Source organism: Labrus bergylta, chromosome 6, assembly GCF_963930695.1.
Source record: "Labrus bergylta chromosome 6, fLabBer1.1, whole genome shotgun sequence".
NCBI classification, from domain to species: Eukaryota; Metazoa; Chordata; class Actinopteri; order Labriformes; family Labridae; genus Labrus; species Labrus bergylta.
In genome coordinates this window covers 4342317-4486495 of record NC_089200.1, presented here as the reverse complement: position 1 = coordinate 4486495, position 144179 = coordinate 4342317, and the positions used below count along the sequence as shown (strand labels likewise).

General features: G+C 39.8%; 6 protein-coding genes and 3 long non-coding RNA genes across 20 annotated transcripts; 5 read left to right on the top strand and 4 right to left on the bottom strand.

Annotated features, from left to right (window-relative positions):
* Positions 1–2144: 2144 nt before the first annotated feature.
* Positions 2145–5395, top strand: LOC136179387 (uncharacterized). Its single transcript, XR_010666510.1, has 3 exons — positions 2145–2178; positions 4743–4844; positions 5256–5395. It is a non-coding gene; the product is annotated as an uncharacterized lncRNA (long non-coding RNA).
* A 28110-nt stretch (positions 5396–33505) lies between these two features.
* LOC136179386 (uncharacterized) lies at positions 33506–38359 on the top strand. Its single transcript, XR_010666509.1, has 5 exons — positions 33506–33781; positions 36339–36440; positions 36548–36735; positions 36850–37054; positions 37091–38359. It is a non-coding gene; the product is annotated as an uncharacterized lncRNA (long non-coding RNA).
* Positions 38360–40960: 2601 nt separating this feature from the next.
* Positions 40961–44617, top strand: LOC136179385 (uncharacterized). 2 transcript variants are annotated; one of them, XR_010666508.1, is made up of 5 exons: positions 40961–41016; positions 43470–43571; positions 43679–43866; positions 43982–44168; positions 44205–44617. It is a non-coding gene; the product is annotated as an uncharacterized lncRNA (long non-coding RNA). The 2 variants fall into 2 exon arrangements; XR_010666507.1 differs by having other exon boundaries at positions 40962–41016; positions 43982–44615.
* A 30-nt stretch (positions 44618–44647) lies between these two features.
* Positions 44648–47324, bottom strand: LOC110004801 (tetratricopeptide repeat protein 4-like). Its single transcript, XM_020660304.3, has 4 exons — positions 47023–47324; positions 46741–46825; positions 46329–46411; positions 44648–46046 (listed from the first exon to the last, which is right to left on the bottom strand). The coding sequence occupies exons 1-4, from the start codon at positions 47268–47270 to the stop codon at positions 45947–45949; spliced, it is 516 nt and encodes a 171-aa protein (XP_020515960.2). The 5' UTR covers positions 47271–47324; the 3' UTR covers positions 44648–45946.
* A 1590-nt stretch (positions 47325–48914) lies between these two features.
* Positions 48915–52415, top strand: LOC110004800 (placenta-specific gene 8 protein-like). The gene is made up of 4 exons (XM_029282897.2): positions 48915–48971; positions 51422–51523; positions 51632–51819; positions 51935–52415. The coding sequence occupies exons 2-4, from the start codon at positions 51457–51459 to the stop codon at positions 52142–52144; spliced, it is 465 nt and encodes a 154-aa protein (XP_029138730.2). The 5' UTR covers positions 48915–48971; positions 51422–51456; the 3' UTR covers positions 52145–52415.
* A 1221-nt stretch (positions 52416–53636) lies between these two features.
* On the bottom strand, positions 53637–58865 carry ttc4 (tetratricopeptide repeat domain 4). Of its 3 annotated transcripts, none has more exons than XM_065955591.1 (10): positions 58577–58864; positions 58333–58450; positions 57000–57161; positions 56756–56833; positions 56225–56349; positions 56044–56130; positions 54934–55175; positions 54653–54737; positions 54241–54323; positions 53637–53958 (listed from the first exon to the last, which is right to left on the bottom strand). In XM_065955591.1, the coding sequence occupies exons 1-10, from the start codon at positions 58685–58687 to the stop codon at positions 53859–53861; spliced, it is 1191 nt and encodes a 396-aa protein (XP_065811663.1). In that variant the 5' UTR covers positions 58688–58864; the 3' UTR covers positions 53637–53858. The 3 variants fall into 3 exon arrangements, with proteins under 3 accessions (XP_065811663.1, XP_065811665.1, XP_065811664.1); XM_065955593.1 differs by having other exon boundaries at positions 58614–58864; XM_065955592.1 differs by lacking the exon at positions 56044–56130 and having other exon boundaries at positions 58577–58865.
* An 891-nt stretch (positions 58866–59756) lies between these two features.
* On the bottom strand, positions 59757–63718 carry pars2 (prolyl-tRNA synthetase 2, mitochondrial). Of its 2 annotated transcripts, none has more exons than XM_029280956.2 (4): positions 63563–63718; positions 62234–62579; positions 60998–61243; positions 59757–60906 (listed from the first exon to the last, which is right to left on the bottom strand). In XM_029280956.2, the coding sequence occupies exons 2-4, from the start codon at positions 62561–62563 to the stop codon at positions 60025–60027; spliced, it is 1458 nt and encodes a 485-aa protein (XP_029136789.2). In that variant the 5' UTR covers positions 62564–62579; positions 63563–63718; the 3' UTR covers positions 59757–60024. The 2 variants fall into 2 exon arrangements, with proteins under 2 accessions (XP_029136789.2, XP_065811662.1); XM_065955590.1 differs by having other exon boundaries at positions 62234–62576.
* Positions 63719–70620: 6902 nt separating this feature from the next.
* Positions 70621–73625, top strand: insl5a (insulin-like 5a). The gene is made up of 2 exons (XM_020652747.3): positions 70621–70908; positions 72749–73625. The coding sequence occupies exons 1-2, from the start codon at positions 70734–70736 to the stop codon at positions 72889–72891; spliced, it is 318 nt and encodes a 105-aa protein (XP_020508403.1). The 5' UTR covers positions 70621–70733; the 3' UTR covers positions 72892–73625.
* Positions 73626–74236: 611 nt separating this feature from the next.
* Positions 74237–138573, bottom strand: sgip1a (SH3GL interacting endocytic adaptor 1a). 8 transcript variants are annotated; one of them, XM_065955581.1, is made up of 24 exons: positions 138368–138573; positions 137521–137565; positions 106696–106759; positions 105974–105998; positions 104408–104470; positions 103905–103968; positions 102822–103000; positions 98028–98039; positions 96159–96180; positions 95957–96047; positions 94896–94984; positions 93165–93245; positions 92508–92582; positions 91510–92301; positions 90149–90270; positions 89787–89940; positions 85175–85234; positions 83630–83741; positions 82311–82466; positions 80917–81052; positions 80595–80797; positions 79240–79304; positions 78011–78175; positions 74237–77889 (listed from the first exon to the last, which is right to left on the bottom strand). In XM_065955581.1, the coding sequence occupies exons 2-24, from the start codon at positions 137528–137530 to the stop codon at positions 77867–77869; spliced, it is 2763 nt and encodes a 920-aa protein (XP_065811653.1). In that variant the 5' UTR covers positions 137531–137565; positions 138368–138573; the 3' UTR covers positions 74237–77866. The 8 variants fall into 8 exon arrangements, with proteins under 8 accessions (XP_065811653.1, XP_065811654.1, XP_029136785.1 ...); XM_065955582.1 differs by lacking the exons at positions 85175–85234; positions 138368–138573 and adding an exon at positions 88616–88675 and having other exon boundaries at positions 137521–137980; XM_029280952.2 differs by lacking the exon at positions 138368–138573 and having other exon boundaries at positions 137521–137979.
* Positions 138574–144179: the final 5606 nt, after the last annotated feature.

Below are 144179 nucleotides of genomic sequence, written 5' to 3'. Positions count from 1 at the left end.
TGAAACACGGTACTGAATCAAAAGCAGCTGAAATAGCTTCCTTAAATCTAGCTACAGCTCTATCAGATAAACTTCTAGAGAGCACATTTTTATTAAGCAGAGCTAATTCTGGTAGGACAAAGTCGAAAGTAATAAGGAAATGGTCTGATAGAAGAGGATTTTCTAGGAAAACTGTAAGGTTTTGGATTTCAATGCCATAAGCTAAAACAAGATCCAGGGTGTGGTTAAAACGATGAGTAGGTTTGTTTACACCCTGGGTGAAACCAATAGAGTCTAATAATGACGCGAAAGCTGTGCTAAGGCTATCATTATCATTATTATAGACACAAGGAGATCATTGACCTGAATGCCACTTTGAATAACAAAGAAACTGTATGAGGTTATTAACAAATATAAGATCCTATAACACATTTATAAGAACTTAAAAGCAGTATTTGTTGGCTGTTATTAAAGTTTAAGATACAATGATTCACAAGATTCAGGGTCTCTGAGACCAGTCTGAAAAGCTATGAACAATCACTTCTGTCCATTATGATTCTGAATAGAAGCTCATGTCTATATACATTTATAGGAACGCCCTGTCTGTGTCTTTGCACTCAACAAATTTGTTAGTGATTTCAAAAGATTCCTTCATCTTTTACCGCACTGTGTATTTTGTGAAAAGTAGGATATAAAGAAACTTTACTTACTTAAGTTGAACTACGTAACACATTATTGCAAAACACCGGTATCACTCAGCAAAAACGAAAAACATTGAGGCCATGCTTCAACTGCGGGATGACGGGTGAACAGTTTTGTGTTAATAAAGGCCTTAACATGTCATCAGATGTCAGAAACTGGGTCACAGAGACCAAACCCTGAAGACCTGATGAGTGTAAAATACTCTGACTTTACAGTCAGATTCTTGTTCTCAAGAGTTGAATCCAGGGAAAAACTCTGCAGTCAAGTCTGACATGCTGGTTCATCTGTTTCCTCTGAGTGGAGCTGCAGTTATAAATATAAAGTCTACATGAAGCTAGGGGTTATGTCAGGCCGCTGCTTCACATGTGTTGATAATAAAACTAATTTTCTTTCAGCTCCATACAAGTTAAAACCCATCCTCTCTTTCAGTGACTTACAGACAGTCACCCATGCGCTCATTTCATCCCGGCTTGACTACTGCAATCCTTTATTTACTGGGATAAGCAAGTTGTCCCTGTCCCGTCAGCAGCTGGTCCAAAATGCTGCAGCAAGGCGGCTGACTAGATCCAGGAAGAGGGAGCATATCAGTCCTGTCCTAGCGTCCCTTCATTGGCTGTCAAGATTGCGTTGTTTGTTTTTAAAGCCCTGAATGGCATGGCCCCCTTATACATCGCTGACCTCCTCAGGCCGTACACCTCATCTAGGCGCCGGAGATCATCAGACATGGGCCTCCTGGCTGTCCCCCGCTCACGGTTCAAGCTAAAGGGAAATTGTGCTTTTTCAGTTAAAGCCCCTAAACTGGGGAACAGCCTCCCTCGTCCCATCAGGTCTGCATCCTCTGTTGACTCAAAACATATTTTTACATGTTAGCATTTGAGTCCTCTGATTCTGAATAGACCGTTTCTTTCAGGTTCCCTTTGTTGCTTTCTTTTTTTCTTTATATATCTTTTCTTTATATGTGTATACATAAATACATACTGTATATATTTCTCTCTTTCTTGTGGATGTTGTGAACTCATGTTGTTTCTTTAATGCATGGTACAGCACTTTGGTCAGCTGTTGCTGTTTTTAAATGTGCTTAATAAATAAATGTGACTTGACTTAACTAATTTATAAATTCACCAATCCAATGTAATTTAAAATGTGATATTTGTAGTACCTGAGAAAATAAAAGAACTGTAAGTTAAAGACTTCTCTTTCACAAAACATATAAAAAGACAAATTCTTAAATTAGGACCTCGAGCCATATCACATGACAATAAGATACTAAGAACATAATTTTAACATAAACAAGTAAAAAAAATAAAATAAATCTAAGCACAAATCTTAAATAATCTAGCGTCTGTCTTTGACTGTCATTTCTTCTCTTCATGCTGATTGGTTCAGGTTTAGCAGCATTTTTTCGGAGATGCCCGAGATGCCACTCCTAATCCAGTAACATCCCTGTAGGTTTCATTTACTCTTCAGAGCTGCCAACCAGGTGTGCCACTCACTCAGGTAAGACCTCAGAGTTCTTCTAAAAATACTTTTACCCCAAATGTTCAATGAAAAGTTGATCTGATATTGCTTTTAAAGTAAAACTTGAGGAATAATGAAAGGTTAAGTTTGTACAGACTGAAATAAAGATTTTATTTTTCTTCGTAACACAGCCTTAAGGCGCTTTTTTTTTAGGATAAAACCGACCTCTGGTTAAAAACAGGGGCATCCTGGGTAAACTCTCAATGATGTAAGTTAGTTTGTATTGCAGGTAAACTGTGTCTTTACAGCTAATGTTATTGAGAATGGGACAGAGTGTGGGATTAGGAAACTAAAGATGATGCTTCATGGGGATAAAATGTTTACTTTAAGTGTCTTCATTTATTTTAACATTTTTAAGTATCAAAGTGTGTGAAAATGATCGAGATCTCAGTGAGGATTTCATTTCTATGTGAATGTCAAATGAACTAGAAGTTAAAACACTTTTACACACGTTATGTATCCCTGCTCATGAGACTTGCCTCAGGCGATTCTTCTCAACAGGACTTCTTATTAATTAGATTCTCATATCAAGTATCAGTGCTGTTGTACTTGGACACTTTTTTTTTCACCAAATTAAACCTTAAACCTGCACATCAATTCAGAGAATTTCCAAGTTATGAGGAAGAGCTTTCTTTTATTCACCATATGCTGTATTTATTAAACATGGTACCTTGTTCTCTAAAGTAGAAAACAATGGAAGGTGAACCAAACCGGTTCACCAAGTCACCAAACCGGTTCAGAAACAGATAAGGGCATGCTCAGAGGGGGCCTCCTCTGCACCACAGACTAGGATATGTTGAAGCAGGCAGCCACATACAACAACCAGCTGGTGGTTAATTTTTTTTAACCACTGTAATATTTGAGGTGGTACCTTGTTCCCTAAAGTAGGAAAACCTGAACTTTTAAATAAGAAAATGATAGCAGCAAGTGGAGTTTATATAAATAACAATACCATTATGCTCCTTTCTTCAAACAGTCACCTCTTCATTTAACACATTTGTTTATATGTAAATGTATCTCTCACTGCTTCAAAAGTTCTGTTAAACAAAGAGGATGAAGTGCAAATTATTTTGAACAATGGTGCTAAAATAATTATTCAGAATGTATTTAGCATCCTGGAAATGTCACGATTTATTAGTAGAAGGAAAACCCGGTTTACTGAGCTCCGATAATTTCCTGCACTATTAGGTCTTCTGGGGATAAAAAAAAAGTTTTGTGACAGAAGAACGGGTCATCATGACACATGTAACTGAACTTGAACAAAGCACTGGGAGGTTTATATAAAAGATTTTCAAGCTGTTCTTCCTAATATGGCTGGTATTTTGTCGGTTGCTGCTTTTTTTCTTTATTGTTCATTTCTTTCTTCCTTTTTAAGTTGTGCTGCTGTTCTCTCACAAAACAGTTCCCTTGAATTTCATCTGTAAGTTGAAAGTCACAACCCAGGCTCAGTGAGCTGGACAAACTGGGAGAACACACAGTCTTACTGTAGTCTTATTTAAGCAATAATTCTTTGAAAACTAATGCAGAACATCCTCATAAAAGAATATGCCGTCTGTTAATCAGTGGTGTTTGCAATGGTGAATGTGTGTGGTGTTGTGGAGGCAAAAGAAAGACCACAAACCAAAGTTAGTGTTGACAGGAGAGAGAGATATGGGCCCTATCCAAAAAGCCACAGTTCAGTATGCAGTGCGTACTTTTCAGTCGACTGAACCCTCGAGGTAATTCAGTATGCATTTTTGGGTACGCCTCAGTATACTGAACATTTCAGCATGGATACTAACTTCCAGGTTTTGTGCAGTATGGTTTGGATGCATCCAGAGACAGAGAAGCCAGCTTAAATAAATACTAAGGCCCAGTCTGCCCAGGAATACAATTAAGTGGCTCTGCCTTTTACTACCTGAAGGCAACCTGAGTGGGAAGGGATACAATGCAACAGGAGGAGCAATGACACAGTCAGGGGTCGTCACTAATGAAAATAGCAATATTATACATCAAATATGTTCTATCAAATTGCATTAACAATTTAGTCAGACAACTCACGTTTGTATCGATCAAGTCATTTTTGCAGTAGAACATAGTTTGTGTTTTGGCGTCTAGGCTCCGACCAAATCACTCCTCAGTTTTAATTTACATGCAGAAACGATGGGATGGGATGGGATGATATCTTTACACCCCCAGACACAGCCTACAGGTGGATGCTGGGGTGGTGGTGGGGCTGAGGAAGCTTGCTATACTAGTGCAGGTCAGAGTAATAATATTGGGCCCAACACTAACCCCTGAGGGACACCACATGTAATACCCAAACAATCAGAGTCAAACCGAATCGTGCAACTTAAATAGACAGCTAATTGGAAGGGTGTGTTGTCAGGTGATTGTGGATAATGATGCATGTCAAGTGTGAAACCAGTTCAGCTCGAGTTGACTGCCTGAACTAGCCTGCAGGCGTCCCTCTCATTTTATATTTAACGTATTACCTTATAGTTAACTGGTACTCCAATTCCTGCCAGGTTTAACTTGAACATCTAATATGTTTGTGTTCACAGGTTTATTATCTGTGGTTTAATTTGTCCAACAAGAGATGGCAACACAACCCCTGGTGGAGTGGGAAACTGGTCTCTGTGACTGCTTTGAGGAAGTCAGCACCTGTAAGGATCAATTTTTATAACTTAAGTCAAATTTGGAGTTTCTTCAATTAAAGGACATTTCCTGATGGTATCAAACAGCATAATTGAGTTTGTATTGCTCTGCTTCAGGTTGCTATGGTTTCTGGTGCTTTCCTTGCCTTGCCTGCACTGTCTCAGGGAGATTTGGAGAGAACTATTGTCTCCCATTATGTGACATCTGCAGTCCCGCCATATTTGCAGCGTGTGCGATTCCTTTGTTTGCGCCTCCTGCAGGTCTGTCAATGAGGGTTGCAATGCGAAACAGATATGGTATCAAGGTATGATGCATGCAGAGCTGATGTCATCAGGATTTCATGCCACAAGTTGAGTAACAGTAAAGCAATATTGAATTTACACTGGTTCATATTTTGTCACCTTGTTTTTTTCCTGCAGGGTTCCATCTGTAAGGACATCGCAGTTGCTTGTTTCTGCGGATATTGCTCCTGGTGTCAAATGCATCGAGAGCTAAAACATCGTAAAAAAACTCCCACTGTCGTCAATGTGCAGAATACAACCGTTTTTGCCACACAGCCTGCTCCAGTGATGATGATGCAGCCCCAAGGTTTTGTGACCCAGCCAGGTTTTGTGACCCAGCAAGGTGCTTTCGTTACTTCTCGATGATCTTTAGGGCGTGCCATGTGTCAGTTTGTGTACTGAGTAAAAATGCTTTTGATCACGAGACAATGATTTGAATAATAATAATAATAAAGTACTATTTGAGTCTATCAACTCTCAAGTTTCTCAATAAATTTCTAAATGCTTTGAATTTCCCTCGGGATCTATAAAGTATCTATCTATTTATCTATAAGACAATAAGCCTTTCAGAGCAACACAAAGATTGGCATCAATTAAATCTCATGAGATGAAATAAGTTTAATATCCAGTTTTATAAATGGATAAAAAAAAAAACTCTGCTTAACTTGGGTTGTAAAAAAAAGGCAAAAAAAAAAATAGTAATGACATTTTAAAAAACAACCAAAATTTTGAAGGTGTTCGCCCATACAGTTATCTCAAGAAAAATAAGAAAATAACAACCTAATAAAAGGACCACATTATCTTTTTAATGTTTTATAGGTAACCTGGCTTGGCATTTTTTAAGTTTAGTTCTTATTTTGATTAAGTTTAATTCCCCCGTCCACTAACAGGAAACAGTTGTTTAACATGACTTTACAAGAGAAGCTCGTTCATCAAGTGCTCACATTAAATTCATGAAACACATAGCTTAAGGGAACTGATATCAGGCTGGGAAGCTGTTGTCCTGGCAAACGTTAAGTCATTCAATGTAGAAGTTGAGTTCAAGTCGATGTCACTTGCTTTCCCTCCGGACTAACCAGTTTGTCAAGAATGTTGTGGAGACTAAAGACTTTGTAAGACGGAGGATTAGGGCCACGCTAAAAAACATTTTTAAGAGAATAATCTTTTAAATTAACGAGTTCGAGACCAGCCAGCGCAAAATGATGAAAGTAGAACTCTTAAAGTATTTTCCTCTGCAGACAACGTCCTCCAAGTCAGTGTGGCTCTTTCTTCAGTTTCTTGCAGTATCTTTTCAGGGTGCTGATATTTTAAGACAATGTGAAGATGACGATGTGTCAAAAGCATGTGTAGTTTCATATCTGCATAAGCGACACAACTATTTGTGTCTGTTATCGGTCTGCCTTGTTGAAATGTCTCATGTGCAGAGCCAGTTTGTGTCCTGTTCATCATTTTACAGATAAACAAAGTCTTGCAAGTTGAAGTGAAAACTTCTCTTGAACTAACTGTTTTTACCGACTACACAAGGAAGTATCCTATTTCCTTATTAGTGAAACCTTTAGGACAAGATGCTCCATGTTTGTCCAGGTTTAGTTTAATCTCGTAAATGTACGACTTTAATCTCTAAATTTAAATTTTGAGGTCTTTGATGTGAAGTAAGAGCGCTCTGGGTGTTTCTTGTCGTTTTTCATGTTATATATTTGTGTTCTTTTTAAAAGCACTGACAGAAATTACAATTTCTCTGATTAAGCACTTCAATAAAAAAATCCTTCTGTTTTAAATCTGGAATTTATTTTTTTGTCAATAAAAAACAACAAATCCACGATGGTCCATGTTGTAACCATTTACACTTATATTTAATGTAGAACAGCATGCACTGCTCTCTGCAAAGACAGACATACATGCTTGCCTTGCCGGTGTCTCTTTTTCAAGAACAAAGTGAGTCCTCTGGTGTTTCCAAAGTTCAGGATTTCTACCATTCTACCGTTACCTTCAAGTCAGGCACTTTATACAGGAGTCAATCCCACAGTTTATAAATAAACCAAAGAGCCAAATGTTTTATGATATCCTTATTTCAAATCCAAACATCTGGTCTCCCGCTTTGTATCTGTTTTTACCAGTGAGTGCAAGTCATCTCAAGGAGGCCTGGGCTGAAGAACTAGGGTTCCCAGTGTCAGATGAACTGTGGGAGGAGGGCTTGTCTATAAAGAGCTGTTCTTTAAACTCTAGATATAGGTTAATTCAGTTCAAAGTTATCCATAGACTGCATTATTCTAAAACTAGACTAAGTCAAATTTTTGATTCAGTCTCCCCCTTGTGTGATAGGTGTGGTACTGCAGAAGGTTCTGTTGGGGTTGTATCAAGTCAACTTTGGTTATATTCTTTAATAATTATACTTAATTATTAATAATATAAATAAAATATCATTAAACTATGTTTAATCTCGTTTTGGGGCACCAACCTGTGCTAACCTGTGATAACCTGTAAAATATCACTCAAATCAGTCTCAAATTAGTTATTTAATTACTAATATTATTAATAATGAATAACTATATTTAATAAATTGAAGGCGTGAAATCCATACACAAAGCCTTCGCACCCAGCTTATATCACAATGTAAATACACCAGTAACCACAAACAACTGCTCTCTTAAATTATAACAGAATTTATTTAAACAAAGCAACATCAATCCAAAATCAATGAACTTAATTAAACAAATAACTATTATAAACTAATCTAAGCAACAAACATTATCAAGCAAAGGCTTGTGGATGAGGTGTGAATGTAGGTGTGTGTGTGTGTGTGTGTGTGTGTGTGTGTGTGTGTGTGTGTGTGTGTGAGAGAGAGAGAGAGAGAGAAAGAGGGAAGAAGAAAGGGGGGGAGATGGCTTCGTACCCTCGTGGTCGTTCACGATGGCGCAAACCTAACAAAGACCTGGGTGCGTACACGTGTGGAAGAAAGGGAGAGAGAAGGGGGGGGAGATTACTTCGTCCCACGTGGTCGCCCTTCCGATGGCACACACCTAACAAAGGCCTAAATGTGGCCTTAAGGTCTAAAAGAGACTGAGTTCAGCCCTACACAATCTGTGTCTCTGAGGCGTCTGGATAGCCGCGAGTGTATAGATCTCTGTGCGTAATGGCGCGGTGGTGGAGTTGGTCTCCAGATGTACGTTTACACAGGAATATGTGTGTATGTGTGTGCGTAGAAGGGGAAATAAAAGAGAATAAAAGAGAAATGCGTGCCTGAAGAGGCCGGATCACAGTCCGACTCCCGCGCCACAACTCGGAGTAATTCCCTTCATTCACAGAAACAAACCAATAGCCGAATTCAGGTTAATACAGCTTACACTGGCCTTTCTGATCAGAAGAGTAATACCCGGTTATAACGCTGTTACGCTAAACACATATAGGACGCAGCGGTCCGAAACAACAAGAGTTTTAAACAGTTAAAACTCAGGACGCAGGTCCAACAAAGATAAAAATTACAGTTTCTGCTTTGATCAACAATTGTTAAAAACACTCTCTAAAGCTAATTCTGCCCAGACCTAATTAAGCCTCACTTGTGAATCGCTTTGTCCGCGATTGGTGAAAGGAAAAGAGTCCGGCGATGGAGCAGATTTTCTGTCCGTCCTGGTGCAGAGGCGTCTGATGGCGGCGAGGGTCCCTTACGGCGAGAGCGGCTTCGTTGGTTCTCCGTCGAGTGGAAAGATGTCCTTTGATGTCCTTTCGTTGCAGGACGGAATAAGACCGTTATCTTTCTGATAATCTGTTATAGTCTGACGCTCTCCGAGAAACTGAGATGCGTTCACTGGACAATCCGAGCTCGGAATTTAGAACACTGCCGGCCGCGGATTACCTGCGCGCCAAAACTTAAAACAAAGGAAGATTGTTGCAGGAAACAGGAGATCTTCTTGGGTCTCCGAGCACCGAAGGTCAGCGCGTGAAAGAGGAAGAACAATGGAAGTCTTGGAGTTTTGTAGCCTGGCCTGCTCCATGGGGGGTCTACCTCAGGTCCCCTCCAATGAGGAGAGAGAGGTTCCGGTCCCCCCCCTTACTTCACGCGTAGGTGTGAAGTACCGCAGGGGATTCTGGGATTAAGAGTCCTTTTAGGCCTCTTTGTGATCTCAGTGAATAACTCAAATGAGGCTTTTACAGAGGTGCAGGCCCAAGTCCATTGTTTGACTGTCCTAAGCCTGCGTGGCCCAACATCCCCCCTTTGTCCTGAAGAATGGGATTGCGGGTCGCGGTCTTTAGGGCAAATAGGGCCAACAGTCCATGTGTTAGGAGACAAATGTTCAAATAGTTAGTGAGCAAAAATCCATACATTTTGAGAGGCATTCGGTCTGGGCAGACACTGAGGCAAAGTCTGGGCAGACTGTCTAACCACGTTTAAAGCTAGGCATAAAACATAACCAGGCATTAGCAAACTTCGCTACTCAAGGTGCATTCCTTAACAAAACAAATGAAACAAACAGACAAGAGGAGGGGAGAAAGAGAAGAGTATAAGGTGTAGATTTGTGGGCTAACTCCTAGCCTGGGCAGGAGTAAGCCTGTGGGAAGGTGTTTGTGGCATGTAGGTGTGTAAATGTACATGTACATTATGTGTCTCCCTACCAATGTCAAAACACAAAACAGGGACTAGGAAACATTCATGTCGGTAGAGTGACATTGTTGTGTTTCTACAATGGAGGCTACACCCCCACTCCTATGTGGAGTCAGAATCGGGTTCTCTGTAAGCGAGGGAGTCCTTAGGGAGCTCGTAGGAACTCCGATTATACCTACCCTTCTGTCTCAGACTACGGCCATCCCGAGAGTTCCGTTCGGATCTGGTAGCGATCAGTTCTCCAGGCTGGAACCTACTCTGTGGTTGAGTCCCACCCCCCTGGCTCTGTTCTCTATTCTGCCGGTGATATGGTCGCTTATTCTTAGCACAAGGCAGCTTGTTGCCCTCACGTGACACGTGGTGTAAGCGTGTCTGCCAAACCGCCTGTGTGAATCTCTTGATCTCTTTCATACTAAGCTGATGTGTACGACTATGCAGGGTGACATCTGAACGCACGCAGCCATGCAGATTGTGCATGAAGATGGACTTGAAAGTTGGGTTCTCTTCCAAACCTGGAGCCTCACGTCCCTGGAAATATGCAGATCTAAGTCGCCAGTAATAATCTTTGGGGGCCTCATGCTTCTGATGCAAGACACTGAAAGCACTAAGAAGGGCAGATGCAGGGTCAATGTAGGTGGAGTATTCCTGGCGCAAAGCATTGCAGAGCGCAGAGTACTGGTATCTGATCTCAGGCTGAAGGGTAGTCGTGAAGTTACGGACACTCTTGGAAGTTGTCTTCCAGATCAGCCTGAGTTTTTCTCTTGTGGATGCATCAGGTACCTCACTGAGACACAGGTTAATCTCTCTGAGGTAATCATCGATGCAGAGGTCTGAGTTATCTGGATCAAACCGCTCTACATCCTGTGCCATAGATTCAATGAGCCTTATGCGCATTCTTTGATCTCTGGGTAGAAGGGAGCCATCCCAGTCATCTGAGGTTTGGATATTCCTTAGCCGTGAATCCTGCAATGGGAACCTACAGGTAGCAGGAGGGGGCCTGGTGTTATCTCTGCCTCTGGGGGCTGAGAAGTCACCCCCCTTCCTATGTGGTGATTCAAACCTGTGAAGGTGTGAAAGGGTGTCACAGTTGTCAGAGAACTGGGGCGTTTCCCCAAGGAGCGGGGCTCCACAGTCAAAATCAGGGAAAACTAGACTTATTTCCTCAGTCCTTGGGTTATCCTGGCTGCTCGGTTCTTTACTGAGCTTTTTCAGCAGGGTTGTTTGATCTCTTAAGGGGCTTGGTCCAGGATCAGAGTCATATCCTGACGATGTGTCCTGCTCCATGCTTACCTGTGCTCCCTGAATTAATTCAAGCATGTCCAACACTTTCTGCTTGGCAGTTTGTAAGTGCTGATTAACAGATTTGTTTCCTTTCTGCAAGGATCGGACCTTTGGTGGGAGTGTCCCCATGAAATCACGGACACTCCTAGCCGTAGTCTTCCAGATCCGTTTCAGTTTTTCATGTGAGGACGCATGAGGCAGGTCAAGGAGACAATGGTCAACTTCTCTAAGGTAATCGTTAATACTTGAATCTGGGCTATCTGGGTCAAAACGCTTCAGATCTTTGGCCTGAGGTTCTATCTGCCTGGTTCGCAGGCCCTGACCCGAAGGCTGGCGAGGGTCGTCCGATTCGTCTGATGAATCGTAAGCCCTGTGGTTGTCACGGTAGTAGGGTTGTAACCTTGGCGGGGTTTGTGTTCGGCTCAGACGTGGCCGTCTATCGTGGGACAGGTAGCGTTCGGTGCCCAATTGGGCCCGTGTCTCCTCCCTGTCTCTAGGGGGAGTAAAGCCTCTCATCCTGCGGGGTGAGGGTTCTCTTCGCTCAAAGCGTATGGCGGAACGCGGGGGCCCTTCCTCTTTACTCATCCTACTCTTTACCGGGTGGTCTGAGGACGTGGGCGCTTTTGTGCCTGGGTCGACCCGGCGGTGCCTTCCCCTCTCCTCCAGATCCTGCAACATGTCTGTCTCCCTCCTCCAGGGGCTTGGTTCGGTCTCCCATCCTTCATCTGAGGTTTCCTCATCTGATCTGGGGGCTGAAGTCCTTCTCTGCCTGTCCTGAACTCTGGGTACCATATCACTTCGTTTCCTCTGTTCGGCCAGTTTGCTGCTTTCGTGCAGTGTTTTATTCTCCTCCTGCAGGGCCTTGCAATTTTCCTGCAAGGTCTTTAGTTTATCCTGCATTCTTTCGAAGTCGTCCCGCAGGATCTGTCCTTCTTCTAGTACCCGGGCTAGCTGTTCCCGGTGTATCTCATTCTGCACATTTGATTTGCGCTGATAAAGGAGGAGAATTTCGCCTAGAACATCTGAAGCTGTACGTGTTGGCTTCCCAGTTGGTTGATTTGCATATTCAACCAAGCCCTTTAGTCTCTTTTCACATGTGCTGAGGGTGTAGGAGTTCAGGCTGTCGAGCTGCTCTATAGGGAGGTGGATAAGATTAGCAACTACGTCTTGAAGGGGTGGATCGTCTGATCCATAGTGAGCTTTGGCCCATAGTTGATGTATGTCTTCTGCATACATTCTGTCTTTATTAGGGGTGAGCCTGGCTCTGTGGTTGACAAGATCAACTAGCTCTTCTAACTTCTTATCACTAATGCTAATTGACTAGCTATATAGGTTGGCACTCTCCTCTGAGGAGAGGTTCGTCAGACCGGCAGCAGTTTCTTGCAGTGCTGCGTCGTCTGATCCAAAAGGAGTCTCAGCCCCCGACTCACCTAGGGTCTTGGTACACAAGAGCAAATCTTATCTAAGTTTCCCAACTGATCACTGCAGTCTATCCTGGAAGATAGGAGAGGGGATTCACACCTCAAGTCCTCAAAGGAAGGGAGGAACTCACACCTCTCAGACAGCTGGCTATGCCACAATGATGAGGTTACACTCTCATCTGGCCAAATGGCTCTCAAACAACAAGGAGCACCACAATCCTTTAGTCGAATACTTCAGGATCAAAATCTAGATTAATGCAACAAATCAAGTTCCTTGATAAAGTCACACTAGCTGCATCATTATGTCCAATTGTTGTATAGACCCAAAGGGGACAACAGTTACGGCTTTAACCATTAACTAACAACATAAAACACAACTAAGCCACAGCTTGATGTCTGCTTTGCTTAAACCACAAAAAAATTAAAGAAAATATAATTTTCTTCCGAAGGATCCTTTTTAGGATTTTAAGTTTGGATTACTGTGCATTAACAGTGCAATAAAGCTGGTTTATTGAAGACCTCACACGGGGCACCATTTGTTGGGGTTGTATCAAGTCAACTTTGGTTATATTCTTTAATAATATAAATAAAATATCATTAAACTATGTTTAATCTCGTTTTGGGGCACCAACCTGTAATCAGGTAAATATAACCAAAATATCACTCAAATCAGTCTCAAATTAGTTATTTAATTACTAATATTATTAATAATGAATAACTATATTTAATAAATTGAAGGCGTGAAATCCGTACACAAAGCCTTCGCACCCAGCTTATATCACAATGTAAATACACCAGTAACCACAAACAACTGCTCTCTTAAATTATAACAGAATTTATTTAAACAAAGCAACATCAATCCAAAATCAATGAACTTAATTAAACAAATAACTATTATAAACTAATCTAAGCAACAAACATTATTAAGCAAAGGCTTGTGGATGAGGTGTGAATGTAGGTGTGTGTGTGTGTGTGTGTGTGTGTGTGTGTGTGTGTGTGTGTGTGTGTGTGTGTGTGTGTGTGTGTGTGTGTGTGTGTGTGAGAGAGAGAGAGAGAGAGAAAGAGGGAAGAAGAAAGGGGGGGAGATGGCTTCGTACCCTCGTGGTCGTTCATGATGGCGCAAACCTAACAAAGACCTGGGTGCGTGCACGTGTGGATGAAAGGGAGAGAGAAGGGGGGGGAGATTATTTCGTCCCACGTGGTCGCCCTTCCGATGGCACACACCTAACAAAGGCCTAAATGTGGCCTTAAGGTCTAAAAGAGACTGAGTTCGGCCCTACACAATCTGTGTCTCTGAGGCGTCTGGATAGCCGCGATTGTATAGATCTCTGTGCGTAATGGCGCGGTGGTGGAGTTGGTCTCCAGATGTACGTTTACACAGGAATATGTGTGTATGTGTGTGCGTAGAAGGGGAAATAAAAGAGAATAAAAGAGAAATGCGTGCCTGAAGAGGCCGGATCACAGTCCGACTCCCGCGCCACAACTCGGAGTAATTCCCTTCATTCACAGAAACAAACCAATAGCCGAATTCAGGTTAATACAGCTTACACTGGCCTTTCTGATCAGAAGAGTAATACCCGGTTATAACGCTGTTACGCTAAACACATATAGGACGCAGCGGTCCGAAACAACAAGAGTTTTAAACAGTTAAAACTCAGGACGCAGGTCCAACAAAGATAAAAATTACAGTTTCTGCTTTGATCAACAATTGTTAAAAACACTCTCTAAAGCTAATTCTGCCCAGACCTAATTAAGCCTCACTTGTGAATCGCGATTGGTGAAAGGAAAAGAGTCCGGCGATGGAGCAGATTTTCTGTCCGTCCTGGTGCAGAGGCGTCTGATGGCGGCGAGGGTCCCTTACGGCGAGAGCGGCTTCGTTGGTTCTCCGTCGAGTGGAAAGATGTCCTTTGATGTCCTTTCGTTGCAGGACGGAATAAGACCGTTATCTTTCTGATAATCTGTTATAGTCTGACGCTCTCCGAGAAACTGAGATGCGTTCACTGGACAATCCGAGCTCGGAATTTAGAACACTGCCGGCCGCGGATTACCTGCGCGCCAAAACTTAAAACAAAGGAAGATTGTTGCAGGAAACAGGAGATCTTCTTGGGTCTCCGAGCACCGAAGGTCAGCGCGTGAAAGAGGAAGAACAATGGAAGTCTTGGAGTTTTGTAGCCTGGCCTGCTCCATGGGGGGTCTACCTCAGGTCCCCTCCAATGAGGAGAGAGAGGTTCCGGTCCCCCCCCTTACTTCACGCGTAGGTGTGAAGTACCGCAGGGGATTCTGGGATTAAGAGTCCTTTTAGGCCTCTTTGTGATCTCAGTGAATAACTCAAATGAGGCTTTTACAGAGGTGCAGGCCCAAGTCCATTGTTTGACTGTCCTAAGCCTGCGTGGCCCAACAGTTCACTATCACACTTGTTGTGGCATTGTCCAGTACTAAATAAGTTCTGGAGTGAAATATTTAATTGGTTTTCCAAACAATATGAAACAAATATTCAGCCAGACTTCAACTTGGCAATTTTCGGCAGCTCTGACGTGACAAGGCCCTTTCCCTCTCACCAAAAACATGCTCTCAATGCAGGCATGGTTGCAGCTAAAAAATGTATATTGCTAAGCTGTAAGTCTACAACACCCCCATGTTTCAAAAGGTGGCTCAATGAAATGCTTCTTATTGCTAAGATGGAGCAGATTCACTTTAGCAAGCAGAACTCTGATGGTTATTTCATTAAGGTGTGGAAACCCTTTCTGATGTTGTTGGATAAAACTTAAATGTATTCATTATGGTCTGTGCTGCTCTGTTATGTCTATATTATGTGGAAACTCTTCCTTATTTGGCATAATGACTGATGATTCTGATTGACTCCCACCTACATGTGTGTTTTTGTTTAGTGTTTTGTTTGTTTTCTACCCAGGAGTGTTTTTAAAAGAGGGGCAGTCTCTTTTTGAATTAGTTCTTGCTGTCAGCTTTGGACATCTAGATGTGTGCCCCTTGCTTCTCTTTTTGCTTTTCTTTCCATCATCTTCTGTGTTACTGCTGGGTGTTCTTGTCTATCTTGTATGTCTGTATTGTAAAAAAAAAAAAGCTCTAAATACAGTATTTAAAAAAAACAACAACAAATTTTCTTGCAGCGCCGTACAATTTCCAAGTTAAAACCCATCCTCTCTTTCAGTGACGTCACCCATGTGCTCATTTCAACCCGGCTTGACTACTGCAATCCTTTATTTACTGGGATAAGCAAGTTGTCCCTGTCCCGTCTGCAGTTGGTCCGAAATGCTGCAGCAAGGCGGCTGACTAGATCCAGGAAGAGGGAGCATATCAGTCCTGTCCTAGCGTCCCTTCATTAGCTGCCAAGATTGCGTTGTTTGTTTTTAAAGCCCTGAATGGCATGGCCCCCTTATACATCGCTGACCTCCTCAGGCCGTACACCTCATCTAGGCGCCGGAGATCATCAGACATGGGCCTCCTGGCTGTCCCCCGCTCACGGTTCAAGCTAAAGGGAAATTGTGCTTTTTCAGTTAAAGCCCCTAAACTGTGGAACAGCCTCCCTCGTCCCATCAGGTCTGCATCCTCTGTTGACTCAAAACATATTTTTACATGTTAGCATTTGAGTCCTCTGATTCTGAATAGACCATTTCTTTCAGGTTCCCTTTGTTGCTTTCTTTTTTTCTTTATATATCTTTTCTTTATATGTGTATACATAAATACATACTGTATATATTTCTCTCTTTCTTGTGGATGTTGTGAACTCATGTTGTTTCTTTAATGCATGGTACAGCACTTTGGTCAGCTGTTGCTGTTTTTAAATGTGCTTAATAAATAAATGTGACTTGACTTAACTAATTTATAAATTCACCAATCCAATGTAATTTAAAATGTGATATTTGTAGTACCTGAGAAAATAAAAGAACTGTAAGTTAAAGACTTCTCTTTCACAAAACATATAAATAGCTAAAAATGTCAAAGACAAATTCTAAAATTAGGACCTCGAGCCATATCACATGACAATAAGATACTAAGAACATAATTTTAACATAAACAAGTAAAAAAAATAAAATAAATCTAAGTACAAATCTTAAATAATCTAGCGTCTGTCTTCGACTGTCATTTCTTCTCTTCATGCTGATTGGTTCAGGTTTAGCAGCATTTTTTCGGAGATGCCCGAGATGCCACTCCTAATCCAGTAACATCCCTGTAGGTTTCATTTACTCTTCAGAGCTGCCAACCAGGTGTGCCACTCACTCAGGTAAGACCTCAGGGTTCTTCTAAAAATACTTTTACCCCAAATGTTCAATGAAAAGTTGATCTGATATTGCTTTTAAAGTAAAACTTGAGGAATAATGAAAGGTTAAGTTTGTACAGACTGAAATAAAGATTTTATTTTTCTTCGTAACACAGCCTTAAGGTGCTTTTTTTTTAGGATAAAACCGACCTCTGGTTAAAAACAGGGGCATCCTGGGTAAACTCTCAATGATGTAAGTTAGTTTGTATTGCAGGTAAACTGTGTCTTTACAGCTAATGTTATTGAGAATGGGACAGAGTGTGGGATTAGGAAACTAAAGATGATGCTTCATGGGGATAAAATGTTTACTTTAAGTGTCTTCATTTATTTTAACATTTTTAAGTATCAAAGTGTGTGAAAATGATCGAGATCTCAGTGAGGATTTCATTTCTATGTGAATGTCAAATGAACTAGAAGTTAAAACACTTTTACACACGTTATGTATCCCTGCTCATGAGACTTGCCTCAGGCGATTCTTCTCAACAGGACTTCTTATTAATTAAATTCTCATATCAAGTATCAGTGCTGTTGTACTTGGACACTTTTTTTTTCACCAAATTAAACCTTAAACCTGCACATCAATTCAGAGAATTTCCAAGTTATGAGGAAGAGCTTTCTTTTATTCACCATATGCTGTATTTATTAAACATGGTACCTTGTTCTCTAAAGTAGAAAAAAATGGAAGGTGAACCAAACCGGTTCACCAAGTCACCAAACCGGTTCAGAAACAGATAAGGGCATGCTCAGAGGGGGCCTCCTCTGCACCACAGACTAGGATATGTTGAAGCAGGCAGCCACATACAACAACCAGCTGGTGGTTAATTTTTTTTAACCACTGTAATATTTGAGGTGGTACCTTGTTCCCTAAAGTAGGAAAACCTGAACTTTTAAATAAGAAAATGATAGCAGCAAGTGGAGTTTATATAAATAACAATACCATTATGCTCCTTTCTTCAAACAGTCACCTCTTCATTTAACACATTTGTTTATATGTAAATGTATCTCTCACTGCTTCAAAAGTTCTGTTAAACAAAGAGGATGAAGTGCAAATTATTTTGAACAATGGTGCTAAAATAATTATTCAGAATGTATTTAGCATCCTGGAAATGTCACGATTTATTAGTAGAAGGAAAACCCGGTTTACTGAGCTCCGATAATTTCCTGCACTATTAGGTCTTCTGGGGATAAAAAAAGAAGTTTTGTGACAGAAGAACGGGTCATCATGATTCATGTAACTGAACTTGAACAAAGCACTGGGAGGTTTATATAAAAGATTTTCAAGCTGTTCTTCCTAATATGGCCGGTATTTTGTCGGTTGCTGCTTTTTTTCTTTATTGTTAATTTCTTTCTTCCTTTTTAAGTTGTGCTGCTGTTCTCTCACAAAACAGTTCCCTTGAATTTCATCTGTAAATTGAAAGTCACAACCCAGGCTCAGTGAGCTGGACAAACTGGGAGAACACACAGTCTTACTGTAGTCTTATTTAAGCAATAATTCTTTGAAAACTAAAGCAGAACATCCTCATAAAAGAATATGCCGTCTGTTAATCGGTGGTGTTTGCAATGGTGAATGTGTGTGGTGTTGTGGAGGCAAAAGAAAGACCACAAACCAAAGTTAGTGTTGACAGGAGAGAGAGATATGGGCCCTATCCAAAAAGCCACAGTTCAGTATGCAGTGCGTACTTTTCAGTCGACTGAACCCTTAAGGTAATTCAGTATGCATTTTTGGGTACGCCTCAGTATACTGAACATGTCAGCATGGATACTAACTTCCAGGTTTTGTGCAATATGGTTTAGATGCATCCAGAGACAGAGAAGCCAGCTTAAATAAATACTAAGGCCCAGTCTGCCCAGGAATACAATTAAGTGGCTCTGCCTTTTACTACCTGAAGGCAACCTGAGTGGGAAGGGATACAATGCAACAGGAGGAGCAATGACACAGTCAGGGGTCGTCACTAATGAAAATAGCAATATTATACATCAAATATGTTCTATCAAATTGCATTAACAATTTAGTCAGACAACTCACGTTTGTATCGATCAAGTCATTTTTGCAGTAGAACATAGTTTGTGTTTTGGCGTCTAGGCTCCGACCAAATCACTCCTCAGTTTTAATTTACATGCAGAAACGATGGGATGGGATGGGATGATATCTTTACACCCCCAGACACAGCCTACAGGTGGATGCTGGGGTGGTGGTGGGGCTGAGGAAGCTTGCTATACTAGTGCAGGTCAGAGTAATAATATTGGGCCCAACACTAACCCCTGAGGGACACCACATGTAATACCCAAACAATCAGAGTCAAACCGAATCGTGCAACTTAAATAGACAGCTAATTGGAAGGGTGTGTTGTCAGGTGATTGTGGATAATGATGCATGTCAAGTGTGAAACCAGTTCAGCTCGAGTTGACTGCCTGAACTAGCCTGCAGGCGTCCCTCTCATTTTATATTTAACGTATTACCTTATAGTTAACTGGTACTCCAATTCCTGCCAGGTTTAACTTGAACATCTAATATGTTTGTGTTCACAGGTTTATTATCTGTGGTTTAATTTGTCCAACAAGAGATGGCAACACAACCCCTGGTGGAGTGGGAAACTGGTCTCTGTGACTGCTTTGAGGAAGTCAGCACCTGTAAGGATCAATTTTTATAACTTAAGTCAAATTTGGAGTTTCTTCAATTAAAGGACATTTCCTGATGGTATCAAACAGCATAATTGAGTTTGTATTGCTCTGCTTCAGGTTGCTATGGTTTCTGGTGCTTTCCTTGCCTTGCCTGCACTGTCTCAGGGAGATTTGGAGAGAACTATTGTCTCCCATTATGTGACATCTGCGGTCCCGCCATATTTGCAGCGTGTGCGATTCCTTTGTTTGCGCCTCCTGCAGGTCTGTCAATGAGGGTTGCAATGCGAAACAGATATGGTATCAAGGTATGATGCATGCAGAGCTGATGTCATCAGGATTTCATGCCACAAGTTGAGTAACAGTAAAGCAATATTGAATTTACACTGGTTCATATTTTGTCACCTTGTTTTTTTCCTGCAGGGTTCCATCTGTAAGGACATCGCAGTTGCTTGTTTCTGCGGATGTTGCTCCTGGTGTCAAATGCATCGAGAGCTAAAACATCGTAAAAAAACTCCCACTGTCGTCAATGTGCAGAATACAACCGTTTTTGCCACACAGCCTGCTCCAGTGATGATGATGCAGCCCCAAGGTTTTGTGACCCAGCCAAGTGCTTTCGTTACTTCTAGATGATCTTTAGGGCGTGCCATGTGTCAGTTTGTGTACTGAGTAAAAATGCTTTTGATCACAAGACAATGATTTGAATAATAATAATAATAAAGTACTATTTGAGTCTATCAACTCTCAAGTTTCTCAATACATTTCTAAATGCTTTGAATTTCCCTCGGGATCTATAAAGTATCTATCTATTTATCTATAAGACAATAAGCCTTTCAGAGCAACACAAAGATTGGCATCAATTAAATCTCATGAGATGAAATAAGTTTAATATCCAGTTTTATAAATGGATAAAAAAAAAACTCTGCTTAACTTGGGTTGTAAAAAAAAGGCAAAAAAATAAATAGTAATGACATTTTAAAAAACAACCAAAATTTTGAAGGTGTTCGCCCATACAGTTATCTCATAAGAAAAATAAGAAAATAACAACCTAATAAAAGGACCACATTATCTTTTTAATGTTTTATAGGTAACCTGGCTTGGCATTTTTTAAATTTAGTTCTTATTTTGATGAAGTTTAATTCCCCCGTCCACTAACAGGAAACAGTTGTTTAACATGACTTTACAAGAGAAGCTCGTTCATCAAGTGCTCACATTAAATTCATGAAACACATAGCTTAAGGGAACTGATATCAGGCTGGGAAGCTGTTGTCCTGGCAAACGTTAAGTCATTCAATGTAGAAGTTGAGTTCAAGTCGATGTCACTTGCTTTCCCTCCGGACTAACCAGTTTGTCAAGAATGTTGTGGAGGCTAAAGACTTTGTAAGACGGAGGATTAGGGCCACGCTAAAAAACATTTTTAAGAGAATAATCTTGTAAATTAACGAGTTCGAGACCAGCCTGCGCAAAATGATGAAAGTAGAACTCTTAAAGTATTTTCCTCTGCAGACAACTTCCTCCAAGTCAGTGTGGCTCTTTCTTCAGTTTCTTGCAGTATCTTTTCAGGGTGCTGATATTTTAAGACAATGTGAAGATGATGATGTGCCAACAGCATGTGTAGTTTCATATCTGTGTAAGCAACACAACTATTTGTGTCTGTTATCGGTCTGCCTTGTTGAAGTGTCTCATGTGCAGAGCCAGTTTGTGTCCTGTTCATCATTTTACAGATAAACAAAGTCTTGCAAGTTGAAGTGAAAACTTCTCTTGAACTAACTGTTTTTACCTACTACACAAGGAAGTAGCCTATTTTCTTATTAGTGAAACCTTTAGGACAAGATGCTCCATGTTTGTCCATGTTTAGTTTAATCTCGTAAATGTACGACTTTAATCTTTAAATTTAAATTTTGAGGTCTTTGATGTGAAGTAAGAGCGCTCTGGGTGTTTCTTGTCGTTTTTCATGTTATATATTTGTGTTCTTTTTAAAAGCACTGACAGAAATTACAATTTCTCTGATTAAGCACTTCAATAAAAAAATCCTTCTGTTTTAAATCTGGAATTTATTTTTTTGTCAATAAAAAACAACAAATCCACGATGGTCCATGTTGTAACCATTTACACTTATATTTAATGTAGAACAGCATGCACTGCTCTCTGCAAAGACAGACATACATGCTTGCCTTGCCGGTGTCTCTTTTTCAAGAACAAAGTGAGTCCTCTGGTGTTTCCAAAGTTCAGGATTTCTACCATTCTACCGTTACCTTCAAGTCAGGCACTTTATACAGGAGTCAATCCCACAGTTTATAAATAAACCAAAGAGCCAAATGTTTTATGATATCCTTATTTCAAATCCAAACATCTGGTCTCCCGCTTTGTATCTGTTTTTACCAGTGAGTGCAAGTCATCTCAAGGAGGCCTGGGCTGAAGAACTAGGTTTCCCAGTGTCAGATGAACTGTGGGAGGAGGGCTTGTCTATAAAGAGCTGTTCTTTAAACTCTAGATATAGGTTAATTCAGTTCAAAGTTATCCATAGACTGCATTATTCTAAAACTAGACTAAGTCAAATTTTTGATTCAGTCTCCCCCTTGTGTGATAGGTGTGGTACTGCAGAAGGTTCACTATCACACTTGTTGTGGCATTGTCCAGTACTAAGTTCTGGAGTGAAATATTTAATTGGTTTTCCAAACAATATGAAACAAATATTCAGCCAGACTTCAACTTGGCAATTTTCGGCAGCTCTGACGTGACAAGGCCCTTTCCCTCTCACCAAAAACATGCTCTCAATGCAGGCATGGTTGCAGCTAAAAAATGTATATTGCTAAGCTGTAAGTCTACAACACCCCCATGTTTCAAAAGGTGGCTCAATGAAATGCTTCTTATTGCTAAGATGGAGCAGATTCACTTTAGCAAGCAGAACTCTGATGGTTATTTCATTAAGGTGTGGAAACCCTTTCTGATGTTGTTGGATAAAACTTAAATGTATTCATTATGGTCTGTGCTGCTATGTTATGTCTATATTATGTGGAAACTCTTCCTTATTTGGCATAATGACTGATGATTCTGATTGACTCCCACCTACATGTGTGTTTTTGTTTAGTGTTTTGTTTGTTTTCTACTGATGTGGATTTCCTTGTTGTCGATATGTTTGATGATGAAGAAATTCGCCGTTGACACTGACTTGCTTTCAAAGAGTATAATTTTATTTAAGCAAGAAACAGAGTCACTGGTCACGTCTGACCAGGAGGATCAAGAAGCCAATAATGATCTCTCTCGAACACACAGAGACAATTGCTTATATGCATCCAAACATCCGCTTTTCGTCATGGGTCATAAAACATCACGTTACACAACCACATGTGGCAATACTCCTATACAATACCTCAATTTAAACATTCCACCTGAGGGGACTCCTAAATCTCCCTCAGTTACTATCACAAGACGCGCCCGTTGTAAACTTATATTATCTCTGTCCTAGTTACATCAGACACTTCATAGTCCCCCCCCCCAATTATGATGTTAATTAGCCTCATACGAATCACTTCTGTCCATGCTTAACCTTAGTAATATAGTAAAATTTTATTTGTGGAGTGTGAGAGCGAAAAACCCATCAGGCAGCTATCTTTCTTTATTATCCATCAAACAATCTAGACAGGAAAACTCTCTCACGGCCCCAGGCAACCACCTATAGTACTCCAAACCAATTAAAAAGAAAATGTTATGAAAACTTTTTAGGATGATATATAAATGCACACATTCAAAACCTCAGAAATAAAATCTAAAAATTGTCCAAAGTCAGGCTGGTCGACCCATCGCACCTTCCAATGGACCTCTCCCTACCTAACACCACTTTCCCTAAGGATCGATAAAGAAAGAAAACACCTGAGGTCCCAATATATGCATCTTATACAGTTCCAGAAAAATATGTCTTGCTAAAAATATCTACTATAAAGTAAAACATACAAAAATATTTATCAATATTACAAGTTACATTGTAATAAACCTTCAATGATTTTTTCAATCGAAACCCCTCATCATGATGTCTTCATTCAGGTTTCCGTTGTCCATTTCCATCCTCCATTTTCTTAAGTTTGGTTGTTTCAACTCCATTAATCTGGAAGGATCTCTGGACAATCAGCCACCCTCACATTGGTCTCCCAAATATCATCCTGGGAAGAAAAATCAACAGCCAGTATCTTTGTACATACAAAACATCACAGATATTCATTTTTGTATCATACTTTCACATTATTCCACTACATGATTAACATATACATGATTAATATACATGATTAACATATTCAATTCCCCCCTTTTATCAATTCACTTCCAGTTCAAAATAATAGTGAGTCAATGTTGAATTCAGATATTCAAAAATGGATATTTCTCTCCAATCTCTATGACCTCCTCACCTTCACTTAGGTCATTACCACTCAGTAGCGGCATCTGAATGTTTTCTCCTGGCATCACAACTCCTACCCATCTCAATATCATAGCCTTAGCAAAGGTCAACAACAGCGTACAAAAACAAATCATCACACACAGTGATAGAAGGGTAGCCACCAAAATCTGAACCACTATAGCTCCTACTGGTCCTAATTGGTCTTGTAACCAGGTATTCGCAGACCATCCTGCTCTTTCTGATGGACCAAATGAATCCCTAATTAGTTTCAAAGCATCTATGACACTAGTCATATTGTCAGTAGCATCAGGAATCAAAGTGTAACAGGCTTCTCCAGGTAGATTCAAAGATACACAGAGGCCACCTTGTTTGGCCAAAATGTAATCAAGAGCCATGTCATGTTTCAGCAACGTCAATCGATGACTCCTCTGAGTATTTGACAAATATTCAAAACCTTTTATGGTCTCGTTTGCAAAACCTTGCAGGGTATATGTAATATTATCAATATGATCAGCTAAGTATGTAACACCATACCATGGAAACAATCCTATTCCCCATTTCTCTCCCAAACTTATCCTCCAATGATAAGACTCCAAGTTGTGAAATTGTGCCAAATCTCTTTTCTTTCTACTGCTAGAGATTGTCGTAGAGTTATCCTCATCAGACCCTTGTCCCTTCTGAATAACAAAAACATCATACGGAAGTTTCAACTGTGCCATATAACAACATCCAATCCAACCATAAGGTAAAAATAAGTATGCCTTATCGTCACAAATCCACCAGATATCTTTAAATGTTCCTATGGTAAAATTACCCGGTAAAGTTTGATTCTTTACACTTAGAGTTTTACTCAGTCGGCGATGTGGTGCATGAAAGGTCACTATATACATGTCATCAATAGCCCTTTGATCACGTCGTCCAAATTGCATCATATAGTTATCACATTCTGATATTCCCATAAACATACCATCTCCACCATGAGTACCATTTGAACAAAAACAAGATTTAACCTTCACAGGTGTCACTTCTATAGGATCAGGGACTGCTGTCGTAATATCTTCATACTGATCAAGGAGATTTATATATGATAAGTTCTTCAACCAAGCACAATTCCGTTGAGGTGTAAATAGATGCACCGACACGGCCATCCAATAATCCTTTGGTGCTTGTTGCTTAAATACCAACCACGATAGCGCATCATTTTAACATTTAGAAGTTAAAGGTTCTGGTACCGTCTCTAGAATTGAAGGCCATGTGCCTGGTGCTGGAACTCTCACGACACATGGACCACTCAAATTACTAGCCAATCTAACAGAGTGAGTCAACTGTTGGTACCACATATTTCTACTTGCCCACGGGTCTGCAATTTGCAACACCGAGGAATCAAACCCATAAGCTTTCCATTGGGTTTCACGCTTCTCTAATGCATGAAGATGTTTAGTCATGACTTCTGATGTCCCGTCAGCATCTACAAAATCACCAATCAGATTCGACATAGTCATCTGAATTGTTTCAGCTGCCTTAACTAATGTAGATGTAGCAACAGATGTCAACATCATACCTACAGACTTTGTAGACACCGAAGAACTCATCATTGTTTCGTTGATAGTAGATCCCATCTTTACAACCTCACTTGTAAAATTACTCGCAGCTAGAGTAGTAACCAAAGTTGATACGTTAATACTACTAGTTATTCTCTGAGCTACAGTAGTAGACGTCATCTGTTCATCAGTCACCCTTAGAGTGACTAGTTGCTTTTGAACCTCTTTAGCCACCGTAACTACTTCAATAGGATCTAGGCCTTCTACCACAAGCATTATCTTACGAGTTCTATACCCTTTTACCCAATAATTGTGATATGGTACAAATTTAAACTCTGGATCCAAATAAGTGCATGTATATTCTCCCTGATCTTCCCCTGTTACATTGATTAGGACAAGTGTACAGTCGTCTACGACCCTAAACAACCTTATGTGATTATACAAAATATACTTTCTTTGATCATGAGGCACACTATTAATTTCAGGTCCTGTTAGCACTATTTCTTCACCACGAGCATTTTTCCCAATTAGGGGGATTATTACCATCATTATTCCATTTTCCACATTTACATGGAAGGCGTGCTGAATTACCTAACGTAGCTTTAATCACAATATTTACAGGAATTTGAGTTGTAGAAATCATCTGAGGCTCAGCTGTATTTAGACGCAATATCTCTATGACGTCAGTAACCTTCAGTTTTGAAAAGGTGGATGCCTGCTTTATTTTCTCAATCAGCGGGAGAGTTGATATGGTAGTTGACAGTTTTCCTACTTCAACAGCCAGGGGTTTTACAATTCTAGTTTCATTTAGTACCACTAAAGTCACAATACTGTTTCTGTAACCTAACCCCGATTGGACACTATGCTCTCCCATATTTACTAATTTTGGGTCATAATATGTACACTTATAGTCACCTTGATCTTCAATCTGAGATCTACGTAAATAAAGACTACAGTCTCCCTCAATCTTTGACCTTCTTCGATCATTAAGCAACACATACTTTTCTAGTGGTGATGTCCCCAATAAATCAATAACCTTACCATGGCTATCTTCCCACTTGACTCGGAATTTCCCTTTCCCATTATTTTCCTTTGTACACTGACATGGGAGCTGAACTGACTTTCCCAAATTCACTTCTACTCTAGTCCTCGTAACGTTTTGGTCTAACCTTTCTTCGGGTTGGCCTTGGACTCCTTGGCCCAACTGGGTCTGTGGATTTTCCTGTAGAGGCATCACAGCCCTCTGGAGTCTTTGACGACTCATGCTCTTGAGAAATAGACTCTGTTGTTTTTGGGACATGTTGTAAATCAATGTCACCAAATCGTCTTTCTTGCTCATGGACTGACAAGTCATCCCTGACATCATCAAAAGTGTAATCAAAATCATCATGCATAGCCCCAACATGGTCAATCCCTTCTTCCGGATCTTGACCTTGGGGGTCTGCATGAACCTCTGCTGCTTCTGCAGCTTCTGTTGGCTCTCTTGCGCTTTCAACATCTCGGTTCTGTGATCGTGGAACCTCTTCTGTTGGCGCTTTAACACAATGTGATAAATGATACCAGGTAGGAGACCCTTTAACCTGGACTGCAGTTCCCGTACTGCGGACTACTTCAAATGGTCCTTCGCGGCGTTCATTAAACCACTTCCTCCTAAATACCTTCATGAATACCTTGTCTCCAGGTTGCACTGCATTCGTCTTTTGCTCATCGAGTCTCTCTTGCACCTCCTCTCGTTTTTGCCTGTCAGAGACATATGTGTATATTATCTTATGTAAAGCAGCCATGTAATTAACATACACTCGCATTTCATCTTCTAAAAGGGCTAAACTTGGACCCTTGCCACTTGTACGCAAACAAGGTGTTGGCATCCGTCTGCCCATTGCCAACTCATGGGGTGTCATGCGCAAATCACGGAGCCCACTTGAACGACACACCATTAACGCCAGTGGAAGCGCTTCCACCCAATTCAAACCTGTGTGTTGGCAGATTTTAACAATGCGGTTTTTTAACACACCATTCATTTTTTCACAAGCACCTTGGCTTTGCGGATGATAAACAGCTCCTAAACGTTGTTTAATTCCCAATTTTTGCAGAATTAGTCTTACTGTTTTATCCACAAACTCTTTCCCATTATCTGAGGATATGCGATCTGGGAGTCCCCACCTGCTTATAACCTCACGACACAAAAACTTGGCAACAGACTGAGCATCTTTCCGCTTGGTTGGACAGGCCTCGGGCCACCTTGAAAATCTGTCCACAACAACTAACATGTATCTTTTACCTCCTACCGGTCTTATCATGTCAACAAAATCCACAACTAACTCACGCATAGGACCTGTTGGTGTTGGAATGTAACCGGGAGGAACCATCACACCCCTACGAACGTTGTTTTTTAGACAGATAGTACACCTGCCTATGACATAATCAATCTGTTCAAGCAAGTACAGTGCCCAAAAACCATATTCTTTCTTAATCTTTCTCCTAACTCCCCCCTTGCACATGGGCTAAACCATGTGCTTTCTAAATCATCAGACCTAGCAGGTCTAACAATTTCATTCACTGAGCATTCACTTATCTCTCTACTTCCTGAACCTTCACTATTCTACCTTACAATTCCTTCAACATAAATCTAACTCCTTGACCTTTCCTGTAAACAACAGAAAAGTCCTCTCCAACCTCAACATCTCTCTATACTTTCTCCACCTCTCTTAAAGCGCTGCATCCATCATCTTCCACCCCTGAACCGGCTGCTAATGGGTAAAGATATGAAGAACCTTCTCTCTCTGAGTCTTCATCATCATTGCTCACATCTGTGTCGTCCTTTCCTGGATCCACTCTTCTTATTGGCTTGTCTCCTTTTTTCTCCGCTTTAGCCAACATCCGTCTTACTGCTGGGTCATATCCACCAACAGCTTCATCCGAATCACTCTCACTGTCATCCTCTATGTCCAGTCGTCTGAACCGCTGACCACTCCAACTTCTCAAATGGGTCTTTTTATGTTTGCTGTCGGAGCTTGGGTACATTTCTATGGTCGTTGTAGCCTTTCCCTTCTCGATTATTTGTTCATCCTCGTCTGTGATGTGATAGCTGCCCTTCTGTATAATCACTGGGAGCTGAGGGTAAACATCAGTAAACTTCACTTCCTTCTCATAAGGCGGGGGCTTCTGTACTAAGGCAGTATGTGAGAAAGGTGTGTTAACCTTCTCCATTAACTTACCCACTGCCTTATCATTTTTCTGTATTTCTTGCATACCGTGGCCTCTTTTTTCGTTTGCAGCTTCTAACAGTTTCTGTCCTTCATTTTCAAACAACTGCAGAACTCCAAGCTCAGTTTGTCTTTTCTCCATACGCCTTTTTCCTTTTTTCCCCTTCTTCTGCTTTACCTTGTATATAGACACAAGTACCTGTATTGTTTTGATCACATCCGGGTTCAAAGTCCCCTCCACTGGCCAAGGCTGGTCAATGTCAGGCCAACGCTTACTCCATTTTTCTGATATTTTTGGAATATCTTTAACAAGAGGATTAGTCTTCTGTACTACATCAACAGAAGTGATTGATTTTTAATTTTGGTGTCCATCTTTGACATTACAATGACCCTCTTAGTTCCTCGTATTGTAAGTCAAACTCAAATTAGTCAAACTATTTAGAAAGTACTGTTACCACACTTGAAAGTGAATGAATTTGCCAACCCCAAAGGAGACCAAAGCCTTCTTACTATAAAAGCAAAAGCACTCTACTAGTGCATCTAATCACACTTATTTATCTTAAAATTATGGAAATAATGTCAATGTTCCATCTCAAAATAGCCCAGGTCAAGCTAGACCATACACAAACAATGAAACCAGCATTCACAGCACTCAACCGCATTTGAATCAAATCAACTTTTCCATAAATGATCAATCAAATCAAAAATACTCCATTATTGACCAAATGCTTCAATTAGTCAGTCTGTTGCCAAGACTTCCTCCTATATAATTGTAATGTGATACATAGAAGAAACAATGTAAGCCTCTATGTGAAAACAGACTAAACATGTATCAAAGATGTTGACTATAAAAAATGTGTATACACAGATAGAAAAGTTCAGGTGTTTGTTGAAAGAGTTTGTGGATAAAACCGCACTGGCCTTGATCAAACTGGATTCAGGATCCCTACATGCTGTCATCCGCAAGCTTCCAGTGTTTGTGAAGTACCCCCCAGGTCTCTCCTCATCTGCCTTTTTTGGACTGATCCAGTTCAGACACAATCCATCTGTCTGTCTTCCCTTTAGCTCTCACACAGCATAGTAGAGAGAAACAGAGAAAACAGAAAGAAAACAAAACAAAAGTTTAATCACTCTGAATCCATATAGACAATGCAATAACAATTCAGTAAAATATGCACACATAACTGTAATCTTTATCTATTTTTTTTTTGTTTTTTTATCTATTGCAAAGGCTGTCTCCCTACTGGGGGTGTGTTTTCCTTCCCTCTGTGTCCCACAGAGAGAAGAAGGAGGAGAGGGGGCTACCTCTCCACTCCCCTTAACAGGAGGAGTAAGCTAATTGGCTTTCTATGTGAGGCAATGCCTCTTGGACCCGCCTCCTAATTTTAGCAAGGGCTTCCAGTCTAACCTGGCTGTCAAAGGGTTAACATCGTCTCCAAACCCTATGGTCCAAACCTAGTGCATTTAATGCACAGACAGGCGCATCTCACCCGTGGGTGCTGTGGGTGCTGTGACACCCCTACTTTCACTGAAATGTACACTTTTTACTAGTGGAGTCATTAAAAGAAAACTTATCGGTCAAGTAAGATTTATTAAGTGACAACTAAGCCAATCATATCTATTTGATTACAGTTGAAGTACGGTAAGGTTACATTTGCATTTAATCCTCCTGTCACTCATCACTGAGTCAGAGCTCAGAGCTCACACATGGAAACATGCTGCATGTAGCATCCTTCTGAAAGAGAGTAAGTCACCCAAACCGAGGTTTTTAAGATAAATCCACCTCACAAAACAGCGTAAGTGTAACATTTTCTCCTCTTGATTGTTATTTTAGCTGTATGTATTTACTCCCATAACTTTACGATGTAGCAGAAGTCCCCTTTGCAGTTTTTCTAAATAAAAGCACATTTTATGTAAAGACCGGAAATAAAGAGACTGAGGCGTAAGGCAATAAGAAAAGCAAAATAATGGCATCACAAAGAACCGTTTTGAATCTGGTTTCTAGAGCTAACTCGGTTACTCACAATGGATGTTCATAAAGTTAGTGTCTAATTATCTTTTGTAACTTTGTCTTGTTATATGATGTTTCAGCTAAACTTAGTTATTGGACATTAAATGAAACAGAATGTGTTGATTTCCTAGAGGGTGGTAATACACTAGCACAGAACACACACACTTCCAAGATCACTGCTCCACCCCTGTGCACAGAGTCTATGCACACACAAAAATCAGCACAGTATCCTCCCAATCAACAGCCAAATAGAAAATATATTCTCTCCACCTATTTTAATGTGATCACACACATACGCACAAACAGACAGAAAGAGAAGTTCACACTCCAATCAGCCGGCAGTTCTAAACTTTATCAGGAATTTTTCTGTTCTTTTCTCGAATCTTGCTATCTGAATGGGTACAGACTATCCTCGCTGGTCTCTCCACTTCTGTTAAAAACAGATACTATATATACTTATGCTATGTATAAACGTCCTTTATTAGGCTCATGTGTATTTATCAGATTAAACAAACATCCTCTGAGGGGCTCATATTTTTATCAAATTGAATATATAAAGTCCCCTGAAACAAAGGGCTCATATTTTTTAACGCTGATGAAGCAAAAATGTCACCTCTTATAAGTTACTAAATCGCCTTTTAACCAACCACCTGCTATATACGCCTATTTAATACTACATCTATTCTATTTATCAATCACACATATACAAGAACATTTCCGGATCAAATACACATCTTCACACCACACAGACCTCTCAAACACATCCAAATCACAACACAAGAGACAAGACACAGACAGAGACAGAGATCGTCCAGCAGCCACACACACAAACACTTCAGGCTGTATAGCGCTTGCGCGCACACACATTCCAAGAACAGTTCAGATTTTGAAGTCGACTCATTTATAATTTTCCTCTATCAAATTTTTTTACTTCTGTCAAACTTTTAACAAATTGTCTTTTAACAAATTACTTCACACTGCATGCTTCAATGCACACTTTTTCCTTTACTCAGCGCTTTTTTCCCACTTTTCTCAAAACTCTTATCTTTATTCCTTATCTTCACTTTTCATCTTTTTACTTCTCATCTTTACACTTCTCATCTTTATTTCTTCTCTTTTATTTTCCTACATTATACGTTTATCATCTATCCAAATACCCTGGCCAGGGATCCCCTTTGTTTTATTTTTACTCAAATTTGACTACTTCTTAAAGCCAACTTTCACTTCAGTGTCTAATTTACACATGACTTACTGTTAAGAGGATACGGGCCCTGTCCTTGTTAAACTTGCATAGTTTTTTAGCTAACTGGTCTCGTTACTAGTTGCACTTATGCTATCATTACCTTTCAACTTTATTCATCTCTTCTTCTCTTATTAATCTCTTCTTTATTTTATTCCCCTTTATCTATATACTTTTTAACTCAATAAACCCCAATTTAAACGGAGAATTACTCCAACATCAACACATCATTGCACTTCAGTTCTATGACAGTGCAATATGTGCAGAAAAAAGAAAGAAACACTTACGAAGTGATGGAAATAATAAACAAGCTGTGGTCCCCTGCAGAAGGCCCCAACTGATCCTGTTCGTGACGCCAAAATTGATGTGGATTTCCTTGTTGTCGATATGTTTGATGATGAAGAAATTCGCCGTTGACACTGACTTGCTTTCAAAGAGTATAATTTTATTTAAGCAAGAAACAGAGTCACTGGTCACGTCTGACCAGGAGGATCAAGAAGCCAATAATGATCTCTCTCGAACACACAGAGACAATTGTTTATATGCATCCAAACATCCGCTTTTCGTCATGGGTCATAAAACATCACGTTACACAACCACATGTGGCAATACTCCTATACAATACCTCAATTTAAACATTCCACCTGAGGGGACTCCTAAATCTCCCTCAGTTACTATCACAAGACGCGCCCGTTGTAAACTTATATTATCTCTGTCCTAGTTACATCAGACACTTCACTACCCAGGAGTGTTTTTAAAAGAGGGGCAGTCTCTTTTTGAATTAGTTCTTGCTGTCAGCTTTGGACATCTAGATGTGTGCCCCTTGCTTCTCTTTTTGCTTTTCTTTCCATCATCTTCTGTGTTACTGCTGGGTGTTCTTGTCTATCTTGTATGTCTGTATTGTCAAAAAAAGAAAAAGCTCTAAATACAGTATTTAAAAAAAACAACAACAAATTTTCTTTCAGCGCCGTACAATTTCCAAGTTAAAACCCATCCTCTCTTTCAGTGACGTCACCCATGTGCTCATTTCATCCCGGCTTGACGACTGTAATTCTTTATTTACTGGGATAAGCAAGTTGTCCCTGTCCCGTCAGCAGCTGGTCCAAAATGCTGCAGCAAGGCGGCTGACTAGATCCAGGAAGAGGGAGCATATCAGTCCTGTCCTAGCGTCCCTTCATTGGCTGCCAAGATTGCGTTGTTTGTTTTTAAAGCCCTGAATGGCATGGCCCCCTTATACATCGCTGACCTCCTCAGGCCGTACACCTCATCTAGGCGCCGGAGATCATCAGACATGGGCCTCCTGGCTGTCCCCTGCTCACGGTTCAAGCTAAAGGGAAATTGTGCTTTTTCAGTTAAAGCCCCTAAACTGTGGAACAGCCTCCCTCGTCCCATCAGGTCTGCATCCTCTGTTGACTCAAAACATATTTTTACATGTTAGCATTTGAGTCCTCTGATTCTGAATAGACCATTTCTTTCAGGTTCCCTTTGTTGCTTTCTTTTTTTCTTTATATATCTTTTCTTTATATATGTATACATAAATACATACTGTATATATTTCTCTCTTTCTTGTGGATGTTGTGAACTCATGTTGTTTCTTTAATGCATGGTACAGCACTTTGGTCAGCTGTTGCTGTTTTTAAATGTGCTTAATAAATAAATGTGACTTGACTTGACTAATTTATAAATTCACCAATCCAATGTAATTTAAAATGTGATATTTGTAGTACCTGAGAAAATAAAAGAACTGTAAGTTAAAGACTTCTCTTTCACAAAACATATAAATAGCTAAAAATGTCAAAGACAAATTCTTAAATTAGGACCTCGAGCCATATCACATGACAATAAGATACTAAGAACATAATTTTAACATAAACAAGTAAAGAAAAGAAAAGAAATCTAAGTACAAATCTTAAATAATCTAGCGTCTGTCTTCGACTGTCATTTCTTCTCTTCATGCTGATTGGTTCAGGTTTTTTTTTCGGAGATGCCCGAGATGCCACTCCTAATCCAGTAACATCCCTGTAGGTTTCATTTACTCTTCAGAGCTGCCAACCAGGTGTGCCACTCACTCAGGTAAGACCTCAGGGTTCTTCTAAAAATACTTTTACCCCAAATGTTCAATGAAAAGTTGATCTGATATTGCTTTGAAAGTAAAACTTGAGGAATAATGAAAGGTTAAGTTTGTACAGACTGAAATAAAGATTTTATTTTTCTTCGTAACACAGCCTTAAGGCGCTTTTTTTTTAGGATAAAACCGACCTCTGGTTAAAAACAGGGGCATCCTGGGTAAACTCTCAATGATGTAAGTTAGTTTGTATTGCAGGTAAACTGTGTCTTTACAGCTAATGTTATTGAGAATGGGACAGAGTGTGGGATTAGGAAACTAAAGATGATGCTTCATGGGGATAAAATGTTTACTTTAAGTGTCTTCATTTATTTTAACATTTTTAAGTATCAAAGTGTGTGAAAATGATCGAGATCTCAGTGAGGATTTCATTTCTATGTGAATGTCAAATGAACTAGAAGTTAAAACACTTTTACACACGTTATGCATCCCTGCTCATGAAACTTGCCTCAGGCGATAGTTGACTGAAACAACATTTGCTTAAGCTTCTCAACAGGACGTCTTATTAATTAAATTCTCATATCAAGTATCAGTGCTGTTGTACTTGGACACTTTTTTTATCACCAAATTAAACCTTAAACCTGCACATCAATTCAGAGAATTTCCAAGTTATGAGGAAGAGCTTTCTTTTATTCACCATATGCTGTATTTATTAAACATGGTACCTTGTTCTCTAAAGTAGAAAACAATGGAAGGTGAACCAAACCGGTTCAGAAACAAATAAGGGCATGGCCAGAGGGGGCCTCCTCTGCACCACAGACTAGGATATGTTGAAGGCAGCCACATACAACAACCAGCTGGTGGTTAATTTTTTTTAACCACTGTAATATTTGAGGTGGTACCTTGTTCCCTAAAGTAGGAAAACCTGAACTTTTAAATAAGAAAATGATAGCAGCAAGTCGAGTTTATATAAATAACAATACCATTATGCTCCTTTCTTCAAACAGTCACCTCTTCATTTAACACATTTGTTTATATGTAAATGTATCTCTCACTGCTTCAAAAGTTCTGTTAAACAAAGAGGATGAAGTGCAAATTATTTTGAACAATGGTGCTAAAATAATTATTCAGAATGTATTTAGCATCCTGGAAATGTCACGATTTATTAGTAGAAGGAAAACCCAGTTTATTGAGCTCCGATAATTTCCTGCACTATTAGGTCTTCTGGGGATAAAAAAAGAAGTTTTGTGACAGAAGAACGGGTCATCATGATACATGTAACTGAACTTGAACAAAGCACTGGGAGGTTTATATAAAAGATTTTCAAGCTGTTCTTCCTAATATGGCCGGTATTTTGTCGGTTGCTGCTTTTTTTCTTTATTGTTCATTTCTTTCTTCCTTTTTAAGTTGTGCTGCTGTTCTCTCACAAAACAGTTCCCTTGAATTTCATCTGTAAGTTGAAAGTCACAACCCAGGCTCAGTGAGCTGGACAAACTGGGAGAACACACAGTCTTACTGTAGTCTTATTTAAGCAATAATTCTTTGAAAACTAAAGCAGAACATCCTCATAAAAGAATATGCCGTCTGTTAATCGGTGGTGTTTGCAATGGTGAATGTGTGTGGTGTTGTGGAGGCAAAAGAAAGACCACAAACCAAAGTTAGTGTTGACAGGAGAGAGAGATATGGGCCCTATCCAAAAAGCCACAGTTCAGTATGCAGTGCGTACTTTTCAGTCGACTGAACCCTTAAGGTAATTCAGTATGCATTTTTGGGTACGCCTCAGTATACTGAACATGTCAGCATGGATACTAACTTCCAGGTTTTGTGCAATATGGTTTAGATGCATCCAGAGACAGAGAAGCCAGCTTAAATAAATACTAAGGCCCAGTCTGCCCAGGAATACAATTAAGTGGCTCTGCCTTTTACTACCTGAAGGCAACCTGAGTGGGAAGGGATACAATGCAACAGGAGGAGCAATGACACAGTCAGGGGTCGTCACTAATGAAAATAGCAATATTATACATCAAATATGTTCTATCAAATTGCATTAACAATTTAGTCAGACAACTCACGTTTGTATCGATCAAGTCATTTTTGCAGTAGAACATAGTTTGTGTTTTGGCGTCTAGGCTCCGACCAAATCACTCCTCAGTTTTAATTTACATGCAGAAACGATGGGATGGGATGGGATGATATCTTTACACCCCCAGACACAGCCTACAGGTGGATGCTGGGGTGGTGGTGGGGCTGAGGAAGCTTGCTATATTAGTGCAGGTCAGAGTAATAATATTGGGCCCAACACTAACCCCTGAGGTAATACCTCAGACAATCAGAGTCAAACCGAATCGTGCAACTTAAATAGACAGCTAATTGGAAGGGTGTGTTGTCAGGTGATTGTGGATAATGATGCATGTCAAGTGTGAAACCAGTTCAGCTCGAGTTGACTGCCTGAACTAGCCTGCAGGCGTCCCTCTCATTTTATATTTAACGTATTACCTTATAGTTAACTGGTACTCCAATTCCTGCCAGGTTTAACTTGAACATCTAATATGTTTGTGTTCACAGGTTTATTATCTGTGGTTTAATTTGTCCAACAAGAGATGGCAACACAACCCCTGGTGGAGTGGGAAACTGGTCTCTGTGACTGCTTTGAGGAAGTCAGCACCTGTAAGGATCAATTTTTATAACTTAAGTCAAATTTGGATTTTCTTCAATTAAAGGTCATTTCTGATGGTATCAAACAGCATAATTGAGTTTGTATTGCTCTGCTTCAGGTTGCTATGGTTTCTGGTGCTTTCCTTGCCTTGCCTGCACTGTCTCAGGGAGATTTGGAGAGAACTATTGTCTCCCATTATGTGACATCTGCGTTCCCGCCATATTTGCAGCCTGTGCGATTCCTTTGTTTGCGCCTCCTGCAGGTCTGTCAATGAGGGTTGCAATGCGAAACAGATATGGTATCAAGGTATGATGCATGCAGAGCTGATGTCATCAGGATTTCATGGCACAAGTTGAGCAACAGTAAAGCAATATTGTATTTACACTGGTTTATATTTTGTCACATTGTTTTTTCCTGCAGGGTTCCATCTGTAAGGACATCGCAGTTGCTTGTTTCTGCGGATGTTGCTCCTGGTGTCAAATGCATCGAGAGCTAAAACATCGTAAAAAGACTCCCACTGTCGTCAATGTGCAGAATACAACCGTTTTTGCCACACAGCCTGCTCCAGTGATGATGATGCAGCCCCAAGGTTTTGTGACCCAGCAAGGTTTTGTGACCCAGCAAGGTTTTGTGACCCAGCAAGGTTTTGTGACCCAGCAAGGTGCTTTCGTTACATCTAGATGATCTTTAGGGCGTGCCATGTGTCAGTTTGTGTTCTTAGACCAAAGACAAAATAAAAAATCCTTGTCTTGTGTGCAGCCGGCGTGTCACTCATTTAGACCAACTAGACTGAGTAAAAATGCTTTTGATCACGAGACAATGATTTGAATAATAATAATAATAAAGTACTATTTGAGTCTATCAACTCTCAAGTTTCTCAATACATTTCTAAATGCTTTGAATTTCCCTCGGATCTATAAAGTATCTATCTATTTATCTATAAGACAATAAGCCTTTCAGAGCAACACAAAGATTGGCATCAATAAAATCTCATGAGATGAAATAAGTTTAATATCCAGTTTTATAAATGGATAAAAAAAAAAACTCTGCTTAACTTGGGTTGTAAAAAAAAGGCAAAAAAAATAAATAGTAATGACATTTTAAAAAACAACCAAAATTGTGAAGGTGTTCGCCCATACAGTTATCTCATAAGAAAAATAAGAAAATAACAACCTAATAAAAGGACCACATTATCTTTTTAATGTTTTATAGGTAACCTGGCTTGGCATTTTTTAAATTTAGTTCTTATTTTGATGAAGTTTAATTCCCCCGTCCACTAACAGGAAACAGTTGTTTAACATGACTTTACAAGAGAAGCTCGTTCATCAAGTGCTCACATTCATTCATGAAACACATAGCTTAAGGGAACTGATACCAGGCTGGGAAGCTGTTGTCCTGGCAAACGTTAAGTCATTCAATGTAGAAGTTGAGTTCAAGTCGATGTCACTTGCTTTCCCTCCAGACTAACCAGTTTGTCAAGAATGTTGTGGAGACTAAAGACTTTGGATTAGGGCCACGCTAAAAAACATTTTTAAGAGAATAATCTTGTAAATTAACGAGTTCGAGACCAGCCAGCGCAAAATGATGAAAGTAGAACTCTTAAAGTATTTTCCTCTGCAGACAACTTCCTCCAAGTCAGTGTGGCTCTTTCTTCAGTTCCTTGCAGTATCTTTTCAGGGTGCTGATATTTTAAGACAATGTGAAGATGATGATGTGCCAACAGCATGTGTAGTTTCATATCTGCATAAGCGACACAACTATTTGTGTCTGTTATCGGTCTGCCTTGTTGAAATGTCTCATGTGCAGAGCCAGTTTGTGTCCTGTTCATCATTTTACAGATAAACAAAGTCTTGCAAGTTGAAGTGAAAACTTCTCTTGAACTAACTGTTTTTACCGACTACACAAGGAAGTATCCTATTTCCTTATTAGTGAAACCTTTAGGACAAGATGCTCCATGTTTGTCCATGTTTAGTTTAATCTCGTAAATGTACGACTTTAATCTTGTTAATTTACGACTTTAATCTCTAAATTTAAATTTTGAGGTCTTTGATGTGAAGTAAGAGCGCTCTGGGTGTTTCTTGTCGTTTTTCATGTTATATATTTGTGTTCTTTTTAAAAGCACTGACAGAAATTACAATTTCTCTGATTAAGCACTTCAATAAAAAAATCCTTCTGTTTTAAATCTGGAATTTATTTTTTTGTCAATAAAAAACAACAAATCCACGATGGTCCATGTTGTAACCATTTACACTTATATTTAATGTAGAACAGCATGCACTGCTCTCTGCAAAGACAGACATACATGCTTGCCTTGCCGGTGTCTCTTTTTCAAGAACAAAGTGAGTCCTCTGGTGTTTCCAAAGTTCAGGATTTCTACCATTCTACCGTTACCTTCAAGTCAGGCACTTTATACAGGAGTCAATCCCACAGTTTATAAATAAACCAAAGAGCCAAATGTTTTATGATATCCTTATTTCAAATCCAAACATCTGGTCTCCCGCTTTGTATCTGTTTTTACCAGTGAGTGCAAGTCATCTCAAGGAGGCCTGGGCTGAAGAACTAGGGTTCCCAGTGTCAGATGAACTGTGGGAGGAGGGCTTGTCTATAAAGAGCTGTTCTTTAAACTCTAGGTATAGGTTAATTCAGTTCAAAGTTATCCATAGACTGCATTATTCTAAAACTAGACTAAGTCAAATTTTTGATTCAGTCTCCCCCTTGTGTGATAGGTGTGGTACTGCAGAAGGTTCACTATCACACTTGTTGTGGCATTGTCCAGTACTAAGTAAGTTCTGGAGTGAAATATTTAATTGGTTTTCCAAACAATATGAAACAAATATTCAGCCAGACTTCAACTTGGCAATTTTCGGCAGCTCTGACGTGACAAGGCCCTTTCCCTCTCACCAAAAACATGCTCTCAATGCAGGCATGGTTGCAGCTAAAAAATGTATATTGCTAAGCTGTAAGTCTACAACACCCCCATGTTTCAAAAGGTGGCTCAATGAAATGCTTCTTATTGCTAAGATGGAGCAGATTCACTTTAGCAAGCAGAACTCTGATGGTTATTTCATTAAGGTGTGGAAACCCTTTCTGATGTTGTTGGATAAAACTTAAATGTATTCATTATGGTCTGTGCTGCTATGTTATGTCTATATTATGTGGAAACTCTTCCTTATTTGGCATAATGACTGATGATTCTGATTGACTCCCACCTACATGTGTGTTTTTGTTTAGTGTTTTGTTTGTTTTCTACCCAGGAGTGTTTTTAAAAGAGGGGCAGTCTCTTTTTGAATTAGTTCTTGCTGTCAGCTTTGGACATCTAGATGTGTGCCCCTTGCTTCTCTTTTTGCTTTTCTTTCCATCATCTTCTGTGTTACTGCTGGGTGTTCTTGTCTATCTTGTATGTCTGTATTGTAAAAAAAAGAAAAAGCTCTAAATACAGTATTTAAAAAAACAACAACAAATTTTCTTTCAGCGCCGTACAATTTCCAAGTTAAAACCCATCCTCTCTTTCAGTGACGTCACCCATGTGCTCATTTCATCCCGGCTTGACGACTGTAATTCTTTATTTACTGGGATAAGCAAGTTGTCCCTGTCCCGTCAGCAGCTGGTCCAAAATGCTGCAGCAAGGCGGCTGACTAGATCCAGGAAGAGGGAGCATATCAGTCCTGTCCTAGCGTCCCTTCATTGGCTGCCAAGATTGCGTTGTTTGTTTTTAAAGCCCTGAATGGCATGGCCCCCTTATACATCGCTGACCTCCTCAGGCCGTACACCTCATCTAGGCGCCGGAGATCATCAGACATGGGCCTCCTGGCTGTCCCCCGCTCACGGTTCAAGCTAAAGGGAAATTGTGCTTTTTCAGTTAAAGCCCCTAAACTGTGGAACAGCCTCCCTCGTCCCATCAGGTCTGCATCCTCTGTTGACTCAAAACATATTTTTACATGTTAGCATTTGAGTCCTCTGATTCTGAATAGACCGTTTCTTTCAGGTTCCCTTTGTTGCTTTCTTTTTTTCTTTATATATCTTTTCTTTATATGTGTATACATAAATACATACTGTATATATTTCTCTCTTTCTTGTGGATGTTGTGAACTCATGTTGTTTCTTTAATGCATGGTACAGCACTTTGGTCAGCTGTTGCTGTTTTTAAATGTGCTTAATAAATAAATGTGACTTGACTTAACTAATTTATAAATTCACCAATCCAATGTAATTTAAAATGTGATATTTGTAGTACCTGAGAAAATAAAAGAACTGTAAGTTAAAGACTTCTCTTTCACAAAACATATAAATAGCTAAAAATGTCAAAGACAAATTCTAAAATTAGGACCTCGAGCCATATCACATGACAATAAGATACTAAGAACATAATTTTAACATAAACAAGTAAAAAAAAAAAAAAAAATCTAAGTACAAATCTTAAATAATCTAGCGCCTGTCTTCGACTGTCATTTCTTCTCTTCATGCTGATTGGTTCAGGTTTAGCAGCATTTTTTCGGAGATGCCCGAGATGCCACTCCTAATCCAGTAACATCCCTGTAGGTTTCATTTACTCTTCAGAGCTGCCAACCAGGTGTGCCACTCACTCAGGTAAGACCTCAGAGTTCTTCTAAAAATACTTTTACCCCAAATGTTCAATGAAAAGTTGATCTGATATTGCTTTTAAAGTAAAACTTGAGGAATAATGAAAGGTTAAGTTTGTACAGACTGAAATAAAGATTTTATTTTTCTTCGTAACACAGCCTTAAGGTGCTTTTTTTTTAGGATAAAACCGACCTCTGGTTAAAAACGGGCATCCTGGGTAAACTCTCAATGATGTAAGTTAGTTTGTATTGCAGGTAAACTGTGTCTTTACAGCTAATGTTATTGAGAATGGGACAGAGTGTGGGATTAGGAAACTAAAGATGATGCTTCATGGGGATAAAATGTTTACTTTAAGTGTCTTCATTTATTTTAACATTTTTAAGTATCAAAGTGTGTGAAAATGATCGAGATCTCAGTGAGGATTTCATTTCTATGTGAATGTCAAATGAACTAGAAGTTAAAACACTTTTACACACGTTATGTATCCCTGCTCATGAGACTTGCCTCAGGCGATTCTTCTCAACAGGACTTCTTATTAATTAAATTCTCATATCAAGTATCAGTGCTGTTGTACTTGGACACTTTTTTTTTCACCAAATTAAACCTTAAACCTGCACATCAATTCAGAGAATTTCCAAGTTATGAGGAAGAGCTTTCTTTTATTCACCATATGCTGTATTTATTAAACATGGTACCTTGTTCTCTAAAGTAGAAAAAAATGGAAGGTGAACCAAACCGGTTCACCAAGTCACCAAACCGGTTCAGAAACAGATAAGGGCATGGCCAGAGGGGGCCTCCTCTGCACCACAGACTAGGATATGTTGAAGCAGGCAGCCACATACAACAACCAGCTGGTGGTTAATTTTTTTTAACCACTGTAATATTTGAGGTGGTACCTTGTTCCCTAAAGTAGGAAAACCTGAACTTTTAAATAAAAAAATGATAGCAGCAAGTGGAGTTTATATAAATAACAATACCATTATGCTCCTTTCTTCAAACAGTCACCTCTTCATTTAACACATTTGTTTATATGTAAATGTATCTCTCACTGCTTCAAAAGTTCTGTTAAACAAAGAGGATGAAGTGCAAATTATTTTGAACAATGGTGCTAAAATAATTATTCAGAATGTATTTAGCATCCTGGAAATGTCACGATTTATTAGTAGAAGGAAAACCCGGTTTACTGAGCTCCGATAATTTCCTGCACTATTAGGTCTTCTGGGGATAAAAAAAGAAGTTTTGTGACAGAAGAACGGGTCATCATGATTCATGTAACTGAACTTGAACAAAGCACTGGGAGGTTTATATAAAAGATTTTCAAGCTAATATGGCCGGTATTTTGTCGCAGTCACAACCCAGGCTCAGTGAGCTGGACAAACTGGGAGAACACACAGTCTTACTGTAGTCTTATTTAAGCAATAATTCTTTGAAAACTAAAGCAAAACATCCTCATAAAAGAATATGCCGTCTGTTAATCAGTGGTGTTTGCAATGGTGAATGTGTGTGGTGTTGTGGAGGCAAAAGAAAGACCACAAACCAAAGTTAGTGTTGACAGGAGAGAGAGATATGGGCCCTATCCAAAAAGCCACAGTTCAGTATGCAGTGCGTACTTTTCAGTCGACTGAACGCTTAAGGTAATTCAGTATGCATTTTTGGGTACGCCTCAGTATACTGAACATTTCAGCATGGATACTAACTTCCAGGTTTTGTGCAGTATGGTTTAGATGCATCCAGAGACAGAGAAGCCAGCTTAAATAAATACTAAGGCCCAGTCTGCCCAGGAATACAATTAAGTGGCTCTGCCTTTTACTACCTGAAGGCAACCTGAGTGGGAAGGGATACAATGCAACAGGAGGAGCAATGACACAGTCAGGGGTCGTCACTAATGAAAATAGCAATATTATACATCAAATATGTTCTATCAAATCACATTAACAATTTAGTCAGACAACTCACGTTTGTATCGATCAAGTCATTTTTGCAGTAGAACATAGTTTGTGTTTTGGCGTCTAGGCTCCGACCAAATCACTCCTCAGTTTTAATTTACATGCAGAAATGATGGGATGGGATGGGATGATATCTTTACACCCCCAGACACAGCCTACAGGTGGATGCTGGGGTGGTGGTGGGGCTGAGGAAGCTTGCTATACTAGTGCAGGTCAGAGTAATAATATTGGGCCCAACACTAACCCCTGAGGGACACCACATGTAATACCCAAACAATCAGAGTCAAACCGAATCATGCAACTTAAATAGACAGCTAATTGGAAGGGTGTGTTGTCAGGTGATTGTGGATAATGATGCATGTCAAGTGTGAAACCAGTTCAGCTCGAGTTGACTGCCTGAACTAGCCTGCAGGCGTCCCTCTGATTTTATATTTAACGTATTACCTTATAGTTAACTGGTACTCCAATTCCTGCCAGATTTAACTTGAACATCTAATATGTTTGTGTTCACAGGTTTATTATCTGTGGTTTAATTTGTCCAACAAGAGATGGCAACACAACCCCTGGTGGAGTGGGAAACTGGTCTCTGTGACTGCTTTGAGGAAGTCAGCACCTGTAAGGATCAATTTTTATAACTTAAGTCAAATTTGGAGTTTCTTCAATTAAAGGTCATTTCTGATGGTATCAAACAGCATAATTGAGTTTGTATTGCTCTGCTTCAGGTTGCTATGGTTTCTGGTGCTTTCCTTGCCTTGCCTGCACTGTCTCAGGGAGATTTGGAGAGAACTATTGTCTCCCATTATGTGACATCTGCGGTCCCGCCATATTGTCAGCCTGTGGGATTCCTTTGTTTGCGCCTCCTGCAGGTCTGTCAATGAGGGTTGCAATGCGAAACAGATATGGTATCAAGGTATGATGCATGCAGAGCTGATGTCATCAGGATTTCATGCCACAAGTTGAGTAACAGTAAAGCAATATTGTATTTTCACTGGTTCATATTTTGTCACCTTGTTTTTTTCCTGCAGGGTTCCATCTGTAAGGACATCGCAGTTGCTTGTTTCTGCGGATGTTGCTCCTGGTGCCAAATGCATCGAGAGCTAAAACATCGTAAAAAAACTCCCACTGTTGTCAATGTGCAGAATACAACCGTTTTTGCCACACAGCCTGCTCCAGTGATGATGATGCAGCCCCAAGGTTTTGTGACCCAGCCAGGTTTTGTGACCCAGCCAGGTTTTGTGACCCAGCCAGGTGCTTTCGTTACTTCTAGATGATCTTTAGGGCGTGCCATGTGTCAGTTTGTGTACTGAGTAAAAATGCTTTTGATCATGAGACAATGATTTGAATAATAATAATAATAAAGTACTATTTGAGTCTATCAACTCTCAAGTTTCTCAATACATTTCTAAATGCTTTGAATTTCCCTCGGGATCTATAAAGTATCTATCTATTTATCTATAAGACAATAAGCCTTTCAGAGCAACACAAAGATTGGCATCAATTAAATCTCATGAGATGAAATAAGTTTAATATCCAGTTTTATAAATGGATAAAAAAAAAACTCTGCTTAACTTGGGTTGTAAAAAAAAGGCAAAAAAAAAAAATAGTAATGACATTTTAAAAAACAACCAAAATTTTGAAGGTGTTCGCCCATACAGTTATCTCATAAGAAAAATAAGAAAATAACAACCTAATAAAAGGACCACATTATCTTTTTAATGTTTTATAGGTAACCTGGCTTGGCATTTTTTAAATTTAGTTCTTATTTTGATGAAGTTTAATTCCCCCGTCCACTAACAGGAAACAGTTGTTTAACATGACTTTACAAGAGAAGCTCGTTCATCAAGTGCTCACATTCATTCATGAAACACATGACACGCTTAAGGGAACTGATACCAGGCTGGGAAGCTGTTGTCCTGGCAAACGTTAAGTCATTCAATGTAGAAGTTGAGTTCAAGTCGATGTCACTTGCTTTCCCTCCAGACTAACCAGTTTGTCAAGAATGTTGTGGAGACTAAAGACTTTGGATTAGGGCCACGCTAAAAAACATTTTTAAGAGAATAATCTTGTAAATTAACGAGTTCGAGACCAGCCAGCGCAAAATGATGAAAGTAGAACTCTTAAAGTATTTTCCTCTGCAGACAACTTCCTCCAAGTCAGTGTGGCTCTTTCTTCAGTTTCTTGCAGTATCTTTTCAGGGTGCTGATATTTTAAGACAATGTGAAGATGATGATGTGCCAAAAGCATGTGTAGTTTCATATCTGCATAAGCGACACAACTATTTGTGTCTGTTATCGGTCTGCCTTGTTGAAATGTCTCATGTGCAGAGCCAGTTTGTGTCCTGTTCATCATTTTACAGATAAACAAAGTCTTGCAAGTTGAAGTGAAAACTTCTCTTGAACTGTTTTTACCGACTACACAAGGAAGTATCCTATTTCCTTATTAGTGAAACCTTTAGGACAAGATGCTCCATGTTTGTCCATGTTCAGTTTAATCTCGTAAATGTACGACTTTAATCTCGTAAATGTACGACTTTAATCTTGTTAATTTACGACTTTAATCTCTAAATTTAAATTTTGAGGTCTTTGATGTGAAGTAAGAGCACTCTGGGTGTTTCTTCGTCGTTTTTCATGTTATATATTTGTGTTCTTTTTAAAAGCACTGACAGAAATTACAATCAATTTGTAAACATTCAGTTTGTAGATTTTATCTCTTTAATTGATTTCTGGTCATTTCAGTTTCTCTGATTAAGCACTTCAATAAAAAAATCCTTCTGTTTTAAATCTGTTTTAAATTTATTTTTCTGTCAATAAAAAACAACAAATCCACGATGGTCCATGTTGTAACCATTTACACTTATATTTAATGTAGAACAGCATGCACTGCTCTCTGCAAAGACAGACATACATGCTTGCCTTGCCGGTGTCTCTTTTTCAAGAACAAAGTGAGTCCTCTGGTGTTTCCAAAGTTCAGGATTTTGGAGACCTGTGTCTTTACAGTTCTTGTGTTTTCTTTCCTGTTAAAAACTGTTTGGTGAAAGGTGAGCCGTTCACCACAACGATGAAGCTCGGAGTTCCTCCTTTGACAAAAAACCTGTTGACCAAAAACAAAAACAACAAGCAAGATGTGAAAGAAGGATGTCCATGAGTGTCAAAGAAGTACGTTAAAGGAAACTTAGACAGCAAGCCGCCAACGAGGGAACTTCCCAGGTGACCCATTTCCTTATTGGTTCAAATGAAATTCCAAACAGACTAATCTAAAGGTAGGAAAACACTCAGACACAGCGACAAAAGAGCACAATACATTCAAAATTCTCAGCAGGTAAACAATGCTAACAACAATGATAAACGTTAGCAGCCCTGACTTTAACTGTACCTTTTATGCTGCAGCACTTTCAAAAGCGACGTCTGTGGGTTGACTTGGTAGAGTGTCTCCGTCTTTCCATCTTCAAAGTACAGCTGGAAAGAGTCAAATATAGATGATTAGGATTGAAAATCAAGTACTTATTATTTTAATCATCAGGAAAACTGTCCTGTGTTTGGTAGTGAAATAAAACATTTGACTCTTACTGATATTCTTTTATGAATTCAGCATGTTCCCCTGCTATCGTTTGTAAGGAAAAGATGATTCCACAAATTTCATGGTTCAGAACTGAAGAGTGAAAAATGACACCTTCTGTTGACATCTCTAGGATGATGCTGTGTAAATGTCTTAACACTTTAATTCATGTCATGTCTTGCAGTATTTACGATGAGGGACCAATCAAATTAAGGCAGAACACACAAACCTGAAGGTTTTGCGGGTGGTATTTTCTGTCCGCATCCCAAGGTGGAAGTTCCTCTCCAAACATGACCGCGATGTGATCCATAAAACTGGAGCAAGAGAGAAAAAAGGTGATTGTTAAAACAAGTAACGCATACATGAAGATTTTGTCAGATGAAAGAGAGAGATGAGAACTTCTGAAATAGGCTGATTGGCTGTAAAAGATCTGACTACATGTTGGTGACAATAGGCACAGAAATGCAAACAAACAAGATGAATTGAGGTAAAAAGAAGACGAGCAGTTTACCAGCTGTTCTCACAGAAGGCAGAGATGAAGTCACTCTGCTGGTGTTCTGGATAGAGGAAGAGAACGGGCCAGTGCAGGAAGCCCTTCTCATCCAGGAACACCTGAGCCCCCATCACCTCCTGAGAGCTGAGGCCGTCCACACTGAGCTGTGCTATCGCTGCAGAGGAGCCTTCGTCCTCGTCCTCACTGTCTGAAGCACGCTGACGAGGCTTCACCGGCTGCAGGAGCTTAATGCCACGACCCTGCATGAAGCACGGAAAATATATCTGATAAGTGCTCCAAGAATAATATGGATTCACGCTGAAGACGACAGAAATTATGAAATATTAAGTTAAGAGTCAGATTTGACAGAGTGCTGAAGTTATGACGGAGTTAAAGAGTGAGGACACCAGTCTGTCAGGCTGCAGCCATATTAAGAGAAGTCTTAAGTCGGGCTCACACTGTGCCATTCTTCCCCGATTGTTCAAAAGTCGGGGTGGCATGTCAGCTCACACTGTACGACTGAATCGTTTACGACGTCCGACCAGATCTTGAGATCGACGTGCTCACACTGTACGAGTGAAATCGGGACGGAGCGTTGACAATTGTTAGTAAAGTTTCATTTTAAAAAAACAACGGACGACGGTTGGTGAAAGAGAAGGAAGTGGAAGTTGTTGTAGGATATAGAAAAGTTGATACAATCGTAGATATATGGAGACAAGTTTCAGAAAAGTGCTGCACTGATGATCTGTACTGAAAAGTAAAACAAAGAAAAAACGCCGGGTTGCGTCCTGCCGCTGGTCGCCATGACGACAGTCCTCCCTTGTCTCTGGTGATTATATTGTAGTCACACACAACTTCTGCTGGACCCTGTCATGACGTAATCGTCAGGATTTTAAATTCTAAATATCAAACATGTTTGAAATAAATCGGGGCGTCCCCGACGATCGGCAGGCAGATCGGGGACGTTAAGATTGGATCTTTGGACTGCTCACACTACGAGATAATCTGAGCAGAGAATCGGGTCTGAGCAGCCTCGAGTCGGGAGCGACGCTGCGATTGTCGGTAAGAATCGGAGCTCAAATCAGCCCGATGATCCTGCAGAGTGAGCCGGGCTTTAGTGTAAAAGTCCAACTTAATCTGTTCCTCACTTTTTATAATTCTTACCGTTATCATCAGACATGGGCCTCCTGGCTGTCCCCCGCTCACGGTTCAAGCTAAAGGGAAATTGTGCTTTTTCAGTTAAAGCCCCTAAACTGTGGAACAGCCTCCCTCGTCCCATCAGGTCTGCATCCTCTGTTGACTCAAAACATATTTTTACATGTTAGCATTTGAGTCCTCTGATCCTGAATAGACCATTTCTTTCAGGTTCCCTTTGTTGCTTTCTTTTTTTCTTTATATATCTTTTCTTTATATGTGTATACATAAATACATACTGTATATATTTCTCTCTTTCTTGTGGATGTTGTGAACTCATGTTGTTTCTTTAATGCATGGTACAGCACTTTGGTCAGCTGTTGCTGTTTTTAAATGTGCTTAATAAATAAATGTGACTTGACTTAACTAATTTATAAATTCACCAATCCAATGTCATTTAAAATGTGATATTTGTAGTACCTGAGAAAATAAAAGAACTGTAAGTTAAAGACTTCTCTTTCACAAAACATATAAATAGCTAAAAATGTCAAAGACAAATTCTAAAATTAGGACCTCGAGCCATATCACATGACAATAAGATACTAAGAACATAATTTTAACATAAACAAGTAAAAAAAATAAAATAAATCTAAGTACAAATCTTAAATAATCTAGCGCCTGTCTTCGACTGTCATTTCTTCTCTTCATGCTGATTGGTTCAGGTTTAGCAGCATTTTTTCGGAGATGCCCGAGATGCCACTCCTAATCCAGTAACATCCCTGTAGGTTTCATTTACTCTTCAGAGCTGCCAACCAGGTGTGCCACTCACTCAGGTAAGACCTCAGAGTTCTTCTAAAAATACTTTTACCCCAAATGTTCAATGAAAAGTTGATCTGATATTGCTTTGAAAGTAAAACTTGAGGAATAATGAAAGGTTAAGTTTGTACAGACTGAAATAAAGATTTTATTTTTCTTCGTAACACAGCCTTAAGGCGCTTTTTTTTTAGGATAAAACCGACCTCTGGTTAAAAACAGGGGCATCCTGGGTAAACTCTCAATGATGTAAGTTAGTTTGTATTGCAGGTAAACTGTGTCTTTACAGCTAATGTTATTGAGAATGGGACAGAGTGTGGGATTAGGAAACTAAAGATGATGCTTCATGGGGATAAAATGTTTACTTTAAGTGTCTTCATTTATTTTAACATTTTTAAGTATCAAAGTGTGTGAAAATGATAGAGATCTCAGTGAGGATTTCATTTCTATGTGAATGTCAAATGAACTAGAAGTTAAAACACTTTTACACACGTTATGTATCCCTGCTCATGAGACTTGCCTCAGGCGATTCTTCTCAACAGGACTTCTTATTAATTAAATTCTCATATCAAGTATCAGTGCTGTTGTACTTGGACACTTTTTTTTTCACCAAATTAAACCTTAAACCTGCACATCAATTCAGAGAATTTCCAAGTTATGAGGAAGAGCTTTCTTTTATTCACCATATGCTGTATTTATTAAACATGGTACCTTGTTCTCTAAAGTAGAAAAAAATGGAAGGTGAACCAAACCGGTTCACCAAGTCACCAAACCGGTTCAGAAACAGATAAGGGCATGGCCAGAGGGGGCCTCCTCTGCACCACAGACTAGGATATGTTGAAGCAGGCAGCCACATACAACAACCAGCTGGTGGTTAATTTTTTTTAACCACTGTAATATTTGAGGTGGTACCTTGTTCCCTAAAGTAGGAAAACCTGAACTTTTAAATAAGAAAATGATAGCAGCAAGTGGAGTTTATATAAATAACAATACCATTATGCTCCTTTCTTCAAACAGTCACCTCTTCATTTAACACATTTGTTTATATGTAAATGTATCTCTCACTGCTTCAAAAGTTCTGTTAAACAAAGAGGATGAAGTGCAAATTATTTTGAACAATGGTGCTAAAATAATTATTCAGAATGTATTTAGCATCCTGGAAATGTCACGATTTATTAGTAGAAGGAAAACCCGGTTTACTGAGCTCCGATAATTTCCTGCACTATTAGGTCTTCTGGGGATAAAAAAAGAAGTTTTGTGACAGAAGAACGGGTCATCATGATTCATGTAACTGAACTTGAACAAAGCACTGGGAGGTTTATATAAAAGATTTTCAAGCTAATATGGCCGGTATTTTGTCGCAGTCACAACCCAGGCTCAGTGAGCTGGACAAACTGGGAGAACACACAGTCTTACTGTAGTCTTATTTAAGCAATAATTCTTTGAAAACTAAAGCAAAACATCCTCATAAAAGAATATGCCGTCTGTTAATCAGTGGTGTTTGCAATGGTGAATGTGTGTGGTGTTGTGGAGGCAAAAGAAAGACCACAAACCAAAGTTAGTGTTGACAGGAGAGAGAGATATGGGCCCTATCCAAAAAGCCACAGTTCAGTATGCAGTGCGTACTTTTCAGTCGACTGAACGCTTAAGGTAATTCAGTATGCATTTTTGGGTACGCCTCAGTATACTGAACATTTCAGCATGGATACTAACTTCCAGGTTTTGTGCAGTATGGTTTAGATGCATCCAGAGACAGAGAAGCCAGCTTAAATAAATACTAAGGCCCAGTCTGCCCAGGAATACAAAGGCTCTGCCTTTTACTACCTGAAGGCAACCTGAGTGGGAAGGGATACAATGCAACAGGAGGAGCAATGACACAGTCAGGGGTCGTCACTAATGAAAATAGCAATATTATACATCAAATATGTTCTATCAAATCACATTAAGAATTTAGTCAGACAACTCACGTTTGTATCGATCAAGTCATTTTTGCAGTAGAACATAGTTTGTGTTTTGGCGTCTAGGCTCCGACCAAATCACTCCTCAGTTTTAATTTACATGCAGAAATGATGGGATGGGATGGGATGATATCTTTACACCCCCAGACACAGCCTACAGGTGGATGCTGGGGTGGTGGTGGGGCTGAGGAAGCTTGCTATACTAGTGCAGGTCAGAGTAATAATATTGGGCCCAACACTAACCCCTGAGGGACACCACATGTAATACCCAAACAATCAGAGTCAAACCGAATCATGCAACTTAAATAGACAGCTAATTGGAAGGGTGTGTTGTCAGGTGATTGTGGATAATGATGCATGTCAAGTGTGAAACCAGTTCAGCTCGAGTTGACTGCCTGAACTAGCCTGCAGGTGTCCCTCTCATTTTATATTTAACGTATTACCTTATAGTTAACTGGTACTCCAATTCCTGCCAGATTTAACTTGAACATCTAATATGTTTGTGTTCACAGGTTTATTATCTGTGGTTTAATTTGTCCAACAAGAGATGGCAACACAACCCCTGGTGGAGTGGGAAACTGGTCTCTGTGACTGCTTTGAGGAAGTCAGCACCTGTAAGGATCAATTTTTATAACTTAAGTCAAATTTGGAGTTTCTTCAATTAAAGGACATTTCCTGATGGTATCAAACAGCATAATTGAGTTTGTATTGCTCTGCTTCAGGTTGCTATGGTTTCTGGTGCTTTCCTTGCCTTGCCTGCACTGTCTCAGGGAGATTTGGAGAGAACTATTGTCTCCCATTATGTGACATCTGCGGTCCCGCCATATTGTCAGCCTGTGGGATTCCTTTGTTTGCGCCTCCTGCAGGTCTGTCAATGAGGGTTGCAATGCGAAACAGATATGGTATCAAGGTATGATGCATGCAGAGCTGATGTCATCAGGATTTCATGCCACAAGTTGAGTAACAGTAAAGCAATATTGTATTTTCACTGGTTCATATTTTGTCACCTTGTTTTTTTCCTGCAGGGTTCCATCTGTAAGGACATTGCAGTTGCTTGTTTCTGCGGATGTTGCTCCTGGTGCCAAATGCATCGAGAGCTAAAACATCGTAAAAAAACTCCCACTGTTGTCAATGTGCAGAATACAACCGTTTTTGCCACACAGCCTGCTCCAGTGATGATGATGCAGCCCCAAGGTTTTGTGACCCAGCCAGGTGCTTTCGTTACTTCTAGATGATCTTTAGGGCGTGCCATGTGTCAGTTTGTGTACTGAGTAAAAATGCTTTTGATCACGAGACAATGATTGAATAATAATAATAATAAAGTACTATTTGAGTCTATCAACTCTCAAGTTTCTCAATACATTTCTAAATGCTTTGAATTTCCCTCGGGATCTATAAAGTATCTATCTATTTATCTATAAGACAATAAGCCTTTCAGAGCAACACAAAGATTGGCATCAATTAAATCTCATGAGATGAAATAAGTTTAATATCCAGTTTTATAAATGGATAAAAAAAAAACTCTGCTTAACTTGGGTTGTAAAAAAAAGGCAAAAAAAAAAAATAGTAATGACATTTTAAAAAACAACCAAAATTGTGAAGGTGTTCGCCCATACAGTTATCTCATAAGAAAAATAAGAAAATAACAACCTAATAAAAGGACCACATTATCTTTTTAATGTTTTATAGGTAACCTGGCTTGGCATTTTTTAAATTTAGTTCTTATTTTGATGAAGTTTAATTCCCCCGTCCACTAACAGGAAACAGTTGTTTAACATGACTTTACAAGAGAAGCTCGTTCATCAAGTGCTCACATTCATTCATGAAACACATAGCTTAAGGGAACTGATACCAGGCTGGGAAGCTGTTGTCCTGGCAAACGTTAAGTCATTCAATGTAGAAGTTGAGTTCAAGTCGATGTCACTTGCTTTCCCTCCAGACTAACCAGTTTGTCAAGAATGTTGTGGAGACTAAAGACTTTGGATTAGGGCCACGCTAAAAAACATTTTTAAGAGAATAATCTTGTAAATTAACGAGTTCGAGACCAGCCAGCGCAAAATGATGAAAGTAGAACTCTTAAAGTATTTTCCTCTGCAGACAACTTCCTCCAAGTCAGTGTGGCTCTTTCTTCAGTTTCTTGCAGTATCTTTTCAGGGTGCTGATATTTTAAGACAATGTGAAGATGATGATGTGCCAAAAGCATGTGTAGTTTCATATCTGCATAAGCGACACAACTATTTGTGTCTGTTATCGGTCTGCCTTGTTGAAATGTCTCATGTGCAGAGCCAGTTTGTGTCCTGTTCATCATTTTACAGATAAACAAAGTCTTACAAGTTGAAGTGAAAACTTCTCTTGAACTGTTTTTACCGACTACACAAGGAAGTATCCTATTTCCTTATTAGTGAAACCTTTAGGACAAGATGCTCCATGTTTGTCCATGTTCAGTTTAATCTCGTAAATGTACGACTTTAATCTCGTAAATGTACGACTTTAATCTTGTTAATTTACGACTTTAATCTCTAAATTTAAATTTTGAGGTCTTTGATGTGAAGTAAGAGCGCTCTGGGTGTTTCTTCGTCGTTTTTCATGTTATATATTTGTGTTCTTTTTAAAAGCACTGACAGAAATTACAATCAATTTGTAAACATTCAGTTTGTAGATTTTATCTCTTTAATTGATTTCTGGTCATTTCAGTTTCTCTGATTAAGCACTTCAATAAAAAAATCCTTCTGTTTTAAATCTGTTTTAAATTTATTTTTCTGTCAATAAAAAACAACAAATCCACGATGGTCCATGTTGTAACCATTTACACTTATATTTAATGTAGAACAGCATGCACTGCTCTCTGCAAAGACAGACATACATGCTTGCCTTGCCGGTGTCTCTTTTTCAAGAACAAAGTGAGTCTTCTGGTGTTTCCAAAGTTCAGGATTTTGGAGACCTGTGTCTTTACAGTTCTTGTGTTTTCTTTCCTGTTAAAAACTGTTTGGTAAAAGGTGAGCCGTTCACCACAACGATGAAGCTCGGAGTTCCTCCTTTGACAAAAAACCTGTTGACCAAAAACAAAAACAACAATCAAGATGTGAAAGAAGGATGTCCATGAGTGTCAAAGAAGTACGTTAAAGGAAACTTAGACAGCAAGCCGCCAACGAGGGAACTTCCCAGGTGACCCATTTCCTTATTGGTTCAAATGAAATTCCAAACAGACTAATCTAAAGGTAGGAAAACACTCAGACACAGCGACAAAAGAGCACAATACATTCAAAATTCTCAGCAGGTAAACAATGCTAACAACAATGATAAACGTTAGCAGCCCTGACTTTAACTGTACCTTTTATGCTGCAGCACTTTCAAAAGCGACGTCTGTGGGTTGACTTGGTAGAGAGTCTCCGTCTTTCCATCTTCAAAGTACAGCTGGAAAGAGTCAAATATAGATGATTAGGATTGAAAATCAAGTACTTATTATTTTAATCATCAGGAAAACTGTCCTGTGTTTGGTAGTGAAATAAAACATTTGACTCTTACTGATATTCTTTTATGAATTCAGCATGTTCCCCTGCTATCGTTTGTAAGGAAAAGATGATTCCACAAATTTCATGGTTCAGAACTGAAGAGTGAAAAATTACACCTTCTGTTGACATCTCTAGGATGATGCTGTGTAAATGTCTTAACACTTTAATTCATGTCATGTCTTGCAGTATTTACGATGAGGGACCAATCAAATTAAGGCAGAACACACAAACCTGAAGGTTTTGCGGGTGGTATTTTCTGTCCGCATCCCAAGGTGGAAGTTCCTCTCCAAACATGACCGCGATGTGATCCATAAAACTGGAGCAAGAGAGAAAAAAGGTGATTGTTAAAACAAGTAACGCATACATGAAGATTTTGTCAGATGAAAGAGAGAGATGAGAACTTCTGAAATAGGCTGATTGGCTGTAAAAGATCTGACTACATGTTGGTGACAATAGGCACAGAAATGCAAACAAACAAGATGAATTGAGGTAAAAGAAGACGAGCAGTTTACCAGCTGTTCTCACAGAAGGCAGAGATGAAGTCACTCTGCTGGTGTTCTGGATAGAGGAAGAGAACGGGCCAGTGCAGGAAGCCCTTCTCATCCAGGAACACCTGAGCCCCCATCACCTCCTGAGAGCTGAGGCCGTCCACACTGAGCTGTGCTATCGCTGCAGAGGAGCCTTCGTCCTCGTCCTCACTGTCTGAAGCACGCTGACGAGGCTTCACCGGCTGCAGGAGCTTAATGCCACGACCCTGCATGAAGCACGGAAAATATATCTGATAAGTGCTCCAAGAATAATATGGATTCACGCTGAAGACGACAGAAATTATGAAATATTAAGTTAAGAGTCAGATTTGACAGAGTGCTGAAGTTATGACGGAGTTAAAGAGTGAGGACACCAGTCTGTCAGGCTGCAGCCATATTAAGAGAAGTCTTAAGTCTGGCTCACACTGTGCCATTCTTCCCCGATTGTTCAAAAGTCGGGGTGGCATGTCAGCTCACACTGTACGACTGAATCGTTTACGACGTCCGACCAGATCTTGAGATCGACGTGCTCACACTGTACGAGTGAAATCGGGACGGAGCGTTGACAATTGTTAGTAAAGTTTCATTTTAAAAAAACAACGGACGACGGTTGGTGAAAGAGAAGGAAGTGGAAGTTGTTGTAGGATATAGAAAAGTTGATACAATCGTAGATATATGGAGACAAGTTTCAGAAAAGTGCTGCACTGATGATCTGTACTGAAAAGTAAAAAAAAGAAAAATTGCCGGGTTGCGTCCTGCCGCTGGTCGCCATGACGACAGTCCTCCCTTGTCTCTGGTGATTATATTGTAGTCACACACAACTTCTTCGGATTTTAAATTCTAAATATCAAACATGTTTGAAATAAATCCGACGATCGCCGGGCAGATCGGGGACGTTAAGATTGGATCTTTGGACCGCTCACTCTACGAGATAATCTGAGCAGAGAATCGGGTCCGAGCAGCCTCGAGTCGGGAGCGACGCTGCGATTGTCGGGAAGAATCGGAGCTCAAATCAGCCCGATGATCCTGCAGAGTGAGCCGGGCTTTAGAGGGAAAGTCCAACTTAATCTGTTCCTCACTTTTTATAATTCTTACCGTTATAGCAGCCAGAAGAGTTTCTTTCACACCGTGCAACTTCTTTTCTTTGGCCTTGGCCTTCCTGGCATCTCTTTCTGCTGCTCTCTAAAGCACAGAAAACAAAACAAGCTTTATGCTTTCAGAATAAAAAAAAAAAACATCAGCCCCTAAAATCAGCTGAACCAATGAGTGATTGCACCTTGTGCTTATCTGCTTCTGCTCTCAGCTCCAGAAGCTTCTTGTCTGTGGGATGGGCCTTAAGCCCCTCATCACACCACTGGAGCGCCTCTGCAAAGTTTCGCAGCTTGATACAACACTGAACACCTGCAGAGACATGACATTTGCTTTTCTGATAATTTGGTATTGAACACATGAAAACTATCTTTGTCATTTATAGGACGAGTTCTGTTGCAGGCTTCAAGATGCTACAAACACTCATTGTTTTCTGATTACGTTTACTGTAAAGTCTTCATTATTGTTTGTTAACTGTCTGTTATATTCATGTGTCTGGGGCATGTTTTAAATGTGCAATATAAATACTGATTTTTTACTTATTTACATTTAAAGTTTTTGGATTTAAGTGTACATTTTAAATGACCCAAATGTTTTCTCATACTCATGAGTCTTTGTTTTGTTATTTGCCAAACACGTTTTTCTTAATGCTCCAAATCAATTGAAATTGCCTGTATGAGAAAGCTTCCATAGAAATACAGGCTGTTTGTTTTCATACCTCTGATCAAAGCTTTAAGATGATCTGGTTTGATCTTCTTCGCAGCTGTAGCATCATTGAATGCAGATCGCATGTTACCTGAAAGACGACGGGAGAAACGTGAACAACACATGTGGAGGCTTTTAAATGGAGAGATATAAATAATAATAAACTCTGTGATTTTATTATTTCCAAGCCATTTAATTCAAACATATTTAATGTTATGATGTGAAAAGCAGTAGTGTAATGTCTGTGACCTCCTCACCCAGGTAGAAGTGTGCTGCTGCCCGGTTGGTGAGGAGAACTGCGTCGAGCTCCTGATCGCCGCTTTTCTTCTTCAAACCCGCCGTGTAGGACACGATCGCCTTTGCGTAGTTCTTCTCCTTGAAAAACTCGTTTCCCTCATCTTTCATGCTCTCTGCTTGCTCTGCAGAGGAATGAGGGATAAATAGATTTAATCAATCACAATTTGTTATCACATACAGAGGTGTCAAGTAACGAAGTACAAATACTTGGTTACCTTAAGTAGAAATTTTGTGTATCTATACTTTACTGGAGTAATTATTTTTCAGCCGACTTTTTACTTCTACTCCTTACATTTTAAAAATCACCTCGTTACTCCTATTTCATTCCGGATTGTCATCGTTCAAAAAAAACAAAACAAAACAAAAAAAAAACCTATCCAGATAAATCGCGCCATCCGGATAGAGTGAATTTGATTGTGGTTGGATGAGAAGTATAAACATATATCATTCCAAATGTTTCAACATTAACATTTTAATATAACATTAAAGTCATTATGGCCTTTAGAAAAATGTTTCTTTGGGGAGGTGCTGTAGAGCACTATAGACCCCTGTGGCCTTTCGGGGCCTTTAGCTTTTAAGCTTTTGTCCTTAATGGCATTTTTCCCCCTTACATTCCTTTTACTTTTATACTTTAAGTAGTTTTGAAACCAGAACGTTTACACTTTGAGTAAAAAGCTTGAGTTGATACTTCAACTTCTACAGAAGTCTTTTTAAACCCTAGTATCTATACTTCTACCTGAGTAATGAATGTCAATACTTTTGACACCTCTGTGCACATATAGAGCTGTTACCTCATACGATAATGTTACATTGTTGATCAAAGGGGTCAAATAATAACAATAATAATAATAATATTAATAGTTATATTAATAATAATAATAATAATTATTATTATTATTATAATTATAACAATAACAATAATAATAATTAAAATAATAATATTAATAATAATTATTATTATAATTATAACAATAATATTAATAGTTATATTAATAATAATAATAATAATTATTATTATTATTATAATTATAACAATAATAATAATAGTTATATTAATAATAATAATAATAATTATTATTATTATTATTATTATAACAACAACAATAATAATAATTATTATTATAATTATAACAACAATAATAATATTAATAGTTATGTTAATAATAATAATAATAATAATTATTATTATTATAATTATAACAATAATATTAATAATAATTATAATTATAATAACAATAATAATAATAATAATATTAATATAATTTCTGATACTAAAAGCTGTTGTCCACCTACCAGCTGGGGGTCTGTCTTCATCGTGGATGATGGCCTGAAGACAGGCTAGTTCAGGGTATTGTTGAGGGTCAATCTCTTCAGGGGCAGTTTTCATGAACATGGGAACTTTATTAAACTCCTGGATGAACAAACAAACACAGGTCAGAAAAAGCCCCTGAAGTTTCAGTCAGGTCAACCTGTTAGCTCACTTTCACAGAGACACACGTGATTATTGTCTCAGGTAGATAAACAAAAAGGGTCTCACGTCTTCCCAGTTCTTCTCGCTGAAAGCATTTTTATACCTCTGACTCTTGAATTTGTCCATCAGCTCCTCCATGCCGTCGTCGCTGTCGTGTTGAACCTCTGATGACGCCATTTTTATTCTTTAATATTTACACACAAGCTCCTTTTTTAATAAATACAAAATATTATTAACCTATGACTGGACGGTAACACAACACTGAAGATGTTATAGAGTTACACTTCCTAGAAAATGCCCAGCTCCTTGTTTACGTTTACACATGTGCATGAGCGGTTCTACGTCGTAAAAGATCCGTGCTGAAACACAGCGCTGATACAATAGTTCCGCCCCCGGCTGTAACGAACAGACAGAGGATACAACATTTATAATCAAATAATTGACATCTAAAATCACCCATGTATTAAGATCTATTATATTTTTTGCTTAGCTACAATAACCTTGCAATAGATGTAATGTTTATTACACCACCTTTATTATCTAGCAGTGTTGGAGAGAACACTAAATTAATGAATGAGTTAAGACGGGAGATCATTTATTTCCTTTATTATAAAGGTAAAATAAAACTAAATGATAGGACGTACATCTGAATTAATATACATTTTCCATAAAATTGACATTTTTTATTGGACATTTACTTGTAATACATTGTTTTTATATTATTTTGATTAATTATTGTATTAATAATAATTATTATAATAATTAATTATTATCAATTATTATTATTTATTTATTTAATTAATTATTATTTATTTATTATTTTCATATTATATATTCTATAAGCACTTCTTCATCTTTTACAGTTATATAAATTATTAAGAACATAAGATGCATATTCCTAAATTAATGAACCTGATTGTATTTTAGTATAATGGAATTGCTTTCATTTGAATAAATACACTTTTCCTGTAAAAGGCTGAACTGTGTTTATTTTTTTACTTGACATGAAGGTAATAATAATTTATTTTGTGGTATTATTACTTTTATTTGTATAGAGAACCTGATTACTGCTGTCATTGTATAAATGTAAAGTGTATCATGGCTGTATCTACAGGATTTAATGTTATGTGAACAAACATTAAGTTTTACAAAGATGGAACTAGTGTGTAATAATCGCAAATAAACAAAAGGACATAAAAACAAACAAAAGAATATGAACATAGTCAGACGTTTCTGTTCACTGGTGTGAGATCATGTTTCTTTATTATCACAGGAACATAAAAAAAAGGGAAAATTTGACTTTATGGTTTATAAAAACATGGTAAAGAAAAGTGATCTAATCAATACATCATGGCTTCTATCTTTGGGGGGCGTAAGACAAAACTTAAAAGTAAAAAAAACTTCACATAAAAGGCCTTATTCTTCCTGCCCCTCCCCCTCACTTATTGAATATTTTACATTTTTCCTTTTACAAAGAATGCAAAAACATTTAATACCCCATCCACAGTTTTTAATCACACAGTTTCCACTCGTCCCAGGAGATCTAACAGTCCATCTTTACTGAGAAACATCGTCTCACCTGTCTGCTGACAGATCACCTCATACCTGGGGGTTTCCTCCACAGCTGCCTGTCCCACCACAACAACATACGGGTAGCCTAGTCTGCTGGCATCCTTCAGCCTCTTCCCGATGGTCATCTGTGTGCGGTCGTCGAGGACTACTTCACCTCTCAAACGAGGCAGAGTCTCTCCCAAAGTGTGGACTAGTTCCTCCGCTAAGATCGAAGCCTCGTTGACCTTACTGCCTTTTTTGGGGGGTAAAACACACACCTGGTACGGGGCGATGAGGCCTGGCCAACGGATCGCGTCTTCTGTTGACATCACCTCAATGGCGGCCGCTAGAATACGGGTCACCCCAAGACCATAGCATCCCATCTCTGCGACACAAGGCTTGTTCTGTGCATTGCTAAAGGTGGCGTTGAAAACATCAGAGTACTTTTTACCTAGGTAAAAGGTATGGCCGACCTCGATCCCCTTTGACTCCACCAGTGTGCCAGTTTTGCACTGCGGGCACTCCGTTCTGTCTGAAGCCAGGGTCTCCACATTAGCAGAGAAGGAGCAGCTCCCACAGACCAGCAGCCTGTCCTCTCCGATGTCCGCCGGCAGCTGGAACTCGTGGGAGAGCTTACCCCCGATGTTACCCGTGTCCGCCTGCACCTGAACACACCGCAGACCCAGCCGTGTGAAGAGCCTGGCATACGCCGCGCACACAGATTCATAAGTCTCAAAAGCTGCTTCCTCACTCGAGTCGAACGAGTACATGTCCTTCATGTAAAACTCGCGCCCTCGGAGCAGACCGAACTTCGGCTTCGGTTCGTCCCTGAACTTCCGAGTGATCTGTTTTTTGTTTTTTTTTTAAAACAAGAAATCAAAATATAATAACTGCATCTTATAACGAGTCAAGTAGTTGCATTAGAGTAAAGGCTACCTGGTAGAGAAGTAGAGGGAGCTGTCGGTAGGAGAGAGTCGTCTGGTGGGCCACCAGAGTGGTCACTGCCTCCTCGTGTGTCGGGGCCAGGCAGTAGTCGGCTCCATGGCGATCTTTCAGACGGAGCAGCTCCTTTCCCATCAGATCCCAGCGCTCACTGGTTTTCCAGAGATCAGCTGAGCACAGACTGGGCATGTCCAGCTTCTGTCCACCTATGCCCTGCATCTCCTGGTCAATGATTCTTACCTGTTGGTTTAAGACAGCAGTTGGGACATTTTTTAATAATCAAAATAAGGAAAGTTACATTAAAACTTTTTTTTATCAGGTTCATTACTCTCGTGATCTACTTCTATGGGGTAGTGATTTTCCAGAAAGTTGTTCCAAAAATAAATCTTAATTGACTAAGAAAGTAAAAAGGATAAAACATCCTGCAAAACAAAAAATACTAAATTTAGTTAGGATGAACAGTATATGATTTGTTTTGATTAATTTATTTTGGTGTCATGCATACAAAGTGCCCAACCCTCATGGGCTTATAAGACACCAAAGAATTCAGTTGCAGTGGTTTACATTTACAAATCATAACATTACAAAGTTACCAGCTCCTGTCACAGTTCAGTCTAAAACAACGTGTTCTGTATTTTTTCCGCAGGCTTTAAAAACAAAATCTGCTATAACAAAGATTCCTTTTTTAAAACACAACTCATGTTTTTCATCATCTAGCCAAAAGAAATCAACATAAATTGAAGACATTCTTTTAAAAAGAACATCCCTGATGTCAGCGTACATCGGGCAGTAAAACAAAAAGTCGTTTTCAGTTTCTCCTAACTCACACAACAAACAAACTGGGTCTTCCTCTGGCATGGCATTAAACCTGCCGGTCTCTACAGCTAAAGGCAATGTTCCTGAACGTAGCTGAGCGCAGAGGGATCTTTGTCTTTCGGTTAAATTAAATTTAGCATAGGCTTCTACACTGTAGCAATCCTTTATGAGACAATACGTTCTTAGTTTTGGTTTGCACATTATATCCACAGACTATTTCTCTTTGTACATTAGAAACATATTATTTTTTATCTCCTGAATATCACAAGTTAACTTATTTAGAAAAATAAAGGACATATTATTCTTGTGGAAAACAGATTTTATCACCTTTGCCCATGTATATTGATATCTGCTATATTCATGTTTTTGTCATATATTGTACTTTATTATAAAATTATTAAACAAAGCAGTTACCAGCTTCTCCATGGAGCGCACAGTGGCAGGAAGGTAGTAATAACACCCGGGGTTGGATGGATGGATAAGCCCAGCCTGCTGCATGAGCCTCTGGCTCTTACACGTCATCTCTCCCTGTAGACGCGTGTCCGCCCCCACATCACGCAGGTTTGCAGGCTGGTAGAGGCGAGACACCAGGAGTCCGGGCTTATGGATGTGTCTGGAGCTGGTGGAGGCCGGGTCGGTGACGTGTTCAGCAGCGCAGCCCGAGTGGCCCCTCCTGTGAAGGAATGAAGTTCTGTGGAGGCGCTGGACGACTTTGGGCCAGATCTGATGCAGCGTGGGCTCCATGGTAGATTCAGACCTGCTGAACAAGACAAAATAGTTTTATTAATAATAATAATAATAATAATAATAATAATAATAATAATACAATGAGCTGAAACAAGAGTCATATTACAAAGTTTTCAAGCTTTTAATGAATATGTGTGAGAGTCATGCATCCAATTAAAACCGACCTCATCTGGCTTGCAGAAATTATCTGATTTCTTAATTATAATACACTCTATGAATAAAAAGTAAAATAAAAAAAGAAGAAAAACACATCAGTTGATGAATGGTTTGCAGAACTGAGAATATTCGGGCACATTAAGCTAAATTGTTTCATTAAATATGTCCCACTTTATACACCTTTAACACTGAATATGTATATTGAGTACTTTACATATTGATGATATTAATACTTAGGAACAAACTGAGACTGTGGAAGTCTTTGGATTCAGAGACTCTGAAGCAGTCGCCCTGCAAGACACCGTGCAACTTCAACTGCAAACCTGTCAGTGCTACTCATTTATTTTCTGCTTCATTTACAGTGAAATACGAATACTCGTCTATATTTATGTATACAAATACTTTTAATATACCTTTAAATAATTTTCTGTGATATTTCTGATGTCTTCTTTGTTTAGTTTATTTTCAGTATTGTTCTTATTTTTTGTTTCCTTTCAAAATTTAAAAACTCAATAAATAAATAAATAAATAAATAAATAAAAATAATAAATAATAAAAATGGATGGACGCGTCATGCAGGTAATAAACAGGTAAATTCAAGGTCGTCACAAGTTACACAATTAATAGCCTAATTAATTCTTGGTATCCGCTCCACAGAAACATTAACAGATTTATGTTTCCTCTGTTGTTTTAAATATAAATATAAAGTGTCCACACACCTGTGACAGCACAAATACATGACACATAAACCCTTCTGACTGACAGGTCAGCTGTTAGCTTTGGTTAGCTCTGTTAGTTAGCACACAATGACGTCAGTACGTGTGCAAAAGCAAAACTCACCATGAGACGGGACTTATATCTGAATGTTTCGAGCTTATTAACAGAGAAAATTAGCAAAAGGAAGCATTTCTATGAAGTTGTCAAACTACAAAACACTGAAGGTCTCAGCTCCATGCTTCTGTCTTCCTTAGCCTCAAACCTGGAGGCTGATGTTGGAATGCGACACCGCCACCTGCCGGTTGGGAGGATTACTGCGGTCTTTAGTGGCAGTACGGGTGACAAGCAAAAACTTTTGCAATTTTTTTTATCTTTTTGATAAATATAAAATTATTTGATTATTTGATAAAATTATAAATATTTATTTTTATTTTTTTATCCTTTGCTAAATATAAATAAATATGTGTAACTCTTCACAAAAATCTCTGACAGCAACATTTCCTCAGCCTGAGCACTGTATGCTGAATAAAAAAACGCTACTCAATATTTTTACTTAATTCGTTTTACTTATTTTAACTTTTCTTATTTGGAAGGAACAGGAACACTGGCTTTGACACTCATAAGAAAACAAAAGGCCGAATATTTCCCTTATATACGGTGGCCCTGAAGTGCAAAACACAATGACAGATCAAAAAACACAACCACAAATAAGAAAACACAACGACAAATTACAAAATACAACGACAAATAAGAAAACACAATGACATTAACTTTAGCTGTGTTTTCTTATTTGTTGTTGTGTTTTGCACTTCAGGGCCACCGTACTAATACTCTTTTTTTCTTACACATATTTATCTCATTATAATGTCTCCTCTCTGGTGATTTAGCAGTTTCTGCACTTATAATCAAACAGACTTTGTACTTAGTTTAAAATAACACACTTAACAACAATATTTTAAAGATGTGATATTAACACTATGAATACTGAATTAATTAAGTTCAAAGTAAAATAAATTAATTCTACCATCATGTTCTGTGCAATTTAGATTTTGACTTTAAGGTTCTGACAACAGGAAGCATTTACTTTTAAAGGGAAAGAAAGAGGCGATGAAGGACATAAAGATGGAAATTAAATGACCTGCGAACACATTTAATGAGTCATTCAATGTCGGCAACGCTTCACTTCCTCAAAGAGTCATGATATATATTTACGTACTAGGGATGTAAAATTACGTAACCATATTTGCTTTGTGTCAGTGGAAATATTCTTCCTTTTTTCCCACGGGAAAGAAGCACACATGTCCAATGATATTGAAACAAAAGAAGCATGAAGTCTGTTTTCAATGTTGCTATCAGTATTCCAACATCAGCAAATGGTTACCTCCCACCCAAACTGTAAACAGGATGTGACAGATATTTTTTCATTTAACTTTTATTAACATTACTTAGAGGTAAACCCTCATCTACAAAGACTTAAAACACAATTTTAATCAAACAAATAAAAAATAAACTATTGGCAGTGAGAAGGCAAAACCTCAAATAGTTTATAAAAGTAGTTAAAAATTAAAAAGATAATTTGATAAATAAATGGAGATAATTCAAATCTCAAATAGGATAAAATTATGTTAAAAGTGACGGGAGTGACTGGGAGGTTTAAAGGCTTTATATGTGATTTTTTTGATCCAGCAGATGTCGCCCTTGAGCACCAGCATGAAACCAAAACAACTCACGCTGCATTGTTGTGTTAGCATGCTAATGCTAGCGATCTTTATTATGCTGGTATCTTCACACTGCATGTAAATTTACCTGAAATGAGCGTGATCTAGAAACACAGTTAAGCAGTGAGTACAGTATGTTATTCTTCTTTTCTCTAGTCCCTCAATTAAACAACTTTTATACACGAGGGGAGGAGTCAGCCGGCCGTCCGGGCGATGTAAACAAAGTGAAGATAGGACTCTGAAAACTCTGAAAACATCACAGACAGTGGGACTCGGGTGTTACACCCATTGTAGACAGTCATGACTCACAGAGTTATTTTCAGAGGATATACTTGATTTATATTATATTTAAGTGTGAAAAATCACATAGAAAGACTTTAAGTACAGTGTCAGAAAATATGTGACTTTCACACATTACTTAAACTCTGTTTAGAGTCTAGCTGACAACCAAAACTCCTAAGCATCGACTCAAAACACTGTTTGTGCTTTAGGACAAAGAATTATGTATTTTTTTTTCCAAAATGTCCAAAATCCTAAAATAACAGCCGCATACATACCTCCCTCTGATAAGAAACCAAAGCATGCATGGCAGCAATTCAGCTTTTCAAAAACTGTGCCCTGTTAAAGTAAATCATAGATGCAACCAACAAGTATCAGACATTTATATTTGTGAAAAAAAACTTTGAAAAAAAGACACAGACACAAATCATTTTATAGGAGACAGAGATGGAGAAATATTATGTATAAAACAGGAAACACATCACTTTGAAATTCTACATAAAAAGTCTGAATCAGTAATGACATGTTTGATAGTTTTCTGTCTATTGATGAGTTTTTATTGAACACGCTGTAATCTAAGTGTTCTGTTGACAGGACGCTGCAGTCTGTGTTAATGCACTTTTACTGTCTTTAAAGGATTTTATGTTTTTTATGTCTGCAATTTGAATCCATTATTCCCTCAGTCAGTCAATGACACACGCACACACACACACACACACACACACACACACACACACACACACACACACACACACACACACACATACACCTGACAGTAAGTTCACATGGCAAACACAGCTGTCTCTGTGTCTCCTCTTTCAGGTGGACACTGTGGAGGACACACACACACACACACACACACACACACACACACACACACACACACACACACACACACACACACACACACAAACACACACACACACACACACACTCCACATTGATGTATTCCTGAGCCGATTAGGTGTGTGTCTGTTTCTTAAATCTGTCTTGTGTCTCTTGTTCTAAGAGTCTTTCCACGGGGAAATGGGCGACTGAATGTCTCGTACAGAAACAAACAATCCCATTAGGAGAGTCGTTATCTGTAAACATCACATTTACCTGTTCGGCTTTAAACTGAATTTAAGGGTTGATATCTTTTTTTTGCCTTCACAAAGAGTCAGCCAAAGGTTTCCAGGAGCAGAAATAAAAAATATGTCCCTTTTTATGCTGTCCTGAATTCATTGAGTGTGGAAGTATATAATGAGATGGGAAATTCGATCTGCACCTTTAAGAAAAAGCTAAAGACCCAGCTCTTTCATGAATACCTACTAACTTAATGATGATGGTCTCCATATTATTGATGATGATGATGGTAATGACGATGGTTTTTGTTTGATAACGACGACTTATAAGATGGTTTCTATACTGATTAGAGCTCTCAAGAACTGCCCTCAATGTTGTGCTTTGCCTCTGGTCACTTCCTGTCAGCACCTGTGTGTCCAATCAGACTCAAAGCTGATCGTTTGCTCTTACTCACATTGTTCCCTTTTTTCTAGATCCTTGCTTGTGTTGTTCTTACTCTCTGATGTACGTCGCTTTGGATGAAAGCGTCTGCTAAGTGAATTGTAGAATTGGGAAAAGCAGAGGAGCTCTGACTAACAACGTGCGATCAGGCTGAAACTCGGCCTGACTTCAAATTAGTTGTATGACTAAAAATCGGGTCTAAATCATCCTGAAATTGTACAGTCTACACCCGGCTTGAGAAGCTATAGCGTTAAAACCTTCCGGGTAAAGTCAGGGGGAAAAACGTGTCCTTTATTGTTCACACATGCAGCTCTCAACAAAAATATGAGTTTTTTTTGTTTTTCATGTGAAAACATCAAAGCAAATCCCCCGACATCTTGTCAGGGTCTCTCTTTTTATTATATATGTATATATATTTTATTATTGGGCCATTTTTGCCTTTATTGGATAGGACAGCTGAAGAGAGACAGGAAACGTTGGGAGGAGAGAGTGGGGGGATGACATGCAGTAAAAGGCCGAGGTCAGATTCTAACCCACGGCCGCTGGGACGAGGACCATAGCCTCTGTACATTGGGCGTAAACAGTAATCACTAGGCTACAGCCGCCACGTCATAGACTCATTTTAAAGGACTCACACAGAAGAAACTAAATCTGTAATTCCAAACAAACATTTTAAATGTTAACTTGAACTCCGGTCTGTTTGTGTTTGATGAAGAAAATCCTGTAAATGTTGAGTTTGAATCCTGGCAACGACAACATGACAGGAGGGTGACGCAGCCACTGAAGTTCTGTTACTGTAACTGATTTAATTCAGATTAAACAGGCTAACCAATCAGGTGGTTAGAAATCAAAAACAGAGTTGAATTACATTAAGAAAAGTGAAAAACAGCAGCTCTTGTTTTCAGCTGTCTTTTGTTCAACCTGTAAACCTAACCCTAACCCACTTCAGAGAATTTAGGGTCATTAAAGGTCATCACCTCCTCAAACCTGTGCGTCAGCAATCAAAACAAAGAAAACTGAGCTTGTTATATCTTAAGTAGTCTTCATGCACACAGCTCATCAGGGTTAAATCAAATCTGTCTAACCCTTCATGTATGAACATACAGAAATGAACGGTGCAACGATAAAACAAACAAACAAACAAACCCCAAACTGTTTCTGCTGCGATGGAGAAAAAAACAGAAACACTTAGGTTCAGACAACATAAAAAAAAAAAAAAAAAACATTGTTATTTTCTCTTCAGTGTTAATGAAATAAAAAACGGGACTGAGCGCAGGATCATAATGTTAGCAAACATATCAGCGAGCTAGCACAGTCAGGCTAAGTGAATAAACCGGAGTCTGCTGATACTGCACGATAACCTCACCTCAGAGGATTCAAAACATTTTTTATTTAAAGGGCAAAACTAAATTGAAGGTCGTCTGATTTCATTGGCTTTCAAACGTCATCATTTATTACTTTCAGGACTTCAACAGAGAAACATCTGTGAGGGTGACGAATATTTCTGTATGCATGTTTCTTATCTTTGATTTCCTTTTGTCACCGTTCATGCAGTATTAACAGATCATGATGTTCTGGCTCAGTTGTACATTGTAGGTCAGTTGTATACTGACCACAGATGTTGCAGGTTTCTCAGTTTTGCTGAAGCACACTGAAGCCAGTGAGTGACCTAAACCAATGGGAGCAGTCGGCAGGTTGTTTAGAGCCTGAAATGTTTTGTTTCTTTTATCCATGAGTAAGTCATTTCAAACTGATATTTCACTTCTAAGTATCTCATTGTTTAAGGATAAGGAAGGGTGAACAATGCAGATAACCATCGTACACACTCTGAGTCATGACTGACTTTGCAGGCTCACATTGCAGAATTATAAATCTGCTTTTTTTAGCTGTGCAACACATGTTTGGAACTGTCTCCATAACAACATTAAACCGACCACATTAACACCAATGAGACAACTCCAAGGTTTCATGGCTGACCTTTTTGATTTTAATCTTTTAATTGTTCCCATTGTAAACATGTAAAGATAGATTTATCTAGTTGTCTACAATTCACTTAGCAGACGCTTTTATCCAAAGTGACGTACATCAGAGAGTAAGAACAACACAAGTAAGGATCTAGAAAAAAAGGGAACAATGTGAGTAAGAGCAAACGATCAGCTTTGAGTCTGATTGGACACACAGGTGCTGACAGGAAGTGACCAGAGGCAAAGCACAACATTGAGGGCAGTTCTTGAGAGCTCTAATCAGTATAGAAACCATCTTATAAGTCGTCGTTATCAAACAAAAACCATCGTCATTACCATCATCATCATCAATAATATGGAGACCATCATCATTAAGTTAGTAGGTATTCATGAAAGAGCTGGGTCTTTAGCTTTTTCTTAAAGGTGTAGAGGGACTCTGCAGATCACATGGAGTTTGGAAGTTCATTCCACCACCGGGGGGCGACAGAGGAGAAGAGTCTAGTCAGCGTCTTAGGACCCTGTTGTGAAGGTTGGATCAGACGTCTTTCATTGTTGTGAATTCTTTCACATTTACCTTTCAATATTATGAATTTTCCTTGTTGTATCCTTTCTTTTATTGCATCCCTTTGCCACCTTCTCTGAGGAGTTGATCTGAGTCTGCTCCACGCAAAAATGCACAAAAAATAACTTTAAATAAAAAATACAAGATTTTGTTTTGTGAGGTTTGTTTATGTGCCATATATCTGGTTAACTTGGCAATCAAGTTAAAGCAAGAAAAGTCTGTATGATACAATCCCTTAGTCAATTCTCTATTTCTTATCAGGAAGTTATTGAAAGAAAGTTCTTTAAATCAATCCTTTTATGTCACAAGTATAAGAAGTGACCACTGTTAGAAATTGTTAGTTATGCCTTATCTCTTGTTTTCTCAATTTTTAAATGTTTTAATTTTGTTGCATTTTCTGCAATTTCATTTGTGAACTCTGATATCAGCTGGTTGTTGTGGTTTGTATCACCTTTTAAATGTCTTCTGGGAGCGGTTTCCATACGAGTCATTTACAGATTTCTACAACCCAATCACACCTGCTTTTTTAAAATTTCATTCTTAAATTCTTTAATATTCTTGTATAAAATATACGCCTAAAACATTCATTTCCGGCTCCCTTAAAGACAACCACAAATGATTTACAACTAAACATGATATAATGTCATTGACCTCTAAAGTGGGACTTCCACGTTTAATGACCGAAGTGAAATGTCTCTCTGAGTATCCCATCACCACTCCATCAGCATCATAATGACCCCGCATGATGGACTGTCAACATTGACTTTTTCCCTCTCACACATCCCCCCAAAAAACTGCTGTAAAGGCCATCAAAGTGTTGTAAACACATGAAACACCTGTCTGTCTGCAGAGAGGGGGGTTAATTAGCCATGCAGCACGCTGTAGGTCGGTGCAATCAGGGCCTTAAATCACATAATCACAGAGAGGACGAGGAGGATAATGTGATTGTCTGTCGAGGGTCGTAAAGGATGATGACTGTCACTTTCTCTTAGACGGCTAAAAATGGTGGAGATGACCGGAAACATAAAAATGACATGATAGAGAGAGGGCTCTGTGTGTGTGTGTGTGTGTGTGTGTGAGGGGGGTGGACAGTTAGAGGGAGGAGGAGGGAAACTGGAAGGTGGATGGTATATAAGAAAAGAAGATGTAAGCGTTGTAAAAGATAGACGACCACAGTGAGCTGATCAGCAGAGGGAGTGTCAGACTCAGACAAACAGAAACTCATTCAGCTCAGGTGCAGACAGACAGTCCAGCAGGGATCCAGCATGCGGGCTCTGGTGGTGATGTTGCCTCTGCTGTTGTGTGCGGTGTTGCAGGTGCAGCAGGTGAGGGCGGAGGTGAAGGCGGTGAAGCTGTGTGGGCGAGAGTTCCTGAGGGCCGTGGTTTATACCTGCGGAGGCTCGCGCTGGAGGAGATTCCTCACTGAGACTGACATGGACGGTGAGACCACTTCACTTTTTTAAGAATCTCATTCTATTTTAAAAGAGGAGTCCCAGAGAGGACTGTATTTTGTTAGATTATCTTCTCATTCACTGCAAACAAGCATGTCAATTAATTTTTGTGTGTCTGCCTTGAATCAAATCTACCCATAAACTGCTGAAGGCTTATATTTTCATTTCAACAATTCTGCACACAAGTACCAAGACTTTTGTCCTGTAACAATTACAATGGAAGCACATTAAGAAGTGTTTGTCTGCTAAATATGAGCATGGACAAAAGATTAGCAGAGTCAAAAATGTTTTTCATTTTCACGCTGGTTCCAGAATATTGACTTAAACACACTTTCAAAAATATTAAACTATCTAGTTTCAAACTTCTCAGTGAAGGTCCAGGGTTTAGTTTCTTCCCTTTTCCTCTAGCCCGAGCTCAGTGAGACTTCTGAAGAAACAGACCTTTAAATCATAGTCATAATCATTTATAAAACAAATTAAAAAAAACTAAAAAAAACATCTATGTTATTAATGTTAATTACCCAATAAAAAGTTTACTGAAACTCCTAGCACATATTATCAGATACATTTAAGTTTACTATAAATACTAATGCAATATTTATCGTGTAACATCTGGACATGAGGGGGCTGGGATGGGAGGGAAAGAGTAAAGTATACTTTAGACACTATCCATTTCATTGTGCTAAATATGTGCAAATGTATATTTGCAGTGTATGTTGCAAACAAATGTACATTGATGTTGCTAATTGAAAACCCAATAAAAACTGTTAAACAAAAAAAACAGTAAAAGCCTTCAAGAAAATAAAAGTGATGAAACCAGGAAAAATGCTAAACTTGTTTTGAAATAAAAGCAAACTAATGAATTCAAAAAAAGAATCCTCTAACAAATCTTTTAACACATGAAGTTTTGCCCGTAGTGGTTTCATCTTATTCCAAACGTTCAGTTTCTAAATGAATTTGTTTTCAAACCATCATTTCATCTTATTTAGAAACGTTTCAGACATAAGTGGTCATTTCTTTTGTAATCACAGCTGAGTAAGAATAAAGTTGTATAGAGGTTGAGAAACACTAATAGTGGAGGACATGTTCATATTTTGAAGAGTATTTCTAGACTGTGCCTCCACCATTTGATGAAATGTCATTTTGTAACTTTCTCTACTAAAGTTTTCTCTCAAAGTCATCTAAACCTGTTGTTTTTTACATTTTCTTCTATTTATGTTTTACTGATGTTACTTTCACTGACTTAGGGGTTTCTTATTTAAATTCACCGTTTACTCTTCCTTAGTGCCGAGCTTTGTGAGATCATTTCCAAGTTAAATGTTAACAGATATCAAACAAAAGGAAATGAAACTCCTGAAATCTGCAGCTTTACACTTTTTGTTCTTTTATTTAGGGACTTTTGCACTCAATCAAACTGCTGTTATTCTTCTTTCATATACTATATATTATGAACGCAGTGGCTTCAGTCTATCAGCTGTCCTGTAGCAGATCCATCATAGTCTCTTACTTGATCTTATTATGTGAAGGGATCCCACAGATCCTGATTAAAAGCTGCAGCAGTCTGTTCCCCGGCCCCGCCTCCCTCCCTCCCTCTCTCTGTCCGTCACACACACACAAACTAAGTTAGCTGATAAAGTCGTGCTGATTACAAAGAGTAAAGTGACACTGTAGAAGACAAATGACACTGAGATGATCTGTAAAGTCATTTAGAGTTTCCTTATTTAATGGACCATGTGTAGATGTCAATCACAGCAGACTGATTCGATTCTGTAAGAGACATAAAGAATATTTGCATAGAATATTTTTTAAACCTTTTTTTGGTTTTGTAGTTCCAGGTGATCGCAGCAGTCTGGAGGATCTGAGCAGCATTAATTCAGGCTCCCAGCTGACCAGACGAGACATAAATAACATGCTGACCACCGTGTGCTGCCAGGTGGGCTGCAGGAAGAGCGACCTCACCTTCCTCTGCTGAGGCGCCCACCCTCTCTCTCTCTCACTTCTCCATCACTGTCCAGGTGACCAAAGTGACTCTGAATCTGAAATCTGAATCCAAATGCTGATGTTAAATAATCAATGTAATAATTATTGTAGTGGATGTACATTAATCCTGGCTGCTATTTTTGTATTTCCTTTAAAATTGTTGTAGATGCAAATATGACAATTGAGCATCTGTGAACATGTTTCTGAGACTTAGTTGGAAGATTTTACATGTGCAACCAAAAGAATCACAACCATTATATGACTCAACCCATGGGAATTAGGAAGTAAAGCTAAAAGTGCACTCAGGGATGATGTCCGAGTAGGTTCTCAGTCGTCAAAGCTTGATCCAAAAGGTAACTGGACCGGTTGAAGATCTCAGCTAATGACTCATCAGCATGCTAAAGATCCACAGAGGCTTACATTTCTATCTCTGTCCACCAGATAGTTTAGAAACTGAAAAAGCCTTTCAGATGAGAAACATCTTCAACCAGTCCAGTCACCTTTTGGATCAAACTTCGAACTCAGGGATGATATTCCAGCAGGCAAACAGAAAACAAATGTTCTGCGCCTCAGTCTATGTCCTGTTTGTAATTAGTCTCCACAAAGTTGCAGGCTTGTAAAACTTCCATCTCTGCTTTGATTTATTTATAGGACATTGAGTTGTATTTTGTCATTTCTCTGTTTTTTTTTTTTTTTTCGCAAATAAATGTTCTTGCACAATGCTAACATTTTGTGAGGTGTGAGATTTTAAATAGCTGCACTCCTGGAAATGTAAACCCAACACTTAAGTTATATTAAAGGTTTAATATGTGATTTTTCACACTTAAATGTAATATAAATCAAGTATATCCTCTGAAAATAACTCTGAGTCATGACTGTCTACAATAAGTGTAACACCCGAGTCCCACTGTCTGTGATGTTTTCAGAGTTTTCAGAGTCCTATCTTCACTTTGTTTACATCGCCAGGACGGCCGGCTGACTCCTCCCCTCATGTATAAAAGTTGTTTAATTGAGAGACTAGAGAAAAGAAGAATAACATACTGTACTCACTGCTTAACTGTGTTTCTAGATCACGCTCATTTCAGGTAAATTTACATGCAGTGTGAAGATACCAGCATAATAAAGATCGCTAGCATTAGCATGCTAACACAACATGTTTTGGTTTCATGCTGGTGCTCAAGGGCGACATCTGCTGGATCAAAAAATCACATATAAAGCCTTTAATAAGAAACATCACATCGTCTACATCTACTGTTAAAAAAAAGTCTTTTAAAAATATAGAATAGGACGAGCAGCATGAATTTATAAAAAAATAAATCAAACATTACAGCAGACGGTTCCAGTTATAACTTTTATTGGTTTTCGAAAGAAGCAAACTAGGTTTCTCAGTTCATCTTAGCTTTGTTATGTTCTGTACAAACTGCTTGCACATGTGTTTGAGGTTAACGCTACAGAACCAAAAAGCATTCTGGCTTATAGCACACATAGACACACTCCCCGCTCTCTTCTCCACAACGATACAGGTAACTGACATTCAGCACAACACGTCATTTCAGTACTATCTATCACCATCAGATGCCCCACTGTTTACTGCATGCTCTGCATGCAATAATGAATTACTGCAGGACCAATTCACTACAGAGATGAAGATCTGGAAAGTACAAGTTTTGATCCATTTTTAGATTAGCTGCAAAGAATCACCAGAGAACTGATGAACTGAGAGTGAGTTCTGAACTATAACACGACTTTCAAATAGAGAGACACGTTATCCGTGATGTAGTGGTCATTTAAAAACAGATGCATGATGGGAATGTTGGGCCTCTGCAGATAATGCTGTAGTGACTGTTGCACTGATAGCTACAAGGTTCACGAGGAAAGTAACAGCTACTTCTCAGACATGTCGATCCGTCAGGTCGACAGAATGAAGGACAAACATGACTGAGAATCTTTTTTTTAATCAAATTAATGTGCGAGCTAAACGGCACCAATCATCATCACTATCTGATCTGATCTGTGATTGGCCAAAAAGCCACATGTTTAAAACTAAGTCTGATCAAGAGTACTTTATCATTAAATAGAAGTATTGTCATGTTGTTCTAAATTCAGCCTAAGGTTTTCTTTACCTACTTGTGGAGGACCATGATTGGTTGCATTTAGCAGAATATTTGACATACAGTACAGTACGGAGGTCACACACACACTTCTTGTTCTTCATGTTGAGTGTCAGAGCGTTCAGGAAGTTCAACATCATCAGCACAGTGTTTTTACACATTAAACAATATAATATTTTTTCACTTTTATCTGTTTTAAAAATATTCAGCTTATTCTCCTTAACAGAGGACTGACTGTCTGGGGTACACACACACACACACACACACACGTAAAATACAAAAAGAAAGAAGAAGCATTTTGGTCAACTTAACTTTGCTCCACAACCTCATTACACTCATGTCATCTCACAGAGACCATTACGATTATGCAAAATAAAGCCATGGATTCAAGCACTGGTTGGATGATCGGGGTGTTATGATATAGTCAGGGGGGTTTAGGTACCACTGAGGTGAGGAAGGAGAACAGGTAAGAAAATAGGTCAGGACTTAATATGTAGATGTGGAAACTGAGAGTGCTGGATTAATACAGCTGTCTTTTCTTGTTTTTATCACAATGAAGTTTGAATATAAAAAAAAAAACAATACAGCAAACATCTGGTTCCAGCAGTCAGTGGTACCATGCTCAGAGAAAACTGTTTGCTCCCGTCGTCTTTGTTTTGACCTTTATTAAAAGAAAAGATCAACAATTCAGGAAAAATGGACTGACTCACTTTCTTTCTAAGAATCAGAAGATTGATGCCACCTTAATGTCCGTTAGCTTAGCATAAAGACTGACCACTGGGGGGCACTGTTCAACGTAAACAATACTGACTCTTTGAGGCTGAACCCGGGCGTAGCTTAGTGCTAACCAAATGCTAACCATCGCACTGTGACAATGCTAACAAGCTAATGTTTAGCAGCTATAGTGTTGACTATGTTCAACATCTTAGCATGTTAGCATGCTGACATTTGTGAACTAGCATCTCTGAACAAAGCTCACACTGGCTTATCGAAATAATATTTCGTATTTTGATTGGCAGATATTTGGTACATGGCCAAAATACTGGACACATACTTTCTCTGGCGGCGGCCCAATATAAAATGCTACGATATCCACATAGTCGTTACAATCCTGATGACTAGCATAAACATGTGGATCAATTTTAATGTCAGTCTAAGTTTGGACCATCCACACTGCCAGCATCGATAAAGATCACTATAAAGTTTGTTTATCCTCTGTTGACTATATCTTTACATTTCCACAGAGCCACACTAGCTGTTTTTAAGTCTTGATGCTAAGCTAACTGTAGCCTGATGCTGAGCAGACGGATATAAGAGTGACACTGATCATCTGTAAATCCAAAAAAAATAAAGAAGAAAAAGCCCATTTCCCCCAAATGTCAAACGAACACTTTGAAGTGGAACCTTGCCCATGGTTGAACTAACTCTACATTAACACTGCTTTCACAAAGCATAACACAGCATCCAGGAAGATAGTCATCTTTTTCTTTAAATTACCCCTCCCCCACCCATATATATAGCTCAAATCTTATCTGTTGCACTTGAGTTAAAAAATTATATCTGAAATCAATTCAAAAAATTATACCTCATACTGTACACAGGTTACCCAACTACACAGATAACAAAAAAAAAAAGAGAGAGAGAATTCAAATATTTATACCTTTAAGGGTTCTGAGTCGTGTGATACCATTCAAATTCTATTCGTATACAGAATCACATATTTTATACAACAAATCGTCATCATCAATAAATAAAAATAGAATGCTGTCATGTACTCTGGAGGCTATCGCTGCTGTCCCGGGAACAACAGAAAGGCTATCTGACAATACGAGGAAAAACACCAAACGCCCTTTAAGATATATATTATTGATTTTAAATGACACTTTGTACACTTTGTTTTTGTTCTGACGGGAAAACTCTTTTTTTTCTTACTTTTGCAACCAGTACATTGATTGATCATTGCAGCTGCCTAACTAGCTAAGAATCCCCCCCCCCCTCCCCCACGTCTGCATAACCTGACATAACAAAAAAGATTACAGTTTGATTGACTGATCAGTGCATTTTCTATTAAAAAACGATGAGATCCAAAGTCATGTGACCCTGTAGTACCAGTAGGTGATGCATGAGAATCTAGTTCTGTTATGTAGATATTAGTTTCTGTTTGCTAACGAGCAAAGACTAAAAACATCTTTCACTTTAGCTGTTTGTGACAATGTGTCAGAATGCATCAGTTACTGCGTACACACGCTGGCGGCCTCGGGGCGAGACAGACTCTGACAGAAAGATGATTCATACAGCCGTATTAACTGCTAATGAAGGTTGAAAACTTACTATGTCTCGTCCTTCGCCCTATAACTAGCCTAACTTTAGTATGACATGTTGTGTTGTGTGTCTGACCACTAAGATCTTATTCAATGGTTGTTGTTGTTTTTTGTCACAGCCACAGTTCAAATCTGTCCCAAACACTGTTTAGTCCACGTCTTTGGTCAGGCAGCTGCAGTGAAACTTTTTTTTTTTTAAAAACACACCACCACCACACATTGACCAGAAGGAGGATGGAGACAGAGGCACAGACTTCAGAGGGGAGGAAGAACCCAGGTGCCTGACAGCAGCAATACGGATGTTATGAAATGAATACAAATACGATAATTACGTGACCTAAGACAGCTCCACGATGCTATATGCAAGTTATACAATACTGCTGGGTAGGCTTGCAGATCCTGTCGTGGACCGTGTGGGTTCAGAGAGGGGCAAATGGAAAGTCTGTCTGGTGTTAGTTTGTGTCTCTGTCCTCGGGGGTCAACCTCGGTCCGCTGCCATTGATTTGTTCAACAGTGCGCTTTTCAGCAGCAGCGGTTAATTGTCTGCGAGGTATTTTCCTGAAAAAGAAAACCATCAAACATTTATGGATCTTTTGTAGACATAAGTTTAAAAAGGCATTTTTCAGAGTTTCAATCAACACTCATAATTCATCATTTAAAAAAAAAGGGGTATACTGACCTGCTGCAAACCTCTTCTTGACGAGGGAGAAGCGGTATCCTGGTCCTGCCAGTTCAATGTCACAGCCTGACAACGTGCTGCCCTCGCTGGTGAACTGTACGGCTAGTGGAGCCGGTTTACTGGGGCCTTCTGTTAGCTGGAATCGTGCTAACAACGACCCCACACCTGAGAGAGGAGAGAGCAAATTCAGAGAGACTTCTGTCAGCATCAAGAACGATTCATTCCCAAAAGTTTAATAGTGAAGTGACAGCTTTGAATCAGATGTTGTTATAATTTACTCTTTGAAACGTCTCGACTCTCTTAAAGTCTGTTCAACATCAAATTGTTTGCTTGATACTGATTTGGAGAGGTTCATTTTTCTCCAGAGAACATTAATCAGACACAAGACAGAACAAAAAAAGAAAAAACCCCAGCACTAAAGTAGTCATGTTGGAGCCTGGGCATTTGTTACTGTCTGAAAGAAAATACATAATGTGGTTTTAGTCTTTATCTCCTGGAGACCAGGTGAGCCCTGAAGGCTTTCTTCATTGTAAAAAACAATTGAAATGACATCAGATGAAATCAGACTGTGAAGTCAGATGCAGTAAACAAGGCTTTAAACTATGTGAACATATATTCCTCAGAAGAGCTTATTGTTGAAGTAGAGAAGAAAAAAACGCTCTGGAAACAGACACACAAATAAGTAATTGTAACACCATTTGTGAACACAAGGGGGCGTTGCTCATTTAGGGAAAGCTGACAACCACCAAGGACCCCATCTTGCACTCAGGAGGAATCCACAGCTTCTAGGTCAGTTTTTTTTAACTGTCCTGAGCTGAGTGCTATTAGAAACTTAACGGCAGCTCAAGTAAGATCAGAACATGTTTTGGTATTAAAAAAAGTTTATATTTGACTAAAATCTCTTTTCTGATGATTGAATGTTATCCATGGTTGTGCCTTTTTTTTTTTTTTTTGTTTCCAACTAGAAAGCCAGTGACAGTGTGTTTTTTTCGTGGCTCTGGATAGTTCTGTGGTTTTTTTTTAGCACACAGGGCTAAAGATCCCAAACTGAAACAATCTGAGTGACTCCTGAATGACCTCGCTTGTGAATCCAAAAATGAGCCGTGGGGTGGTCATCATGATATTTAAAAGGGATAAAAAAGAATCAGCAGGATTCTCTCATCACTTTGAACGAGGACTCATTAAATCATTAACACTGTATAACTGTACGTTCATCACACTGTGCATACCTCCATTTTCAGACTTCTGTGAGATATCTGGAATCTTCCAGAGGATTCTTTGATGCTCTGCATTCCTGTCAGGATCACAAGAGGACGAGAAAACATGTTGATGAAGCTTCTGAAGAGAAAAGGTGACGGCATGAATTTAAAAACCATGAAAGGTACAAATATGTGGGTACTGTACATAAGTTTGAGGTTTCTCAGTTTCTACAAAACCTTTGAAGTCTTGATAAATCATATTTTACATCAATAAATAATCAATGCCTCCACATGTGCTCAATGAACGTGTGGTACAACAAGACTTTTGGGTTTGAGTGGGGCATGAAAAAGGAATGTTAAGATGATGTTTTGTATATCAGCAGATCTCAAACTGGTTCCTCTCTTTTTTTTTATAATTATTTTTATTACTTTCATGCTTTCCATCAGTCATGCTGGCACGTTTTTATCAACCAAAATAATACCATAACATTTTTACACGTTTTATTTGACGTGTTTTCTCTGATATAGATATATATATAGATATATAAAAAGGTAAATATCTCATGTGATCCTGATTTCACTCTTGAAAAGTGTAAACTAAGTCAAACTGGATCCTCTATTAAGAGCAGTTTTTGAAGCTCAGTCATTAAGTTATCAACAATTTTAGGCTTCCCGTTTTAATTGTTTTATAGTCTTTAGTTTGTATTGTACTGTATTTTTTAATTTACTGATTGATTGTTGAGTTTGTGTTTTCTCATTCTGTCGTGCATTTGTTGCTGAGTTTGATGTATTTGTAAAAAACAATCCAAGGATGGCCGTTAAAATTTAGCTTTGACTATAAATGTTTTGATGTTTGGCTTCCGTTTACACGCTGCACACTCGTCTCTTTCTAAACTAAAAAAACTAAAAATAGAAATAAATGTTAAATACACACACATATGTAAATTATTACAGCCAGGGTCCGAAATTAACACCCGCCAAGCGCCAATTGTGGGAAGATTTTCCGTTTGGCCAGTATATTTCACTACTGCCTACAAATAATACATTTAAAAAAAGAATAAAGGCCAGCAAATATATATATATTTTTAATTTCTCAATTTCCTGATCTTATGAAATGATCGAATCTGTGTCTTAAATCTGTCGATTTATGATTAAACAGAACATAATGCCTCCTCAATTAAATGTACTGTAACAGATGTGTATGGGACACAAAACACTATTTGTTATTTTGTCCGGTAAAAAATATGTTTGGCCGGTGAATTTTTTCATCTACCTGCCACCTTGGCCACTGAGTCAAAAAGTTAATTTTGGACCCTGATTACCGTATAAACAGTATAAACTGGCTGGTGTGTGAAATGGCACTAACAACATAGTTCAGACCGTACCACGCAGCTGGAGGTAAGACTGCCTGTAGTTTTGAAACCCCTCCATCGACAGGGACCAGGAACTGGACGTTGTTGAGTGCCATCGGTGTCGTCATCGCCTCTCCGTTGTATTTGTAGTCTATCCTCAGGTCGGTGCTGGTGGGCTCGCATCTCCAGCTCACGGCGAGATTCAGTGGAATCGACTGGAGCCCCTCCGCTGAAACCTGAACACAGAGGGAAAATACATATGCACACTTAGCTTACTATGATACTTTTGAATTTTGTACCATGTCTATGAATGACAAAACAATATCATCACGTTTGTCTGAGAAATCAAGCTCACCTGATATTTGAGCATGTCCACGTTGTAGTATGTCGCCTGTGGCTTCTGCTCTGCCACCTTCTTTAGATGTGATATCAGGTTTGGCATGTTCACCCAGAAGTCTTTAGAGTCAGCCTTGGCTGTCGTGGTGGTGTCGCTGCAGGAGGGAAAGCATGCAGAAAAAGTACGATCAGTAACAGCCTTTAAAATATTACTGGGTAAATATACAAGGAATTATTTTGTCTGTATTTGAGTGTGAGACTGCAGCTCCTGTCTCAGATTTAAAGCTGTCTGAACATGAAAACAAACTTGTTTTTGCAGTTATTACTTCTCAACATTAAATTGCATGAGCTTAGATTCAGACTTTTATCAGCATTTTCAATACAACAATTAACCACAAGAGGTCTCCCTAACATAGATCCTAATGTCTGTGTTGAGGGAAAAAAACACTCTACCAAAAACTTCTTAAGGTAATTATCCTCCACTATATTTAATGTTTATTCAATTTATGTTTATTTCACTGAATCAAAACGAATAATGATTCTGCTTTGATTTTTTGTGCTATTAAGATTAAGACTTTTGGTCAAATGATTAAGTAGAAGAATAAGTTCTCATTGGTTACAAGTATATTTTTGTTAAACAAATTAAAACTTGATCCATGGATGACACGTGTAGAAAGCTTACGGCTGTTAAAAGAGGGTTTGATGAAAATCTCTGATGACCTTGTGATGACTTAATAAGCATGTCTGAGATGATGTCACTAAAGTTTACTCATCGTCACTGGTCAACCCCTCAAAAAAAACAAACCCCTCTGTATGGATCATCAGTTTGATGAGTTAGTTTTCAGATAGTTCTGTCTTTATAGAAGTTACACACACGTCCCCTCTTATGCTGCTCATTTTCTGTGTTTTGTACATCTAGCTGAAGTATTTTACTTCTTTATTTCTACTTAATCAAGTTTGTCCTGACGCTATAAAAAGGCAATTTAAATGTGAGAAGTAGGATTTGTTGTGTGGAAACAAATATGATCATGATGAGGAAATACACAAGGATTCTAATGTGAATAAACATAATGAAAAGGAAACAAACACTTAATTAAGTCTGTATTAATGACTCCACTCTATTTTGATTACAAGAGACTCTTAAGACTAATAAATCACGTGCTTTGTGAAAGAAATGAATATTATTAATGGAGGGAAAGTAAGTACATTTGATTTGGTTTTAATGAAGTTATTTTAAATCAGGAGGATTCTTTTCAAGCAGCACAATAAAGAAGACTTGTTCAACACACAGGAGGAGGAAGTAGTTATCTTGGGATTATTTATCTTCCCTTCCTCCAGTGAAAACTGTGCATTGATTGATTATTTAAAATGTTTGTGAGTTTGAGGTGGTGGCTTCACAGAGGGTGTCATTACCAGCAGAGGAGCTGGGGGTTAGGCAGCACATGCTCCAGTCGGCTGTAGTTGGTTATGCTGAAGGTTAGCGTGGCAGGGGACGGGTTATTGGCAAAGTGCCGCGTGATTCCCGCTGGAAACGATAAAACCATCTCACCTATGATCTTCACCACACACCTGAGAGGAAGAGGAAGAGGAAGACACAGAGAGGGTTAGAGAGAGACACAGAGACAGACATTCTTCATCACAGTTTGTGCCCATGAGCCTTTATGCATTCAATTATTTGTTAAGCTAGATTCATAAAAAGTAATTTTCAAAATAAAAGCACAATTACAGCAAAGAATCCTCTCTCTTTCTCTCCTCAACCTGCCTCATATCTGAGAACATTCAACAGCTGAGCCTGCTTAATGAGGCTGATATGAAGCTGCTCTGTGGATTACTGTCACAAGTATTGCTTAATAAACTAAATGAATTTATGTTTCAATTCAGTCAGACACAAGAACACATGAAAATTTAGAAACATGTCTGGAAATCTTACTGTATGGATAAGTGTAGTGGCTAAAACAAATCTAAATAAACTAATATCAAACATAATCAAATGCCCACTGATGCACCATGGGGGATGTGATGTACGCAGGCAAAAGAAGTCCAGTGTCCATGCACGAGATCTGCCGTTTTTTGGTGGTTTATTTAAAGAAAGCAAACAAAAGAACAAAGAAAATCGTGTCTCCAGCTGCCTCTCTTGCGCTGGTAAAAAAAACCCATCGGCCCACCCAGGTGCATGCTGGTCCTCTACCTGCCTCTTACTTAAATAACCTCTGGTGCCCACAGTGTTACCCAAATACCTAACAAAAAAAATACTCATGCAAAACTAAATTTACTAAACAAATAACTAGCAAAAGAAAATATTACCTAAAATCTATTCTAAATAAAGAAACCGTGTAGAATAATTAAATAAAGAACACCACACAAGTATTAGTGAACTAAATACCAAAACTTATTCTAACAACAATTAAATAGCTCCAACAGTAAGTGTAGGTGTGTGAAGCTACTTGTTATGAGGGCTGCAGGCTAGGAGTGTTTTCATTTCATTATCAAATAACTGAAGTTATACGATCATTTCCCCATCAACAAAAGTGCTTCTTCCAGAAGCTTCTAGTGATGAAAATTTGGACCCAGGACAAACAGTTAACGACATAGTAAGGCTGAAAAAATGTGGTTATCCTCTAATTTTTACAAAAAACTGATGTACATGATATAAAAACAGCTGCAGGTTATGTTTGTGTTGACAGAGTAATAGACTGATCAATGTGGTGTTTCCATGTTTTTCTTGAGCTTACTTGCTGGGGTCCGCTCCTTTAAAGAAGGCGTTGACCGTCTCTGTGAACGCAGCGGCTACGGGGAGAGTGTCCTGAGCCCCCATGGTGAGAGGACTGGGCCCTCTGGAGCAGCCTGGAGGGGGTCAGACATACATACACACACAAACACACATTAAAAGAGCCGGAATATTGTATGACACACAGTCATCAAAGTCCATGACTTAACAGAGATCAATTCTGACTTGTAACTTTCCTCTCTGCTTGTTCAAGGTTAAAGTAGCTTCAGTCCATTAAAGGCTTCATATGTGATTTTTCACACTTAAATATAATATAAATCAAGTTTATCCTCTGAAAATAACTCTGTGAGTCATGACTGTCTACAATGGGTGTAACACCCGAGTCCCACTGTCTGTGATGTTTTCAGAGTTTTCAGAGTCCTATCTTCACTTTGTTTACATCGCCTGGACGGCCGGCTGACTCCTCCCCTCGTGTATAAAAGTTGTTTAATTGAGGGACTAGAGAAAAGAAGAATAACATACTGTACTCACTGCTTAACTGTGTTTCTAGATCACGCTCATTTCAGGTAAATTTACATGCAGTGTGAAGATACCAGCATAATAAAGATCGCTAGCATTAGCATGCTAACACAACATGTTTTGGTTTCATGCTGGTGCTCAAGGGCGACATCTGCTGGATCAAAAAAATCACATATAAAGCCTTTAATAAAACGCACAACAGTAGAAAGATTAAGAATAAGTACTTCCTCAAACTCCCAAACCAGGACACTACACTCTTCCTAAACAAAAGGTGTGTGGATGGAATGAGGAAAAAAAACACATGGTGCGCAAGCAAACTATTGTAAAGAACAGAAACTTTACAACAGTTTGAAATGAGAACAGATGTTTGTGTTAGTAAGGCGGCATGAACACAGCACGTTACATGTGTGTAGAGGAAACCCATTTCTCTCTGCTCTTGACTGTGAAAACTCAAAATCAGTTCTTTAAGAATCTCCTTCAAAAGGAACACATTTCTATCTAGCATGCTACACACTGACAATTTATGTTTCATTGAGTATGCACTGAGTTAGAAAAGAAAGGAAAGAGGCAGACAAAGAGAGAGAGAGAGAGATGTGCATGCTTGTTGCTGCTGAAGCTGAATCATTCTGACAAGATCAAAGATCGGACAGCTCAAAAGATCAGAACCAAGACCCAAACGGGCAAAAGTGACGGCAGAGAGATTAGCAAAGTACACGAAGAATGATGATTCTTCAGGGAGTGAATGAAAAGGCAGTCAGTCAGCGCCTTAAGAGATGAGAATGAACAATGTCAGGAGGATGACAAAACTGCTTAGCTGATAGCACTGAAAGGGGGCGGAGCCAGGAGTTAGCATGGCGTAGGGGGTAGGAATGATGAAGGAGTGCTATGGAGTAAGAGAAGGAAAGAAGGAAGGAAGGAAGGAAGGAAAGAAGGGGCAGGGGCAAGGGCGGGGGGGCAAAGCTTGCACATTTAGGCCTCAAGAAGAGTGTGTGTGTGTGCGTGACGCTACCCTGGTGCAGAGCAAACTTACCTTCAAAGGTTAAATAAAACTTCCCTCTGTCAAACCATACAAGGGATGGCTGGTCATTCTCTGTGTGGGGTCGAGGGATTGAGGAGGAAGGGGAGGGGGGGTCAGGAGGAGAGAGGACGAGGAGGTTTGAGAGAGGGAGAGGGCAGTGGGGTGAGGAGGGGTGAGAGGGGGAGGAGGGGGAGAGAAGGACAGTAGCGTGAGTCTCACATGGCAGGTCTATCACTTCACAGTGAGGTGAAACATGGAGGTGGAGGTCGTTGGGGGGGGGGGACCAATGGGGGACATGAAAAACCACGGCAAGCCGAGACAGAACAACAACGAGGGTGTGGAGAGGATGTGTCTTTGTTTTTTTTGAGGGTGCTTGCGTGCGTGAGGAATTGACAGGGGGGTGAGGTGGAGCGAGGGGACAGATGTTTGCTTCTGGATGTTGGCGGTGATTCAACTCGATGTGCGAGATGTGTTTTACAGAACAGCGAGGTGAGGCTGTAGGGTCTGAGGACGCACTATCAGGAGAGCAGTCATGTCACTGGGTTTATCTTTTTATGTGCTTGTATTCTCCTAGAGGCCCTCTCTTCTTATAATGAAACAGATGGTCACAGCCTGTCATACATAACAACAACACCCTGCAGGGTGCAGCCATGGGACTGAGACCAGAGAGCAGGGAGATGGAGGGACTGGGGTGCACAGAAAGATGCTCTATGTCTCATTTTCTGATCCTCTAAACAACACAGACTTGAAGGGAGCACATGAAGACACCACCACACCAAAAACTGAGCGTTCTGACAGTTTCCAGTAAACTTCAGCACAAGTTGATAAAATAATGCACAATTACTTTGTATGTCCTGACCTTACCAGTCAAAGATTTCTAAAGTACTGTGAGCAGTGATTTTAGGTAAATCAGAGGGTCAGGGTGCCCTAAAGGGGGGAGAGTCACGTTCAAGAGTTTCTTACTTGACTTTTTTCATCTAAACACAAATCTGGTTTCTACGACGGAGGATTAGGGCCATGTTAAAAAAAATTAAAAAAATAAAAAATTTCAAGATTAAACTCGTAAATTTAAGAGAATAATCTTGTAAATTAACGAGTTCGAGACCAGCCTGCAGAAAATGATGAAAGTAGAACTCTTAAAGTATTTTCCTCTGCAGACAACTTCCTCCAAGTCAGTGTGGCTCTTTCTTCAGTTTCTTGCAGTATCTTTTCAGGGTGCTGATATTTTAAGACAATGTGAGAAAAGATGATGATGTGCCAAAAGCATGTGTAGTTTCATATCTGCATAAGCGACACAACTATTTGTGTCTGTTATCGGTCTGCCTTGTTGAAATGTCTCATGTGCAGAGCCAGTTTGTGTCCTGTTCATCATTTTACAGATAAACAAAGTCTTGCAAGTTGAAGTGAAAACTTCTCTTGAACTGTTTTTACCGACTACACAAGGAAGTAGCCTATTTCCTTATTAGTGAAACCTTTAGGACAAGATGCTCCATGTTTGTCATTTGAGAACAGGATGCTGCTGCTCTTCTGATATAGACTAAAATAACGACTTTATTCTTTTATTCTTTGAAGACTTTAAGACTTCTGCTTTCATCATCTTCGTGCAGGCTGGCCTCAAACTCATTAATTTACGACTGTATTCTCGTAAATTTCCATGTTTTATTTTTTTTAAAGTGGCCTTAATCCTCCGTCGTAGGTTTCAAAGATTTGAATTCTATTTTTTTTTCTTTCTAAAAAGTAGATGATAGATTTAGCATCATTGAAAACAAAAAAACATTTGGGGAAGGTAAAACTTGCTCTGAGTTTTCAGGCGGAAAAGGTCTGCTTGTAAAACTGAAAAAGGTCAGCTTGTCTCAGGACATTACAGGCTGCTATTCTAACTACTGTACGCCCTCAAACGTCCTGGACTTCAGAGGATCCAGCCCCCTGAACTAAGGTGCATCAGAAGTTTGTCTAGAAAGAGTAACAGTGACTGTGTTTACATACGGCACTGTCCTCTAAATTGCGCGTATTTCATGTGACAAAATGCAGATTAATGCATCTGTGGTTCAGGTTTTTGTCACAGAAAGTCTTCTGGCAGAACAAGGGTTAACTTGTTCTACTCATCAGGTTTGTTTTGATGGGAGGTCCCAGCAGTGACAAAGTGTTGGTGCGTTGCTGTGGACCTGACGGAGCATTGGGTGATGGAATGATAAGAGCAGCTCAGGGCTTCATAAAGAGAACAAAAGGGGCAGGTGTTCACTTGGGGGGGAGGGGGCGGGGTTTAGAGGTGTATTTGAGTGAGAGAGTGTGTGAGTGACAGGTGTGAAAGGTGGGCGTCAAGGGGGTTGAGTGTGGGAGTAGACCGAGGCTGGGTTGAACTTGAGGTTGTCTTGCGGACACTCGAGCGGTACAGAGCAGAGAGCATGAATACCAAACAGCTGCTGCCTGTCTAATTCAACTTCACTCTCATGCCAGACTTCAAACGACTCTGTAAGCAGCATCTCTAATCTGACAATATGTATGTATGTGTGTGTGTGTGTGTGTGTGTGTGTGTGAGAGAGAGCGAAAAAGACGGACAATATGGATGTCAAGGGCCAACAGATGAGGAGCTCTTCAGGCGAACACACTGCACGTGAACACACTCTTGTGGTGCAGACTGAGAGCAAAGGTATGTGGGAGAGGCTGCACTGCACTCTGCACACACACACACATGTATTATGTGTGTCACCAAGAGTAGAAACAAGGAGGTTGCCATGGTGACATGGCTGGAAAGCCACTGGTACACAGTCATAAAACAGAGAGAAAAGGTCCCACAAGCGAGGGTAATGGGCAAAATGGCAAATGACAGTCAAACGTTTGTTGTTGTATCTAATATGAAAAACGATGCAGCTTTTTTTGAATGACCACAGCTTTCTTTCCTTTTTTGGGCAGATTTTTCTGTGTTTGGCGAGGGAACGAGAGAGTGACATGTGCAGATGGGGTAGAGAGAGATAGATAAAGAGAGAGGGAGAGGCTATAATATCTATTAAATGGCTGGGAAATGTGTGGGCAGGTATGAGTTGGCAAGAGCGAAATGATGACGAAAAAAAATGACGATTTCACTGAAAAATGCTGCCACGTTTCAAAAGAAAAAGAAATGATCCTGTGGTATTTTCCCTACATCTGTGAGCGAAACCTGAAGTTACCTAATCATAAGTAGGTATTGGGAAAATGTCTCCTCAAAAAACAAATCTCAAATCAAAGATGGAAGCCTAAAAAAAGAGAAAAAAGAAACGAGTGTCTCACTGTCCCAATACCTCCATTTTTGACTGATAACATTTGAGGAAGCACACAAACACTCAGCGATGGCCTTTACCCTTCTACGCCAAGTGCATTCTGGGTAAAGAGCATCAAACAGATGGGAAACCATCACAAGAACATTCCCGACAAACTCTTTTCCTCTCTCTCTCTCTAAGGGGATCGTTACTCTACCTGCAAATGAATCAAAGTGTCTCCCAAAGGTGGGCAGTTTGTCTACATAAGCATCGTCTTCTGACAAAGGCAAAGAAACAAAAAAAGAAGACACAAACAAAACAGTAAAACAAAAAAAAACAAGAAAGCAAATCAAACAAAGGGAATTGAAATGATGAAAACACAGTCATGCACTCAAAAGCTTAACTGAAAAAAACGTCAACAGAATCAAAGTGGTAAATTAACAGGAAGTAGAAAAGGTAGTTTCCAACCCACTATTACTGTCTGGTCCATGTGCTAATGGATTCCTAACTACCGATACTACAGAGACCTCAGTAAAATAATTATATTATTTATGGAAGAATCTGAATCTAGGGAGGATCTTTCCTTTGCCATATGTTTAAACAACTCTGATATTCTGTTTTTATGTAACTATTTCTGCCTCCAGAGTGCGCTTTAAAAGATAATCTCCTATGACTCAGCCATGTTTTCAGTCTACTGAGATTTGTTGTGATCCACTCACAGCTGTGCACTGCAATGGGTTTTTTTCTGCACTGACTCTAAAGTTAGAATAAGGAGTGTAAACTGTAGAGCCATTAATGTATTAAAAGGATGGCTTGATGGCTTGTAGAGAATGTTTGCTCTTCAAAACTCAAATTAACAACCCTGCCTCACATTCTCACTTCCCACTCACTACACGGTTATGTGTCTGAGGGTGTAAATTATGAGTGTTTCTGTCTGCGCCTGCCTGAACCAGACAATATTTTTCTGATATGTTTGCTGTATCAAAACGACCCTTAGGAGCCGTTTTCTCCCATTTCAAGTGAAATGATATCAAGGAACTAATTACTGCAGCAACACTTGCTCCAATCGGTCTCGAGATAGTAGGAAGCTAACATGCAAGCGTTTAATGATGCATGATTTGACACTGAATTACTCATATTCATCATTTAGTGAACCATCAGGGCCAGGATACCTTCACAGAGGAAACAAACAAACAAAAAGGACAATTAAAAATAAATAATAAACAAATACAAAACTGAATGACACAGACTGTGAGTAAAAAGAAGGAGAGGGCCGGTGCATAAAATCAACAATAAACTTTTAATTTGACACATAAATAGTTAAATTCCTCGATCGTCCCAACCCTTTTGTGGCTGCACAGCTCAGTGACTGTTGAGGGAGCACACACCTGACACAGACACGGAGAGCTCTTTGCCCACAGTCGGGGTGGTGGCGGCACTCATGGAATTGGTGGAGGAGATGGAGGAGGTGCTCTCGGCTCGCGCCAACGGAGCGATGGGAGGGGGGCTGGCAGAGTGAACTGGAGGACTGAATGGACGATTCTTGAGAAGATAGAAAGACAGTAGAGGGAAGACACATTAAATATCTTGTCTTGATTCAATCCGACCAGCCGAGGCAAAATGCAGGGGAGCAGTGACCGAACCCCCCCAGGTATGATTTAATCAGAGGTTGATGCAGCTGTGACACAGTTTGATGTTAACACCACCATCATAATAAAGAAGTGAACATTTCTTATGATACAAGACTTACTGCATCTCCTACAGTGGGTTTCCCTGGAGGCAGTTTGGGCCGTGAAGGTGGGCGAGGTGGAGGAGGTGGTGGGGTTTGGTTTACAGAAGAGGGAGTGGAAGGTCTGACAGGAGAAGATGAACCTGTGTGGAAGAAACATGCAGTATTACTTCTTCTGTTCAATCTTTGATGGTCTAGATTGTGGAAAAAGGCTACAGCACTTCTAAATCAGAAAAACAGCACTGGAGAGAATACACAGCAGACTGTATATTATCAGCAGTGCAATACAAAATTGTGTCATCAGCATAAAGATTCATTTTAATTTTAAACAGAACAGGACCTAGGACAGAACCTTGTGGAACACCATTTGAAATTTAAAACACATAAAAGTAGATGCAGGGTGAACAGAACCACTGTGGAGACCATGGCGAGCAATTGTTACTGAAGAACACTTAAGTGACTTCTGAGGAAAGACATGATGTAAAAAAAGGACGATGTGGAAGTGGCGGACTAAGCAACAGGGCGCTATACGACGCTATAATGACAATATTTGCCTTCATATCAATGCTACGGGTAGTTCGAAGGAACAAAATAAGAACAAAAGTGTTTCTGTCTGCGCCTGCCTGAACCAGACAATATTTATGAAATGTTTGCTGTATCAAAACGACCCTTAGGAGCAGTTTTCTCTGATTTCAAATGAAATTATAACAAGGTACTAATTACTGCAGCAACACTTGGAAGCTAACATGCAAGCATTTAATGATGCATGTTTTGACACTGAATTACTCATATTCATCATTTAGTGATTCATTACGCGCACAGAGATCATAGCGATCTCTTGCAGACAGTCTATGCACTGTACATTGATCACATGATATAAACATCCATCAGACTTCCTGGACATCATTTATTGGATAATATCCTATGAAGAAAAAAATACTAGGGCGCTGGCAGGAGAAACTCCGAGCTGAAAAATGTGTCTGTTTGCATTCACACAGCTCTTAATACAAATGTTAGGAGTTTTCTGCAAATGTGACAGTGCTAATAGATGTTGTTGCTAATACTACTGGTGACTACTACACAGGTATAGCTCCATTCTTGTAAGTGTGATAATCAATAACCATCCACTGAATGGGGTTGTTGTTTTCTGGACCTGATTCAGAAAGTGACTTCCAACAGTCCATGCTTTTTTAAGAGCCCGTGTCCACCTAGTGTTTTTTTTCTGAGCGCCAGCGCGGTGTCTTTGTTTCAAGCGCTGCGCTGTGTTGAAAATCTTTCAACTTTTTAGAAAAGCACTGTTGACATCATTGGCACTCTAGGTGGACACAGGGCCTAACACAGCCTTTTTTTAAACCAAGTTCCAGTGACTACTCTCTACTCACCACTTTTTGTGCCCCCAGCTCCAGCTGTGGGACCGGGTGACGATACTACCGCCCGGTATGTTGGGGGAGGAGGTGGTGGAGGTGTACACCGGCTACCCTGGTTAGCATCGACAGGTGAGGTGAGACTTTCACCTCCGTCCTCTTTGGATTTGGTGTCGTCTGTGTTCTTGGCCTGCTCCTCCTGAGGCTGGGCAAGCGGTGTCGGGAGGGGGCGTGTCGCAGGTTCCTCGGCGGGAGGAGTCACTGCGGGAGGAGTCACTGCTGGAGGCGTCACTGCTGGAGGCGTTCTTGCTTTGGGAGCCGGGGCTGGTGGGACGCTGGAAGGGGACTCAAGAGAAGGGGGAGAGGAGGCGGGAGGGGAGGCGAGATCCTTTGGTGGTGCAGGGGGTGGAGAAGTGGCAAATATGGGTGGATTTTTGTCCTCAGGTGTAGGAGGACCTGAGCGGGTGGGAGGTGCAACAGGCTCCTCTCTTGGAGGTGGGGAGATTGGTAGCGGGGGAAGTGGTTCTTCTTTTGGAGGAGGGGAGGTAGGAAGAGGTGGTGCGGGGTCATCTGGAGGAGATGGTGACGTAGGTAAAGGCGGGGCAGGAGATTCAGGTGGAGGCGGGGAGGCTGGCAGCGGCGGCGCTGGTTCCTCTGGTAGAGGTGGCTGAGCGGCAGATTCTTCACTGAAGCAGACCCATGACTCGGCCGTGTCTTCACCAGCAGAGGGCGCCTGTTCAGGCCCAAAGATGTTGTCTAGGTCAGCTATCGAAGGCTTCCTGGCAGAACTCTCTGCTTCTGTTGACACTTCTGTAACACACACACACAACAGACCAATCAGAGGCTGTGTTTGCATTGAAGCGGAACAATATTTACAAAGAGAGACAAAAACATAACAGAGAAAGTTAGATCCAGAATTCAATGATAAAAATATGAAGCTGCAAAGATCAAATATAAAAGTGATAATGTGACAGAACGGGGGGGAGGGGGGGAGAAAAGATTAGAATACGTCTTACCAGCATCATCTGGAGAGGTTGGGCTGGTGGACGGTGGGGATGTTGGGACATTCTTAGGTGGAAGAGGAGGTGGAGCTGCAATAAAATAACAAAATGAATGGTGCAATAATAATTGATTAGGCAGTGTTAGTTTAAATGTATTGTTAACGTATGCTGTTGAGAATGTATGGTGGGCAGCAAACAACGAGGGGAAAACATGATGAGCCTACAAGAAACAATAATTTGCAACAAAAGACAAAAAGATGATGGTAGTTATCCAACCGGTCAATCACAAACACATCGATGTGAGGAGAGGCGATCATCCCACAAATCATCATTTATGCAGCACCGAGACACCACCATGCCGAATGTAGGGAGAAAGCAGCAAAGGGAGCAGGGGATGGTGCAGTATGGGAAGGCTCATACTGAACGCTCCCATAAGATTCACCACAACCAACACTAAATCATTAGGATGTGAGAGGGCTGATGAGACATGAAACGGGTTACAGTCTGCTGCTTTAAGCATTCTTTGATCGAGTCAGTTTGCAGGTCTGATTTGTTAGTTGGATGATGAGGGGGGGGGTTCATGAGGGGGGTTCATGAGGTGGGGCTGTGCAGTCATTCGAGGGAGGAGGAGAGGAAGTGCAGCACAAATGGCAGGGAATTCCGAAAACTTACTTCCTGTGGGGAAGGATCTTGACAAAGAGGATTCTGGCTCTGACAGAGAAGCCCCCCACGCATCCGACTCAGACACAACCACTACGTTCAGGAGGGGACAAAACAAGCCTAGTCAGGGGCATTAAAACCAAAAAACACGGAAGGATTACCGATTCTTTGGGGGCTCAAAAAAAGGCAACAGGTGAAAGAGGGAGAAACAACACAGGTCCCTATTTCAATAAAATCGTTCATTAGAGAAAACTGTGGCAGACCGCGGAGGGTTTTTAAACTGCCAACAAAATCTGAGTTCAGCTTTAACAACAACATGCAGCAGAAAATGCAGACATTTGAAGCAGTGCCTACAACCCTGATTTGTGGTAAAGATAAAGAGAAACTTTATTGATCCCCCATGGGGGACTTTTTTTTGTCACAAAAGCTCCAGAAACAGGAATATAATTATCAAAAATGACAAGAAGTTAAAAATCAAACTGGTAGAGCTGAATCTATTAATAAATATGTTGTCATATATTTTATTTATCCACATCTATTTTGACTATCAAACGTTTTGTATGAGTAAAACAAAGAATGAATAAACTAAATAGAAACTGAGGTCCAAAAGCTGATCATCTACAAATCTGCTCGGCTCCATCGGTGAACATTTTTTAAATATCATTTAAAGTTTTTATGCTGTTGCAATGCAATATCTTAATTTGAAACAGTAGCTAGCTTAGCTCTTGCTTGCTTTAGCTTTGCTCTTTTGGAAATGTGATGTATTTTATTTTTAAGACAACATTGTCCAGTTCATTTTTTTTTTTTTTAAAGGAATATAATCAGTTGTATACGGTCATTTGTTAATCTTTTGGTACATTTAGCAACAAAAGTATGATACAAAACGTCCTGTAAAATTACATCAAAAGGTTGTATGTGTCAGTTTGGATGTTATCAAAACAAGTTTGATTGTTCTTTATCCAATCACTTTCATAAAAGACAGATAGTAGTTAAAAATATCACCACTCATTACGATTCATTTCAAAAGCTACGTCCTCCATAAAGTAGAACCAATATCTGGAAAACGTTTCTCTTGCTCCTCAGGAATTTGCAACTAAGAGTAGAACTGCATGAACCATGATGACAACCTTAATCCACACCGCTGGTCCCTGTCATGTGGAGATGAAGTAAAAATGTGTCTGCGTCAAAATCAGCTCTGACTTGTTTGTCTGAATGAATGAATCTATAAAAGGAGGATTTGTGTCAAGTTGACGTTAGTTATGCCCGACGTGGCAACTGCATAACTGCTATGAGCTCCTCCACAGCCTGGAGCGGTAAATCCTGCTGGATTGAACGAGAGCGGCTGACGGAAGAATCTGCGTATTAACAAGCCGCGCTGTGTACATGAACACAACCTCCCAGTGTCAATCTCAACTTTGACCTTCTGCAAAGACAAAAAGAGAGACTCCATCACTGCTGAGCCTGAGGGAGGAGCAAATGATGTCAGAGGAAAAAGGTGAGAGGGAGGGGGAGAGAGAAGAGAGAGAGGGTATCTGCTTTGACAGCCAAGAAGGTTTGAGATAAAGGTCCTGAAGACAAAGTGTGTTGAGTCACAATGTTTCACTGTGTAGCTCACAGTTTGACTAAATAAATACATAAATAAAACGACAGTGGTTAACACCTGTCAGCACAGATGGATCTAAAAATCAATACAGACCGGCACAAAGAGGCTAAGAGTTACAAACACACAGAGGGGAGGCTTACCTTCAGTTTTTGGTTCTCCAAAGGACGTGTCCAGAGGAGGCCCAAATAAGGCTGTGGTGTCTTCAGAGACCGGGGGTGTTGGTTGACTTCTGGAACAGACAAAAGGATGATATGAGAGAAGAAGCTGTGTAACAAAGCTACAGATCGTCATTTAAGGAAACCAAACTTGATGGATGGATCGAGATACCAACCCTTTATTGAATCTATGCAGATAGATAGATAGAATCTTTATTATCATTGTATACAAGAAACTTTGTTAGCAGCAATCCTATACAGCAGCGTTTACAAAAACAGTTCACCTATATTAAAATATATTTGTGGTTATATGAAGACAAGTATGTTTGTGAAAAGTGGCCAGAGCAATTGCTGTTCAGTGAATGAGTAATAATAATAATAATAATAAATAAATAGACAGTTGTGCAGTGAAAGAGTATATACAGTTGTTATTGTGCGGTGACTGGATGAGTAAATAAACAGTTTTAGTGAATGAATGAATAAATAAATAGACAGTTAAAGTTAAAAGTTAAAGTGTGGTGACTGAGTAAATAAATAAATAAACAATTATAAATTATACAATTACAAGATGAACTTATGGCAGTTTTATTATTTAGCATTAAGTACATTTATTTAAAGGCTTTAAGCTGTTATGTTTGTCAATGTCTGTTTGTCTTATTTTACTTATAATTATAATTATTATAATTATTATTTGAATCAGGTTTTGGTCTTGTTGATTTGAAATTTTGGGCAAATGAAATCTGCCACAGTCTCTGGTTAAAAGTAAAACCATTTTTACACCATTTTAGGAGTACATTTTTAGGCATTACTATAATGAATGCATCAGCAGAGCACATAACAAAAGCATTCCCCTCTGTTAGCTAGAACACTGCATCCAACTCAAGGAGTGGAAAATAGAGAACAGGCTCCTTTCAGACACATTTTTGGGAATCTAAAGTATAAACAACACACGCATAATACAATAAGGGTCAAGCAGTGACACACACAATATCACACACACTGTACAATATTTTCTATGGCAGTGGATGGCCGACTCTGAGTCATACCTGGGGGGTTGTGGTGCTGGAGCTGGTGCTGGGGTCGGGGCCACAGTGGGTAAAGTTGGAACGAGACGCCTCGGTCTGGCGATTTCCTCGCCTGGAACCAGAATTAAATCTTGTTAACCTCGTGAGGCTCTTGAATCCAATTCTGTAATTTCCCCTCATTAAAAGTGCACCTGGCCTACTCGGAAACAAAACAGATACTTACTGGATGTGTTCCTTTTTAAACCCTGTAAGATGGAGAAAAAAAAAAGAAGAAAGAGGAAATATAAAATATTTAAGAGTCACATGAATAATGCTGCAACAATTCTAAGAATGTTTATTGTTCTACAAAATCAAACACAGACAGCTCCATGTTCTGTTGTTGAAGATGGGCACAACATTTACAGTTAATCCAGCACAGAGAGGTCTAAATAATAAAAGCTCTGTTGTTTGAAGATAAATTAAATGGTTCAGACGACAGAACAACCGAGTTTCAGCTTAACGTTGACTCAATCTGACGGGACCAGAGGAACTAACCGACCATCCACTGGTTACTCAGGGTGAGGTCGTACTGGTACACTATGCGGCAAAGGAATGATTGTAATGATGTTTAAAGATGGCTGAACACAATCCAGGAACACTTGGTGCACAGTCATCTTCCACTAGGCCATCCCAAAAGGAAAATAATTCACTTTGCACTTTAAGCTACATTTCTTATTAGATAAACATTTAACTGTACACTGTGCATTTCAAAGTCCTGGGGATTTGTTTGTTTGCTAGGATCCCCATTAGCTGTACCTGAGAGCTCAGCTGTTGTTCCTCGGGGTCCACGGGGGATAAAAGGTTGGACAGGGTATGATACATTAAAACAACACTGGTCTCTAAGATTTTATGCTTTACTTTGCTTCTTATATTATAGAATATCTTAATCTTCACATCAAACTGCATTATTCCATATTTATCATGTTAAAGTGTTACACTGCTGGTTACAGAACTCAATGTTATTAATTATATGATTTCACTTTGGATCATAAATCGTCCCTTCAACTTGTCATTTACTGAAGAGCCCGTCTTAAACTGTCCTATATTGTTCACTGTATTCTCATTTTTTAAATTGTATTGTGTTTATCTTTATGTTTTTTTTGTATTTGTAGTACTGCAACAACAACACCTGAAGTCCCCCTTTCAGGATCAATAAAGGACGATCTCATCTCATCTTATCTCTTCCAACGGATTTATTAAAACCTGCACATTTACTGAAATGAGACACAGACATCTCTGACAACAGTAGCCCCTCAGCAGACACTGTTTATCACTAGAGCAGTGAAACTATCAGCAAAAGGGGAAACAGAAGCCCCACACTCAATAAAAAGAATGCTGTTAGTATCACATAAGAAAATGTCAACCTGGTGAGCTGCTGCTGCTGCTGCCAGCAGAAGGACAAATTGGAAAGCTTTCAAAACATGCTTTTGAAGTCTTAAAGAGACAACCCCCCTGGTACCCGAGACGGTGTGAGGCTGATGAAGTTAGAGTGCGAGAAGAACGTTAAAAGAGAGATGAGTTTTTGATGTTTGAGAAGCAGGAGAATATTTCCTCTGTGAAGCCCTGATTGTGGTGTGTGCGTGAATTCACCATGAGAGGAACACGAGGAGCAGATATGGAGAGAGAAGGAGGGAGGAAGAAGAGGGGGGGGGGGGGGGGGGGGGCAGAAAGCAGATGAGAGGAGAAGACTAGACGATGGGGGGAGTGACTGAAGTAAGACATCAAAGGGTCCGGCTGTCAAAAGTGCAAATTTTCTCCCACTACAGAGACCGAGCATGCTGCTATTCAAGATGGAAAACAAGTATACACGACGCACACTTGTGATCCTTAGAATCTGTAAAAAATAATACAGATGTAAACTTAATTATATATTTATTTAAAATGAATGTCAAATCAAATCAGCCAACAGTTTTGACCCATCACCTCAGCCACTGAACCCACCTACCTACTTCCTGTCTAACTCGATAAACTCTGAGGAGCAAAAGAGTAACAAGAGGCATGTGACATTTTTTACGGCTGACCCCAGGGTGACGGAAGAAAAAGGGACACTTACCGGGCTACGTCTCTGTGACCAGCAAAAAGGAAGAGAGAAGAGATACCTGGTCAGAGAGTGACAAATCAGTAAAGCAGACATCATGTGCATCAAGGGGGAGAAGGTTGTTTTGGCCTCGCTGGTTAGATGTGGAGAAGGAAGGATGAAAACATGTCCGTCCTTCTCGAAAAGGGAAAAGGAAGCTTCTGCAGCCCTTTGAGGTTTTAAAGGATCTTCAGCAAAAATGCAAATGGCTTATAATGCAAGTGGGAGAAAGCTGAGGACATACGCAGAATGATCATAAATCTGTGTCTTGCATTCATGATGAAGAATATTTAAACAACAATTAAATGCTGAAAAAAAAGGAGAATTTCAGCGTGAATCTGATGTAACAATGAAACAACGCCCCCGTTTGTGTCCTGTGACTCTTGGAATGTCTCTAACCCGTTCCCTGAGTTTTTAATCATATATAAAGTATTTATTGCCGTCTAAACCTTTTACTTTTCACTTTCACTTCCCCTTCCTGCGTCCCATCTGGCCACACGGTCTCTTTAATTTCTGTCTCCATCTGCCTGCGTCACTTCCACCTCGCATCATCCCTCTCTCTCTCTCTCCCTCTCTCTCTCCCTCTCTCCCTCTCTCCCCCTCTCTCTCTCTCCCTCTCTCTCTCCCTCTCTCCCCCTTTCTCTCCCCCCTCTCTCTCTGTCTCTCTCTCTCCCTCTCTCCCCCTCTCTCTCTTTCTCTCCCTCTCCCTCTCTCCCTCTCTCTCCCTCTCTCCCTGTCTCTCTCTCTCCCTCTCTCTCTCTCCCTCTCTCCCTCTCTCCCCCTCTCTCTCTCTCTCCCTCTCTCTCCCTCACATTTGTGCTTGTTCCAGTTGTGCAGTGAGCCATGGGTGATTAAAGTGATGTAACAAAAGGGGGCGGGACATGTTGGGCGGAAAGGATTCATCTCATTGGGTAAATCGGGGCAGGGCACGGACGACACTCTTGTGTCGGAACCAATCATCTGCCTCCTGCGGTCCGTAAACAGGAAAGACAACAGGAAGAGTTCAGAGTCGCACACTGTGACCTTTCAGCCTCAGTGAGGGATTACCGGCGACCATTTACACACAAACCAGTCGAGTAGAGACACGCTGATGTCAAGAAATATTTAAATCAGTAAAAAGGAAAACACAACAACAACTTGTTTCATATTCCATTTCTGTAACTCCTCTGTCTCTTTTTGTCTCTTGTCGTAGTAATGGAGACAGGTCATATCTAAACAGAGAATCAGTCGGGTTGTAAAGAACCTGACTTTCCCACAGGGGGCTCTTATCACAAATCATAGAACACAACCAAAATCCTCAGAAGAGGGATATCTTGCTTCTGTTGTCACGCTGAGAGAGAGAAAAGACGTGTGTGGGGATGGGATAAATAGCGTTTTAATTTCATCCCTGACCTTTTTCTCACCGACGCTGCTGCTTGTATAGTCTCGTTATTTGTACCGAGAGCTGGAATCTCAAGACTCCAAAACCAATTAAAATCAGATTTAAGATGTCTTAGTCAGTGGAATCAACGGAAAAAGTCGCAGCTCTTGTGCTTCCAAGTATTTAGGAAAATATGTGCCAATGAAAAAATGCTGAACAGACACACATGCACATAGAACAATCTGCACCACCGTGAAGTCACACAAAACTTTTCTAGGACATTTACCCGAGAAAAGCGCCAAAAATAAAACCTACAGTCATCACACACCAGCTTTATATCAGTTTCAGATGTCCAGCAACACAGCAACAAAGACAACACACATATATAAAGCAAAGCAGTAGGTTTAAAGAGAGGTGGAAGTGTTAACACTCAAGAACACAAAAACAAGGCAGCAAGCAGAACAACAGGCTTACCGGACTCCTCTACAGAGGTTAGCAGCATAACAGACAGCAAGAGAAGAGAGAGAGAAGAAGAAGAAGAGGAGAAGGAACAGACCAGAAGGGAAAGTTAGTAATGGTAATGCAAAGCGCAGCACCTGAGTTCAGTGTAGGCTGTAATTTACATCAACAGCAATCATTAAGACTGTCAACACTGGTGTAGTGAAATGGCTCTTCACTATCCGCCGACACATCATCCACTCCCCGCTCTGACGTGATGTGAAGCGTCAATTCATGGAAAAAGGCTTCGTGTGATATAAGCCGTAAACCTGCGACTTGTCACTCTCACGAGCAGGCGCACTCAGGAGTCATTCATCAAGTATGTGAAAAACAGAAGCGGAGAAATTAAGATCAGGCGGTCTGTTTAACACACGACTGTAGGGATTCACAACACCTGCTATGTCTTTCAGGTTTTTTTCACAGCCAGAGTTTGAGCTTGTTAACACACATCTATCTGTGTGGTGTCATGCTGCTGTGATGATGTCATTTCCTGCAAAGGATTAATAAAGTACCTATCTATGTATCTCTCTTTGTTAATGCGACATCATATTCACATGCAGAAAAGCTATTTGAAGTAAACAATATGAAAATATAGTCTCTTATTTATGAGTCTGGGGGATCACATTGATATTCAGATGTCTTTAGGCTGCTGCAATCCTCTCATGTTTAAGTCTCTGGATAGTTTTACTGGATTAGCTAAAAAAAAAAAAAAAAGGAAAACCTATAAAGAAAAGGGAAGTTGCCTTTTTTGCGCCTCTTTCTCTTTTTTATGTAGCCATTTTAATGTCAGTCCATCGCCGCGGTAACCCTGAGTTGCCATGGACTGGGAGTGACTGTGTGACTAATGAAGTGTATGTGTCAGGGAAAGTTTACCCGGGCAAACGTGGCGGTGCTAGTTTGAACTGGTAGAGGTGATTGGTGGCAGTATGGCAGCTAGAGGCCAGTCGTTTCAAACGCTCGAAACAAGTCAACATTTAAGTTAGTGAACTGAAGTCAAGTCAAGTGAAGTCAAGTCAAGTTCAGTTCAGTTAAGTTAAGTTAAGTCAAGTTAAGTCAAGTTAAGTCAAGTCAAGTCAAGTCAAGTCAAGTCAAGTCAAGTCAAGTCAAGTCAAGTCAAGTCAAGTCAAGTCAAGTCAAGTCAAGTTAAGTTAAGTTAAGTTAAGTTAAGTTAAGTTAAGTCAAGTTAAGTCAAGTTAAGTCAAGTTAAGTCAAGTTAAGTCAAGTTAAGTCAAGTTAAGTTAAGTCAAGTTAAGTTAAGTTAAGTTAAGTTAAGTTAAGTCAAGTTAAGTCAAGTTAAGTCAAGTTAAGTCAAGTTAAGTTAAGTTAAGTCAAGTTAAGTCAAGTCAAGTTAAGTTAAGTTAAGTCAAGTTAAGTCAAGTTAAGTTAAGTCAAGTTAAGTCAAGTTAAGTTAAGTGCTTTGGAATGAATTTCTGTGCAGGTTGTGGAAACGTATTTCACACAAACTGTACATGCGTTACAAAAAATAAAAAACAGGGTCATAACTGTAATTTAATTCAAAGTCAGGTCTGTCGTTAAATAAACATTTGAACTAATATTCTTATTGAAGATTAACCTCCATGTCCATCACTTTACCAGGCTGATATTTACACAGTATTTATTGTGTCCAACCAACAGGTCAAAACATGAAAATGATTACAGTAGCAGTGACAGAAAGTTTAAAAAAGAAGCAAATAGTCAAAGATAAAAAATAAAAAATAAAAAAACCTTTGTTTTCTGGTCAATAAATAAGTATGTCAATAATCCAAACTCTTGTCATGATCAATATACGCACACTTATTTACATTAATACTGTAATTGACATCTTAATTGACCCATCTGCCACATAACTGCATTTTACTTATCAGGTTACTTCAGTGTCTTTTGCACTATTCACCACTGCACTGTTTCATGTTTAGTCATGTAAATATTAGTCTTTTCTAATTGTGTTTATTGTTGATATTTAATGTTGTACCTGTACATAAGAGAGCACAGTTCACTGAAGTTAAATTCCTTGTGTGTGTGTGTGTGTAAGCATACCTGGACAATAAATCTGATTCTTGTTGATTAATCTTCAGCATGTTGTTTGAATAAAAATAAAATAAGATTACCTTCTGGAATGTCTTCTGAGCGTGTGCACAGAGACATTACCTGCATGGAAAGACCTTCCCCACCTGATCAAGTTAACAGAGCCAGCAGGCTGGGTTCAATTATTGAGTCCACAAGCTCAAATGACCACAAGCAATCTCCCCGTACAGCAGACCGACTCAAAGGTTCAATGTGCCCACTTTCCTATCTGAATTATTCAAGATGGACACCCAAGCTAACTGTCCTCCCAGAAGAGCAGAGGGATTGTGGGTAGAGAGGCTCGGGAGGCCAAAGCCTGTTGTGGAGTGTCACTCACTGCTTATTACAGGTTGACCTATAAGGGGGGGGGGACTTGGGCGAGAGCTTCACATCCTGCTGTTTGGGAGGCGCTTTGACACATACCGTGGTGAGACATCTGTTTTGTGTTAAACAAAAACCGGACGAAACGGGAGAGCACTGAGGTCACTGACAGCTGTGGACAAGTATCACAAATTAACTATTTGGAATTCAAACTACGATGAAAAATCAGCTGCCCTCGCTGGCTACAGTCGAGGGGTCAAACCGTAGACGTTACATCCTGCAGCTTGTGTTGCTCTCATATAGAAACATTCAGCAGTGACTCATTAAAAGAGAAAACAAACAGCGTCGTAAAGCAGCAGAATATATTAAAGAGAGTGACAGCAGCACACAAAACACACACATGCACATTTTAAAATCCCTAACTTTAGATGTTAGAAGGGATGAAGAAGATGAAGTTATTAGTGAAAACACATTTTAACAAGTAAACAACAAACACCCAGCTGTGTTTTAATGGACGGCTCACTCACCAGAGGAGACGGGGAAAGGGCTATGTTGCCTATCGAGGCTTTGAGTTCGTCAACCGAGGGCACCGACACGACTTGGTCGGCCGGCAGCGGCTTGATCTTGATTTTGAATTTTTTCCTGTGGTCCTCCTCTCCTTCCGACTCGTCGGAGGAAAAGAAGTGGGCCTTTTTGGTGATGGGCAGTGGTCGGGTGTCAAGGAAAACAAAAAAATCCAGAATTGAACATTTGACTTAACCACTTACCTCACCGAGGTGATGTGATGTGTTAGGACCACCAAACAGAGAAACTTCATCCTACGTTAAACACGCCTTAACACTTTTTTTGACTGCCTTAAAATCTGAACTGGTTCTCTGCGACTTTCCACAACTTCTGTCCTCAACTCAAAATCCTTCTTCCTGTTGAAAATGAGCCATCGTTGTGATTTTAACCATTAATTGTTAAAAAAACTGTTAAAAAAGTGGGAAAAAAGAGGAGAATGAGACGCTAAGTGACACCTAAAAACTACTGTTTCATTAATCTAAAGATAGCTATGATTGAATATAAATTTAGGGTTACATTTGGAGCATGCGTTCCTGTGGATTTAAAGTGCATGTTGGATAAAAAATCTACCAATTGAGGTTTTTTGAAAAGTGATGACGTGAGTTTCATCATCAAAATAAAAAGCACCATTGAAAAGAAACTTGAGGATCCCCACTGCTGAAAATGAGCAGACAGTCTGGATCCATGCTGAACGCAGAAGTAATGTGGCTTTTCTACTTTTCTCAAACATTTCTACTTCTTTCTCAGGACTGGGACGTCGATGACTCATTCTCCTGTAGCGGTGTTATGTGCAGCGCCTTATTAACTTTATTTAGATCTTTGCTAATTGGATGTTTTCACACTTCATTGACGCCCTTGATCCACGTTGTATGTCACGCCTGTTTGAGTGGATTTCTATTTGATTATTTGAATTTATATCCACTGATTTGGCAGCCCCGGTATGTTCCCATGTGAATACGATTTACAAGAAAATTCTCTCCTATGAGTATGCACCAGTTTAAATAGTGATGTTAGACAAACAACAAAACAAACAGTGCTGAGGATATCTCCCTCTTCTGACTCCTCCTCTGGTCGGATGCTGTAGCCCTCATCATCCACCTCAGGGGAATTCTGAAACACAGAATGACTCAGTGTTAATCTCTTTGAGTGTTGTCAGCAGGACACAGCAGTTAGTGCTGCAGGTTAATTGAACTACGGTTAAAGTTTACACTGATATAATCAGAGAATTCATTATTCTGAGACTTCCAGTCATAACAAACGCTGAGTCCCCTGCCTAATGAATCATGACCTAATGCTTAATGACATCTATCCAGATCTAATATTCAAGAGAAGTAATATTGCAAATGAGAAAGAGAAACCCATCATCGTGTTTTACTATCTGGTACTTTGTCCACAAATGTGTCGATAGCAAATTGATTTGACAACAACAGGGATCAATACTATGGCCTCATTGAAATTCAATGAAAACAAAGTTGATTGCACACCGAGCTGAGACACTGATCAAATCCGTGCAAGGTAACACTCCTACTGTATCACTTTTAGAACGTACATATCTCTCCCAGTCGATGTCTTCATAGAATCCATTAGGGGCCCCGTTGGTCTTCTTCTGAGCCTGCAGAGAGACACAGCTTGATTAAACTCCCGTAAGACAGAGACAGTAGGATCTATTCTGCACTAATGATGTGTTTCTAGGTTTGCTACTGTACACTGTTACTATGGCACACCTGATGCTGCAATGGAAAAATCTTGGTTTTTATAGTTTTAAACATTAAAAAAAAAAAAATGTACTTCACATTTTGAAAACACTTTATCTAAACTGCTTTGACAGATACACAAGTCTGCATTCAATTTGTCCTAACTGTTCATGTGTTTTTATAAATACCTGTTCATACTGACTCTCTAATTTCAAATAACCTCTGAATAACTTCTGGGTGTGAGTGTTTCTGAACTTTGTAAGATTTAGATCATTTTAGAGCTTGTAAAGTAAAAGTGAGTTTGTGGGTTAGGGGTATTCACATGAACCCACAAAGTTTATAAGTTTGTCATTTGATCAAAAAGCATTTATTTATTTTAAAGGACTTGCTCAGAATATATATACACATGACATTTTCTTTTCTTTTTTTAAGATTTATTTTTGGGCATTTTGTGCCTTTATTGGAGAGACAGGACAGTTAGAAATCTGAGAGAGAGAGAGAGAGAGAGAGACAGAGAGAGAGAGAGAGAGAGAGAGACAGAGAGAGAGAGAGAGAGAGAGAGACAGAGAGACAGAGAGAGACAGAGAGAGAGAGAGAGAGAGAGAGAGAGAGAGAGAGAGAGAGAGAGACAGAGAGACAGAGAGAGAGAGAGAGAGTGAGAGAGAGAGAGAGAGACAGAGAGAGAGAGAGACAGACAGACAGAGAGAGAGAGAGAGAGAGAGAGACAGAGACAGAGAGAGAGAGAGAGAGAGAGAGAGAGACAGAGAGAGAGAGAGACAGAGAGAGAGAGACAGAGAGAGAGAGAGAGAGAGAGAGAGAGAGGGGGGAGCGGCTGCGCGAAGGAGTCACAGGTCGGATTTGAACCTGTCCGCCTGCTTTGAGGACTATAGCCTCTGCACAAAGAATGTGTAAACTAACCACTAGACCCACCGACGCCCCCCTTTTCTTTGTCTTTTTACTTGATCTGATTTTTATTTTACATTTTTTGAAACTATTGTTATAATCTAACATCATACAAAGTCCAACAGTGGTGATCAATATTTCTTGTTTGGTGTTTCAGTCCTCTTAAAGGACTCATGGGGAAAACGTTTTGCCCGTCTTGTCTCTGAACAGAAGCCTCCTCACTGAGCCTGCTACAGTAATAAAGAGAAAGCTGAAACAGCAACACTAAAGAGTGTGTGGATGTACTCTGATGTCTAAAAGACCAACACTAACTACTCTAGAGGTAAATCTACTGCACAGGGTGAGAGACTACAGTTCAGTACCGATTCAACCTCTTGGGGTTCCTGGCAAGTTGGGAAAAAAAACAAAAAAATAAAATACATAATGTATATATAATATATCCACAGAACCTGATCTCCTCCAGTCACACATGTGTAGAGTGAAGAGCAAGATGCATTTTAAATAATGATTTTACTTACACCCCCGTCTCTGTCTGGGGACCCCCTGTGAGAGTTTAAGAAGAGAGAGACATGAGAGCATGAAAGTCACTTCACATTTAAGATCCTCACTTTGAAAATCAAGTGCTTCGCTAATTAGTCGAGCAAAAATATTTGAAAAGGAGGCATATAAGGAAAACACTCTACCACCACCAAACCCACACACACACTTATTTAATCAGAAATCACACACTCACAGACATCAGCGTCACAGATTGGATAAACAAATGTGAAAATGTAGCACGCTTCAAAAAAATTCACAAGTTGCACTATTCAGCCTCGTTCTGATCCTGAGGTATTTCCTTATTACAACATTTCAGATCATTTTGCCATTTTTTGGACAAAAATAGAAACAGCTGTATAAAAACAATACATTTGATATCTTAAATATGCTCAGGATTTTATAGATTCATAATAACAGGATGGAAAAGGACTTATAAATGCACTTGACAATATATCTATTCACCCGTGCTTGGTTAATGGAAATCTAGTGGAGTCTAGTATCCATTTAAAAAAAAGACTTGTGCTTAACACTAATCCTGCATTTGTTCTCACTCATTCTAATCCTTTTACTCCTGATGCTGTTAGAACAATTATTCTTCTTACAATTCATTCCTCCGATTCAGAGGCAGCATCACTGTAAATCGTTTCAGCCGTTGAACACATCATTTAATGTACGTCAGGGGAAGAGAGTCTCAACTTACGTGGAGTCATTGTCCTTCTCTTTCTTCCGTATCCCAAAGGCCTTCCTGGTACGTTTTTTCAATCCTGAGGAGAAAGTGTGGGGGGGGGGGGGGGGGGGGGGGGGGGGGGGAACAGGTAAGATATCGTTTGATGAAACACCAAAAGGCATCATGTTTGTGGGTGGGTTAAAGGGGTATGTGTGGGTCAGCCGTCCCACATCCATCATCTAAGAGATTAAAGGTGGCGTTTTTATGTATTATTGAGGTGAGTGGCTGCATCACTGTGAAGGCAAACACCTCTCTCTCCTCTGAGCTCATGGTCACTGCACATGGACGGACAGCCTTGCAATCCTCAGGGGCAATATCAAGGAATTGGAAAATTCATTAGTACCGACCGTGAAAATCAATGTGCTAAGAACTGAGCAAGAATAGCTTAGACAGCCGTAAAGCACAGAGGAACCTACTGGAGGTCAGACAGCTGATAACCGAGAGTTCAATTTATTAAGCTTAACAAAGTATATGAGAGTTCTAATGTTCTGGTTCACCTCGTGCCTGCCTGTTGGAATCCTTAAACTAAAACGTTAAATGAGAAACTCGACTGCCCCTCACTTCCAGTATAAACTTTGCATGGACAGGTTGTATAGCTTTAGTGAGGAGGACACTAGATATATATGGCTGAAGTGACAGAGCTGCTGACAGACCAACAACACAAAAGGTGAATGTCTAAAACAATGCAACTAATGAGAGAGTCTTTTTTTCAGCCTTGAGAATAAAAGTGTACTTTTGATGAATGTCTTTCTCCTGTGAAGATCAATAGTTTGCAAACTGAACCCCAGATGGGTGCAAGAAGCTTGCAAAGTAAAAGAGAAGAAGAAGAGATCAGAGTTATAATGCAACATTTTGCACTCAGATTTGAATGGAAACAAACTAAAAAAGTATTCTTCAGCTCAGCAGAGATTTGCAGATCTTGTTTTTTTTTTTTGTTTTTCCTTGATATTTTCTGTTAACAAGTCATGCTCAAGTTACTGCTGTGCCACCAAGAGAACTGTTACACATCAAATGAAAACCACTGTCTAAACACAATACATTAGGGATTAAACTGGAGAACAACACAATATTACTGTATTTGTCATAATGTTCACTGAATCATATGTTCATCGTTGGGTTAGGAAGAAGATTTTCCTGATTCTTCCATCGCTAACACAAATTAAGTAATTAAGAAGTACTTAATTTTGAAAATATTCCTGCTCTTTTATGCCCAGCACTCAGATCACAAGCGCTCCTGGCTTCTTCTTACCCCAGAGGAAAGCCCAGTTGTCCCCCTCCATTTCTGTTTTTTGATAGTTCCTCGACTCTCATTATTCCTCGTCTTTGTCTACTTGTGAACTCATCACGTCACCGCATAGTCTTCTTTATACCACATGCAGACGCACACTGAGCCTCAGAGCAGGAACCTGATGCTACCTCACACACACACACACACACACAGATGAGGTGTCATGACTCTGTTCTGGACGTGCATTGTGATACTTAAATTCACCAACTGAAACTTCCCTCATGAATAAAAAAGAAGTTAAAAGTGAATAAGTTAATAAGACAATCATCATCTACGTATACGCCTGCAGACAACATGAGAAACTAATCCAGAAGGCGTCTGGCTATGAGACAAGTGTCCTCTAGAATCCCTTTCATTGATCCTGCTAATTCATTTGGCCTCCCATCACAGGACAAGTCTACAGTTAAGGGAGAACACATTCTTAAATACAAAGGTTTGACATTTTATTAAGAAACAGAGTCATGAGGTGTTTTTGGACCAAACAGGTCTGGGGACTGTTTTTTGAAGAGGAACTATCCAATAGGTAGTTCCATGAGACCTACACACCAGTAGGGCTGGGAAATATATCGAGTTTTTAAGATATATCGATATATTTTCAAACACGATCTAGGGTAAGACAACATCATTAATATGGATATAGTTTATGTTGCATTAAAATAACGTTACAGAGGTGTCAGGTCACCTTTTTCTCATCTCACTGATGATGACTGACTGACTGTCCCTCTTCACCCTGCTCCTCCTCTCTCTCTCTTTTATTGTATTTAAGGAACATTTTTATTTTATAATATTACTTTTTAAATTCACAAACAGGAAGTTTATTTTTCCATGTGTTTTCACTGTTAATAAAATACATATCCATATATATCGAGTATCACCATTCAGCTAAACAATATCAAGATATGAGTTTTGGTCCATATCACCCAGGCCTACACACCAAGGGGACTTTCTGTCTGCATTCACACCGCTGAAGCACCTACTCCGAAGCAGGAGCTAAAAAGGTTCCTCTAAACACGGTTCTAGGTCTTAAAGAGGTCATATTCTGTCCTTTTTGAGGTTCTTATATTTAATCTATGTTCCTACTTTTGTACGTTCACAATAGATAAAGTCTGAAAAAAGTGTCTGTTTTCATGAACTGCTCCTCCTTGCTCCCTCTACGCTCTGAGTCCGTCAGCTACACTCTGTTGAGCCCACACTGTTAGACCCCACGTGGGCCAAGTCTGCTCTGATTGGTCTGCCGATCCGCTCTGCCGTTATTGGTCAGTTGCTCAGCACGAGTCTCGGAAATTTCAACATGAGCTGCAGGGCCACAACGAGCCAATGGGCTTAGATCAGTGACATCACACTGACAATGACGTCACACTGACAGATTTTTATCGAGGGGGGCTAGAACCGAGCGTTACATGCGGCTAATGCTACAGCTAACAGGAGGACGTAGGAGAAGCAGCGTTTCCGTGGACTTTAAATTTTTGCACATAGATGTGTCTAAACATGCACAGGACACTTGGAAAACACACTAAAGAGCAGATAAAACCAGAAGAAGAAGAATATGGGACCTTTAAAATAGTTCTTAGATCCTGCGGTGCAGAATCAATAAAAAGTGGGAGGGCTCCAACAGTTCCTAGAACTATGAAAAACTTCCTGTGGTCTGAAAACAGCTACAATACATGTGGCCAGACTTTTTTTTAAGCATCAGGAAACAGAGTTTGATGATTTTTTTTGGAAAAAAGCAGCACTTGTTTCCATAAAAGCTATAATCTTGAAAAGCTCAAGAAGGACAGAAATAAATCTGAGATGTACGAGGTAAACTTGCACGTCTCAACTTAAATCACTTGAAGTATGTTATTAAGAACAAAACGTCAGTCTGGAGCAAGCTGAAACCATCATACTGTTTGTGTGGGTGCTTGTGAGTACGTGTTGTTTTGTCATTCTGTTTGACGCCTCGCTCCGTGTAACTGTCCTGTAAAGTACTGATAAAATAATGTCTGTGAAGCTTCTTTCAATCTGTGGGTGGACAAGTTTCCCTCGAACTGATCTATCAGCCTGTAGTGTAAAACAGTGAGGGAGGTTTAAATCACACTGGTTGACTTCTCCATGTGTCTGTGGAAAGCTCTACAGCAGCTGTTCTACAAGCTAACCAAACTTCAACACTTGATTTACAGCTTCTACAGCTTATTTGTTGGCACGCCATTGAGTCCATTCTCCCAACTGTTGCTTAAATATCTCGCCTTATGTCATTCCTATCTTATCCAATCTTATCCAAGCTGTAGCCAAGTTTAGAGCTACAAGTTAATTTAATGTTAGAATCTGTAACGACACAGATGCATCCCAGCTCAAAATAACTTTAAAAAATCTGTCTTGTCCTTTTTTTTTTAACCGCAATGGCTTGATTTTAGGGAAGCACTTTTTTTTTTAGCTTTGAGCTAAAATTGTGTTTTCAACATGTCTCATTTTAAATGTCGTTCCCCTCTAATGGCCTCTCTCTCTCTTTTAGTCTTTGCTAAGGTCTGCTTCCTCTCCAAAGTGAGTCAAGCTTGCCCCTAAAGCAGGAGGTGACAGGTTAACAGGGGAGCTTGTAAAAGAATATTTGGTGTGGTTTGTGTATGTAGCATCGTGCACAGAGCAGCTGTGAGCTGACGACAGAACGTCTGCATCACATCAGATTTCAATCTGCATTTGAAGTTCCATTGACATGATTATTTCCTTCACTGTTTATTTCTCTTTGTTAATGTATTTGCTCTCTATCATCTGCAGTATTATAAAACCTGTCTCCTTGCATTTTATGTTCCTAAGCTGCACTTAGCTGCTCAAGTTTGTTTCTTTTTGAGGTGGAAATAAAAGCCACTGATGATTACCAATTATAGAGTAAAAATCCTAAATTATGTAAAACAATTCTTCATTTCATGCAAAGGTTTAATTCGTTTATTTCTGTATACAGAGAGAGCTCAACTGCATTCATATTTCAGATCAGACGCTGATAAGAAAACTCACACATTGATAATAACACAATAACTACTTCCTGTTTTAAGTGCAGCAGGACCCCAAATATGACGATGCAGTGATGTTAAAGGACATACATGCATCCTTATTATGGCAGGGTTTAATTAACAGAGAGGGAAATAACACAGCATGCGGCACACACAGTTAAATGACTTAATGGCTTCCGTTCAGAGGGATGCTAGCACAAGTGCTAACGTAATTAGCGGTCTCTTCTGAAGACACAGTAATGTCATTCCAGGAAAAGCCGAAGGACAGGAAGCCAAACAGGACAAGAAGCTGCCAAGCCGAAAAAAAAACCAAAACACTACATGTCACTTACAGAGCAGCAGTACACTGACCAGAGTAACACATTTTGAACTATTTTGAAGGTAATGATTATTGGTCTCTGAAATGAAGTTGTAGGTTTGGGACAATCTTGAAGGAGTGTAAGTATAACATTAGAAAGTGCAAACAAACACAGAACACAGGAAACACCACCCTAAGCAGCATGTAGAGTGTTATTATAATAATAGCTCTGTGAGGTCCACAGGACGAGGTCAGCACTCACGCTGCCTTCACGTCAAACGCTGCAATTATATCCTTCTCCCTTCACTGAATCGAGTGCACAAAGACATGAGCTCATTCTAAGCTTTTACTGTCACAATGCAGATTTTCACCCGAGCATTTTTAGGTAAAACTAGACAGATGCTGCACTTCATTAATATTCACAAGTTGAAGCAGAGGCTCAGCTCCCCAGTTTTATGTTCTGCAGCATCTTTCCAATCTATCCATCTATGTTCTTCTTGGACTGCACCTATTGCTATTATTTGTTGTTTTTCTGTGGGCTTCCATCTTATTGACACATTAGCCATAGTCAGAGAAACAAACTCAAAGGAACAGCATGCTCTGAAAACGCATAAAATGTAAATGACACCCAGCTGCACATGTATGTGTAAGCTGCTGCACACAGCTGCTGAAACACACTCCTTCTTAAAGTAGAGCTCTGCTGCTTCTGAAAAGGCGGCACAGACGCTTTTTAACAAGCTGCTCCAACAGGGGGAAGAGATGAAGAGGCCCTATAGGCCAACCAACAAAACACACACACACAGACACACACACACACACACACACACACACACACACACACACACACACACACACACACACACACACACACACACTAACAGCTTGTACTGGCAGCCACAGCAGAGCGCACCAGGCCAGGCCACTCCAGACTCTGGATGAGAGACCTGTGCTGCTGTGCATAGTAAGCAGAAAGGACAATAATACACCATTGAGTCCTAGAAGCAGAACACTAGTGTCTGATTTGGGGAAAAATGTGGATGCTTCTGGCTTTTAAACATTAAGTTTAAAAGTAAAACAATCAATTACCTTCTCAACCCTGCATGTACCTGTTAATAAAGTTAAATTCTATAAAAGCTGATCCCATTTTCTTAATCTAATTGAGTGCCTGCAAGAATGATCATTCTGTCTAAAAGCAGAGGAGTATCATAGTGTGCAGGTCAAAGCATACTTAGATTTGAGAATGACACAGGAGAATTTAAATGTGAGGAGTGCATCAAGTTGTTTTGGTATTAGGAGAAGCTGGTGACTAAGCAAGTGGGGAAGCATGCAGAGCCACTGACAGGCAGGCAGACAGGTTAGCAGTCAAGGAGACAAGTAATTAGGAGCACAGAACGAAGGCTGACAGGAACATAAACATGAAGATAGAAGAAAAACAAGCAGACGGAAAGGCTTTCAGAACGAGTCGGTAAAAGAGGAGACAGCTAGCAGAGAGACAGGCATGTAGTAGACAGAGAGACAGACGGGCATGTTGCACTCATGAGATTTAAAATCGCTCTCTTCGATGAGAGTGACTCATCATTCCTCCTGAGAGGTAAGGATGAGGAGGAGGACGCAGGTGAGGACAGAAGAGCTGCTGAAGACGGGCAGAAACACTAACAATGACCTAGCAATGCAAACATTAATGCTGAGGAAGAAACTGTCTCCATTAACATGCAGAGACATGTGCAACTATGCGAGTGCAGCCTCCATTTTATGTCATGCGCTGTGATTGCAGTTGGCATGGAGCTAAAAATATGATCAGGAGTCTCTACTCTGAAGTGTGTCTTCTATAACAGGCAGCTCACAACATGGCATTAAACACACAGCATTAATATAAAGACAAAATCTGTTATTATAGCGTCAGACTTTGCCTCATCTAGCACCTCTGATATTTTGCAGTATGTTTTATGACATGTCCTCCCTCCTTAGGAACCCCTCCCCACCCTCCGATGGGAAATTTGGAAAATTTGTGAAAAGAAAAGATCTTAAATATTACATAAAATCCAACTCAAATGCAATAAACCTCCGTGGACAAACATTAAGATGTTAGAATGAATCTTAACTAGCACAGCAACTTTAGACAAAGCCCCGTCATAGGGTGCCACCTTCACCACAATGCAGTTTATGAAATTTCAACCCTACTAGAACTGCCCCGCTCAACAGCACATGATGTTACAGGACAGGTAGTGTTATCTGTTGCATCACTCACTACAGAGTTTCAAACTGACATATGACATAACAGTAGACAAACTTCACACCACCTTGAGTCAAACCAAGCATCAGCTGGAGTGATGTTAAGCTGGGGGGGGGGGGGACCAAAGCTTGGTCTATGATAAGATGGCTAAAAGGGCCTGACCTAAACTCTTACAGGCTTAATGATCCACTGTCTATCGACGTTACCATGTGGTCTTAGTGTACTGGAACAGGAAGTACATTTTCCTCAGGACTTAAGTCCCCACTTCTCCACCTATGGGATTCTTGCCAAAAGAATTCAAAAGGTGGAGAAGGAGTCTTAAAAAAAATAGGCCAACAGGAAAGTACCTGACTATTGAATTGTCCCCTTGTCTTAATACCAAGCAGCAAAAACAGAAAGCTAGGGGGGGGGGGGGGGCATGAGAACAACCTCCAGAAAAGGCCACCAACGGCCATCAACTTCAGCCTCAGTGTGTTTAAGAGAAGAAAAAACGCTGTGTCGGTGTGGCAGAGGGAAGAACAACAGAGGGTGTCAGTTTGCGTTTGTGCTAAAATTAGCCCTCGACTGTACAGTCCAGGTGGCTGCACTGTGAGCTATCAACTTCCAACACTTGCAGTCACAATGTACCAATGCGGTCACAAACACACACATTAGGAATTGGGATGGAATCATGTGCGTTTGCTGCACGGGTGCACCCTTTGAAAAAAAAAGGAGATGTTTCACCAAGTGACGTCACCCACCTCCAAGAAAAGTGGGTCAGGGCCAGAAAGCATACAGCAGCGTGCCGGCAGTTGGTGCAGAGTCGCACACAAAAGATGCTTCAGAATGCCAAGACTGTGGTGATGCATCCATCTGTGCACTGCTGATATACTCTCAATATTATTAACTGGGGGAATTGCTCATCAATTTTAGAAAGAAAAATAAGAATAAGCTTTTAATGAACAGATAAGAACGTGAATTAAAAAGTAATATTATTTTAATCTACGGACTATTAAGGTATTAAAGGATCAAATATCAAAACCCAAAATGAAAATAGTTAAAACAGATTAAAAAAAAGATTCACATAACCAAAGCTAACATTCTTAAATATTTGTCTTTGACGACGATATAACAGAGATAAGAACTTAGAAAGAAATATATTTGATGTTCCATTTATTGTTTTCTGTAATAAAGATCCAATATCACCTTTTTATTTAATCACTGTACCCAACAAATGACTTTAATAATGATTATCGTTTATAGATTATCAATCTTAGCACAAGTCTGTCCATCTTGTCTTCCTTCACCTTCCGTCTCTCCTGTCTCTTTAAAACAGCCAGCACTCATGGTTCCCATCCCCAGGCTCCAAATAGCACCCACCAAGGACTGTGTGGCGGATGACCCTGCTCAGAGCCCACAAAGTGGCTTTTAGCATAGATTTTCAACACAAAGACACTGGGAGAAGATATATTTTCAACCAAGCCTGTCAGCTTATTGACACGAGACATTCATAGATCAGATCGGCAAATATGCAAACACACAGTGCCCTCTCTGCCTCTAGCTGGTGCTCAACGGGCTCCAGCTCATGTCAAGGCCTGTTACTTCTAGTCAGAGCCTGAAATACATGGGGGGGGGGGGGGGGGGGGCTGCACAACTGCCCAAAAGCATGTGTGTATTTATATGTGCTGAGGAGAGGGAGCGAAAGCAACCAGGTGTGCAAAAGATCCAGACTAATGTTGCTCATTCTGATGAGGCGGCTCCGACTGGTCTGTCCTGTACTCAACAGTGTGACATACAGCGGGGCATTGGAAATGTATGCTGGACTTTCCTGCATTATGATAGGCATTTGCACAGTTAGGCCCCGCTTCTAGTGTTTCCTTTTATGTATTGTTGTTATGCTTGCCCGAGTAAAGTAAATCGCTCCAAAAAAATGGATGGACGGGATGTTGCTTGTTGGCCTAGGCCTCAAACTCCCCTAAAGAGATGAGTCCCAAGCTATGTCAGTCTAGTCCTCCTTTCAAAAAAGATAACCAGATACACCACCAAAAGGGAAAAGGACAAAAAAGTTGAGATCCTGCCTTCGTGTCTGTCTGCATTAATCTAACAGCACAGATAAATCCATCTCCAGGCGCCCAGCTGAATCCAGTTACCACAGAGAGATGAAGTAGCAAGGCCTGAAAAAAAAAATATCCTCTTCCTTCCCTTTGTATGCACGCTGCATTTTATAGCCCCAGTTAAATGGCACATTGACTTAGCTGTGGAGTGATGTTCAACATTCGGTTCTGCTGGAGCAGCAGTCATTTCACAGTGTGGCTGGGGGAAAAGTAAAGCCATTGGTCATATTTGGGAGCCTTCCCCTCGCTTTACAGCCACTGTACAAATCTGTGTCTTCAACCAGCAGCATGCTGTGCGCTTGTTAAATGTTCCTGTTGTTCCTCTTTTCCCATGACCATAGTTCATGTTATCATGTGCAAATTAAACCTGCATTGTAATACTGAAGCTGCTCTGGTATAAAAACTGTTGGTTTAACTACAAAAAAAACACGAGACACCTCCATAGTCGAGTCGATTCGTCAGCCTACAGGGATCATGACAAATACATTTTTCCCCATTGCACTGACACAACTCTGTGGCTGCTTTATAGTCATCCCAGTAGATACATGAATACACATCAGCCCAGCAGCAGGAGTGTGATCAAATAGTGATGTTATGTATTTATAGACACATAAACACGTAGATATTATACTAATACCTCATTAGATGTATATTCTGTTTAATGTCTGTTTAATCGACCTCGATGGACACATCAATTTCATTTATTTTATTTTCCTTCCTGTCTCTCTTCCTGATTTTCTTTTTGGCTTAGGCCTAGAATGGCAAGGATTTCTAATGTTGGTCCTCGTGAGAGACTGAAGATAGACACAATGATGAGTTCCCAGTTCTCCAGTCTGGCTGAGTCACAATCAGTTATCGAGAGTCTACTTGATGTAGTAATCCATGATGTTGGGCAAAGTATAATTTACACTGATGTATGTACAGTGTTAGATATTGGAAGACGATTCAAATCAATTGAAAAAATGGTGCAACTACCATCCAACAACAACAACAAATAAACCGAGCCCACTTACCAACATCATCCCGGTTTGTTTATCGACATGTGACCCGTGTTTACTGAAGGGATCAATGCTTCCCATAATTGACCCTTTGTCAAGCCCAGGCTCCCTTAGTTACTGTTACTATGTTAGACAAAATCACGTCGCCGGACTGAAACCATCTAAAGTACCTCAAGGTTTGTCAGACTTTTATTTGTATTTCATTGATTTGATTCTTTTATCAACTTAACATCAATGAAAGAATTATAAGTAGTTACACAGTACGGTGTAAGAGGATATCTCTAAATATCTTAAAACGTGTAAAAATCATTTAAAATATGATCACTGTCTGGTGCTTGTGATTTCAGATAACATTTGCTGTCCTCCCATCATGGCCCAACCTGGACTCCATCAGTGACCATTTCTGGAGCCAGGGGTCTGAAATATCCTCTTAATGTTGGCAACAAGGCCTTCAATACGCAGTTGAGAATTATGTGCAAAATTTGACAATCACAGCATCATCAATTATTGTCAAACGCTACAGATCCATGCGAAAAATACAGACACATCATTTACTGTCTTTTGGAGGGACTGCCAATGGAACTGTCATAAAACAGAACTGCTCATTTACGGCTGGGTAGGTCCATTAAAGGTGCACTATACGTTTTGGTGCTGAAATGTTAAAGTTGGAGAAGTGAAACAATTCTATTCTATATTTTCTGAGGTGAGTACACCAACTTAACTCAAATAAAAAAAATCACTGCAACACTGTTTGGAGCTGAAAAGCGACCAAGGAGAGTTACGGTTTCACCACCATTACATCTCACGTAGCATTTTATCTTCTAACAGTGTTGCAGGGACCAAATTTTCCTCTGAGGACAGTTTGTATATCGAGTTATGGACATACCACAGAATCTGAACACTTCTCCAACTTTCAAATTGCTCTACCAAAACTACATAGTGCACCTTTAATTAAACAAAGTTATTCATTATTACAGATTGTATCTAGACCTATAGTTTTCTAAATAGTCCTCATATAATCACTGGATGAAAAATGCTGCAGGATTATGATGTGGGGTATTTTGAGTAACTCTTACAGACAGCCTGAGTGCACCTTTTCGAAACATGATCAATGTCCTGATTTCACTTTAATACACTGAATGATTTGGCCTATAGGGTTTGTCGTACCCAAAGTAGCCCAGCGGCTGCTATGAGAGGGAGCTCTCTGATTGGTAGATTGATTGCAGAACCAGCAAGGTAGAAATCAGTTACCCAACATTTACAATTTCATTCTTTTAAAAATTCATTGACTACATGGCCAGGTTTGACTCTGGGAATCAACAGCCCTGAAAACAGCTCGATGTTTCTTTTAGGTATTCTGTTGTAACAACCATCAAAATATATCACCAAAACACTGGATCATATCAAACCTTTTTTTTCTAGTTGACACTTCAAAACTATCATTCGTGCTGGAGAGCTGCCTTGATTCAGAAAGTGTTTTCTAAGATTGTCGAGAGGGGAATATGCAAATATACACATAAAATCTTAATGACTCAACATGGATGAGATTTAATATCAAATGCTGATGATTCAAAGTAGTCGAGCCTTAAGGCAAAAAGCGAGCGGGGGAGTACAATGAAGTGTGATTCACTGCTGAGAAGATGGATATTATTTTTTTTGCTTAAAAAACTGGGAGATCTGTATTCGCACTGAGCGTGAACTCTCTATTGTATTAAGGAGGAGATGGAGGATGAGGAGGCGGAGGAATGATAGAGGGTCTGTGGTGAGAAAACTTGTTCAACACACACACACACACACACACACACACGCCTCCAATTTCTTAAGAAGCAAACACAGGCCCACATTTGATGAGTCACTGATGAATCATTTTTACAGAACAAACCAACCAATAATGATAAAAGGAGTAAAACTTCAGCCTCAGACACAAACAGTGCCCCTAGTGGCTGTTCACACACGTTCATGATGTGTTATATTAACTACATCTTTCTGTACGAAAATGTTGGGAAAGATTTTGAGGTATTCCTGGGATTGTGTGGTCTATGGATGGAAGAGGATGGGGCCTAATGTTGCTAAAACTAATACTTAATCTTCTTGAAGCATTCTCTACAAATGGGTTTTTATGTCTGCATGATGATGATCACTTTTATGAACATGGATTATAAATGGCAATATGTGCATTTGATTGAAATAATGGTCTTAACGCATACATCTAGGCCTTGATTAAAAACACAGCTACATGAAAAGTCAGTGGTATAGTACAATAACTTGAGCTCATTTCTTGGGAAAATCAATATCATACATTAAGTTTCGGGACACTCCAGTGGATTGTTTGACTGCCCACATAAAGGACAGAAAACATACACAAACATTTGGAGAGCAAGAAATATAAAGTAATGCAATAGAGGTAAAGGGCTAAAAATACTGATGGTCATTTATCATCAAATACTAAGTTCACCAACCAACGTCACGATTAGAAACTGATTTCTGAAATGTTGCAGAAAAGTCAGAGTTAAGCAGCAGTTTTCTTTCAAAAATCTAAATTAATATTAATGGACTACGCTCTGGACTACGCTCTGAGTCTAGTCAGCGTCCTAAGACTCTCCTTCTCCTCTGTCGCCCCCCGGTGGTGGAATGAACTTCCAAACTCCATGTGATCTGCAGAGTCCCTCTGAACCTTTAAGAAAAAGCTAAAGACCCAGCTCTTTCATGAATACCTACTAACGTAATGATGATGGTCTCCATATTATTGATGATGATGATGGTAATGACGATGGTTTTTGTTTGATAACGACGACTTATAAGATGGTTTCTATACTGATTAGAGCTCTCAAGAACTGCCCTCAATGTTGTGCTTTGCCTCTGGTCACTTCCTGTCAGCACCTGTGTGTCCAATCAGACTCAAAGCTGATCGTTTGCTCTTACTCACATTGTTCCCTTTTTTCTAGATCCTTGCTTGTGTTGTTCTTACTCTCTGATGTACGTAGCTTTGGATAAAAGAGTCTGCTAAGTGAATTGTAGTAGAATTTATTCCCATTTGGAAATATTAATATGAAATTTCTAACCAGCATTGTTGACATTGGATCTCCAACAAGAGCATCTCTGATGATTCCAGACAGATGGATCGATATTGGGATCAATGCCCGAAATAAAATCTGGAAATGAGAGTGTTAAGACTGGGAACAATAATCTATACCAAGAAGTGTCCTACACCAACCAGCATATGTTCCGTTTATTACTACAATATATTCCAATTTACTGTAGGACATCTCTAATGAAATGACACGCCTCTGTGACAATATGAGGGCTTAACACAATATCACGCAGCTCAGTACAATGTGCTGCAATGCAATCTGGCACAACAACCCTTCAACAATTACTCCCCTTTCTGCAGCTAAGAAATGTTAAATCCTCGGTTTACAAAGGTTGGATTTGTCGCAGGGCCATTATGCTGGAGAGCATAAAAAGCATTCACACTGACTCACAATATTAAGAAGCAACAGCTCTTTGGGAAACTGGAGGGAGAGGTTAGAAATAAACAAGAGGTGCTAAAGTGCAAGTTTTTTTTTGGCATAAATTAGTCAGCCAGGCTTTAGCATCCAAGCCTCAAATAGAATCTTGGAACAGCAATGTGACTGTTATTTGTCCACCTTGATTATCTGGATGCTAAAACGGAGACTTTGACTTGTTATAATAAGTCCAGCAAATATTTTACAACAGTGATAACAGCGTTCTATGATTCAGAAACTCTGCTTCCACTCTCAGTTACACCCACTGAACGTCTCTTTAGGATACCCAGCACAAATGTATTTGAAGGTTTCACAAAGTAGGTGTGTTTCAAGGAGTGTGTTTGTAGATATTATCCTGGAAAGTGCCCCATATTTCTTGCTAATGTACTGTATGGGTCCCTTATTGTGTGCCAATGCACCAAGTAGGATTGCTTGCTTGCTTTGATTCGATCTACTGAACGCTTAGAAATATCAAGTGCTATATATCAGGTGAAAAATCTAGGGATACAGCTATTATTCATGGATACTAGAAAAAAACAAAACAATATCACGCTACTTTGTGCATCGTAGTTCCACAGATGTGTCAAGTAAACCGTTCTCCTGTTCTGTGCTTCCAGAATCCTTCTTCCTCTGTCCCCAACATTTTTTTTTTTTTTTACTCCATTAGTGCACATAAAAGTCGTGCCAATGCTGAGCACAATTAATAAACTGCCTCTCCTCCCACAAGTCCTGTTAGTGAGATAAGCCCATTCATCAGGGTGTCAGCTCCTCATAGGTCAGTACTGCTTCAATGCTCTGCAGAGAGCACACACAGACCGAGAACTCGGAGCACTTCAGAGCCTCTGGAGACACACACTCTTTGATGGGTTGGCTACCACACTCATGAAATTACAGTTTATTTTATTTCGATTTCTGTGTGGACAGATCGATTTGTTGTACGGGCGTGCAAAAGGAGGATATTAGGTCTTGACGTATTAGAAAGTGTATGTGATTGGCAGAATACAGAGAGTGCACATTCTATCTATCGCAGTTCTATTATGACACACTGCACATTTTTTCTCTCTCATCCAAATCACAGTATTTACTAGTCGGCTTCATGCCTTCCCTACAGACACAGAGATCATTGTGAATCGTAGGTAATGTCTTGGATTTTTGATTCACAATAAATTGGCATTCATGGCTGATAATGAAACTTAAAATGAAACTGAAGAGGTAGTCCCGAAAAAGAATTCTATCAGTTATATGGAACTGCTTTGGATCATCCTAAACAAGGTGTAAACATGGGTTATTTGCATAGTTTGCACAGACAAGGTTAATACGTACGATAGCAACAAGTGTTTGTAATGACCTCAACAGACAACATCCCAAACAGGATGCTGACGGACAGCGAGATCAGCCCCACTGCAGTCAGCAGAGGCAAATCTCCTGCCCTTTATTTAGACGTTGCTGCCGATGTTATTCTCAAAGCTCAAAGCTGATCGTTTGCACTTCCTGACAATGTTTCCTATTTTCTAGATCCCTGCTTGTGTTGTATATATATATATTGTTTGTACTTAAGAAAAGTAATTTTAACAGCATAATAAGGACAGTGTCATTTATTTACACACAGGTATGAGTGAGTAGCTTTGCCCACCACTAATTAGCTGTAGTGATTAAATTATATGTTGATGAAATGATAAATGTATGCTGTGGAAACAGATGCTTAAGAAATAAAAATACACTGTTGTTGGACAAAAATACATTTCTTAATAGTAGACCTGTGAGGTTTGTTGTTGTTTTTTTTTGTTAAAGGGAAACTCAAATGATTTCACTCATTAGGATTAGAAACTTATCATGGGGAGGTTTTTGAAGGTTAAAAAATAACAGTCCATCTATTTCTGTGAGTCCTCAAACTGTATTACAAACTGGGTGCTGATATTACCTGAGCTTCGAAGGAGCAACTTTTGAAAACAAACAAACAGCAGATTTAATAATTGTCTTAATCTGGATGATTAAATTAATTTATTACAACATCCTTTGTTTTTTAAAAAAGGAAGAGAAAATAAGATAAACAAGACAAAAACTATAAGTAAGAGAAACATGGAGGAGGGATGTGGACTACTACCTAATTTCCCTTCTGGGCACTGCTTTCTCATCAGCCAGTCAGACATCTTGCAGTTACCATGCCAGCTATATGACTCGGCTTCACATATGGTGTGTTTGCCAGTGAGAGAGACATGTGGGTGTGTGTTCATGTGATGTGTGAGTGAGAGGGATTGAGACGCAGCCTGAGAGATTATGAGGCTGCCCAGAATGAAAAGTTTCCACATGAGCATTTAAGCAGCGTCGCCCATAATGTGTTACCATGCTCTCTCTCTGTGTGTGTGTGTGTGGTCTGGTCCAGATGAGGCTTGACAGAAAGTAGATATGTATCAGTCGCTCAGATGCAGCCCGGTCACGTCCTCCTCCCATGTGCCCAGAGGGAGCACAGGAAATGACTTTGTTTGGTAGGAAGAAAAAAAAAACAATTATAAAAATGAGGACAGAAAATGGGGGAGAGGATGTGGACAAAAAAATGAAAACAACAGAAACATACTCTGAAGAGACAGGGGAAAGACAAGCCTCATCTGAAAGTGGATGAGATAAGCAACAAAGGTTTCATCTTGTCCTCCATCTCTCAGTGAGATAGCATCCTTAAAAAGCTGGCCTTGAATTCCTGTGGATTACATCTGCCGTATTCCCTCCCTGCATTCTAATCTCAGTTCATTCTGGTTAAGGCCGACCGCTGTCTCCACCCCTCCCCTGTTCACACCCAGATTACAGGTTTGGTCAGCTTTTGGTCGGCACAGGAATGTCCTGACTGTGTGTATTTCATTAAGACACGGCTTTCTCTTGTATGCATCTTTTCATAGTTATTTGTCCTGGAATCAAAACACACCGTCATCCTCAAGAAGGTTGAGAGCTGCTCGTCTCCAAAAAAAAAAAAAGAAGGCGGTGGATCGGAAGTGAGAGTCACACGAGGAGGATGAGGGGCAGAAAAAAGAGAGGGGATACGGTGGAACCAAGCTGAACCTCAAGATCTGGATCCACTTTGAGGGAACACATCGTCACTTTCAGTGTCACTCTTAATGCTTAGCAATCAAGTGTTATGGAAAACATTATATAACCTGGAGTTTAATTTAGGCCACGTTATAATCCAGTTTAGGACAAACAAACACCACATGCAACCTTTGCAGAGGTATCACTTTAAATTAGGACTAATGAGCTGCAGTTCTACCACACCAGAATTTCAACCTTTTTGGTCAGTTTGTGCTGCAGACATTGCTTCCTTGTTTTAGCTGCGCAAACTAAAGGTGCTGAAAAAAAAGGGACACTGTTCTTAGAGACTGCATGTTATGCAACACTCTGGTACTTGTAAAAAAAAAAAAAAACAACAAAAGGGGCCACTGCAGGAGATTCCTTCCTAAAACTGCTGCACTAAAGTAATGCAAAATGGAGGACAGTGTGACCCCTTCTCCAGACGAAGCAGAAGCAGCCCTGAAGCAGTCGTATGTGTGTGCACTCACAAATGACAAAACACACAGAACCAGATTACATACACGCTTGTATCATGCTGGAAGATTTTAGCCAGACTTGGTACAGTAAAAATATCCTACCCTGACTTTTGATAAATGAAACATTTTTAAAAACAGATAGAGTATAAATGGTTAAACTGTCTTGGGATAAGTCATGCATTAAATTCCCTTCACAGCTCATACTGTGATTAAAAAAAAGAGAACACCCTCTTTTATAGCTGATATTTCTAAGAGTTAAGATTCTTGGTCTATTATGTGATCAAGGAGCATGGATTCTTGGTATTTAATAGAGGAACGAGGTCTTAGAGAAGATTATGAAATATTGCTTTTGTTAGAAACTTGTACCATTACGTAAAGCAGACACTCAAACAGTGTTTCAGGAACAGGTCCAAAATGATATGTAGACATCTGGATTTTTTTTGTGTTTTGGGGTTTTGATTGGCTCATTTTTTTTCAGCAAATGCTGCTGAACGTCACTGATGACTGTTTTCACAGAGCCTCATGACTCCCCTGAGGGGTGAAGAAAGAACAACATTAAAATCTTGTTATTCTGAAGGTAAAGCCAGCAAGTAGGGTGGAGAAAAGTTTGTCAAAGATGACACAGTGTGCTGATATTTAAAGTGGGAGAGGGCGGCCATCTTTGCATCGCCCTCATCAACTATAGAAAGTGGTTCAAATTTGTGGTAGAGTTAGGGGAGTAACTTCCTCTTCCTCCAACCTCCCTTTTAATTTAGACAAACTGCGCTCCGGTCACATGGATCTGCCCTGCCCATCTGCTCTGGAAAGGATGCTTGATGCCAAAATATGGATCTCACTCAGATTCTGACCAATGAGGTCAATGAGGTTCAGAATCTTCTGAAATATGTTAAATGTTGACAGAAGTGAGAAACACTGTAAATCATCATGTAGGAGAACATAGTGGAGAACATAATTCAGCAGTTTAATAACGTGCACAGAGTTCTTCCATATATTCTCCGTCGTGCACCGTCTATAAAGTTTGAATTGAACCATTAGACCGACTTAAAATGAAGTTTAACATCAGACAATGTTTTCCACCGATAACTTAAACACTAAGGTAATCAGTCCAGTTGTACTGTTTACCTCTTACACATGTTTTCCGATGTGGTTTTATGCTGCAAACTGCAATAAAATGAACTGAACTGAACACTATTCAAATCTTTAGCGTAATTCTACATTGAAAATCAACAAACAAACAAAGCCTTTTCTTTATTTCAGAAAAAAACAAATACCACAAGCCAGATCCATCTACTTATTAAAGTCACACCTTGGAAATACTCAAACGACACTGACTGACCTGTAGCCATAGAGCAGACCTAAATGCTTTGACATCCACATCAAACTCAGGTTCTCCGGCAAGCGCTGAAAGATTTCTGCATGAGCCCTCTCACATGACAGTAACTTAAACTAGCACGAGCCAGATAGCTTAATGCTACAGTTAGCTTCCAAAACCTGGTCACAAAGATTGTTGCAATTTATTTTTCTTAAAGTTATGGCATTATTTTAGCAAATTAAAATCAAATTAAAATCAGAGAAATGTACTTATGAAACCAGTCGGTTTCTGACCCACTTGTTCTTCATATCTTAACAGCCACACATCATCAACCTGTGCTGCCTGACTTAAAAACAATGAGACAGGTAGATTGTCTGCTAGCTAGTTTTTAAGGAAACTCATTGAGAAAAAGAAAAGAATCCTGCCCCAGTTCTGTTGTTTGCAAGTTCCAGCATCACCTCATACAGGCTTGTGTTCTCTACCGCAACAAAGTCCATCACTGAACAATACAGAAAGAAAGAAATGATAACAGACGCTAAGGGCCAGGGCCCTAGACAGTCCTGAGACAATGAGACCCCTGAAGCTATAAACAATGGTACTGAATGAAGTTTGATTTGAATCTGTCTTTACTGCTCTTTCATCTCTTGATGTCTTCTCCTGCCTGTATCAGGCTGTCTCCTATTGGTCAACAACATTTTATCAGATTCTTTTTAGACTCCCAGGTGCCATCAGTAAATCACACCACAAGGCCCATGGCTCTGGAATAGTCTTTCCCTTAACTGTGCTGACACTGAAATCAACATTACCAAGTCACTTAAAGGTGGCACTCACAGCAGCGGAACAACATCAAATAATCAAACTGGTAGAAACTAATCTGTAAACCTGTTTCCTTTGTTTTCTGACAGCAATGGATTCTGTTTGTCGAACAACAACACCACACAGAGACAAAAGAAAAGCAGAAGGTAATTGGAATCATCACCGGAACAGTGTGGGGGGGCCAAACGCTGAGGAACTATATCAGCTGTGAAAACACTTACCGGTACCCCCACGACTTACTGTAATGCTGCACGTCAAAACCTAAATTACCGGAGCTAAATTACGCCTCTGACGGAAAAAAAAGTCATTTGGAGGAAAAAAATCCAGAAAAAACAGCTCCAGTCCCTCCTCCTTTGCTGAATTCTAACAATTTACTGAATGATATTGACACAAAAACGACTAAAAGCCGTAATCCTTTGTGGCCATCCTTCATTGTACACGTAGATACCAAACAAACGGTGTACAGCCGGCGATGTCTTTGTGTGGGTCTTCATAAGACAGGTGCTTTGTGTGGTGTGGTTTAGTTTCACTGACGTGCACTTTCCTATCAGTTGCACTTCTCTGAATCTCTAACTCCCATGTCTCCCTGCCTCCAGTGTCTCTGCCCCCCCCCCCTCGTCTCTCTCTCCCTTGCTGATATGATGAAAATCAATGGCTCCTCTATTCTGTGGATGGTCTGATGTCCTGCTAATGAAATCCTATCTGCCATGAGTCATCCATCTGATAGCTGCTGGGACAACGACTGGCAGAAGGAGCGTCTCTACCAAAAGCTTTGACAACAAACACACACATAAACATGCACACCTTTAAGGGCAAACGTAAATGTGCTGTCTGCAGACGTTAACCCTGATAACTGAGGTCTGATCAAAATAAACTGCTCACATTTCTATGAGCTGTGTCTGCTCTGCTATGGTCAAAGTATTCTCACGGCCAGTCCAGCTATACTTGCATAGTTTAGCCCATTTGAACAACGCTACAGAAAAGGTTTGTGCGTGCTCACATTGGTGTTCTGCTACTTTTGATTTCATCTCTTTGACTATCTTCAAATATTTTACAACTACGGATTGTGTACACGTTACCCTAGAAAACATTTGTATTAGATGATTGTTACGCACCCGTCTAGGGGGGCAGGTTTGTAACATAAAAACCCGAAACAAGTTATTTCCCCGGTCCCCAAACCAACAGCAGAACTAATCTTGTGATTTAAACAAGGATTTATTTTAACACACAAATCCAAACACCTATCAAACAAAAGACAATCTCTAAACCTAACGTTTTAACAAAGCCAAAAAAACAGGAGAAAAAGTGAGCACAAAAGTAAAATCAGTACGAGACTGTGTTAACTAAAAATATCTGACATGTTTTTAACAAATTCTCTTTAACGATCGCGCAAAAAAAGAGCAAAACTTAACATTTACAATAATGGATACTTATGAAATATATATTCTCATCACAAAATGCTCATCTGAAGGCAAACCAAGAATGTGTCTTCATTTATTATGCAGTCTTAGAACCGCTGAAGTTATTATGAAAGAACTATTTTCTAGTGATTACCTAAAGGCAAGTAAAGAATGCATTCAAACACAGATGTGCCTTTAACACACACATTAAGGTGCATGTACACACACTGTAACAACATGTCTAAATGCTTTTGCAACAAATAAATGAGGCAACAATGTGGAGGGACTGAAAGCCTGAATGTAACCAGGCCCATTGCCTAATGCACACACACAGGCGCGTAAAGCTCAACACCCACACAAGCAGAAGCTCCCCATGCAGAGTCTGAAAACATGCCACACACAGCTGGTGAGACACTCGTACACACCCTGAGTGTCCCTCTTTAATCACACCCTTAAAACCCTCCATCATGAATCACATTCCTCTTACCCCTACATCTCTCTCTCTCTCTCTCTCTCTCAACCTTTCAATCCCTCCTTCATCATCACTACATCTCTCAACCCAACCAGTATCAATCCAAACGCTGCTAATCTCTTCCTGTAGCTGTGTCACTGCGTCACTGTGCGAGTGCATCCCCCGCTGATTGAATGTGACATCTGTTTGCTCTGGTCCAGCTTTCAGCCATACAGTACAAATATACGTACACACGCGGTGATGAACCCAGACATAACCACAGATATGGCAAAGAGGGGATTTGTCACACATCCATGGATGCAGAAAATGATTTTTAACTGATGTCTCTTCAAATTTCAAGGGCCTTTTTTGTTCTTTGCTACTTTAGTGCTCTTACTCCAACAAATAAAAGGACAAAGTGTGTCAGAATGTGAGGTTATGTTGTTATACATGAGATGAAATCTAAACATTAAAAGGCAGGTTTAGGTGTCAGCTTCCAGAATATAGATGTCTGTCTCAGGTCAGGCAACAGGATGAGACTGGGATGCTATTTTCTAAAATCCTTTACAAACGTAATTCAGACAGCAATGTTATGGTCGGAGAAATAAGGACATAGTTATTTATCATCATCAATAGCTCTTTGTCTCTAGTTCCTCCCTTTAAACACTCCTACAAATGAAACCCATCGCAGAGTAAGTTGTGCCGTTTTCCTCAGGGATTGTTGAAAGGTATTCTGGGAAACCAATGGAATTACAAATGAATACAGATGATGCAAGTTCAAAGTAAGAAGCTCAACATATTAGTGCATGAATACTCAAAATGATGAGGTGCAGTGATTTTTTTTATCTTGCAGAGAAACAAACAACCACACACATGTAATCCATTCCACTCCATTGTTTTATAACTTCATGTTAATTCACAAGTAAACTCTAAAGGACATCGAGCCAAGCACTAACAGTCAGCTTGGGAGCTGAATACATTATGCAGAGGAGCACATTCATTTTATATGACCAAATAAATCCAACTTCCCCGAGGGTTCCCCTGCCACCATGTCTGTCCCCCCTCTTCTTTGAGCAAATGAAGAAAAAAAAACTATGCTGGAGAATTCAGAAAACGGTACAGGAAGAGTGTTATCCACATCAGCAGGATTACAGTACATACTGTAAGGCAGGGGTTCCCAAACTTTTCATCCCGGGACCCCCAAAATAACGATACGAGAGACCGGGGACCCCCTCTGTCCATGGAAGTGGTTAAAGCATAAGGGTGCACACAGCAGCACGCACTAATGGGCCGATCCAAACACTGACATTAGATCAACAATTAAAACAGCAGCCTTAAACTAACTGAACAACATTTTTGTATGAAATTTCACAATAAAAGGTAAAAAATTTAATTTCAAGTCATTTCCAGTTTGCTTTTGTTTTTGGAAGGCATCTCGCGACCCCCCTCCCAGTGTGTCCCCCACTTTGGGAACCACTGCTGTAAGGGATGCTTGAGGGATGAAATCAGTGAAGGCACTCCGGTGGAAGGTGCTTATTATACTCACATGGGCTTCTACAAGTCCTGACAACAGGACACAACACGGCAAGAGCAAAACAACGCATTAATACGCTCTGCAGGACAAAGTCGAGTTTGAACACGGGAGTGGTGTCAAAAACAGGGATGTGCCTGAAGCTGTCTTTTAGAAACAAGATGCAAATTCAGACACAAAAGGTGACACAATAAGAAAACAAAATAAAAACCTGAGACTCTGAGTCTTGCTGCCCCAGAAGCTGATCAGACTCCAAAAAAAAAAAAAAGCCACACGCGAGGAAGTGACTCAACAAAAAAAAAACAGGCCTTTCATGATGATCGTGTCCTCGTCCCCTCCTTCTGAATCTTGCCCTCTCTCCGTCCAGCGCTCTTACACTCATTGCTGCTCTCCATGGATCTCTTCCTCTCTCACGCTATCCTACTAGGACATTTTAAACTCACATTATTTCCTTTTTCTGACCCCAGCACTGATTTCTGTCTATGGAGCTGGTGGTAAAGCACACACTCTTCAGCTCAAGTGTTTTTTCTCCATCCTGCATGCTTGTGTCAGCCTTATTCTGTGTCTCTGTCATCGTCTGTCCCTCCGCTAATTAGGTTCTGTGGATTGAACTCATAGCTATACTGCATTGGGTTTTGGTGAAGTACACGATTATGAAAGCAGCTTTTTTCATTGCGGGGGGCAATAAATGAAACGACAAAGAGTTACGACAAATTAGGCCCACAGAGGATCCAGGCTATTACCTGGAACACATCCTTGTAATGTGAGTAAAGACACACAGATGATGAGTCAGTCAAACAGATAGCAAAGCAAAGCACACAATGAGATGTTGTTTTTGCACAAACAGCATCAAGATAATTAACAAGGCAACATTTAATTAATTATTTGACTGAATTCTGCTCATAATGGGAACAGCAGAGACTTCTGTGCTCCTATTATGTCATGGCATGACACAAAGACATCCAGGGTGCAGAACACTGACAGCAGATATGCAGCAGCAGCCAAAACAACTACACTGATTAAATAAGGCCGCATGTCTGTGACAGCACATCACCTATCGTTTTGACAGCAGGCTCCTCGTGTCTTTGTGTGGGCCCTGAATGGCTCCAAACAGCATTCCTATAGTCTGTTTCTTGTTCTCTAATGTGCTGTGTGTCAATAAACCAGTACAGGACTGGGAAGACAAGAATCAACTATCACAGCCTTTCCCAAACTCAAGACTTCTGCAGCCAACTTTGAAATCCAAAATCACTCAGGGGCCCTAATTATAAGAATAAATAATATAACATAAGTATTTAGAAGTTTATTGTAAGTAGTATTGTTATATGATTTCACAACTCAAACTTTTATTTATACACCACTTAATGGTTCACTAACTTTATGGTTCTACTGTCCTTCAGTTTTGTTTGCACACACACACACACACACACACACACACACACTCACACAGCAGTTTGTGGTTCTCTGCTCTTTCTGCCTCAGCGCTGGTGGCTAAACTTTATCAGCTGTATGTTTTATAAAGTCGCTCCTAACGATCAAAACGTGTTTAGAAATGTTTTCAGCTGCGATCTCGTTCTCACCACAGCAGGTGAGCAGCTCGAGGAGGACGACAGCTAGTGTTAACGTTAATGAATAGAACTCCACTGCCTCAAAATACTGGTTATGTCTCGATAGTACAGCAAATCCTGTATCCCAAAATCTGTTTACTTTGTTGTTTGTAGTTTACACAAGTAAGCTAAACGCTTTATTGTTTGTGTCAGTATTTCAGAGGATGTTGTTTAATGTAGATAAATGTCACTTTGTGTAAATCTTTAGCGGTTCTTCTTGGTGGGAGGTCCTCTCATGGCACACCTGCAGTACGGTCCACGGCCCACACTGTTTTTTTGAAGCACTGAGCTAAAGTTAAAACTTGATTAATAAAAGGGAATGATCTGCTTAATAACTCTCACTGTACAGCTTTGCAATGTGGTGCTTCTCATTTTTGACTGCTTCATGTTGTTCAAGCATGGACCCGTCAAACACAACAAACATCACAAAGCAGTTCAACCAGTTTTTTTTCTTCTTTTTGTCTGATGACATTTTTTTCAACACAAACATTTTTCATTCTTTCTAAATCTGATCTGTTATTCAGGGAAACAGTTTGAATATGCAGTAAAAGCACCTCATCTACCCCCCCCCACCCACACACCCCCAGCTGCCACAGGATTACACCAGCATCTCTGTTTATCTGGTGCTGGATCCTTTGCATGATTACATAAGCGTGTCCATGTGTGCGTTTGAGTGGGTGTGACTGTGCAAAGATGAAGTTTGGAAAGCCTGTTAGGAGGATGTTGTGTGTGAAGAATGAATGCATGAATGAATGAATGAATGAATGAATGAATGAATGAATGAATATGATGTCAGGAAGGAGTGTAGCAAGAAACAGTAGATTCATTTTGACTGCTTATCCTTTCTGCTCTCTCCTGAGTCTCTGTCCCTGAGTGTCTTTGCTGTGGGAAAGTTCATTTGGTTCTCTGTCACCCTTATTGTCAAGCACACTCACAATAGTTCCATTCTACTGCGACACATTCAACAATGAGCTTTTCTCTTTGTCTGACGCCGCTGTGAAGAAAACACAATAAAGAAACATGCACTTGATGATTGAAGAGACGTGCAAAAAAACAACAACTATTAGACCCATTAATCTGTAGGCACCCCCCCCCCCCACACACACACACACACACACACACACACCAACTAATGTTCTCACTTTCTAATTGAGAAAATATTGGCTCTGAAATGGCCTTCTTTTAGGCCACATGTCAATAAACACAGTTAATTGCATGTTATTAAGGCACAGACATGCCACTCCTACTGTGCCTCACTGCAGGCATTTCCTGAAAAGCTGGCATCATCCATGTAGCATTCATTACTTGATCTGTTTGTCTTGTGACTGCACTAAAACCTCTTATTAATCTCTACTAAAGAGACAACAACCTAAGACTTGTTCACAAGTAAGAAGACATTTTTTTTTAAATGTAGAACAGCATTAGAATAACGGGAGAAACATGAGACTCAGTCTATGACTCAGGATGGAGCATAAAGCACAAATCCAGAGAATATCCAATATTTCACATCCACAGAAGCTGGTTTGCTTTGTTTCGTAAACAATCATAACGTTTTTTTTTGCAAGTCCACTGATGTCGGTTTCCAATGCATCAGCCCACATACTTCATGTCTTAAGGCCAATGGCGAGACATCGAATTACTCATTTGGGTCAGTAACAAAGAGCAGTGAAGCAATCTCTGCAAATAAAAACCTTCAGAGGAAGCCTGTACAATTTGAAATGTTTTGAATGTCATGGATAGACCTGGCACACCATCCTTTACATTTCTCTGCTCGCAGTGATACAACATGTTATTTAGAAATGTATTCAGATATTTGCAGTTGGGAGCCTCTGCCAAACTCAGTGCAAAAACAGTCATGAGTCAGCCTCACGGTAGTTACCCTGGAAACCATATGGCTGCAGAGCCTTCCTGAGAGAGCAATCAGAAATGTGCTACTATATCTAAAGTCACTGATACTTCTCAAAGTGATTTCATTGGTAATAAAATGTCATTGTGAGTGAGTGTTTGGCTTAACTCATTCCATGTTTGTAAAATGGAATGATATAGCTGAACACAACTTCCACTATAATGAATCCATATAGGATTATAGTGCCATTACATCATTGCTAACAAGCTACTGTTATCATGTTTGTGTTACAAGTCTCCCTGAAGCAGCTCAGACTCTGTAAGAGAAACATTGGAATAGATGGCTGTTACCTCAAACCTCAGTTATCTTGCTGATGCCGTCGGGCTCTGACCAACTTGTACTTGAACACCACGCTTCAAGCAGTCAGCGTAATGAATATCTGCCTATCTTATTCTTTCTATCTCCTCTAGGAACGTAATCCTGTCGTGACTTAAATGATAATAGAACAGAATAGAATGACTTTATTGATCCCAAACTGGGAAATTGTGGCGTTACAGCAGCAGGTTGTCCAAACACACAATATGAGTAAAAAACACAATATAATATTAAATACAAAGTAAATAATCACTAAAAATACCAAAACTAAGAATGTGAATATATACAACCAGGATTTAACTTAGCATTATTAGTCTTAAATATGGAAGATTGAATGTAAATGTGCAAAAACAGAGTTGTAAATGGACAGTATTGGTATAAGTTAAAGTGCATGAGTGTAGACATATTATCAGCAGAAACTATTCAATATAACGGCGAGTAGACAGACAAGTAGACAGTGATGCTGATTGTTGAAACAACTGAAGTCCAAGTGCTGACACAGGACCAATATAAAACAAACACTAATTAATAAAGGGTTTCAGGAACAATATCATATTCATTTCCTTAAAATCAAACTAAAAGAGACCACTTGTTTTAATGCTGGGATGCTTCTGAAACGCTGGGTAAGTGGACATAACCCATATGTTTTGACAGAAATAATCAGGGAACATAGAACTACTTTACAAAAGAAACAATATGATTATATATATTTGTGTATACAATCAGGTTTTATGTCACTGTAATAAAATGTAGTGATCATATCAAGTGTAGTCAGGTAATTAACCATTTATTAGAGGAATGAAGTAAAGTCCACCATATGGCCTTGCGTCCTCTCTGCCCTCTACTCTGCAGCATTCCAGTCAAGGGGTTTAAGTTTACCAGCCTGGCAAGCTTTAAGTACTGGGCCTCCCTGTGACAGTCTGATTCCTAACTAGGATTAACCAGACTACAAGTCTGAAGCATTGCAGTGTTCATAACAACCCACAAATGTGTTGGATTGAGTCAACAACACTCTGTCAACATACCGGAGAACAACAAACAGAATCTGCTTTTCTAAGAGCTTTATCAGTGCTGGGACAATAATGTTCACTTTCATAACATGGAGCTACAGGAAATGCCATAGGCTCATTAAATTCAAGAGGGTTTCCCCATTGGGTGGAACAGTTCAAAGTTTACAATTTGGTCTGAATATAGAAAAGAAGTTGTTGAGGCTCCAGGGAAAACTTGACAATGTCAGGGTATTAAGCTTTTTTAGATTAAGATGAAAGGATGGCTGTATTAGAGTATAAGGGTAAGAGGGTTATTCAATACATAACGATTCTTCTTCTGGGGACCGGAAATATGAACAGCAAATTGTCTCACTATCAATCAACCAATGGAAGTCTGTGTAAGTGTTGGACGGATAAAGAATGAACCCATCAACCATTTCTTCAAACAAAAACATGTCGACCTCAGATTCTGTCAGATTTGAGTCTTCAATTGGAACACTGAATTTTAATCGATTTAACTTCATCTTTGTCCCGAGGGTTGCTAAGCATCCTACAACAACTCCACCCCTCTAAGTCCAGTTGGATCAGGAAACCCACCCGATGATTATGTAGAAAAAGAGTTGAGTAAGCGACACACATGTGCAGGCTCTCGTGAGTACAGGAAAGCATGCACCAACACCCTAATGAAGTAATCCCACTTGCAGGACGCCCAGGAAATTCCTAGAAAATGTTTATGATAAATTCTGTTAAGCCAAAGTACATCCAAGGTTAGATCTTTGGACTTTACTGAAGGAAAAGTAACAATTTGGAGTCATCATTTGGAGGTCACATAGTTATATTTAGCTCAACCTGCTTTAATCCAGTTTGCTGTTTCTTGAAATAAAATAGTCGTCATGAAGACCAGAACAAAGCATGACCTGCCTGCTCCTCTCTGTTCGACCTGAAGTTATTGCCTCATGTTTTCTACCCTCTGAGTTATCCAGGGACAACCATGCTGGCCATGGCATGGGGCTTTAAAAAGCAGAGCTAACAAGGATTAGCATCCAATTTTAACACCTGACTGTAATCCTGCCCCCACACAGTCCATGCTAAGCCTGAGCTAGCCATGCTAATGTGAGAGAAGCAGTTTGCAGACAGTTCTTTTTTTCTCTTCGCGTCTGTTACCTAACACTTTGGCTCGTGACAAATGGAGTCGATGACAGGACGGCACACATGGGGGGGGGGGGGGGGGGGGGGGCAATAGATAGCTCCTGAATATCTTACCCTTGAAGTTAACTTTGAGAATCCTAAACTATAAATCTATTTTTGTATCAATTAGTTCTGTAACTGTTAAAACATTCTGCTGTATCTAACCAAACAAAGAGGGTAGAGATTACATACACAACCCTTTGATATCCATTCAAAACAAAAGAAACACCACTATTATTTTGGACTAATCAGAAAAGTAGAGAAGATTCGCTTAACGTTTCGAAAAACACAAATTAATTCACCAAATACTGAAGGGAGACTGTTACGGCTATGATTGGTCCATTATTATTTCATGGAGAGAACATCGGTTTTGCATGTTTGCCTGCAGAGTTGGCATAAGCTAAATAGATAACATTGTGCGTAAGATGTTTAGCTTTCTTCTTAATGATAACCTATACTGCAGCAGTGTGTCATTTGTGTAATCGTGTATCTGACACACAGTGATTGTTACAAACTACTCCAGCCTGACAAACAGACGGTTGCCTTTTCCATGATACTCTCTCACTGCAGTTCTATAAAGATTAATCAAACATTTGGGAGGAGTCATTATTGATGCATGAACCAATTCAACTGTTAAAAACTCATCTTGAAGACATACAGACAGATAGATATCACACAGACTTTTATTAAACGTGCATCGGCATGTAGCAATAAACCTAAAGATGGAGGACAGTCAAAAAGAAAAGTCTGATTTAAAAAAGAATCAGGCATGGTGGATATTATATTTTCACTGCTACATTTTCAAATGCAACGGCAACCACAGGCTTAATAATAAACTAATGTCATATTTACAGAAACATCCATCACATGTCACACTTAAGTAGAGCCAGCAACAGAAGACACACCAAAGAATAATACATGGCGAGTGTTATCACTGGTTTAAAAGTCCAAAAATGCAAGAAAGTACCAACTAGCTGAGATCTGTCACTCCAATTTGAGAGGTTTCAGCAAACCCCATCAAATCCACTCAATGACCTTTCTACTCCTTCTATGAACAACCTCTCTGATAGCCGACCAACAAGCACGCCGGGCAGCATGAATACAATTCCTTTAAAAAAACACTGATAGACAAATAAACATGCACAAGCACAACGACAGTAGACAAGGAGCTAATGGGATTCTTCCTGGTCAACAGACATGCTGACATGGTGTTCATGTTCTAAATGAACTGGAACAAACAGGCTTGAATGAAAACATCACTGACATTTTTTTGGAACCGTAATGAAAAAAATAAACCATGAACATCACCCCCTGGGGTGCGAGCAAAAATGGCGGATCCCTGTTTCCACATGTCCACTGCCACAATACATTGCCTATTTACTGCTGCTTGTGAGAGCTTACATAACTCAAGGTTGATAAAAAATGAAGTTAAAGTCAACGTATCGAGGATGTCCTGGATAAACAAATGGACTGTAGTTTTTAATACACGATGACAGACATGATGAGAGATAAGAAATAAAGAGTTGTCATGTGAAACAGATGGATGGATGGAGGTTTTTCGTGTTGCCAGCTGCAGAGCTGTAGGGATTCATCCCTCCATCACTGGCCTTCCCCCCTCTGATGATGTCATCAGTTAAAGGGACATGAAACAAATAAACAGTCATCAATTCCCTCTGTCCTCTCAACACGCATCCCAAAAATAGATAGATATGTCCAACCATGGGTGTGTGTGCGCATGCTGCCACCACAGACACACAATCCACCCGCTGAGGAAAATGGCCATGAAGTGTGAGCAGAGTCACACAGCGCTGCAAGGATTTATCTGTGTGTGTGTGTGTGTGTGTGTGTGTGAGTGTGTGTGTGAGTGAGTGTGTGAGTGTGCATGTTTTTTTTAGAGAACACCATACAAAGAGAATTCATACTAGTGAGCCAGCTGGGCACATAAGCCTTCTTGCACAATAAATCCAAATAATCCTTTACGATGGGGAAGCGGGGAAATGGGGGGGTTGGGGGGTTGAGAGGGGGGGGGGGGGGGGTACTCAGACATTTGCGCACACACGCACAAACACACTTTAGTGACAAAAGGTACAAACAGTGCAATTAGCCTTGCTATTGTGCCTCAGAGGAAGACATTCAGTGGCGATGCCCCCTTTCCTAAGAATAACATGCAAGTCAGTGGAATGTATGCTCTTAAAATAGCAGGGCAGCTTATGACATTTGAATGTCCCAAAACACATACAGACAAACACGCTGGCTGGCAGATGAAGCGTTGTGGGACAAGGACATAAAGGGGGATTACCCCTTAAAAGAAATACAGCAACAGGACAATATCACAAGAAAAACAGCTTACCTTCCATCATGGTTGCAGATTTGCATTCCTCTATCTCCAAGGAGCCTGAAATGAAAGCAGGAGGTGGTGGGAGGGGGAGAGGAAACGAAGCCCCTGGTTACCACAGAGATACAGTAGAATTGATGGGCAGCAGCTGAGCAGCCGTGTGCATGTGGCTAACGCCCTGGCTAACTGTGAGAGCCTCAAACGATCCCAGACGATGCTTGTCAACTATCCCAGAAGGGAGAAGAAAAACAGAGAGAGAGAGAGAGAGATAGAGAGACAGAAAAGAGGAGAGAGGAGGGGTAGGGGCCTGGCCGGGCTAGCTGCCGATCAGAGCTCGGGCTTAAGCCATGGATGCTGCTGCTGCTGCTGCTGCGGCTCTAACCTACAGCCGAGGATGCTGAGAGGAGGAGGGGGGGGGGAATCTAACTGGAGGAGGAAAAAAATAAATAACAGAAGCAGGGTAGAGAGAGAGAGAGAGAATGACAGAGAGGGAGGGTTGTGTGTGTGTGTGTGTGTGTGTGTGCTTAGTAAGGGGGTGGGTGGGAGTGTTGAGTAGGGGCGGAGGCAGCTTGCTGAGGTCAGAGATGGCCTCGGCCAATCCGAGCAGCTCTTTGTGGAGTCACATGGCTCATACAGCTCGAGTCTCCTGACACCATGGCCCAAGAGAACGCTACGTTAGTAACCTCTCTGGCTTGACAAATAATCCTACGATTACACTAAATACACAGAGGTGTGTTTACATATCCAAATAGGTGCACATAGATGCCAAAAAGACATGTACAGAGTAAATACAGAGGGTGCACACATATTCTAAACACACACACACACACACAGCACATGCAGCCCCTCTCCTTCATCCTACCTTATGTCAGTGCAGTGTGCAGAACCTGCCCAGCGGTGAATGACATCAATTATTTGCTCGCAGACAGAGTAGCATGCAGTTGTGATTCAAGTGACAACCCATGTTCAGGACAAACACACACACACACACACACACACACACACACACACACACACACACGCAGACTGAATAATAACAGAAAATAAAAAAGATTTTCCCTGCAGCCTCCTGCACAGTGACTAATCCTGTAGTAGCTGCCTGTGTGCCCCTGTTTGTGTCCCGCCCCTCTTGCAATAAGGTGTGGTTTCACTCGGCCCTCTCTCTCTTTCTCTCCCCCCCCATTCCCTCCCACCTTTCTCCTCTCTCTCTCTCTCTCTCTGTCGGTCTCTTTCAGCCTCTGTCTTATTTTGTGTCGGTGCTCTCTAAGTGTACAGAGGCGAGGATCGATCAGCTACTTGCAGCGCATGCTACAACCACATGGGACTTTATGTTTTGGTGTGTGTGTTGATTCATTTTCTAAGAAGGGGTGGGGGGGGGGGAACAAGAGGCAGAGAGGAGGTGGATGTTTATGTGCACGACACAGGAGCAGAGGAGACTTACAATTAGGAAAACAAGAACAACGAAAAGTTAAATTTGGGGGTAAAAAATCATATCGGAATATAAAAGTGGAATTAATGCAGCAAGCCATTTGAGTGCAGTTTAACTAGTAGGAGGTGTGGTGATCATTGTAGTCAAAATAGTTTTTTTTTTAAATGGATAATAGTGATGTTTCTTATGAAGTAAGTCAAAAAAAAAGAAGAGATAACAAAGATGTTTAATTTTAAAGTTTTTTAAATGTAATATTATTTGAAGGCTTTATATGTGATTTCTCACTTAAATGTAGAAATCAAGTATATCCTCTGAAAATAACTCTGAGTCATGACTGTAGTGGTGATATCTATGGTCTATAAATAACAAAAACAAACAAAACAAAAAAAATTATAAACTTAACACAAACTCATAATAAAGCCACACAGGATATATTAATAAGTCCACTGTCCAGGTGATGATTGAAGGTTTTTAGGGTGGTTTATTTTATCCAGAGACAAAAAGCAGGCAACAAACAACAAAAACGCTGCTGTCTCTCTTGCCCTGTCATCCTGCCATTGCGTCCTGGCTTCCTGTTAAAAAACCATTAACCCATTAGGTGCCTACCTGAGTCTCACCTGGCTACCTGGCTTTAAAGACACACCCATGTACAGACTCCACCCTTATGCCCCAAGTAGCAAAATAAACGAATGGAAATAACTCATATAAATGTAAACAATAATAATCAAAATACCCCGAACATAATCTAATATTCAAATGTATTCCCAAAATATCCCAAAAATAAGAATATAGACTTTCACTTAATTTAGGAACAGTGAATAGCTGTAATAATGACTGTCTACAATGGGTGTAACACCCGAGTCCCACTGTCTGTGATGTTTTCAGAGTTTTCAGAGTCCTATCTTCAGTTTGTTTACATCGCCAGGACGGCCGGCTGACTCCTCCCCTCATGTATAAAAGTTGTTTAATTGAGGGACTAGAGAAAAGAAGAATAACATACTGTACTCACTGCTTAACTGTGTTTCTAGATCACGCTCATTTCAGGTAAATTTACATGCAGTGTGAAGATACCAGCATAATAAAGATCGCTAGCATTAGCATGCTAACACAACAATGCAGCGCGAGTTGTTTTGGTTTCATGCTGGTGCTCAAGGGCGACATCTGCTGGATCAAAAAATCACATATAAAGCCTTTAAATATACTTTATTTTGAGTTTAATTTATGAGTTTCCTTTTGTTTAAATGTATTTAGTCCATTTTGCATGGTCAAATAAACTAAATAACATCAGAGAGAAATAATGTACAAAAGTACAATTGCAATCTTTACATAAAAATCATAAAGAAATCACATCAAATAATACAGTATACTGTTAGTCTGTTAACAATTACACAGTGATAACACCTTTTTTTGTATTAATAAAAAGAAAATGTTCGATGTTGCACAAATGTTCATACACTTCTTAGTTGTTTTAAGAAACAGTTTTTTTTAACTAGGAAGTCTTTAGTGTATTACATATTGGTAAGTCAGAGACTGCAGACCTACTCATAGTTTACAGGGCTTCCTAAAGTAACATGATATCAATACCTATTTTCCTCTTCAACAATACCAGATTATTTCAGAATAATATGAAGCTAGCCTCATAAAAAAAGATCAATCTTTACTCAAACATACCAAGAGAACTTACCTGTAGTACTTTTGAACATTAGACTGTGAGGTGCATCAGTTGTCACAGAGAATATTTTCTATTATGAAATATTCACGTTTGAATTCTGTATACTCTGTGTTTCTGAGAAACAATGTGGCATCTCAAATCCACTGGAGAGGCAAATAAGCATCTCTAACTCTCTCAATCTATTTCTCTATCTTCAGTCACGCTTCAAAAGAAACCAGCTGCGTGCCTCTCCATGCCCAATGAATCCTCCCAACTCACTCTTAATCCCATGTGATGATGGCCCCCTCCCTCTAAAATCTAATTTTCTTCCGCTCTCATTTGTCAACTCTCCTCTTTTCATTTACAGATTTCTCCCTTTTTGCCTGTTTTTTTTCCTCCTGTTATTTTGGTCAAGCTGCCTCTGTGTGGCTCAATCTGTCACTTGCCTCCTCCCTCCTTTCATGCCTCTGTGTTTTCTCACCCAGCTCTTCTGTCTTAACACCCTGCAGATGCTCCCAAAGAGGGCGGTCATGCTTTAATCGCCTTCCCCCTTGAACCACCCCATCCCTCCAAAGCTACCTCTGTCTGTGTTTATTTGTTTTCTGCCTCCATTTACTTGTGTTCACATACAACATATTATGTTCTCTCTACATCTATATTCTCACCATCTTATCATTAACTCTCCTGTGTTTGACTTGCCTCTCTCCTTATGAGTTAGTTGGATGTGACACAACTAGCATCTTCTCCTGCACTGCCACCTAGTGTTCAATGAGAATCATAAGTGAAACGTAGAAGTTCACCGGTGTTAAGGAGGCGAGAGATATTGTGGCATTTGTCTCATTTACTGTTATATCATCAAATTACCGTGGCAACAAGCGGGTATCAAGCTATTCACTTTGACAAATAAAGTGACATGTGTAGTGATTGAGCTGCCATGCCAGCTAGTGTGTGTGTGTGTGTGTGTGTGTGCGTGTGTGCGTGTGTGTGTGTGTGTGTGTGTGTGTGTGTGTGTGTGTGTGTGTGTGAAATAAGGGAGGAGGAAGGGGCGGGGATTTGCTAAATAAAGCCTAATGCCCTATAAGATCTGTTTTGGAGCTACAGTGGACTGGAGCAGCCTGAATAAAGACAAACACATCTCGTTTATTGTTGAGTACAACACGTGATGTTCTTCTTGCATAACAGATTAGTAAGTGGTGACATTTTTATCTGGATGAGCAGTTTTCCTAAATTTGGCTTTGTGACTGATCTGAATGCACCTTTAAAATGAAAGATTAGTGTTTGAACGCCACGGGAATATCTACTTCTTTCTACCTCACAACTCATGTCTGCCTCCCTTTGATTTTCTCTTTAAAAGGACAGAACCTGAGTGTTCCTGATGCACCTTCTTAGCAGACACACAGAGTGAATATGCAAAGACACTCTGCACTCGTTAATGCATGTAAGCTTGCTAACTGTCATGCCTACATGATATGGCAATAACATACCAACAAGGTAAAAAAAATGTGATGGTTATTGATGAACTCAGCTCACACACACTTTTTCTACAGCTCACACACTCAAAACAAGACACACACCACATTTTTCACCACATGCATGCGATCCTTTAGAACAAACCCCGGAAAATATAAAAGAAATTAAAAAATAAAGACAATCTATATATCCCTGATTTTTAGGAATGCATTAAATCCAGGTTCTCACTGCTGACTCTGAGGGTGTGATGTTCTATACTGAATGGTCAAGAAAAGGGGTTTTTACCAACTGTACCTGCAATGATGCGAAACCAGCCAGTACACAGCTCCTCAGCCATTTACAGCTCCTTCCATGGACCTCCTTGTGCTCCCCCAGCCAGACAGAGGGGATGAGAAGGGAGACGACAAACCGAGGAAAACGATTATTTGCTGGAGGAGAAACGGAGACAAGAACGAGGAGGAATCAGGAATTTCTTCCACACTGAACTGTTATAAAGAATGTGAATGTATTCTGGGCTGGTCTGGCAAAAGAATTTGACCACTGCCAGCGGACAAAGACATGCAGACCATCCCACAGGAACACAACCTGCTGAGAATAGTAATGTGGCAGTGTGGTCTATGAGTTCAGGCAAGTCGGGCTGTGAAGGTCAACACATCCTTTACTGCAGTAAAGTCACATTTGAATTGTTTTCATGTACAAGTTCTGCAGCTGAACAGAACAGAAATATTTAAGAAACTACATATGCAGGTTAATGATTTGAGATATTTTTGATATGGGATTTATCTTTCTTAAACCAGCTATATAAATTGAATACAGAAAATCACAAAGTCAATTTGTTCTGAAATAAAAATATCAGGAAATGGTGAGACGTCTGAAACTGAGTCACCCAAGTAGTTGGTCATTCATTTGTTATTTATCAATTCATCAATTATTCATTGGACCCCTGGTGATTTCTTTTGTGGTGAATTTGTCTTTTTACTACTGAAGTTCCATTTAGGAAGAACCCTATTCACAGAGTTTGCACTTAAGGCACAAAAAATCCCCAAAGTCATAGTTAACCTTTAGTAAATGCAGTTATTAGGAAGTAAGGCAGAGGACAAACAAAAATGACATTCAGCAATGCAAGCTAGTTATCTGGATTAAAAATGCACTGCCTAACAAGCCCCAAAAACGCTTGCTCTTGGCGCCATCTGCTGTTCACTTCCCTGTGGTGCGCTTTACTGTACTAACACTTCCATTTTTAGATTCAACTGCTACGCTGCTCCTCAGACGCTACAGAGGCAGTTGGAATGGGGATCAGTAGTATCATATAAAACATGCACATGGGTTATTTACACACAGAAAAAATGATCAGATATGGAAAATATATATTTTTGAATTACAAGGTTCCTCGTGGTTTTATGCATTTCAATCTGAGTGCTCGGACAGACCATTTTTGGTGGCTCAGGTTGGATATAATAAATAAGCATAACTGCAAGCTTGACTACTACTGTGACACCAGTAACAAGCGCTTTCTGCACCCTCTCACCCATTTCAGTGAAACACTCTAAGATTAAAGCAGTCTCTATTTCATTAAGATAGACAGCAAATACTATCAGAAAAAATATATTTCACAAAAATGCTCTTTTTTATTTGGCACATATATACATGAGATGGCAGAAACAGGGGAAGAGGTTTTAAATGCAGTAGAAAAATAATCTTCCAATATGCCCACCTACCTACCACCTCTTTCCCTCTGACCCATTTTTCTCCACCTTTGCTTTTTGCCTGTAGGGGGCAGTATTGCAAGTATTTTTTCAGTAAGACCTCTCTGCATCTGTCAAACTAAAATCCAAACCAGATAAAAAAATTCTAACTTAAAAAGGTCATCACTGTTACTATACGAGTACAGAGAAGAAGGAAAAGCAGCTGACTGCTGTTGTCATCTGGCAAGAAAAGAACCAGTGGGAGTAGAGGATGAAGAAAAGTGTTGCCTCTGAGAGTCCCTGAGTGGCTGATCATTAATCAAATGTGTTCTATGGGATTAATATACTATCTTTATTCAAGAGCATGTTATTTTCTTAAGAACGGGTTTTTAAGTTTTGAGAGCAATACTTGTTGATTTTACATCCAGCGCGCGCATTC

Coding starts and splice junctions, on each gene's coding strand:
- LOC110004801 (XM_020660304.3), bottom strand. CDS start 47,270: ATGCAGGGTCGTGGCATTAAGCTCCTGCAGCCGGTGAAGCCTCGTCAG. Junction 46,412..46,740: donor ACCACCCGCAAAACCTTCAG/GTTTGTGTGTTC, acceptor GACTCTTTCCAG/CTGTACTTTGAAGATGGAAA. Junction 46,047..46,328: donor AAAGTGCTGCAGCATAAAAG/GTACAGTTAAAG, acceptor TTTGGTCAACAG/GTTTTTTGTCAAAGGAGGAA.
- LOC110004800 (XM_029282897.2), top strand. CDS start 51,457: ATGGCAACACAACCCCTGGTGGAGTGGGAAACTGGTCTCTGTGACTGC. Junction 51,524..51,631: donor CTTTGAGGAAGTCAGCACCT/GTAAGGATCAAT, acceptor GCTCTGCTTCAG/GTTGCTATGGTTTCTGGTGC. Junction 51,820..51,934: donor GAAACAGATATGGTATCAAG/GTATGATGCATG, acceptor TTTTTCCTGCAG/GGTTCCATCTGTAAGGACAT.
- ttc4 (XM_065955591.1), bottom strand. CDS start 58,687: ATGGCGTCATCAGAGGTTCAACACGACAGCGACGACGGCATGGAGGAG. Junction 57,162..58,332: donor TGAAGACAGACCCCCAGCTG/GTAGGTGGACAA, acceptor ATTCCTCTGCAG/AGCAAGCAGAGAGCATGAAA. Junction 53,959..54,240: donor AAAGTGCTGCAGCATAAAAG/GTACAGTTAAAG, acceptor TTTGGTCAACAG/GTTTTTTGTCAAAGGAGGAA.
- pars2 (XM_029280956.2), bottom strand. CDS start 62,563: ATGGAGCCCACGCTGCATCAGATCTGGCCCAAAGTCGTCCAGCGCCTC. Junction 61,244..62,233: donor TGCGCTCCATGGAGAAGCTG/GTAACTGCTTTG, acceptor TTAAACCAACAG/GTAAGAATCATTGACCAGGA. Junction 60,907..60,997: donor TCCCTCTACTTCTCTACCAG/GTAGCCTTTACT, acceptor AACAAAAAACAG/ATCACTCGGAAGTTCAGGGA.
- insl5a (XM_020652747.3), top strand. CDS start 70,734: ATGCGGGCTCTGGTGGTGATGTTGCCTCTGCTGTTGTGTGCGGTGTTG. Junction 70,909..72,748: donor CACTGAGACTGACATGGACG/GTGAGACCACTT, acceptor TTGGTTTTGTAG/TTCCAGGTGATCGCAGCAGT.
- sgip1a (XM_065955581.1), bottom strand. Junction 104,471..105,973: donor CCCCAGACAGAGACGGGGGT/GTAAGTAAAATC, acceptor GTCTCTCTGCAG/GCTCAGAAGAAGACCAACGG. Junction 103,969..104,407: donor ACATCGACTGGGAGAGATAT/GTACGTTCTAAA, acceptor TCTGTGTTTCAG/AATTCCCCTGAGGTGGATGA.